Source organism: Histomonas meleagridis (assembly GCF_020186115.1).
Source record: "Histomonas meleagridis strain 2922-C6/04-10x chromosome Unknown contig_59, whole genome shotgun sequence".
NCBI classification, from domain to species: Eukaryota; Parabasalia; order Tritrichomonadida; family Dientamoebidae; genus Histomonas; species Histomonas meleagridis.
In genome coordinates, this window is record NW_027150901.1 from 264,658 (window position 1) to 383,058 (window position 118,401).

The 118,401-nt window shown below is 30.6% G+C and overlaps 28 protein-coding genes across 28 annotated transcripts; 13 read left to right on the forward strand and 15 right to left on the reverse strand.

Annotated features, from left to right (window-relative positions):
* Nucleotides 1-1,281: 1,281 nt before the first annotated feature.
* Nucleotides 1,282-3,747, reverse strand: GO595_007831 (WD repeat-containing protein 36; the record flags this gene model as incomplete). The annotated part of the gene is made up of 1 exon (XM_067921338.1): nt 1,282-3,747. The coding sequence occupies one exon, from the start codon at nt 3,745-3,747 to the stop codon at nt 1,282-1,284; it is 2,466 nt and encodes an 821-aa protein (XP_067772061.1).
* Nucleotides 3,748-9,140: 5,393 nt separating this feature from the next.
* On the reverse strand, nt 9,141-9,950 carry GO595_007832 (RhoGAP domain containing protein; the record flags this gene model as incomplete). Its single annotated transcript, XM_067921339.1, has 1 exon — nt 9,141-9,950. The coding sequence occupies one exon, from the start codon at nt 9,948-9,950 to the stop codon at nt 9,141-9,143; it is 810 nt and encodes a 269-aa protein (XP_067772062.1).
* A 402-nt stretch (nt 9,951-10,352) lies between these two features.
* GO595_007833 (60S ribosomal protein L19) lies at nt 10,353-10,889 on the forward strand (the record flags this gene model as incomplete). Its single annotated transcript, XM_067921340.1, has 1 exon — nt 10,353-10,889. One exon carries the CDS (start codon nt 10,353-10,355, stop codon nt 10,887-10,889), a length of 537 nt encoding a protein of 178 aa, XP_067772063.1.
* A 212-nt stretch (nt 10,890-11,101) lies between these two features.
* On the reverse strand, nt 11,102-11,431 carry GO595_007834 (uncharacterized protein; the record flags this gene model as incomplete). The annotated part of the gene is made up of 1 exon (XM_067921341.1): nt 11,102-11,431. One exon carries the CDS (start codon nt 11,429-11,431, stop codon nt 11,102-11,104), a length of 330 nt encoding a protein of 109 aa, XP_067772064.1.
* A 273-nt stretch (nt 11,432-11,704) lies between these two features.
* On the reverse strand, nt 11,705-12,418 carry GO595_007835 (putative E3 ubiquitin-protein ligase RNF5; the record flags this gene model as incomplete). The annotated part of the gene is made up of 1 exon (XM_067921342.1): nt 11,705-12,418. The coding sequence occupies one exon, from the start codon at nt 12,416-12,418 to the stop codon at nt 11,705-11,707; it is 714 nt and encodes a 237-aa protein (XP_067772065.1).
* Nucleotides 12,419-15,261: 2,843 nt separating this feature from the next.
* Nucleotides 15,262-15,591, forward strand: GO595_007836 (family 20 glycosylhydrolase; the record flags this gene model as incomplete). Its single annotated transcript, XM_067921343.1, has 1 exon — nt 15,262-15,591. The coding sequence occupies one exon, from the start codon at nt 15,262-15,264 to the stop codon at nt 15,589-15,591; it is 330 nt and encodes a 109-aa protein (XP_067772066.1).
* A 267-nt stretch (nt 15,592-15,858) lies between these two features.
* GO595_007837 (Adaptin N terminal region family protein) lies at nt 15,859-18,912 on the reverse strand (the record flags this gene model as incomplete). The annotated part of the gene is made up of 1 exon (XM_067921344.1): nt 15,859-18,912. The coding sequence occupies one exon, from the start codon at nt 18,910-18,912 to the stop codon at nt 15,859-15,861; it is 3,054 nt and encodes a 1,017-aa protein (XP_067772067.1).
* A 2,648-nt stretch (nt 18,913-21,560) lies between these two features.
* Nucleotides 21,561-23,276, reverse strand: GO595_007838 (PHD-finger family protein; the record flags this gene model as incomplete). The annotated part of the gene is made up of 1 exon (XM_067921345.1): nt 21,561-23,276. The coding sequence occupies one exon, from the start codon at nt 23,274-23,276 to the stop codon at nt 21,561-21,563; it is 1,716 nt and encodes a 571-aa protein (XP_067772068.1).
* A 4,231-nt stretch (nt 23,277-27,507) lies between these two features.
* GO595_007839 (CAP domain-containing protein) lies at nt 27,508-30,057 on the reverse strand (the record flags this gene model as incomplete). The annotated part of the gene is made up of 1 exon (XM_067921346.1): nt 27,508-30,057. One exon carries the CDS (start codon nt 30,055-30,057, stop codon nt 27,508-27,510), a length of 2,550 nt encoding a protein of 849 aa, XP_067772069.1.
* An 8,699-nt stretch (nt 30,058-38,756) lies between these two features.
* On the forward strand, nt 38,757-39,563 carry GO595_007840 (Ribonuclease H2 subunit A; the record flags this gene model as incomplete). Its single annotated transcript, XM_067921348.1, has 1 exon — nt 38,757-39,563. One exon carries the CDS (start codon nt 38,757-38,759, stop codon nt 39,561-39,563), a length of 807 nt encoding a protein of 268 aa, XP_067772070.1.
* A 381-nt stretch (nt 39,564-39,944) lies between these two features.
* GO595_007841 (uncharacterized protein) lies at nt 39,945-40,634 on the forward strand (the record flags this gene model as incomplete). Its single annotated transcript, XM_067921349.1, has 1 exon — nt 39,945-40,634. One exon carries the CDS (start codon nt 39,945-39,947, stop codon nt 40,632-40,634), a length of 690 nt encoding a protein of 229 aa, XP_067772071.1.
* Nucleotides 40,635-44,081: 3,447 nt separating this feature from the next.
* On the reverse strand, nt 44,082-44,567 carry GO595_007842 (uncharacterized protein; the record flags this gene model as incomplete). The annotated part of the gene is made up of 1 exon (XM_067921350.1): nt 44,082-44,567. One exon carries the CDS (start codon nt 44,565-44,567, stop codon nt 44,082-44,084), a length of 486 nt encoding a protein of 161 aa, XP_067772072.1.
* Nucleotides 44,568-45,772: 1,205 nt separating this feature from the next.
* GO595_007843 (HEAT repeat family protein) lies at nt 45,773-46,846 on the reverse strand (the record flags this gene model as incomplete). Its single annotated transcript, XM_067921351.1, has 1 exon — nt 45,773-46,846. One exon carries the CDS (start codon nt 46,844-46,846, stop codon nt 45,773-45,775), a length of 1,074 nt encoding a protein of 357 aa, XP_067772073.1.
* A 706-nt stretch (nt 46,847-47,552) lies between these two features.
* GO595_007844 (V-type proton ATPase 16 kDa proteolipid subunit 2) lies at nt 47,553-48,050 on the reverse strand (the record flags this gene model as incomplete). The annotated part of the gene is made up of 1 exon (XM_067921352.1): nt 47,553-48,050. The coding sequence occupies one exon, from the start codon at nt 48,048-48,050 to the stop codon at nt 47,553-47,555; it is 498 nt and encodes a 165-aa protein (XP_067772074.1).
* A 537-nt stretch (nt 48,051-48,587) lies between these two features.
* On the forward strand, nt 48,588-49,781 carry GO595_007845 (uncharacterized protein; the record flags this gene model as incomplete). Its single annotated transcript, XM_067921353.1, has 1 exon — nt 48,588-49,781. One exon carries the CDS (start codon nt 48,588-48,590, stop codon nt 49,779-49,781), a length of 1,194 nt encoding a protein of 397 aa, XP_067772075.1.
* Nucleotides 49,782-52,557: 2,776 nt separating this feature from the next.
* GO595_007846 (actin) lies at nt 52,558-53,673 on the reverse strand (the record flags this gene model as incomplete). The annotated part of the gene is made up of 1 exon (XM_067921354.1): nt 52,558-53,673. One exon carries the CDS (start codon nt 53,671-53,673, stop codon nt 52,558-52,560), a length of 1,116 nt encoding a protein of 371 aa, XP_067772076.1.
* A 51-nt stretch (nt 53,674-53,724) lies between these two features.
* GO595_007847 (WD40 repeat-like protein) lies at nt 53,725-54,630 on the forward strand (the record flags this gene model as incomplete). Its single annotated transcript, XM_067921355.1, has 1 exon — nt 53,725-54,630. One exon carries the CDS (start codon nt 53,725-53,727, stop codon nt 54,628-54,630), a length of 906 nt encoding a protein of 301 aa, XP_067772077.1.
* A 202-nt stretch (nt 54,631-54,832) lies between these two features.
* On the forward strand, nt 54,833-58,966 carry GO595_007848 (transcription elongation factor SPT6-like; the record flags this gene model as incomplete). The annotated part of the gene is made up of 1 exon (XM_067921356.1): nt 54,833-58,966. The coding sequence occupies one exon, from the start codon at nt 54,833-54,835 to the stop codon at nt 58,964-58,966; it is 4,134 nt and encodes a 1,377-aa protein (XP_067772078.1).
* A 1,248-nt stretch (nt 58,967-60,214) lies between these two features.
* Nucleotides 60,215-61,168, reverse strand: GO595_007849 (uncharacterized protein; the record flags this gene model as incomplete). The annotated part of the gene is made up of 1 exon (XM_067921357.1): nt 60,215-61,168. One exon carries the CDS (start codon nt 61,166-61,168, stop codon nt 60,215-60,217), a length of 954 nt encoding a protein of 317 aa, XP_067772079.1.
* Nucleotides 61,169-61,639: 471 nt separating this feature from the next.
* Nucleotides 61,640-62,233, forward strand: GO595_007850 (small GTP-binding protein; the record flags this gene model as incomplete). The annotated part of the gene is made up of 1 exon (XM_067921359.1): nt 61,640-62,233. One exon carries the CDS (start codon nt 61,640-61,642, stop codon nt 62,231-62,233), a length of 594 nt encoding a protein of 197 aa, XP_067772080.1.
* An 88-nt stretch (nt 62,234-62,321) lies between these two features.
* GO595_007851 (uncharacterized protein) lies at nt 62,322-63,311 on the reverse strand (the record flags this gene model as incomplete). Its single annotated transcript, XM_067921360.1, has 1 exon — nt 62,322-63,311. One exon carries the CDS (start codon nt 63,309-63,311, stop codon nt 62,322-62,324), a length of 990 nt encoding a protein of 329 aa, XP_067772081.1.
* Nucleotides 63,312-64,424: 1,113 nt separating this feature from the next.
* Nucleotides 64,425-65,291, reverse strand: GO595_007852 (Myb-like DNA-binding domain containing protein; the record flags this gene model as incomplete). Its single annotated transcript, XM_067921361.1, has 1 exon — nt 64,425-65,291. The coding sequence occupies one exon, from the start codon at nt 65,289-65,291 to the stop codon at nt 64,425-64,427; it is 867 nt and encodes a 288-aa protein (XP_067772082.1).
* Nucleotides 65,292-79,344: 14,053 nt separating this feature from the next.
* Nucleotides 79,345-79,938, forward strand: GO595_007853 (small GTP-binding protein; the record flags this gene model as incomplete). Its single annotated transcript, XM_067921362.1, has 1 exon — nt 79,345-79,938. One exon carries the CDS (start codon nt 79,345-79,347, stop codon nt 79,936-79,938), a length of 594 nt encoding a protein of 197 aa, XP_067772083.1.
* A 2,344-nt stretch (nt 79,939-82,282) lies between these two features.
* Nucleotides 82,283-84,703, forward strand: GO595_007854 (DEAD/DEAH box helicase family protein; the record flags this gene model as incomplete). Its single annotated transcript, XM_067921363.1, has 1 exon — nt 82,283-84,703. The coding sequence occupies one exon, from the start codon at nt 82,283-82,285 to the stop codon at nt 84,701-84,703; it is 2,421 nt and encodes an 806-aa protein (XP_067772084.1).
* A 940-nt stretch (nt 84,704-85,643) lies between these two features.
* GO595_007855 (Mannosyl-oligosaccharide 1,2-alpha-mannosidase IB) lies at nt 85,644-87,074 on the forward strand (the record flags this gene model as incomplete). Its single annotated transcript, XM_067921364.1, has 1 exon — nt 85,644-87,074. One exon carries the CDS (start codon nt 85,644-85,646, stop codon nt 87,072-87,074), a length of 1,431 nt encoding a protein of 476 aa, XP_067772085.1.
* Nucleotides 87,075-89,453: 2,379 nt separating this feature from the next.
* GO595_007856 (signal recognition particle-docking protein FtsY) lies at nt 89,454-92,630 on the forward strand (the record flags this gene model as incomplete). The annotated part of the gene is made up of 1 exon (XM_067921365.1): nt 89,454-92,630. One exon carries the CDS (start codon nt 89,454-89,456, stop codon nt 92,628-92,630), a length of 3,177 nt encoding a protein of 1,058 aa, XP_067772086.1.
* A 166-nt stretch (nt 92,631-92,796) lies between these two features.
* GO595_007857 (uncharacterized protein) lies at nt 92,797-93,972 on the reverse strand (the record flags this gene model as incomplete). Its single annotated transcript, XM_067921366.1, has 1 exon — nt 92,797-93,972. One exon carries the CDS (start codon nt 93,970-93,972, stop codon nt 92,797-92,799), a length of 1,176 nt encoding a protein of 391 aa, XP_067772087.1.
* Nucleotides 93,973-94,780: 808 nt separating this feature from the next.
* Nucleotides 94,781-95,731, forward strand: GO595_007858 (dnaJ-like subfamily B member 4; the record flags this gene model as incomplete). The annotated part of the gene is made up of 1 exon (XM_067921367.1): nt 94,781-95,731. The coding sequence occupies one exon, from the start codon at nt 94,781-94,783 to the stop codon at nt 95,729-95,731; it is 951 nt and encodes a 316-aa protein (XP_067772088.1).
* Nucleotides 95,732-118,401: the final 22,670 nt, after the last annotated feature.

Here is a 118,401-nt window from a genome sequence, read left to right on the forward strand (position 1 = left end):
TGAAAAAAATCACAGCAACAATATCAATTTGTCTAATTTTGATAAAGGAAGATCGAATTGGTGTATTAAGAAGAAAAAGAAGGTATAGCATTTTTATAAAAAAATCGAGAATATTTTGTTCCTGACCTTTAGTGAATTCTATGTCATATCGATAATATGATGTTAGTCATTAGGGAAAATGAGATTTGATATTTTTTATTATTATAATTGTAAGCTTTATTTAATTTTCAAAGCATGATCTATGAAAAAGTGAAAGATTGTCATTTTTTTGCATTATTTTAAAAATTTATGACTTACACATCAATTTACAATATTAAATTTATTAAATTCATACAAATGAATCTACATAATCTTTGAAATAAAAAATTTTTTACAGAAGGATTTTTAAAAATATCAAATATATAAAAAGTTTTTGAAGTAAAGAAAAATTTGACAAAAGTCATTAATACGAAGATTTTCATAAATATTTATTAAAACATTTATGTTTTAAGCAAATTTGCTTCGATTGTTAAATAGAAAATTTAATATAAAATGGTATTGGATGCAATCATAAGTGCTGTTTAAAATAATTTAAAGAATTTTTAAATATTATTTTTGAATATTAAATTATTAAAATAAATTTTAAATAAAACAAATAAATATTTTTAGCACTAATATCAATTCCTTCTTGTTCGAGAAGTAATTTAACAATTTCTGTATGACCATTTTTAGATGCAATCATAAGTGCTGTTCTAAATAATTTAAATAATTTCCAAATATTTTTTTGAAATATTAAATTATTAAAATAAATTTTAAATAAAACAAACAAATATCTTTGGCATTAATATCAAATCCTTTTTGTTCAAGAAGTAATTTAACAATTTCTATATTAGATGCCCAAAAAAGTGCTGACCATAATATTTTAAATAATTTCCAAATACTATTTTAAAATACCAAATTATTTTAATAAATATCAAAAATTGATTAAAAAAGTGACAAATTCTCTTAGATTTGCAAATCAGTTGACTTCCTTAAAACACACACGCAACAGAAAAAAAATCGTATATTTATTATATTCGACTTTATATATGTAACAACCCAAATATAAGGCAATAAGTAGATAATACACAAAATGTTTTATTGTATTTTAATGAGTGATATCACTTTAGTCTTTTAGACATAAAGAACCGAAATTTTGTGATAAAACACTTTTTTGTTATATTTTACTTCATAATTTGATAAAAATATTTTCTTTTAATATAACAAACGAAAACTTAAAAAACAAAACAAATTATTTTCTATTTACTGAATTCTGTTAATCATTTGAATAAGGTACAATGAGTAGTTAATGTTATCCTCAAGATAACGTATTGCATCTTCTTGAGCCTCTTTTACTTCATTTAACAACTGTTTCAAATTTGGATTTTTCAGGATCATTGCACCGAATTCATTTAAGAACACGCTTAACAATGCTTGAATCATTTCGAAGTTATTTCTTTGGTTTAAGCCAAATATTAACATTTTCATGAATAAAACTCTTTCATCGCAATCGCCATTTACATGTAACCCCGAAATTTCCAAATTTATTGCATCATGATTCATATTAATCATTAAGTTAATACTATCATTAAAGTCATCTTTTTCATTATCGATAATTAATTGTTTCACGAATTCGGATGAAGGCATTACATCTTTATCTAAAGTCATATTTTCTTCTGTTTCTAAATTAGGCAAAGCTAAATTTGTTGAAGCTGATAAGAAAAATGGTACAATAATTTTCGTTTTGGAAAACTTTAATGGATCTGTTGGCGGATTTATTACATTTTTCATCTTAATCGTTGGCTGTTCACTATATATTATTAATCCTTCTTGTTTTGCTATTTCTATTTCATTTAATGATTCCGAGCTAATGATTTTCTCTGGTCTAAAGTACCATAATTTTGTCGATAAATTATTCTCATGAATTGTAGCAATTAAATTCTCTTTAGGATGTGCTGCTATACCTGTTATAGGATATGGAATCTTAACTGATTGTATTAATGATGCCGTCATCATATCAAACAAATAAACATTTTCAAATGATGAAATAATTAAATATTTTCCATCATTCGAAAAACATAAACTTGTTCCATTAATTTCAAATATACGTGCAATTAATTTCGATATTACATCAACAATATATACTTTCTCATTAGCTGTAATAGCTAATAAATGTGAATTAGGATGTGGTGCCATCTTTGTGATTGGCGATTCTAAATTAATTGAGCCTTCAAAAGTTAATTCATCAAAGTTATGGAAATAAATTGTCCCGTCTTCTGCTCCAGAGATTATATGTTGATTAAGAGAATCAGAATATACAAAGACAACACGTGAATCATGTTTCGTTTCGATTGATCCTTTATGTCGCGCACTTTGCGTTACAAATACTTCAACTGTTCCAGCATCTGTGCCAACAATTCCAAAGTTTCCACATGGAGTTAAGTATGTACATGTCGCTTTGATTTCCCCATTAAAATCGGCAAATGTAATCGTTTGATTACTTTCAATTCGTGAACCATTCTTGGGCATCGCTGTAAGCGCTTTACGAGCAAATCGTGAATTTTCTATATCCCATAAGAAGACTAATGTCCCATCTACGTGTTGTGAAGCAATGGACGCATAACGTTGTGCATTCGTGGTCGAAATCGATTGGATTGGATTCGATAAATGCTTACGATTTAATGGTGCAGTGGAGATAATAGATGACGTGGTTTCGATTATTGGGTTTGCTGAGATAATGGTCGATGTACCTGATGCAGTAACGATATTTGTGGAACCATTAACTTCGACAAAGGATACAGCTACTGGAGGTGTTTCATGGCCAACACGACTACGATAGATTCGTAAAAGGTCTTCGGTTTCATCATCGGCAATCCATTGTTTGATGGAATTATCTGAACTACCAGTAATCAAAAGATTGGTCTTCATAAAGCTGACTGATGTTATTGAGTTGTTATGGCAATGTGATTTGGAGGCTATGATTTGTTTAAGATTAAGATCCCATACTAATAATTTCCCATTTTCCATGCCAACGGCAATATGTGGTGGACCGTCAATACGAAATGAGAAGTCTGTGATGGGGGCTGGCATTTGAAAGGTAAATAACGTTTCATCTTGACGAACATTATGAAAAACTAATCGACCATCATAAAGTGCAAAGGCCATAACATCAGGGTTAGGTGATTGCTGAATGCGTTTGACAATGGAACCAAAGCCAGAAAAATTATATATACACATTTGAGATTTGATATTCCATAATGAATACTGTCCGTCACTTGTTGCTACAATTAGCTTGTTAACATAAGTGTATGGGTGCATAACAGTCGTAATTTCTTTTCCTACATCAATTTTAAATATTTCTTTTAATTCATCTGAATAACATGTAAATGTTGTACCCTGGGAAATTACAACATATGGATCAAGGGAAATAAGGTTCGTTGGTGGTTGCTGTAATTGTATTTCGTCATATTCATTATCTTTAATATCTGTTGCACGAAGTGTAGAATTAGTTGTTGTAAAAACAACATTAGAATTAGCTGCAATATGTGTGATTTTTTGACTGTGTGGAGTGCTTATTTGAGTTAGTTTAAGCTCTTCTGCTGAATATATATGAAAAACATCATCAATGGCAACTGCTAAAAAAGGCCAATTTTTGCTGTAAACAATTTCAAAATGTATATCTCCACATATTCGACCAATGTCTTTAAAGAATTCGAAGCAATCAAACATTTTCTTTGACCAGTGGTCAAGTATGTCACTTTTACGTTTCAAAATTTTACAAAGACCGTTTATTTTTGAAACATTATGAAACCGTTAAAAATGTGTTAAATTTATCAATACTGATATAATCATTAACAAATTATAATTAGAAAAACAAAAAATATACAAGAGAAATCTAAAGCTTTTACTTAGTGTAATATTTGATGTAATAGATCCCAAAATTTAAATGATATATAGAGATGTTAGAATGATCTCATTTATTCTATATTGTTTCATTTAATGTTCATTTGTAAATTTAATTTGAAAAGTTAAAATTTATATTTCCCCTTTATAGATTTCATTAGAAAATGGATCCCCATCAATCTGTGGATTAATTTCCATTGGAGGATTATTAGTTGTATTTTCCTCATTTTTATTTTCCTCATTATTTTCACTGATAGTTTGTTGATTTTGTTTATAAAATAAAAGAATAAAAATTGTAATTATTAAGATAACAATTAAACAAATAACAACAACAAGGATAATAATAGTATTAATACCTAATGGTTTACCATTATTTTGTTGTTTATTTATATTTAATATAGTAAAAACATCAGAATAAAATATAAAATTTGTTGTATATTGCAAAATTGTTTGACTAGAATAAATAATAATCGTATTAATATAAATATATGATAAATTTACAAAGGATAGTGAAATAGTACTTAAATATGAAATTTGTTGTGTAATTGTTTGTGTAATTGAACATGAATTTATCATAGTTAAAGAATGTGAAAATGTTATATCAGATTGAAAAGAAGATATAAATGTATTTGACAGTGGAAATGTATTTGACAGTGGAAATATATTTGACAGTGGAAATGTATTTGAAGCTGACAATGAATTAGTAAAGGATTTTGACTGTGTAAATGAAAGTGTTGGCATTGGAGTGCAGTCTTTAAAAACACTACCTTTCAATACACTCATTTTACCAAATCTGGTATCATTATATGAATTCAAAACCATAACAAATTTAGTTAAGATACCAGAAAATGTTTCATTTCCAATTGATGGTTGTATATCACCATAAAAATAAATACATGTAAGATTTTTACATTGATAAAATGCAAAATCTCCTATATTCTTAACATTGCTTGGAATGACAATATTTTTTATATTCTTGCATTCATAAAAGGAATAATTTTCAATGATTTGTATAGAATTTGGGATTTCAAATGTTTCATTTGTGTTTCCATTAGGATAACAAATAAGATTTGTAAAATTTTTATTATAAATAACTCCATCATTGTTATAATTAGAATAAAATTTATTTTCTTGTGATATATTAACACATTGAAGTTTTGTACATAAATTAAATACTCCAATTCCAATATGTGTAATCGATTTTGGAAATATAACATTTTCTAATGAATTACAATATTCAAATGCAAAATCATTTATTGCTATAATATTATTTCCAAATATAACATTTCCTAAATCATGATTTGAACTAAATGCTGATTTTCCTATTGATACAGTTGAATTTTGAAATGAAACAATAATTAAATAACAATCATAAAATGAGTGAACTCCAATTGTTTTTAATGATTTTGGAAACGTTATTATTATTAATGAACATTCAGAAAATGCATAATCTCCGATTGATATTAATGAATTTGAAAATATAACATTTTCTAATTGTATATTTGACTGAAATGCAAAATCTCCAATTGAAATTAATGAATCTGGAAATGTAATATTACTAAAGAAACATGAAGAAAATGCAAAATCTCCAATCGTAGTAACTGAATTTGAGATAATAATATTCTTTATATTCTCGCATTCATAAAAGGAATAATTTTCAATGATTTGAATAGAATTTGGGATTTCAAATGTTTCATTTGTGTTTCCATTAGGATAACAAATAAGATTTGTAAAATTTTTATTATAAATAACTCCATCATTGTTATAATTAGAATAAAATTTATTTTCTTGTGATATATTAACACATTGAAGTTTTGTACATAAATTAAATACTCCAATTCCAATATGTGTAATCGATTTTGGAAATATAACATTTTCTAATGAATTACAATATTCAAATGCAAAATCATTTATTGTGGTGATATTATTTCCAAATGTAATATTATCTAAATCATGATTTGAACTAAATGCAGAAACGCCAATTGATTTTAATGAATTTTGAAATGTAATGTTGATTAAAGAACAACTTTTGAATACATTGTTTTCAATTGTCTCTAAATTCTTTCCAAAAGTAATTGTTTTCAATGAAGTGCAGCGATAAAATGCTTTACTTTTAATTATAGTAACTGAATCCCCAATATCAACAGTAGTTACAGATGTCCAACCGTTAAATGTATTATTTGGAATAACAGTAACATTACCATTAATTATAATATGTTTGATGCTTAAATTTTTTTTAGTTGGGAATTCATTTGAGTTAGAAATATTAAGTGTATCTGAAACATTAAATGAATAAATGAAGAAAACAACAAAAAAGAATGGAGCGAATTTAATATTACAGGATTTTTTAATGTGAATATTGTGAAATAAATAATTTGTTATTAATGATAATTTATGTTTGTTCTTAATAATGGAAAATAAAAGAAATGAAAATAAATACATTGATATAAAGATTTTGATTAAAAAATTTTCATAATATTCGAAGTAATCGAAAACCGAACACAAAGAAGAAGAATATACTTTTCGATAATAACAAGATATACATTGGTTTTGTGTAGATAAAAATAGATTGTTCAGAATTTTTAATGAATTATCAATCAAATTACATATATAATGAGGTTGTAATTGGATCAATTGAACCTTTTGATAAAACTCTTTGAAATTATTAATTAATACTGATTTTTGCATAATCAATAATGAAAGTCAAAAGAAACATATTTTTTATGATATATCAAAATAAAATATTGATTTTGAAACATTGATATGTCTGGTTTTTATACAATTCAAATTTTTTAACCATTGAATAAACGAAAAAGTCTATGAATCATTCAATTTACGTTTAGCATGTTTGTAATATCAAGTGCTTTATTGATTGGGTTCACGTGTATTGTAATAATTGTGTTCCACAATGTATGAAATAACCTGAATTTATCGAGAATGAATTTTAAAATTATATGTGTTAAAAAATATTAAATAGATAAAATGTAGAATATTCTTAGAATTGATTATTTTAAGTATCTTTTATAAGATGTGACTATATTTGAATCAAGATATTTCTAAGCGAAAAATTAAAAAACTCGATCAATTGTATGTGATAGAAAATATCCATATAAAGTCATTTAATGCAAAATTGTTGTTTATTTGTGTAATACACTTATTCGTGAAAAAATCATTTCATCTTCTTGAAAATGAAGAAACTGATAAGTTAATCTTACGATAAGTTCTGTTTGTCGAACGCTGATTTACGATTAAATACAATTTAATATTTGATAAGTTTATACTCCCAAAACTCTTTTAACTCAAAAAGTTTTCAGAAAAGGCAAAGCAAAAAAACACATGTGCAACGAGTTTGACGAAATTTCAATGAGTTCTTCTGATGAGGAACCACTACCACCACCTATGAGGGAACCTCCAAGTGTAATACACAACAAAGATTTTATTCAATTTCAAGTGATTTCACAAGATCAGGATAATTCCATCAATAGCAATCTTATTTCAGATTCAAGCTCCTCCGATTAAGTGGTTTTTGTAATAAATTAATCATATAAATAAATCATGTATATAAAAAAAAACATTTTTTCCTTCATTTCCCAAATAACAAAGTAATCATCTACATCTTTGTTGTAAGGCGACTTAAAATTTTCGTGTTAAATGGAAAATAATTTGAGAATAAGCATAGAAGGAACAAAACTCAATCATTTTGAACACGAAAATGCCGCATTCAAAATAATTACTTTTTAAGTTAAAGCCTTATCTCAAATACGATACATGTAAATTATATAAAATTGTGAGTTCTAAAATTTTGAGGTTAAAACTCATCAATTCGAAAAAAATACATTTATATTTCCACAAGCTTTAGAAAAGATAAACATATTTGTGACATTTTATTATGCATTTACATGCAATTTCTTTCTGATTGGAAAATCATTTTCGAATTTAAAATGACAATTGAATGCTTTGAAGAATTAATTGAATCTTTGCTTGTGCATTATCATCAATTATCTTGCCTGAAAGATGTAATATGGCAAAATGTAATGCTTCTGCAGCTGCTTCTCGAACTTCAGGTGTTAGATATTCTGGACTTTGTTCGATTGGCATGCTAAGTATTTTTAATGAAGCATCAAAAATATTGGCATAAATTGGAATGAGTGCGTCATGTTTAAGTTCTTGATCAAAATTAGACAAATTTAGAATATCAGAAAAAATCTTTAAAAATCCAATCATGATATTAGTGGAATTCGTTTGAAGAATGTTATTGGAAATTTCTTGGATACCGTCAATCCATTGACCTCCTTCAATTCCAAATATATGAAAAAATTTGACTTGAAACATCGCAAATAACGAAATCGTTTTCACTAATTGTGGCGGCAATTAATCTTTTAAGGTTGACTATAAACCCATCGAGAGACCAGAAATTTTTTATAATAATATTTCGGCGTTCTGGCGTCTTGGGATTTAATAAATAAGAAATAATTTTTGCTGGATATCGTCTTATGTCGTTTGCATTATTGGCATTTGAAAGTATAAAACAAAATTTTTCATTTGGATGATTAGTAAGTATTTCATCAATTATTGAGTTTAATTGATCATAACCTTCCCTATCGATAAGGTTAATAAGTTCACTGTAATTTTTATTAAAATATTGGATTTCATTAATATCATGATTTAAACCTGATTTGTTTTCTTCATTATTCGTTGTTATAATTTCATTAATTTCTGAAGTTCCGCTTGTACCTTGTGTAAGGTTGGTGTACATTATTTTAGATTGTTAAAAATTATTATTTCTGATTTAGTTAACCCTGTACAGGTGATTAAAATCAATTCAATAAGTGAAAATTAACAAAGTATTGATAAACTTTTTTAATACTTTATACTAAGCATAAATCATACAAAATAGCTATCATGTAATTCAATAATTGCTGCCCCATGAGGATTTAAAAAAAAAAATCACAAATACAATTATCAGGCCTGCATAAGATAACACTTGTTTTAAATGTTATAGACACAATCATATAAAAACAATCAAAATTTCATTGCATTTATAATGGTATAAATATTTACTATTAATAGTAAAGTTGTACAACTTTGATCTAAAAAAATAAAATTGTTAATATAATTCACTAACAGAAGGAAAACAATTAAATTACTGCCTTTTCGTCTGTGTCAAAAAATAAAATAAAACATTCAACAACATTATTTATAACACCTTTAATTATTATTTAATCTTCTTGTAGATCAAGTTTTGGTGGTTTCCTGTCTGGTCTTTGCAAACCAAGTATCGAAACCAAGTTATCTCTGTCAAGCTTCATGAGCGATTTTGATATCAACTGCCTCCTGACTGATTCAAGGGCTGCATCTGATTCATCTATTTCTGGTTCGGCACTTCGTTCGATATCTTCATCGCTCATTTCGACATTTGGTCCATACCAATCTTGATCGAAAATTTTGTCAAAATCTTTGATCATGATTTCAATCGCTTTCATTGAGTTACCAGATGCCACTGAATCTGTTCTTGGATATAATGATGGCGAAAAAACAATTGAAAGATTTGAAGCATCCATCTTGTTAAACTCCACCTCTGTAGTGATTGCATTAAAGTAATGCATTAAATATGCAAGAGTATTGCGTCTGGTAGGACAGCCTTGAGATACAAGATTATGAAGTTCTGTAAAAAGAGTATCATCATTTGTTGAGCATTGTATTACTGTATTGATTTTGTCATAAATATCTTCCCCAATTAGGGGATCTAATCCAGATAACTCTCTGATATAACGTTTGAGAGCTCCTGCAATAATATGTGGATCTTCATACCCTTGGAAGTCTTTAACCCTATTGCGATCAAGAAGCAAACATAGATTTTCAACTGTACTTTTTTGCGCACTGATGCGGAATATCCCTTCAACCTTCCCTGAATCAAGAACTTTCATTTCTTTAATAAGATCTGTAACAATAAAAGGAACTTTGCCATTATATTCTTTAAGACTTTTGGTAAAAAAATGTGGTCCAGGCGCAGGATCTGCAAGAGTCATGCAGATAAAATAAAAGTGTCAAAATATTGAAATAAATATTTATTTGCCAATTTTATTGTGAGAAAATAAAATGACATAAAAAACCTAGAAAAAAAAGAGCCTTTTCATATAAGAACTTAATTTTTTATACTACAAAATTATTTCCTGCAGTACTTTTATCTTTAACACATAAGTTTATTCCATAAGGTATTGGTTTAATTATTTGATTAAAATTCGAATTAATTTTTAAAAATTTTTCTTAGTGTTGTTCAAATTGATTGTTTTTAACATTGTTTAAATTATTTTGATGAAAATTACTTTGATATATTCAACAGGAATATATGTTTCTCTTGAAAAGATGTACAAGTATTCTAAGGCACCCCAATGTTGTTTACGGTTTTGACATGGCTGCTCCTTTAAATAATGTCCAGCCTTAAGCTCCAAAAGAGATTAGCTGCTTCAGTTCTTAACTGTGGCGTTGGCCGTGTCTGGATGGATGAAACAGAAATATCCACAATCGCTATGGCAAATTCTCGTCAACAAATCAGAAAACTTGTTGGTGATGGAATCATTGTTCGTCGCCCAGTTGCCATGCATTCAAGTGCTCGCCATACAAAGCGTGTTCTTGCCAAACGTCTTGGTCGTCACAGAGGTTATGGTAAACGCCGTGGTACACGCAATGCACGTCTCAACTCAAAATGGCAATGGATTCGTCGTATCCGTGTCCTCAGACGTACACTCAGAGACTTCAAACAGAAGAAAGAAATTGATTCTCATTTATACCGTAAGTTATATCTCAAAGCTAAAGGTAATGAATTCCGTAACAAGCGTGTTTTAATGGAGCACATTCACACACTTAAGGTCGAAAATGAACGTGAAAAGAATCTCCAACAACAAATTGCTGCCCGCCGTGCTCGTAGCAGAAGAATGAGGGAAAAAAAAGCAAAGGCTGCTCAATAAATACGATTTAATTATTTTTGGCACACTAAGTTTACAATTTTTTCAAATGAAATCATTTAATTTTTAGATAATTTAAAAAAAAAAATAAATCATTTTTTCTGTTCTTTAAAACAAAAATGAATATTTTTTAACTCTTTTAAGTACTACAAAATACTTTGCTGAATGTTTGTGACACATAGGAATAACACGTTTAGATATACATAACTTAAGTTTTAAGCATTTAAGTTCATGTTCTCTACCCAAAAGCAAAGACGTCCTAGTTTTTGAGTTTTTTCTTCAAGTTTTAATACAAGATCATTGAGTTCTGCACGAGCTGCTTTAAGTTCTTCATCAACCGGCTCGTGCTCCTCTTCTTTTGCTGTGTTTAAGCATTCTGTCAGAAGCGAAGAATGTTCCTTATACTCTGCAAGAAATTGATCTTTGGAAAGTTTACGAATTGGTGGATCTGTTGGGTTGCTTTCATTAATTGATTCTGATATTAAAGTATTGACTAAAAAAATCATTTGATTGAGATGGTTGCGAGCTTCTTGCGCTGTGTTCATTTTTTTATTGTTTTGACTAGGTTTGGTCGAAGCATGTTAATTTACAAAAAAAATATTTATCCTTCTCCATTTACACCGTATGTTATTATCTTATGTCCTATCAGTCCATGTATAAATAAGCTTGCTAGAATTTGATCTAAATTAAAAAAAAAAAAAAATTAGAAAATGAAAAACAATAGCTCGCTTTTATTATACGAAAGTCATGTTATCAAAGAAAACTCATTCAGGTAGCCACAACGAGATATTTTTTGTTTAAAATTATAGAAGAGTCCTTTAGACATAAAAAGATAGTACTAAAAAAATAAGAGACAACAAAAGAAGCGCCTTTTGCGGTGTCATGTGGAAAAAGTTACGAACATTATTCATTGTGATATTGACAGTATATTGGAATGGAGTGAATCTGTTAAAAGCATAATTTTCCCTAGCTTCTTGGTACTCTGGTCTTGGCGGAGGAGGAGAACTTACATCAGCTTCGCTTCCTTGTCCGTATATCGGAATTAGATGACTTGCATCAATTTGGCCATGACAAACAGGACAACTATTGGAACGACGAAGCCATTCTGAAATACATGGATAACAAAATACGTGACCACAATGCGTAACAACTGGTTGCTGAAGTGTTTCAAGGCATATTGGACATTTCCATTTATCTTCTTCTGCCATTGTGTCTTCTTGCTCATTTTTCTGTTCGTTTTTTGGTGGTTGTATTTCCTCTTTTTGATTTTCATTTACTTGATCAATTAATTGTTGATTTTCTGTTTCTTCTTCATTGTCATATTCCGGAGGAGGTTTTCGCAAACGAATAACAGTTATAGGTTTGTTTTGCTTGTCTTGACTATCTTCTGTTTCATCCATATTTTGTGCATCCGTATTTTTCTTTCTGAGAAATGCTGTTGGATCAAAGGGTGCATATGGGTCGTCACTATCATCTGTTTCTTCTGGTTGGTTCTTTGAATTCTGGTCATTTTCATTGTTTGATTCCTCCATCTAAAACTTTTGGCCGAATATGCACACAAATTTTGTTAAAGAAAACGTTATCTTTTGGGTATTTTTTTGCTTAGTTTTCTCAATATGTAAGAACCATATATTTTAAAGATTAATATAATTTTGAAAAATTATTTTTAAAATATTGTTAAAATGATTTTTTATTTAACTTTTCCTCCATGTTTTGTAAATATGTCAATAAGTTCTTGATTATTAAGTTCATATGCAATTATAAGAGCATTAAAAAATAGTTCGAATAAATTTCTAATATTATTTTGAAATAGTAAATTATCAAAATAAATTTTAAATGAAGATATCAAATGTCTTTGATATTGACATCGATTCCTTCTTGTTCAAGAAGTAATTTTACAATTTCAATATGTTCTGTTTGACAAGCATACATAAGTGCAGTTCTAAACAAATCAAATAATTTCCATGTGTTATTTTAGAATTCCAAAAATATAAAATAAACAGGAAATCAAATGTATAAATACCCTGAAAGTTGATATCAACTCCTTCTTGTTGAAGAAGTAATTTAACTATTTCTATGTTACCTGATCCCGAAGCTGAAATAATTGCCATTCCAAATATTTTGATTTAATATAATACAATAATATGAAACATAAAATTATATAAATAAATTCTAAACAATTAAATTAAAAACCTTTCCAACATTCTTCAATTCCCTTTTTTTCAAGAAGTAATTTGACTATTTCGATATCACCTCCTGAAGATGCTGCTGTAAGTGCTGATTTTTATATTGTGTTTAAATTACAAACATAAGTTTTAAATATAAAACCATCAAAGCAAAACATCACATTATATAAATAATCATTGGTGTCAAATATTTGAATATCTTTTCTAGCTAAAAGTAATTTAACGATTTCAATATTACCTTTCTTACAAGCCATCATTAATATTGTTGTGAAAAAAATATTGAAATACTATCAAATTTTTTAAATAAACACAAAACTAAAAATATAATCATCATAAGCGTTAACATTGATTAAATCTTGTTCAAGAAGAATTTTAACAACTTCAATTTGATTATTTTCAACTGCATGCATAAGTGAACTGCAAAATATTTTAATTAAATTAAAAATAATAATTTGAAATCCAAAACAAATAAAATAAATATAAAATATTTTCAATAAATATCTTGTGCATTAACATCTATTCCTTCTTGTTCAAGAAGTAATTTTACAATACGAATAAAGCCATTTTTAGATGCAACAATTAATGCAGTTTCAAATAATTTAATTAAATACCAAATATTTATATTAAATCCGAAATTAACAAAATAAAAATCAAACAAAAAAATTAAACATTTTTAACATTAACATCATTTCCTTTCTCAATAAAAAGTTTAACAAGTTCATGATTCATTGAATTAGCTGAATAAGGTAAAATATCTTTCGGAATAGGATCAAGTTGAAGGAAATATTTAACTAAATATAAGTTACCACTATTTGCTGAAGTTTTTATGATTGAATCAGATATTTTCATAATGGAATTATTAACTTTCTTTCCTTCATTAATCAAAAATGATAAAATTTCAAAATTATAATAAGTAATACATTTTTTCTCTATTTCTTCTAAATTATTAATTTCTTCTAATTTATTTTCATAAACATATTTAAAAATATCATTTTTATGGAATTGAATTGCTGTTTCATATACACCTTCAAATGTTGAATGATTTTGTTCACATAAATGAATAATTTCTTCATTTCCACCTGCAATTGAATATTTTGCAGTGTCATTTACATTTGCTCCATTCATAAGTAAATATTTAAAGCATTTAACTGATCCAAAAAATGCTGCATACTCAATTAATGTAACATCTTTTTGATTAATAAATGAACATCTTTCATAAAGTGATGGTTCAATTGTTTGATTAAAATCAAAATTTGTTTGTGATGATATTTCTTGAAGTTTTTCGATTTCATCATTTCGAATTATTTTTGCAATCTCATTTGGATTAACTCCTTCTTCAATTAATTGTTTATGAAGTTTCCAATCATTCTTTGATAATTCTTCATAATTTTTCTGCAATGTTTTGCAAATGTTATTAAAAATTTTATCTTTATATAAATAATAGTTTAATGGATCTTTATTGAATATTTTTACTATTTTTGGATCACAATGAATAAAATATAAAAAATTTATATTTTCTACAACATCAGAAGAAATTATTTTCTCATCAATCATTTTTTGGAGAATATAATTTGCTCCACTTTTAGGAAAGAAGTTAATTAATGTATCTACAAAAATTTGGAGAATATCTTCGTCACTGTTAGATAATTTTTTAATTTCACTTAAAAAATGTATTAAATTGTCTGGTTCATATTTATGAGAACAATAAAAATAAAATGAAATATTGCATATGATGAAGTAAAATGAAAATGGATATTCACAATCAAATAATTTCATGATTTCTTCAGCTGATGAGTTAATGTTATCTTCTCGTAAGTCAAAAATTATGTGTTCTAAAGATAATAAGGTATCCATGTATTTTTTATCCATGAGCCAAAATGCCCAAACCGTACAACAGTTTCAAACAAAAATTCTATGCTGATATCAAATAACAGCAAAATTTATTCAAAATATGAATGAAAAATGCGGCAAAAACATTGTGTTATATCATGCATGATAATAACAATTGTGATATTAAAAATTCAAAAATTTGAGCGCCTTTTGAAGACATATTCTTTCTTAATAATGAATTTGAATTATTTGGCTGGGTACTTGATTCAGCACTTTTGGAGTAAGCTATTGTATCAAATGACATCACCTCTTGATTCAAAATTGAACCAATCCATTCAATTTGTCACTTCATTTCTGTCATGTTGGGCTGGAAAACAGGCGAAACCACACCAGAATGGGATAAGAAGAAGTGGGACATCTCTAGCGCTGTTAAATCCAATGGAACATATGAAATCACTTTCAAATATACACATGGAAAGCATAGGCTTGACATGAAAGATGTAAAAATCACATGTGATGGAAAGACCCAAGGAAAAGACAAGCATGAAGGAACAGCCGGATTTCATCACATCAACAATGTCTACAGGATCACTGTTGATAAGTATAAAGAACCAGTAATGTTAAAGGCCAAACTAAGGAGTGATGGTGGCAATGATTCAAATGGAAACATACTCATTCGCAAGGTTTAAATAAACAAACCTCTCCACAACTTTTTTCTCCATTTTTCTCAACACATAAACGGTCACCACAAAAGTCAAAACCGCCAAAACGACTGAAAGTTATTTACAACAGTGAAGTGACGTCGTTCTATTTCTGTCATTTGGTAAAACTTTTTTCCAACAACTTAAACAACTTAAAGTTTTGGAACAAATGTTTTCCTTCGCAAAAAACATCAAAAATTTATGCGAAACTGAGAATGAGAAAAAACATAAAAAGTTCAGCAATTGCTTATTTACTTACTGATTCATTTTGTTGACTTTAGCTTGTAGTTCTTGGAAAATGGATCCAAGTAATGATTCGTTATCAGACTTCAATGTTAACTTCTTTTCATTTTCGTTTAACATTGCAATTAAGTTAATACCTTCAGTAGTTTTAGCATAGACATAATACAAATTCTCTTCTTTCTTTTCGATTAATTTACCTCTTAAAACGTTAACGAATATTTGTAATAATTCGTTTGTGTTGTTATTCATTTTATCCTTTAAATCGATTTCTTTAACATTTTCCAAATTGTTTATAACGTTTTCGAATTCTTCTTCTTTACCTTCGACTAAGAAATATGAAGGGAACACTTTAATTGGGAATTCGATTACTCCAATTGTATCATTAGAAGGAGTAAATCTTAAGTTAATTATGTTACCTTTAGTAATATCAATGTTTTCACAATCAATGATTATTTTAGTTGTAACTTTAGACTTCGATTTAAGTGAATTTATAGTTTGTAAATAATTTTCTTTTTCATTCTTTTGAATAATTTGATATATGTTAAAGTTTTCGATATCATAATTCATATTGTTTTCAATGTATAACTCGATTTCAAGTGTTTTCGGATTTAATAAATTAGGATAAAACTCTAACGCAGAAAATGTTATTAATGTCTTGCTTTGATCATCATTAAAATGTTCATAAAGTTTAACAAATCTTGAGCCCGGTTTAGATTGGATTTGTTCTTCTTTTTGTTGTTCTTCATTACGATTATTTTCATTTTCATTTTGCGTTTGTTTCTTCCTTCGTAATACTCTTTTAACAACTTTCTTAGTTCCATTGTTCGTTGTTATAACTTTCGATTCGATTGCAGCTTTACGTTTCTCTTGTAATGATTGATCGAATGGAATCTTTTGTGGATTTGTTACACGTGCTTCTGTTTCTGCAACTGTTGCTGAGAAGTCAACACTTGCTAAAGCATCTGATAATGCAGTAGCTTTTTTATTTTGATTGTTTTTGTTTGTTGATTTATTAGTCGATAATAAATTCTCATGTGATTTAAGGATAACAACTCTTTCACCTGTTGTTGATTGACGTGGAATTTTCTTCTTTAATTTCTTAACTTTAGGTTTAGCTGATGCTTTAGTTTTACTTGTCTTACTTGTCGTCTTAGGTAATAATTCATCAATTTCTAAATGTTTCTCATCAATATACTTTAAGTCATCTTCTTTATCATCGAATAAATCAATTGGTTCATTAAGTTCATCTGGTACTTCTATTGGTTCTGGTTCTTCTTCTTCATCAACATGAACAAACTTAGCACGTAATTCTTCATATGATTCATTGTTTTCATCTTCTTTAATTAAATCTATAAGTGATTTAATTAATGATGAAATGTCTTGAACTTCAGCATATTTACTATTAGAAAATATTTGATCGATGTTTTCTTTCAAACTATTTTCTAATAAATGTTTTTGTTCTTCATTTTTACATTTGAAATATAACTTAAAACATGTCGAAATTATTGAGGATTGTACTCGTTCATTCATTTGTTGAATGTTATTTGATAAGATTTGTTTAAATGGTGAAATATCTTCCGAGTAATCTCCAATAATATGTGATGCTGATAATAATAATCGATTTTCTTTCCTAAATCGACTATATTTAAATAATGAAGCCATTTCTTCAACAAGTCGTTTCCTCGTTGATGGTACTCTTAATGCTAAATCTAAGAATTGATCAGCAATTAAGTCATAACATGTAATTCCTGAGCCTGCTACAAAGTTCATTAATATTGTAATATACCAATCAAAGTCAGTAACTAATGCATAATCATTCTTAGAACAAATTTCAATAACACGTGTAATGATTTGATTCTTAAAAATAGTACTACTTGATGACTTAAAGTGATCATACATCTTTGCAACAATACTATCAATTGTCTTAGAATTTGCTAATGAGGATAATAAATCTAAGGCTAACATACGCGTGGGTTCATCAGTACTATCAAGACATTCAGTAATAAGCTCACGATGTTGTGCAACAAGTTTCGGTTGAATTTCCATGAGCTTTATGAAAAGTGTTAGGCAAAGATATCGTAAATTAACATCAACGTGTTCGAGAAATGATTGCATACGTTGTGCTGTATATGTAAGTAAAACAGTATTAGTGATCGGTATGGATATAATAGAACGAACACATTCAAATAAAACAGTGATTGAAGAAGTGGTCTCTAATATATTCGTAAATGGTGCAATAAGCTTCTTGATAAGACGTGGCTCAACAGAACATAACATGGTAAGGATACTGATGATTCGAACTAGTGACCAATTATCAGTGGTATTATCTATCATCTTAAAGATCTTGGGAATAAGTGGTATAAAGTTACGTGGATTGTGATAACAAAGTTCATTAATAACACTAAGAACTGAAAAGACTACTGACTTGTCATCATCATCAAGTTGGGTTCGAAGTGTAACAAAGCCAGATTTAAGGGCTTCTGGGTATTGAAGACATATGTGGTAGAAAACTGTGATAGCTTTTTGTCGGATGTAAGGTTTAGCAGATGTCATTAATGAAATGACATTTTGGAAGATGCTTTGCGAAAGTGTGGGTGTAAGGAAAGATGAAAGAGATGATAAAACAGCGGAGGAGTAAAGTGCTGTGTTTGAAGTAAGGTCTTTATAAATTCTATTAGTTGCCATTAAAACTGCATCGGAATTAGAATCCCACATTTGCGCTGCTGCAATATATGCAGTATGCTTTGCAGAATAGTCGTCAAGTGCCATTACTTCAAGAACTGTAAAATCACCCCAGGTTGTATCATAGCCTAAAATGTTTAAGAAAATAAGTTGTGGAATTAAAATAAGGTTTTCTTCGTTGCTGTTCTTCTTTGATTCTTCTTTAGAACGTGTGACGAGGTCATTAACATACTGAGTTGTTGTACCAGCTTGTTGAGCTCGAAGATATCCTCGGATTGTATCAGCAAGAATAGCCCTTGGGTTCTGAATCGCATGCTTTGTTGTGTTCAAGGCATGTGATAGCTTATTTTGGACTTGGGTCATTTGAGCTTTGACCTTGGACATTTAGACAAAATGTTACAAAACGACCAATAACCGTTTTTGCCGATATGGATTTTTTGAAATAAAATTGACAATGTTTGTTCGAACAAAACAAAACAAAAATCAATGGGAAAAATGTCTAACAATAAAAGATTTAATATTTAATCTGAATCAAGAAAATATCTCACAATCAAAAAATAAAATTCTTGATATTTTTGATTACAAATATCCAATAACTTTTAATATAATTCTTAGTCAATTGATATATATATTATTTGATGTGAAAGTAAATGATTTTGACATAGAATTATATATAAACTTGATTAAAGAAATTGAAGCAATCGAGGAAAGTAATAATATAAAATCAAAAATATTAGATAAATTTGTTAAAACTAACACAAAAGAAGCTTGTTATCTTCTTGCAAAATTGATTGAATATTCCTTAATTGATCTAAAAAGTATTCAAGATAATCTAAACTTTCCTTATTTTGTTCATTATCTTCCAGAAAAAAGAATTGAAATGTTAAAGAAATATGGATTTTTTAATTCATTTCAATCAGGCACAAATAATTATGAAGAACTCTCAAGGAATAATTTTGAAGTTCACAAACAATTAATTGAAGAAGGAGTTAATCCAAATGAAATTGCAAAAATAATTCGAAATGATGAAATCGAAAAACTTCAAGAAATATCATCACAAACAAATTTTGATTTTGATCAAACAATTGAACCATCACTTTATGAAAGATGTTCATTTATTAACAAAGAAGACGTTACATTAATTGATTATGCAGCATTTTTGGATCAGTTAAATGCTTTAAATATTTACTTATGAATGGAGCAAAGGTTAATGACACTGCAAAATATTCAAGTGCAGGTGGCAGTGAAGAACTTGTTCATTTGTGTGAACAAAACCATTCAACATTTGAAGGTGTATATGAAACAGCAATTCAATTCCATAAAAATGATATTTTTAAATATGTTTATGAAAATAAATTAGAAGAAATTAATAATTTAGAAGAAATAGAGAAAAAATGTATTACTTATTATAATTTTGAAATTTTTTTATATTTGCAAAAAGAAGGAATGAAAATTACTGATGCTATTATTAATGAAGCAGCAAGAATTGGTAATTTATATCTTGTTGAATATTTTCTTGAAAATCGTCAAATTCCAAAAGATATAATAATTTCTCCATCTCTATCAAAAAATATTGAACTCGTTGATTTTATTATTAAACAAGATGGAATTGATATCAATATTAAAGACATTTTTTTTATAATATATGAAATTTATTTTAATTGTTTGATTTTTCGAAAAATAATTTGGAAATTGTTTGGGTTATTTTTTACACAACCTATGATTGTAAGTAAATATGGTTACGTAGATATAGTAAAATTACTTCTTGAAAAAGAAGGAATTGATATTAATGCAAAAAATATTTTTGTGTTTGACTTAATATTTATTGAATTAATTTTCTATTTCTTTTTGATGTTTGGAAATTATTAAAATTATTTGAAACAGCATTTATGTTAGCATCTGCAAATGGTAAAGCAGAAATAGTTAAAATACTACTTGAGCAAAAAGGAATTGATATTAATGCTAAAAATATTTAATTGTTTTATTAAATGCATATTTTAACAATTTTATATTTTAAAATAATATTTGGAAATTATACAAACAATTTGATACAGCACTTATTAGAGCATCTTTTTATGGTCATACAGAAATAGTTAAATTACTTCTTGGACAAGAAGGAATTGATGTTAATGCTAAAAATAAAATTTATTTGTTTTGTTTTATATTTCAAAATAATATTTGGAAATTATTTAAAATATTTCAAACAGCACTTATATACGCAACTTCAAATGATAACACAGAAATAGTTAAATTAATTCTTGAACATAAAGAAACAGATATTAATATAACAAATATATATTTATGTAATTTTTCTTTTACTTTAATGATTTGGTAATTATATTTTTTATAACGAAATTATTTCAAATATTTTTTACATCACTTATATTAGCTTCTGAAAAAGGTAATATAGAAATAGTTAAATTGCTTCCTGAACAAAAAGGAATTGATGTTAATGCTAAAGATATTTTTTTATTTTAAATTGTTTTGTTTTGAATAATTTGATATTTTGAAATAAAATTTGAAAATTATTTAAATTATTTAAATCAGCACTTATGTTTGCATCTGAAAATGGTTATACAGAAATAGTTAAATTACTTCTTGAACAAGAAGGAATTGATATTAATGCTAAATCTATTTATTTGTTTTATTTGAAATATATATTGTGAATTTGATTTTTCAAAATAATATCCGAAATTTAAATATATTATTGAAAACAGCACTTATGTATGCAACTGAGAAAGGTTACAAAAAAATTATGGAATTATTCGAACAAAATCCACAAACTTTAAAAATAAATCAATAATAAGCATATATCTTTAGAATAAGATATTAAAAATGCAGGCAAGCATTACCTATTAAAACAAACTTTGTATAATTCATTTTTATCGTAAATATTAACTGTATACATAATTCAAATAATAAAATATCATCAGAATAACAAAATGCAATTGATTTTTCTTTCATTTTGAAATTATTGAAACTTTTTTACTTCATAAAAAATCAATACAAAATATACAAAAATTACTTACAGTTTATTTTAAATCTTTATCTTCCATCTCAACAAAAACAGGTTCGTCATCAATATCCCAAAATTTCAAAATCTTTTTCGGGGCATTTTGACGACGTTTTACCGAAGGATATGGGTCTTTATACCAAATGTTTTTCCTTTTTTTCTCGTTAAATTTGTTTATTGGCGTTTTGTGTCTCATTTTTGTTGGAAGCGAAATTACTTTATCGATCTTTAATGGAAACATTTCGGCATTTGTTTGCTTAATTTCAAAAGAAAAATCGGTATTACCGCCAAAGAAATCATTTAATGTATAGTCAATGTCAGATTCTTTATCTTGCGATAATTTTGTATCTTTTGATTTCTCATTAGGAAGCACAATATTATAATCTACGTGCTCCCCGACTGGCGGTGGCAAAAAATAGTCAATAGAATAATCGATTCTTTGTGGTTTCTCATCCCGCCATTCAACTGATTTCCGAAGAAGAGTTGGCGTAATGTCAAATGGAAGAAAAAGTTCTTCGCCTGCATGGATGACAATCTCATCATTGGCGCTTTTGGTTGACTTACGTCCAAAATATGGAAGTATTGTTGGATGAGTTGCAAATAGTCCAACTCTCATCTTCCCATTGAGTTTAAAATATCTAACCTCACAGTTAGAAGTAAATCCTCTTTGAATATGTGTATATATAGCATTATTTTCAAACATGGTCGAATCTATCATCGTATTAGTATCGGTTATCATATAAGCACTAGAAGAAGGAGTTGAATCATTTCTATCAAGCTCTTCAAATTCTGTAACATTGCCAAAAATTTCTGTAATAAAATCATTATTTTTAATATCACTTTTGGAAACAACTGTAGGATATCCACATGGTCCTAATTCAATTACCAATTCAGGCAGCTTAATTTTTTGTTTCATAACATAAGCATTCTTATGTTGTTCAAGTCCAGTTTCCGCTCTTTCAGAAAATTTCAGATTTTGTTTGTGCATTGAAATTTGAGGGAGGACGTTAATTGGCAAAGTACGATAGCATTTTGGTATCGGACGATCATAAATATCTGTTGATATGATGTGATTTAGAACAAGAATTACTTGTGATGATGATATATTCAACATATATGAAAGAAGGCGAACAAAAAAATATGAAAATGTATATGTGTCTTCAACTGATTCAATGCAATGGAAAGTTTCATACTCAAAGAAATTTATAAATGGATGATGAATAAAAAATATCTCTTTGAACTCGGAATAAGCTTTCGCTATTAATTTGGGTGGTTCAATAGGCGCTGTAAATTCTTTGAAATAACTAATAAGTGGACCAGATGGAGGATGAATTGCAAAATGTAATGGATTCCGTGGAGTAACTTTAGCTTTCATGTTTGGATAAAAAGAAAATATTGGCTTGATTTCTTTCTTTTGGCGAAAAGTTGATGTTCTATTGCAAAAACAGCAAACATAATGTTTTGGTATATTACCAATCCCGATAAATGTGTGTCTTTTATGTTGAAATTTTCCACATTTTTGACATTGGATAAGACATCGTTGATGGTCTCCTTCAACTTCGCATTTACATACGATTTCAATATGTCTGCAACGAGGACATACATAATGTTCAGGCATATTAAAATTATTAATATTAACGCATTCTGCATGTTGCCATTTGTGACACACTTCACAGCCAACCATAATTCCATCATCTTCATCATCGCTACAAAAGCAATTCACAACTTCTTCCATTTTTGGCTGTGAAGAAAACGTAAAAAATAAAGTGTTGAAACAAAAAAGTGCTGACTTTACACCAGGAAATAGACATTTTATTTAACACATCATCATATGAATGTGAATGCTTTTGGCGCATCTTCAATGTTTATCACCTTAACATTGAAAAAGACAGGCGGGTCCTGTAATGACTCATTTACTTTTGCATAACATGAATCATAACATTCTCCTTCATTTGAAGCTTTCACGGCCATTGTATGAAATTGTATTTTAGTATCTCCTCTTAGTTGGTATACAACTAAACATTCGAAGATTGAGTTTTTAGCCAAATTTGTAATTTTACTTTCTCCATATCCAAATTCTTGTTTTGATGTTAGAAGCGAATACATTGAGTATTTCATGTAGAAATTCATTACATCATTTTCGGTGAATGATAATCTAAATGATCCGATTGGAGTTATGAAATCATATTCATCTTCATTTACAACAGATACATTCGTAAAGAAAACAGGGATTCCAAAAGAGTCCTTTGAAGACGAAATAAGAAAATAGTCACCTATAAGATAAGCATGTATATGTTCTTGATTCATAAAAGGTATAGTTCTAGGTAACTCAAAACCGTTTCCAAACGTCTTCATCACGTTCAAAAAGTTCTGTGGTGAAAAAATGAATTTCTGATGGCGGTTAATTTGTGAGATTATACAGTCGATTTTAATTGAAAGGTGCTCGTTTATATTGAGGTTTGAAACTAACGTTTTTTCGTAGGGAGACGTTAATTGCTCAAGAACAGAATTTTTAGAAGATTTAAATATTGGCGAAATTTTTTGGATTTTTTGATGGAAGTTTGAAATGATTTGATTAAATTTTTGGAAGTCATCGATATCTTTAATTAAAACAGGATTAAACCTCTTCAAAAATGAAAACACATAAAAATGCCATTGAAGAGGAAAAGCGAAAACGAAATAAGCTTGAAGATGATTAAAATGGAATGATAACCCATTTGTCAAAGTATTAATTGAAGCGACTGCATTATTTTGGAAAGTATCAAGATAAGAATCAACATCACCAATTATTAAACAATTTAACATTATATGAATCGATGTCATAAAGTTATATTCATGATTATTCATAATCGATTTAAATTTAGTTGATGAAGATTCGATTAAATTTATTATCTTCATGAAGTTTTGTATAAATAAATTCGATTGATCATTTCGTATTAATTCGGATAAACTTAATTTGATTAACGCACTAATATGTTGTGTTAAAAAACAAAAATCTAAAAGATCTTTCGCAAATTTTTGTCGCTTCCAAAAATGTAATAACAAATTAATAACCTTTTGATCAGTTGCTAATAAATAAGGTTGTTCATTAGGCTTTTTATCAGTTAAATTCATTCCTTCATTTAATAACAATGAACATAATTCATAATTATTAAGTTGTGCTGCTAAATGTAATGGTGTTAAACCATTTGATGTAACACTATTAATATCAGCTCCTTTTTCTAATAAGAATTTAACAATTTCAATCGAATTTATCGATACTGCACAATGTAATGGTGTGAAATGTGATTTATTCGATGAATTTACTGAATAACCATTTTCGATTAATTTGGTTGCAACATTTAAATCTTTATGTTGTACTGCTGTAAGTAATTTATTTTCAACGCCAAGTGAATGTAAGAAATCCATACATTCATTAGAATGTGATTCAAACGCATAATCTAATGGTGTTAATCCATCTTTATTAGGTAATGATAATAATGAATAATCATCGATAATAGATATAATTAATTTTAATGTTTGTACTGAACCATTTTTACATAAGATATGTATAGGTGTTTCTCCTTTATTATTAATATAATCAGAAGTAATTCGAACATTATTCGCTAAGTCTTGAATACATTTAAATACTAAAGGATCATCGACATAATGAAATAATGAATTACCATAAATATCTTGATAATATAATGACGCATTTCTATTAACTAAAACAGCTACGAAATTACCTTTTTGTAACATAGCTGCTAATAGTAATGGCGTTCGACCTTCTGCATCCGGTATATCGATTAAATCATTAAATTCATTTAAACATTCCGCAATTATTCGACTATTTAATGTGAATAAAATAGCTGCATGTAATATAGTACAACCTCTTAAAATTCCATTAGTCTTCTTAAGAAATAATTCAACTGATTTCGAATTTAATGAATCATTATAATTTTGTGAATATAATTGTAATGTTTTATTAAATTCGATTTTTTGTTCTTCTCCTTTATTATAATCGAAATAAGAAATTTTCGATTCTATTACATGTTTTGTTTCATAAAGTTTTTTAACGTTTATTGTGTATTTCATTTCTTTAGATTTATCATTAAAACGTAATAAATTATTACTCATAAATGAATATAATACTGGTGTCATACCAAATGAATCAACACTATTTATATCAGAGTTTGATTTAATAGCTTCAATAGCTATTTGACTATCAGCACGAACTGCATATGATAATGGTATTAATCCTTCATTATCTTTACCATCGAAATCGAAATCTTTCTTTAATATATTAATCATTAATGATGATGAACTTGCTAAATAATGAAATAATGATGCGCCTAATGAATCCCTAATATTAAAATTAGGATATTCCTTAAATAAAGCTGGAATTAATTCTTCCGCTTTTCGTTTTATTAAATATACAATGATACTATCGCCATCTGAATTAACATATTCGAAATCTAATGTGACTTTAAATAATCGCTCTAAATATTTTGGTCGATAAAAATCAGATGCTAAAAAACATGCTTTCGATGCTGTTTGTGAATTAGAGTATTCTAATAATACTAAAAATGTTTGATATAAATCAAAAATGACACTATAATCAAGTGGTGTCATTTGATATTTGTCTTCAATGTTCGGTGATGCACCAGCTTGAATTAATGTATGACATAATTGATAATATCCTCGTGAAGCTGCGATATGAAGAACTGTACTTTTGTTGATTTCTTCTTTGAAATTAACTTTGTTATAATATGGAGACCGATTTGAAAAAAGATGAAATGAGACTCCTCTTAAACTATTTTCATATACTGATGAATGGAATGATGGTAATGCTTTATGCTCTAATAGTAATTTGATCATTTCTTCATTAGCCATATGTTTAGCTATATCAAGTGGTGAACAAAATTGTAATGTAGTGTTGGAATTTGGAATATTAATTATTGGATCACAACTGATAACAACATTGTTAATTTGTGGGCAATTATGTTCTAACAAAAATCGAGCAGTGTCAATATGCCCATAATAAACGGCAAAATGAAGATTACTCCAATTTTTTGATGTCAAATCTTTCATCATAACATCTGATTTCATAAGTATTTCAACCATGTTAGTATCTCCTTTAATGGAGGCTATGTGGCTTGGTGTAAGAGAATCAATGTTATAAAAATGAAGAGATCGAAATGCTCCGACAAGAAATTTAGCAGATGAATAAGAAGAACTTGCTGCAGCATAATGGAGAGCTGAATTCCCAAACAAATCTGATTGAATAAGAGGATTTGTTCCTGAATCTGCCATGCAATCCATTAATTCTTTATCTCGGTCTTGAAATGCATATAAATGAATTAATGTTGTACCATTATTAAGTTGATCTGAATGCTTTCCAAATGAATAAAATGAAAGAATTGCATCTTTGTTGCTCATTTCTTTTGACATACAAACGTCTTCAAATTACAATACTTTACTTTACTATTAACACTTTTTACAGTTGAAGGACATATTTATCCACAAAAGGTTTCCTCATTCTTATGATTATAACAAAGCAAATGAATTTCATTGCAATTGTTCGTTTTTATATAATTTATTAATAAATTACATCAAATTTTTCAATGTCATCTTTATAACAACAGTACTTAAAGTTGTTTTTTAAGAATTTATGATGAAGCATAACGAAGATAATGATAATTTGTCATGAAATTTTATCTGTACAATATTTTTTTTTATGATTTCGTATAATTCTATAATTATTGTATTATAATATTTTTATATAAATTGTTGTATTCGATAATTACTTAAAATATCATTTATTCCATATTTATACAGTTTGTATATATGATCAAAACCGCTAATTCTCAAACAAACATACTCAATTTATATACCGATCAAATCACACAGAAGTATATTGTATGAGTAAAGCTCACAATCGAGCGAAGAAAACTTAATATTAAACAATTAGAATTCGAGACTATTTATTAACTAGACGATGACTTCCTATGCTTATTTCTTCTTAGAATTACAAGTACCACAACTAGAGCTGCAATAACTACAATTACTACTACTACTACTACAACCACAATTACCACAGTATTATCAGCTTTCAAGTCTGCCGATAGTGTAGTGATTCCATTATTTTCTTCTAATTTAAATTCGTATCTATCATCTTCCTCATTAATTATAGTACTTCCGCATATATCAGCTGTATAAATTTGTGAATCGCCAGAAATGACATTAAAATGTTCAGGATAATCATCTCCATATTTCCTTAACATTATATTTGCCTTATATGTAAGATCTGAAACGTTTAATGTGATAATACTTTGTTGATAATTCATATTTCCATAATTAATTACGATATTTGAAGTTAAGTTTAATGAATCTTCAAATACTAAATATGAATTATATAACATTTCCATTGAGTTAATTATACTATTACTAATTGTTGATGTTGAATCACGTTCGATTAATAAATGATCAATTTCAATCATTGGATTATTATTAGCTAATAATAAACCATTTCGACTTGTTATTGATCTTGTTGATATTTTAGATTCACCATTCATATTTACGATTGAAACTTGAATAGTATTAATAGAACTGAGAACATTAATTTCGATATTTCCTGATTCAACTGTTATTGATTTAGTGAATTGTAATTTATTATATGAATTTGGTGTAACGATATTTAATTCACCTTTACCTTTAACTTCGACTGGTAATATATTCGAATCTTCTAATTCTATTTCTGCACCATTTTCATTTAATATAAGTCCAAATGAAAAATCGTCTTTAAATTCTTTCGATGGAATTGTAATCTTTCGATTTGCTTTTGTAAATTCGAAATTAACTTTTGTATTAGATGTAGTGTTTTCATCAATTGTTAATGTGAATGATGTTGATGTCTTAATATTAATTTCTTGATAATTTGATGAAATTGTTTCTTCTGTTCGATGACTTGTAGATTTAAATGATATATTATCAGATATTATAAATTCAGAAAGATCTTCACTGAACCCAATTTGTGAATTTTGTGATATTTTTTCAAATGATAATGCCATGTCATAATTGGAATATTCAACTTCTTCAAGGTTATAAAAGCTGATTTTTTCAAATTGATTATAATCTGCTACTGTAGCATCATTAATGAATGATAACGATTTAATATTTAATAAAGTTGTTGAAGTAAAATCAGAATTAACTAAATTAACATTGACTTTATCAAACGTCAATTTGTTTATAACACTTCTTGTTAATAAATGTGCATCAACATAACAGTTATATCTTGAACTTGTCGAAATATATGTTAAATCAATTTGATTTCGAAGATTTTCTAAGCTTAAATAGTTTGTTGACGTCATTGACCGACTTAAATGAACAGTAATTGATTTAATTGTACTTGGAATTTCTTGTGTATTAAGCTCACTAAATGTTGTTAAGTAAATTTGTGTCTCATTATCTTCTCTGCCTTGTGTTGATTTTACGTAATAAATATCTAAGTGATCGGTAACAGGTTCTGGTGTTGGTTCTGGCGTTGGTGTTGGTGTTGCAACTGTACCTGTTGCTGTTCTTGTCGATGTACTTGTTGCTGTACTTGTGGCAGTTCTTGTCGATGTTTGAGTTATGGTACTGCAATCAACAGCTTGGAAACTATATCGCCATTCAGTGTCGGCACTCATACTTGTAATTACAACTTGAACCTTTTGTCCATTAGTCGGTTTAGACGCAGGCGTGAAGAAAACAACACCAGAATACATTGCACTATTTTGAGTGTCGGTTGATACATCTGAAAGTGAAATAGCTGTTCCATCATATGTTACTGATACTTGTGTATCTGATGGCATTGAGTGTAAAGAGCCTCCAGATGGATTCCATTGTCTACTAAAAGTCCAAACATCTGGAATTAAATTGACAGGAAATGCTCCAGGTGGTGGATATGCAATAAAAATGGGTGAAGATGTGCCTACCCTATTAAAACCAAATACTCTAGTTGCAGAGTAATGACCATTGACACCTTGTGCTAATTCACTTAATGTTGGAAGTAAAAGCCATCGTCGATGTCCACAAGATGAAACACCACGATCATCCATGTAACTTGCAATGGAGTTAGAACCACATGCTGTTCCACTGGACCAATAAATATTGGAACTGGAAGCACCTGTTGATCCTGCTTGCGTCCAACAAGTAAGACTTTGGTCTGTTAAATCATGACTGAAGATGCCATTTGCTTCCATGATTTTGCACGCTTCCATTTCGCTTTGAATTACAGCAGCATCTTGGGATTGAACTAAATCATTGAGACCACAAGCATAACGGTAGAAGTTCATTACGTTAAGTGCATCACTTTTGTCCGCATCTGTTTGGTACCCAACACCACATTCATCAGAACTTGCAACATGACATTTATATCCATGAGTATATACGTGAAGTGTGTTATACTTTGAACAAACTTCTTGAGGTGTTCTATTTTCAAGTTCTGGCCATGTTACTGTGGCAGAAAAACATGCTTGGAGAAAGATACACAGCATTTTGCAAAATGTTCTGTTCAATAGCGAACCTCAAAATTTGGGAGTTATTCAAACAATTTATTCCCTGTTTTGAATTGTTTATTAAAATTTTTGAATAGCATGTCGACACGGGATTAAACGATGTTTAGCGGTTAACTTTCAAACGATAATTTTACAGTAACTTGTTTGACCGTTTATCGAAAAGCAAAATGGCGTTCAATATCATGCTTCATTTAAATTAATTTGAATCAAACAACAATTGATATCAAAACTATATCCAGGATAATATACGCCAAGGAACAACAAGAACTCGTGAAACTCTCAGAAAAAATTTACAACAAATCACCACTGTTTGTTTCAGGTTCATTTTTTGCTCATCCTTGCTTTTTAATAAAAAAGGCCCAAAAGTATATTTCTGTTGTGGTTGCTGTTTATTTCTGACTCATTGCTCAGATCTTCTAATGAAAGGTCAGAAAAACGAATTTGTATTATAGATTAGTCAAAAACACCATTTGGCGACCGTTAAGGAAATTCATTTAATGAAATAAAAATATCTCATTACATCCTTGAAATTATTAAATAATTAAATAAAATATATATTATAAATATATAATTAAAATGATATATCAAGTCAAATTTATTAGAATTAAGTGTATAATTTAAAAATTAAGTTTTAAAAAAAAAAATTAATGATTTTTTATTGATGTATCCAAATGTTTTTGCCTTTGGAGATGTGAAATACTTATATGATGAAATTACTTCATGAACATGAGAGAATTGATATTAATGATAAAGATGTTCATCAATTTAATATTTCATTTTAAGATTCTATTTGGTAATTATTTAAATGATTTCAAACAGTATTTACATATGCTTCACCAAGAAACAATAAAAAATATTATAATAAATTCTTGAATATTTTATGCATAGAGTTGAGAAAAACTGGGCCAATGGCCCAGATGAGGTGACAAACGGTTGAAAAAAATAAAACGGGTCCTAAGCTCTAAACGGTCGTTCGACATCGAAAAGAATATAATTATCTTGTCGTTTTCATTATATTAATTATTAAAAAATATATATCAAATATTAATAATAACAGTAGGTGATATTTTTATATATTTAGAAGACAAAAACTTTTATTTAAAGATTTGACACTTGAAAATGAAATAAATATATCTTCACATTAAATTGGGGTACGCACATGATTTTAGGTGTTTAATATATTACATCAGAAATAATTTTTCATTTTGAAAATAATCAAATTTTCATAAATAAATTGTTGATTTCTTAGTTAAAATTGAAAAATCAGAAAATTATTTTGAAATTATTAAGATAATGATAATAAATATCAAAATTTCGTTTTATAGTGAATTAGCTTTTTCTATGGCATTGCAAAAAATATGTTTATTATTTATTTGATATTTATAAGAATGAAATATGTAGCCAATCAGGGTTGACTTTTTCACTCGAATTATACGTTAAAGGATCACTTCAACTTTACAGTTCATTCAATATTGATACAAAACGTAAAAATTTTTGTGTTCATATTCACCTCATATAGTGTTCAGTTTATCAGTTATAAACTCGACATAAAATGAAAATATTTTTATTAATATATAATATATATGCTATGTATCTATATACATTATAATAATTTAATAATTTATTTATTATAGGTAATATAAATTATGCTTTATAATACTAAATATAAATTGAAATCATTAATTGATTCTCATTTTTATACATTGATGCTTCTCAATAATAAGTAGCTTATTTGGATGGTGTTTACTAAATAATCTCAACATCATTATCACATATTTCCTGGATTTCATCTTCTGATATTTGTGGAAATCGGTACTTATTTATTGATGTTACGTATCTCGCGACAATATTTCTTCCTACTTTTTGGGTAATTTTATACCTAGATAAATGCATTGACCATCTGTTTGCACTAATTTTATTTTTTAAGAAAATGTCCACACAAAGAAAATTAATTAATTCATTTCCCCAGAATCAAATATTTCATAATCAACATTTTCACATTGTATTTCATAATAAGGTCCTTCTTTTGGGAATTTTATCTTAGTTCTTGCTTATATTTTAATTGCGAATATTCTTACTGTAGAAATCAGCTCATTTTCAAGAATTATTTTACCACATCCAATATTACTCCCATTATAATCTTTTTTCTATTTTGGGTTCAATCCAATTTTTATTTATTTTTAAAATTAATAATTCATTGAAAGATCTTTCAATTGATACAATTGTTTGATTTAATATACTATTAGTATATTAATTGTGAAAAATTATGTTCAGATAGGATGGAACCTATCCTTGACAAACAAAACTCGTTTTCAATTAATTGAAAAGAATGTATTACCGAACTTAAATAATTACAATCAATGCAAAAGTCCATTGTAAATATTGACGAATAATTTTCCTTCTTCTTTTCTATATCTGTATTATCGCATTGCACCTTTAACCATCCATAATAAAAAAGCAAAATAAAATAACCTGTTAATGAACATAAAATTGCATAAAGATTATATAAATCCTTCCGAAGGTAAATTTTGAATATTTCTATAAAAATCAAATTTAGGAAAATTGGTAATATTTTTTTAGTGAAATATATTATGAATGATTGTAAACTTCAAAAGAAAACTTTAACTTGTGTAACAGAGTCAGGAAATTTCGAATTAATGAAATTTCTTCTTGAACAAAAAGGAATTGATATTAACTATGGAAATTTTTATTTAATTTTAGAATTCCTAAATCATATTTAGGAACTATTTAAATTATTTGAAACAGCACTTATGATTTCATCTTCAAATGGTCATATAGATATAGTTAAATTACTTCATGGACACAAAGGAATTGATTCAAATATTTAGAGATCTATAAATAAAAAATAAATCAAATTCGAAAAAACATTTTCATTTTTTACTTCTCATTTACGATTAGTTTAATATTATAATATTAAAAAATATTATAGATATTATTTTGCTTCGATTTTTAATTAGTATATAATGAATAAATAATATCATGTTTCGCATCTTTACGTCAAAAATGAAAAAATATAAAATTTCATATTTTTGATCATTTTGTGAATAAAATAAAAATTACATCTTATTTATAGACATATGAGTAAAATATAATTAAATCAAATGAAAAATGTTAGAAATCCCATTTTTTATGAATTCATTTTAAACATAAAAAATTGAACAAAACAAATCACATATAAGATATCAGTACATAAAGGAGAGCATATTTATATATATATATTTAAAAAAAAAAAATTGAAAATTTAAATTTGTCTGCACCTCTATTTATCGTTCCATTTTTCATGTAAATAACAGTATACTCTATAAAGGAAAAAATTTATAAAAAATTATACACAACAAAACATTTGAAAATTATATTTACTTTGTTTGAATATTTTCGGATTCCGAATTCGACCTCTTTAACTGCTTCTAAAAATATTACAAAAACTAAAAATTTTATTATTTCTTCAATAAGCGATTCAGTATTTATATTTTCTAGTAATGAAACTTCAAATATTTTGTAATCATAATCTTTCAGGTGTTTTTCACATTTTTCCTTTAAATCATCTAATGAAAATAATTTTTCATATGATTTATCACTTTTGTTATTGTATACAATAATAAACTGAGGTTTACCAAGAAAATCTCGAATTTGCTCTAATGCATCGAAGGTTTTTAAACAATTAGGTTGATCAGGACTACTAACAATAATTATCTTATCTGAACGATGGACGAAGATATGATAAAGTTCTGAATATTTTTCAACTCCTCCGAGATCCCATAAATAAATTTGTTTCTTGTCATCTTCAATATTATAGGTATTCACAAAAGTTGGTTCATAATCACCATGATCAATTCCTTGTAAAAGTTCACAAAGAGTTGTTTTTCCTGTTGTGCCTATACCAAAAATAGTGATTTTCTTTGGATAAGTGTCATTCTCAATTAAAATATCAGGTTTATCAGGTGGCGCAAGATCCCCTGTGTGACCTAAATATCGCCCCCACCTACCTCTTGCAACGTAGGGTCCATCATTAAATGAACGTATCCTGTAGACAGCGCTTTCGAGTGCACCCATTTGAATAGTCAAATCAATTAACTTGAAGAACTAGAAATGGATTGAATACTTATCGTAGTTATAACGATCAATTTCAATTTCCAGAATGAGATTTTTCATTATTTATTTGTCCAGCCAGCTTTGACAATAACGACTGATTGTTTTTTTGCGTTGAAATTGATCGTTTTGAATTGAGAGGGCATTCAAAAAACCGCTCCTATATTGGGATAAGCCGCCTTCCATGTGCGAAAATAATAGAGTGGTTCGGCCTTATGCCTTTTCTGCCGAACCACTCGAAATTGCACATAAGGTTCTCACCATCCTGAAATAAATTCCGAGGATTTCGCACAGGCCCCCCGAGAAAAAAACATTTTATGTCGACTTATAATAGGAAAAACCCGATAAAAATTTTATTCTAAAGTTCACATAAATGTAACGTTCATATTTCTGATATCCATTTTATAATTTTCTTTTAAAACTGTTAAAATATAATCTATTATCCCATTAAAATAGTTATAGTAGGGTTGGCAACCCATTGGATTTGGACCCCAAATGGGGGAAAGCATAAGTGGGGATAACGTATTTTTAACGGTCTCTTCAATGAACAACAAAAGAGAAAAAGATAAAAAAAATTATTATAATATATTTTGATTAAAATTATGAAAGAAAAATTCCCGCTTCTTCTAACTGTTCTTCCATTCTTGTTCTTAAATCAGATTTAATTTTTTTCAATTTAGGAAACCCTCGTTCTGCTGATGCCTTTGTTGCTTGAATAGTTATAAGAAGCGAGCAAATTCTTAAAAAAAATTTCCAATCATTATCAGATTTCAGAAATTTGATATATCTATGTGTTTCGAAATTTATCTGTGATCGTAATGGTCAATTATTATAATCTTCTGTAAACCAATAGATAAACTTTTCACGTACTAAATTAATTTCCATTTTTTCATATTTGAACATTTCAGCAATATTTATTGTTCTTTCTAGCAATGCTTCCATTGTAAATAAGTCTTCATTTATTTCTTCCCTTACTTCATAATTGAAATAGTAATGCATATCGTCTTCACTATATTCTTCTTCTTCAATAAATTCTTCTTCTTCTTCTTGATTGTATTTAATATATTGATTATCAATAATATGATCTTGATCGATGGTTAATTGAACTTCTTCCTCTTCTTCTTCATTTTGTACTCCATTATATCTTCGATCAATTATTTTTTGATAATTTTTACTGCATCAAGTAATCTTAAATCATTATTATCAAGTTTTAATTTTGATTAAATGTCAATAGATAATTGTGAAATTTCAACTTGTTTAGCAAATTCTCTTCCTTGGAATGTAATAAATTAAGTAAGTTTTATAAGTTGATAATAACCTGTAACTTTTAAACGATTAATTACTTTCCGATGAATTGAATCATAATCAATTTTCTTGTTCAAATAATCAATAATTTCATGATAATATTTTTCTAAACTTAGAATTAGAGGAAAAACATTTGACGCTGGGAAGTGATCACTTCTGAAAAAATCATGGCCATTGGTCCATCTCACCTGGACCGCTGGCGGACAAAATACCATAAAATGGACATTTCGACCCGCCCTAATAAGATGTAGATAAAATGTATCAAAAAAACGAGTGTAGGCTATTTCTGAACGGTTAACCGTTTAAAAAAATGTAAAATGATTTGGATCTGATTTGTTTAAACATGATCCTTTTCTTTTTACATATATTTTAGAACAGATTTATTGCAACATTAAGTCTCTTTTTTTTATTCTTCGTTAATGCAATCATTTTTGAAACAACATGCAAAACATTTCATATGGTTTTTTGATTTATCAATAAAATAAACTAAAATTCGAAACTCGGCAATGAATAAACTTTTTATCAAATTTGTGTGTATTTAGAATAATTCATTTAAACAACTATGATGATTTTTGCATTTTTGTAATAAATAAAGATGAACTTTTAATGAGTTGGAGAAATAAATGGGATCTGATCACGCGACAAATTATTAATCGGAGCCTCTATGAATGCATATAGAGATGGCTTACGTCTCTAAAGAACAAACAATTGAATTTATTTAAAAAGAATTAAGTAAATTACAGTCCCGGACAGCAAAAAATGTACACAGAAAAAACCGCCATAATTAATAAACGTTCATCAGCCAGTAATTTTGGCCATCGGACATAAAAAGCTGGCCAAAGTATTTTTCCACTTTTACGGTTTTGTCACGAGACAGAAAAAAATATCCATGCCTATGGACATTTTTTGCTTTCCTGTACTGTAAAAAAAAAAAATTCTTATTAAAAGTCGGCAATGAGTAAAGTATTGAAAAGTATAAATAACTGCGACAATATATAAAAAACGCAAAAATGCAAAAAAATCTAAAAATTGGTTTAGTAGATTGTTTTAATTTCAAATATAAATATTACATTTTGTATATTAGAAATATTGGCACTGTGATGTCAAATGCACTGCTCACACTTCTTTAAATTGCAATTTTTATCAGCAATCTTTCCTGAGTTAAGAATTTATTATTTGATTTTTTCTCATTTTGATATATTAAATAACTACACACATTTGAAAAAAGTGAAAATAAAACTTTTAATTTTAATATAATATTATACATTGGAGATTCAATCTAAATAACAAATGTTAATGAATAGTAAATGATTATAAAATGAGATATTTTATGGTAAGATGGGATTTCTATGTGTTATAAATAATTTAATGTACTGATTGTGTTCAGCAAAAATTAAGCATTTTATTTTAATTATATTTTATCAAAATGGTTTTCTTCTTTGAAATCATTTGCAAAAGGATCTTCATCAATATGTGACATATTTAGACACTGTATAAAGTTGTTATTTGTTTCAGTTTCAGTAGAATTTGTACTTTTTGATTTAAGTTCCTCCTTGTTATTTTTGTTTCGATTACGAATTAACAAAATTACAAGAAAAGTTATAATTGCAATTACAACTAAAGCACAAACAACAATAATAATAATAAGATTTCTTACTTTGCTATTATTTATATCATTTGAATAAGGGAATAAAACATAAAAAGAGTTATATGAAGGGAAACGAATCGAAATGTAATCATAAAATATGAATTCGGTGAATGTGGAGAAATAAGAAGAATTGATTAAATAAAATAAAAGAGTATTAGTTACAAAAATAGTGAAAGTAATTGTTTCTATAATAACGTTTGAATATGTTAAAATAAATGAATTTAGAGTTAATGAATGTGAATCTGTAAATGCATTTATTTGTAATGAAGTATTCGATATTGAGATTGTGTTTAATTTAATTGTATCTGATTTAGTATAAGTATTTGATTTAGTATATGTATCTGATTTAGTATATGTGAGTGTACTTGTGGTTTTTAAATTAAATTCATAGCATTGAGAAGAAGAAATTTGGTCTTCAGGAAATTGCAATGTTTCCTTTCTCACCATACCATCGTTTGTCATAACAGTTACAGTAACACCATTAGAAACTGTTTGAGGAATTATTATCATTGGATATGTTAATGTTTTGTTATTATTACTTTCAATATGATAATTGTTTGTAATGTCCCAAACGCTAGAATCTTCTGTTGCAGATGCAACACCAGTTTCTGTGTTAAAAACCCCATCTCGAGATAGCCCTGTTAATGATATTGAAATTTGTTGTGAATTGACTCCTGTACCTAATTCTAACGAAATGATTAAATAAGACATAGAGTGTATAAAAACTAAATCAAGTTCTGGATTATCAGATGAAGCAGTAGAACCATATGAGTACATAAAGTCAATCCTTCTCTGGTCTGCTAAAGTAAACTGTATATCTGTGGTAAAAGAAATTATACCTCCTGACGCGGTATATGGAAAGTAAGCATTGAAAGTAACAGTTTCGGTACTTTGAAAAAAAATCATAGATTCATATGCAGAGAAGGTACCTCTTGAGTATAAGTAGGGAATATTGACGTAACAAGTAAGGGTTCCTGGAGCAGTGGATATTCCTATCATATCATTTTCATACCATAAAGTATCATTAATTAGAATTTGATTCAGACGTGAAACAATTGTTGCAGTTACTTCTCTAGATGCTGTTGCATATGGGCTAATAGTATATACTAAGACACTAATCAAATGACCCATTGTTTAATTTTAGTCAGTAATAAGACTGGAATATAAGTTGTGTTTTTATTGGCAATTCAAAATCAATCTGGTTGTAAAAAAACAGTTAAAGTTTTGAATATAATAACCGTATGTCACAACTGTTTTTCCAATCACTTTTTTGTGTAAACAGCCGTTGTATCGTTTATTGAATGGATTCATGCTGACGATATCATGAAATTTCCTATAAAAAACAAATTTGCGAAATTTCTTAGAACCTGGCTGTGTGTTGGAGAGCACAAAAACATCAAATGGTAAAAATTGGTGAATTAAATATTAAATCAGTATTGACAAGTAATATTACAAAAAAGGTAAAACAAAGTGTTCTTATACTATTACGTATTGTTGAAATAATCTGAATAACTTTTATACTTGATTGATTTTCGAGCTTTTTGACCCCCTGTTAAGCCGAAACCGTTTACACTTGGTACCTATTTTAACGTTCCGTTGTCACTTTTCCTTTAAGATGCAATGGAAGGAAGAGGTCAATATGTCATTTCCTGATGAGCTAAAAGGTATTCCCCTTGAAATGGGTATTGACGAAGCAGGGCGTGGGCCAGCTCTTGGTCCAATGGTTTATGGTTCCGCATTTGCTGAAGTTGGATATAAATGGCCAACTTCTGTGAATGACTCAAAAAAACTAACGCCTCATCAGAGAGAAGAAAATCTTAAACGTCTAAAAAATCTTCCTGTTGGTTTTGGCGTTCGCGTTTTATCTTCAGTTGAAATATCGGCCAAAATGCTTGCACCAAAAGAAATTAATCTCAATGAAATGAGTCACGATTCAGCGCGGATGCTAGTTCAAGCTGCTTTAGATGCCGGTCTTCAGATCAAAAAATTGTATGTTGATACTGTTGGACCTGAAGCTAAATACCAAGAAAAACTCAAACACTTCTTTCCAAACATTGAAATTACTGTTACACCTCGTGCTGATTCAAAATTTAAAGTTGTTAGTGCCGCTTCGATTAATGCAAAAGTTCTTCGTGATCAACTTGTTAGAGATTACATATTTGAAGAACCTGAAATTAATGCGACAACAGAGTTTGGTTCCGGATATCCCGGTGATCCAGTCACCGTCGAGTGGTTGAAGACTAATTTCGATAATGTTTTTGGTTTTCCTTCAATTGTTCGCTTCAGTTGGGGAACAATAAAAGACATTTTTGCTAAAAATGAATTGGAAGAAGACTATGACTCTAAACCAAAGTTGCCGATTGACTCGACATTTTATGCTCAAAGATGGGTACGTCCAGTTCTGCTCAAAAAAAATGAATAAATAAAACTTTCATTGTGAGAATTAATTCCAAAACTTTGATAAATGTTTGCAATTCGTTTTATTTTTTCCTCTTTTTCTTTTTAAATTTGATAAAATTAGATCTTAGTGTACTAAGGTTTGTTTTTTGTAAAACAGATTTGTTGTTTAATTTTTGGTCAATTTGATATTTTGATTTATTTTTTTTTTTTTTCATTATGATTTTCTTTTCCTTAACCAATTGCATTTTTTTGAAATATAATAAAGTTTCTTCATTTTAACAATTGTTGTTACTTCTAAAGTATATTTTTTTGGCATGATAAAACTCAAAATTCAAATAAAATCGTTTTTCTGTAAACTTATCAAAAAAAATTTTACATTGAAAAGCCATCTCAGTATCGATCAATGCTCTCAATTATGAACAGAATGAACGAGCAGAACTCATTATCTTTTCCATCACCAATTGATAAGGTAGTGGAGCTTCTACCTTATGATGAAAGAATACGACTGAAGTCTCTCATCGAATCAATTTCATTTGATGTACAAAAGACAAGAAGAAATAGTGGAATACTTGATTTCATTAAAGACCTCAACAAGGTACATAACTTTGTAACACAGCCAAATTGTAATACTGCATTAAGAGGAATGGTATGTGGAATTGAATTTGGAAAAGGATTTATTTTAGTTAATACAAATCGCTTTAAAAATGTTCTTTCAAGGTCAAAGAGTTGCTTAAATAGTTGTTTTCAGAAACTTGGATATGATGTTATGCGACCTTCAAATGATCTAATATGCCTCTTTACAAAAGTCCTTCCGAATGTCAGAGCAGAGTTTTTCGCAATAAGGCAATGGTGTGTCCGGTTGTTAGGAGAACAAAGTTTGGTTGGGTTTGTTCCAAATTTATCTGATGAAGTTTCCGCAAAATTCGAACCTAGAAGAATCCAAACACAAAAGTTTCTATTAGAAGGTTCTTTAGATCAAACAAACAATGAGCCACAAAATGCTACAACTAATAATAATTATATCTTCCTAGAAGATATTCGTTCCCTGCTTAACCCAAAGCCAATGGATAACACCAAACCAATTGTTATTTAAATGTATTATAACAAATCAATTTATTGGTTCTTTTTTGGAATCACAGTAAATTTTCAAAAAAAAAATAAAGCGAACATGAAACTTTTCCTTTTTTCATATTATTTATAAAGTGAACTTTGGTAAATGAAATCTATTCATCAGGGCGTTTATTGGCAGTAACCTTCTTAGTAAAGGTTACCAAATTAATAACGAAATAATTATAAATACATTATAAATTTTATATCAAAATAAATGTATTCTCCAGAATAAAAAAACAACAAAAAATGCATCGCCCGGGAATCGGACCCGGACCCCCAGCTTGGCAAGCTGAAATTCTACCATTAGACCAGCGATGCTAACGCTTTTTTCTATGAATAATATAAATAAAATATTAACATTACAATTTTCAAAGAATTCATCAATTAAAAATCAGATGTCATATGCAAAAAAAAAGTATTCAAAAAAAAGAAATAATGTTTCTAACCGCAAATGCCCGTCTTTGGAATTGCTTTCAGAACTTGAACATATTATACTTAATTTAACTGAAGAAAATCTCGATTCATCCGTTCAACAAATAATGAAATATTTTGATATAAATATTTCTTATGCATTTAATTTTGTAATTGTTAATTTAATTTACTATGCATTTTCATCAAAAAATAATATAATTGATATATATTTAAATTTTTTAAATACTCTAGAAATTAAGGAGGAAATGAAAATTAACAAACCCGAAATAAAAGAAATTTTTATCAAATATATTTCTTCAATTCAAGAAAAAGAATCTTATTTTATAATTAACAAAATGATTGAACTAAATTTAATTGATAAAAATATTACAAGAGACATCAAATCTAAATATTTTGCACATTATAAAATTAAGGAAGAAAATCAAAAAAGAAATAGAAATGATCCATTTGAAAGAACTTTTTTCAAAAATTATGAAGAATTATCAAAGAATGATTGGGAACTTCATAAACAATTAATTAAAGAAGGGCGTAATCCAAATGAGATTGCAAAAATAATTCGAAATGATGAAATCGAAAAACTTCAAGAAATATCATCACAAACAAATTTTGATTTTAATCAAACAATTGAGCCATCACTTTATGAAAGATGTGATTTTATAAATCATTCTAATGTTACGTTAATTGAGTATGCAGCATTTTTTGGATCAGTTAAATGCTTTAAATATTTACTTATAAATAATGCAAAATTAGAAAACACAGGTAAATATGCAGTTGCAGGTGGAAATGAAGAAATTATTCATTTATGTGAACAAAATCATTCATCATTTGAAGGTGCATATGAAACAGCAATTAGATTCCATAGAAATGATATATTTCGTTATTTATATGATAATGAGGTTGGTGGAAAAATTTTAAAAAGGCCTACTATATTTGATGATTTAGGAAATATTATGATTTCAGGGAATACAATTTTAGCTGATTTAGGGTGTCTTTGCATTAATAAGGGAAGTTTTCAAATTTTTTCGTTTTTGGTCGGAATAGGTATGAAAATTAACGATTCTATTATCAATGAATCATTAAAAAATCATAATTTATATCTTATTCAATATTTTCTTCAAAACTCATACAATGTAAATAATATACTTTTTAAAGTTATGGAATTTGGAAATATTGAATATGTTGAATATATTCTTAAGCAAAAATACATTTATATCAATGCAAAAAACTTTGAATTGTTTTATTTGATATTTGAATTCGTGATTTGATATTTCAATATAATATTTGGAATTTATTTAAGATATTTAAAACACCACTTATTATAGCAATTGAAAAATGTTACACAGAAATTGTTAAATTACTTCTCGGAACAATCGGAATTGATGTAAATGCGAAAGATATACAAATATTTTATTTAAAATTATTTACAATAATTTGAAACTTCAAAAATATATTTGGAATTTATTTAAACTATTTAAATCGGCGCTTATTAAAGCAATTGAAAGGTGTAATACAGAAATAGTTAAATTACTTCTTGAAAGAAAAGGTATCGATGTTCATGTATTAGATGATTATTTTATTTTATTAAAATTAATTTGGTTAATTTAAAGTTTCAAAATAATATTTGGGATTTGTTTAAACTTTATAGATCACTAGATATTATTGCAGCTAAATATGGTAATACAGAAATATTTAAATTACTTCTTGAACGAAAAATAATTTCCAATATAAAAAATGTTATTTTGCTTTAAATGAAATTTATTTTATTAATTTCATATTTTGATATAACATTTAGAATTTAAACAAATTATTTCAAACAGCACTAATGTTAGCATCTAAAAAAGGAAATATAGGAATAGTTAAATTAATTCTTGAACAAAAAGGAATTGATATTAATGCTAGAAATATATAATTGTTTTAATTGATATTTGTTTTGATAGTATAGAAATTCAAAACAATATTTGGAAATTATTTAAAATATTTTGGACATCACTTCTGTTTGCATCGTCTAATGGTCATACAGAAATAGTTAAATTACTTTTTGAACAAGAAGGAATTGATATTAATGCTAAAAATATATAATTGTTTTATTTGATATTTATTTTAATAATATAGAAATTCAAAACAATATTTGGAAATTATTTAAAATATTTCAAACAGCACTTATTTTAGCATCTCAAAATGGCCATATTGAAATAGTTAAATTTCTTGAGCATAAAAAATTATGTGATACAGAAGATATTTGTTTTAAGAACTTGAAATATCAAAATAATTTTTATAAATTGCCAAAATTATTTTCGAGTGCACTATTTTATGCATCACTAAACGGTCACACAGAAATAGTTAAATTGCTTATTGAACAAGGAAAAATTGTTAAAAATGATAAAAAAGTAAAATTATTTAATATAATGTTTCTTTCAATAATTTAATATTTCAAAATATTCGACGCATCACTTATTTTTGCATCAAAAAAAGGATATACTGAAATAGTTAAATTGCTTCTAGGGATAGAAGGAATTAATATTAATACAAAATTTGATATTTCATAATAATATTTGGAAATTCTTTAAATTATTTAAAACAGCACTTATGTGGGCATCTCAAAATGGTTATATAGAAATAGTCAAATTACTTCTTGAACAAAAGGGAATTGATATTAATGCTAAAGATATTTATTTGTTTTATTTTGGATTTATTTTAATATTTTTATATTTCAAAATAGTATTTGGAAATTATTTAAATTATTTGATACAGCACTTAACAAAGCTATGAATTATTCTCATGGCGAAATAGCAAGATTTATTCTGAAATATTCAAAGGATATTAAAAAATAAAATATTTTTTGATCCAACAGTTATGATCGTCATTTTTAGTCAGTTTTCTTAATTTTCACTTTCAACTTTTCAAAATTAATGACTCACTTATGTGTGTGAAATAATATATGCAACTCATGAGTAAAAGCTTTATGAGTAAGTTTAAAAATATGATTTAAAAAAAAAAATTAATCATCTTTAACAATTCTATGTCCGATATAATCTTGAATAGGGGTTGTAAAGTGGCTATCTCTTCCAAAATTATGCCTTGTTTCCGAATATAATGTTATAGGTTCATCTTCCATATAATCTAATTGTAAATTCTCATGGTAAGTTGGCTCAGGCAAGAATTTCCCTTTTCTTGTGAATTCAATTTGGTGGTTTTCTTGTTCCAATTCCTCGTTTTGAAGATCTCGGATAGTAGTCTTAAAAGTTTCTTGCTCTCTGCGCGCTTGTCTTGGAGGTATCCTTTTATGATATAGATTGTCGTGATGTCCAAATGCTTTTTGGTTTGTTGTCTTATACTTATTTTCATATCCAGGAACTGAAGTCAGATTCATTCCGTGATTTATTTTTTTAGTATCACTACTATCACCCCATTCACGATCTTCATACCAGTTTCCGACTAAGGTCTTTCCAGCATGTTCATCTCCTTCTAAATTGTACCTTTTCATACCCTTTTCAGTAACTTATATTATTTAACAAGACTTGCAACTCCAAATAACGTATTTTTAACGTGCAATTTAGGAATTAGTTGAAATTTTTCTTGAAGCTTAGTTCTTTAAATGACATTAATTTAATATAAAAAAATTATCTAGAAATTGAAATATAAACAATCAGCTATATCTTAATTCACAAGCAATTTAAAAAAATCCCTCTGACAGATTTTTTGATTGTTAGATTACACGTGTAATTTTTATTAATATTTTATTGTAAAATGTTACACTTCCCTAATTATATTTGCATTTTCAGATGCAATCACAGTGCTATTAGAAATACTTTAGGAAGCATTATTTAAGTATTGTTTTTGAAATATGAAATTATATAAATACGTATTAAATTAAATTTAAAAAAAAATATACATCAAGCATTGATACTAATTCGTTTTTGATAACGACGTCGGTCAATTTTTATCATTTTTAGATGCACTTATAATTGCTGTTCTAAATTATTTAAAAAGTTCATCATCACGTTGGGTTCAGCATCATAATGTGATTGTATTTGTATTAATTGTTCTTTTTTAGTGTCATGTGACTCAATTCGGGTTTTCATGTCTTGCTCAGTCTTTTGGATTGAAGGTCTTCAATATGTTTATCCGCATTTGTTTATCTGTTTGGGTTCTTTGCAAACATGGTTTCATACTTGCTCTTACGTTCATTAGTCCATTGATTGCTATCCATTGAAAGGATTTGTTCTGAAGTGAAACTTTGAAATGTTTCAAAAAGTGATACGAGAGATGATCCCTCTCCCCGTTTTTTTAAAAGATCTTCTGATACATTGGGAGATTCCTTAAGACAATAGCAAAGATCGCGTGCGAGATCTTGAAGTTTTCGAGCTTGTTCTTCAATTTCTTTTTGATTTTGCTTACATTGTGCTTTATTTTATTTTGAATTTCGGTTCAAAAATAAGACCGCAGCATAAACACAAAAACACATCTTCAAATTATTGATATTTTTATCTTCGAAATAAATTTAAACAACATACATTTGATATCAATTTTTCAATTACTTTGTTTGTGTAACAGTACGTTTATTTACTTTTTTTTTGATAATTTTTAAAATTCTTATTTTGGAAATTTTATATTGAATGCATTTTCATCGTTTTTCATTCAAACAGCAACGAAATTTTAAAGCACAAAATTTAATCCATTGTTCATTATTTATTGGCATTCTGCTAGAAAAGCGTTCGCGTGTTCTTTCACTGTTTGTGGAGATGATTCGACCAAATTTTCCAAAATCGGTTTCAACTCATATTGTCTCCTGAATGGGTGGATAGACTCCTTATGCTTCTGGAGTAACTCTATTGCGAGGAGTACAACGTTTTGTACCGGGTCGCGTAGCATTCGGATCATTGGTTGGAAAACGTAATTTGATTGATACTGTACAGGGAAGAAGCTCACGAGGGCAGAAATACAATACAAATAAGTTTCACGTTGAAGGAAGTTCTGTGATTGAGCAAGAGTCTGAAGTTCGACAATCAATTTCGATTTCAGCCATTCAACACCAAAGTGGGAAACAAGTGTAGGAAGAGCTTTAAGAGCAAACTCACGAACTTTGTAGCATTGGTCGGTGAGAAATTGCATGAGGAAAGGGAAAAGGTTCTGATCAAAAAAGTCTGAATTGCATACAATAGCTAGCCCGAACAAAAGCTCAACAGCGTTGTTGCGGACACGCCACTGAGTATCAGTGAGCATCTTGTGAAGGGAGTTGTAAAGTTGTTCGAACACAAAATCGAAGCCAAATTGAATGGTAAGTTGTTTGACATTTAAAGAGGCTGCGACTCGGACATCATCATGACGGTCTGAAAGAAGACGTTCAACAAGTTGAACAATTCGAGGAACAACTTTATCTTTATCACCAAAATCAGCTTTGGCATGATCTGCAAGAACAGTGGCAAAGACACGACGAACATCTGCAACAGAGTCGTTTTGAAGAGCTTCGAATGACTTGAAGAAATCTTCATCGTTTTTAAGTTCCTTGCGAATATCTATGGAATGTTTGATGATAGCTATCCTAACTTTTGGATCTGGGTCAGAAAGGAAAATTTTATAGCATGAAGGGCATAAGACTATTTGGTTAGCTGCTGCTTCACGAACTTCATGATTAAAATCATTAATTACAAGATTGAAAATTTCAGCACGGTTGCCTTCGGGAATAGTGGAGATTTTTGAGATGGCACCAAGACGAGTATTGACATCTTCACTTCCTAATTCTTCTTTAATTCTTTCAACCATTTGGTTTTGTCAATTTTTGAAATAAACCGTTCTTGCAGAGTTTAGATAACTTGGGATTTTTGCGTTATCAATTATAAAATTTCGAACAAATAAACTAGATTTCGTTACAAAATTCAAGTGTAGGTTTATTTGTTATCAATTAATTAATTTGGTTTCTTTTGAATTCTTTTTCAATGAATAAAAAAAATTCATTTTTTCCTTGTAAACATGCAATTCTTCTTAGCTTAGTTTTCATGAAGATTTGTTACTATATTTGTTCACTCCATAAGAGTTTATCTTAAAACTTAAAAGTTAATTACTAGTATAATAAAACTTTTTGAAAAAATGCCGTTTACTACGCACAAAAAGTTAATGCTTGTTAAAAAGAACGATACATTCAGAATTTTGGTCGATTTTTATTTGAAAAAGTTATATCGTGTTTTCCTTTTTTAGTAAATAATGGATTATCTTCTATTTTTTAAATTTTTTTTGCACCTTTGTTTTCCAATGGCCAGTTCGAAATACCAAATTCAATTGAAAGTTATGATTTTTTTTCTCTTCATCTTTCCCAGTGCATAAATATTTATTAAGCTTGTGTCTTGATTAAAAAATTCTTAAATTGCCAATGACTTGTGTGATATATTTTGAGCATTTAAAAGCGTATACACAGTTTGATTTGGTGGACTTGCTGATGATAAAAAACGAATTTGTTCTAAAAATCTTTTATTCAAGAACATGAGTATGTTTTCGAGTTAAGTACAAGTGATATAACCATACCATAGATACCTAAAACTTCACCAAAAATAAGGACAAGAGTCATACCAACGAAAAGACCTGGTTGTTTTGCAAATGAAATAATTCCAATTTGTCCCGAAATACCAATTGTGAGACCTGCTGCAAGACCTGTAAATCCTACGCATATGCCTCCACTAAAGTGTGCAAATGCTTTGCCAATGTGATAGCCGGTAGCAACAATTGAATCAAGAACTACAATAGCAAAAACAAGACCATAAATTCCTATGATACCGGCCATAATTGGAGCAATCAAACCACGAACAATTACTGATTTGTTAATAAGAGAGGCACTTGCTAAACCAATACCACATTTAGCTGTTCCAATAGCACTTCCAGCGCAAGCAAGGACAACACCAATGCATATTCCAGCAAACCCGAAGAAAGGTGTCCATGCTGGGCAAAATGGATCATCAAGCGGCAGCGAAGACATTTGGTTCTTTTGGTTAAATTTAATTAAAACAAACCAAGTCAAAACCAGTCACTTTTTTATTGTTCACATTCAATTAAAATGAAAAAAATCCAGGTGCTGGAAATCGAACACGTGGCTGCCGATACAATTTAAGTCTTTTCATTAATTTTTAATTTTATCTTAATGACTGAAAATGTTATAAAAATATTAACTGAATCAAAGGAACATTGGGATGAAATTAACTCGCCTGAATTACTTATAAAAATTTTTCCAAATGATGTTTCTCTTGATATGAATCAAGCAAATTCAGAAATAAAAAATAAATTACTTGACGAAATTAAACAGTTACAAGAACGTTTTCATGATGGAATTCCAAAAGAAGAAGGAATTAAACTTATTAACTTATATATCGATTCATTCAACACTTTATGTCAATCAAGCAAACTTATCAGCAATTCAACCAACATTTTATCCAACAACCTTGTTGTAATTACTGATCCTTTACCTGTTCTGCAAACCTCAATTGATCAATTAAAATCTCTACCAGATTTAGATTCCATGATTTCACAACTCAAATCTGATGTTCAAAATGAACTATCCAAGAACAAGAAAGTTTCTCAACTTACAGAAACTCTTAATCAACTCAAACGTGAATGTGATGAACAAGTTGAAATTGCCACACGTTCAGCACAATCACAAGCACTTGTTGACTACGAATTCTCTCTTTCCAAATATAAAGAAGAGTTACTTGATAGTCAACTATCTCTTAAATCAGTGGAAACTTCAATCGCATCGTTGACTGAGCAACGTAATTGCGTCATTGAAATTCTCCATCAAAAAGAATCTGAAGTCGATACAGCCATTTCAATGAGAAATGATCGTCTCGAAGCATATGAAAACGAACTTCAAGAAGCCGAATTCCAACTTGAAGAAGCCAAGCGAAAACTTCTTGAAAGTAACCAACAAAAAATATCATTAAAGGATCTTCAACGGAAACTTGATGATGAAAATAAAAAACTTTCTGAGATCTCTTTAAAGGAAAATGAATACATTAAAATGATTGACAACAAAAACGAAGAAATATCGAAACTTAAAGAAAAAATTTCATTATTAAAACACGAAGTAGAAACATATACGCAAACACTTGAACAACTTCCATCAATAAATGAGTGGGAAAACGCTAAAATAAAACTTGAGCATGTAAGAACTTCATTTAATACTGAATCCGAGAAGAATAATCTTCAGAAGACATATTCAATGAATCTTAAGCAATTTGAGAAACTAAAAGAGAAGAAGAAAGAACTTGAATTAAATAATAAAAATATAAAAGAAAAAATCGAAAAAGAAAAATATGAAATTAATAATTTTATTGATGAAAATAATTTTGAAAATTGTTCGGAATTAATATCAATGTTAACAAAGCAAAAGAAAAGTTTAAAACAAAAATGTGACGCAATCGAATATCAAATATCACAAATGATTACAAATACATCGATCCAAAGAAAGGAAAAAGAAAATTTCGAAAAAGAACTATCGAATTTAAAGAGACAAATTTCGACGTTTGCTATGAAAGATCCTGAATCATTAAAATACGAAATATTAGATGAAAATGATGGCGAAAGTAAAAGAAAGAGAAATATAACAAAAAGAATACAAAAAACTTGTGAAAAAAATAGAATTGTTAGATTGGTATCAATCGTATATATAGTGTTGTTGGATGTGTTTTTGGTGTTGAAATTTGTTAGAAAATAGAATTTATTTTGTAAATAATTTTTTGTATTTATGTTTTTAATGAAAAACTAAAAATTTTTCTCGAAATTCAAAATCTAAAGGTGCAACATTTCCCATAAAAACTCAAATCTTTGTTGAATCCCTTGTTTCTCAGTATGTCAGTTTAAAAATAAACTATACAATCAGAAAATTTTGAAAAATTTGTTTCGAAACATTTTAGTCTTTATGATGTTCAACTTTTAGTTTAGAAGATTATTTTTATGAATAAAAAGTAATTTAATTAGAACAGTTTGAATAATATACCCAAATTGTTCTATTTGTTGTTTCTATTCAGCGGCGGCAAACGTTCTTTTGTTTGCTTGTTAGTTTTCTGTTTTGTTTTGATTTTATTATTGATAAAGTTTATTTTATCTATCAATTGATTTATTGTATTTAAATCCTTTTCTTCCATTTCAATATTTTGTTCAATTTCTTCATAAAACAATGTGTCATTTTGTATTTGGTTTTTATAAGTTTGCTTCATTTTATCCAAACATTGTTCGTATCTTAATTCAAATTCTTTTTGTATAAATTTTTGTAAAAGATTTGAAAACTGTTGAATTATTTCGTTTCGGGTTTCGTTTAATGAAATGTTACAAAACACTTCCAATTTTTTAAATATGACTTCGATATATTCATCGAAAACATTTTCATTTTCTAAATCCATTAAATTTACTTCATTTTTACAATCAAAAATTTTATTTTGTGAAATACTTTGAACAAAATCACAAAAATTTATTTTTATTTCGTTTTCATTTTTTATTTCTTCAAATGTTTTAACAATTATTTCCTTAATAACATTAAAAGAATTAAATAAATCATTTTTTATTTTACCAAACAAAGAAATCAAATTTATTTCATTTTGTAAAATTTGCTTTTGTATTAATTTTAAATGTTTAATTTCAAATTTTGGATTTATATTATCAACTTCGGAATTATTTAAATTTGTAATTATTTGATAATTCATTTTAGTTGTAATTAATTGGTTTTGAAGAAAAATATTTTCTTTTTGTGTTTGCGTTTTAGTTTTGTTTAAATATTCATTATAAATGTTTTGGTGTTCTTCGAAAATTTTATTAATTTCATTTCTTTGTTCGTTTTTTAATAATTTTAATTTTTTTGTGTTTTCTTTTCGAATGTTTTCTTTTTTAATTTCTATTTGTGTTTTGACTTTATATATTTCATTGATTATTTCAAATAAATTATTCGATTTTTCATTTATTTCTTTTATGTATTTTTCGGTATTTAATTTTATGTTTTGACAAATTTTTTCATTTCGAATTAAAATTTCTTCAAAAATTTCTTTTTGGATTTTATTGCTTTTACTTTTATTTATTTTCATGTTTTTATTTTTCATTAAATTTATTTTTTCTTTTAATTTTTCGTTTTCTTCTTCAATAGTTTGTTTTTGATTTTCATTTGTTATTTCATTTTTAATAAAATTAAGTTGCTCATCATATTTTAATTTCATATTTGTCATATGATCCCTTATGTTTGCAATTCGATTTTGAACAGTAATAATGTTTGATTGAAGATATTCTTTTTGTTTGTCAAAAAGCTCAATCCCATAACGGCTGTCACTTTTGGAGACCGTTTCTTTTGACGAAGCAAAAAAATGAAATTGGTTTTCTTTTTCCATTTTGATTTGCTGTTTAAGCGATTTTATTTCTTGCTGCATATAATGGATCCTTTGTTTGTTCATTTCATCAAATTGACTTTGAGAATTACCAATATCAACTTTTTGTTGATTTTGAATTCGTTCCTTGATTTTTTCGATGGATTCATTATATGCCTTTTGCCGTTGGTTGATCTGAGTTTTGTAACGATGTTTAATATTTTGAAAATCTTCACAAAATTTGACTTCGTTTTGATCTATTTGCTGAATCATTTGGGAACACGTCGATTTTAATTTATTGATTTTATTGGTATAATGTTGAAGAATATTATTTTTCTTTTTATTGATTTTGTTAACAATATTTTCTGCATTATCATTTTGAACACACTGATCCATGTTAATAACTTGTGTAAATTTTTTGGTGAGTGCATCAAATTTATTTGTAATTTGTTGCAAATTTTGATCTTTTAAATTTGAATTTACTTGTAAAGGAATCAATTTTATTTGATCAACAAACTCCGTATAAATTGCTTGCAACTCATGAACGAAGTCTGATTCTTTTTGCATATCATCCTCTTTTAAATAGAGTTTTTGCTATAAAATGCGAAGGATTATATAAAGTATTTAAAAAGTCGGTTATTTCATAAACGAGCATAAATAGCACATGCAATATGGCAATGAAATCTAAAATATTAATATAATTTAAAAAGCATAACTTCAGTTTTGCATTGTATTTAGGTATTTTAAAAAAATTTCTCTTCAGGTGTTAATATCATTTGAATTAGATCTAATTTGAAAAAATAAAGATTTTAATCTTAGTGGATTTGATACTTTTTTTCTTTATCAGTACTTGATATATATATATATATATATATATATATATATGTTATTTTTTGACATAGTTAACGTTAAATGAAGCAATTTGGATATCAATATAATTTTTTTTTGAGTGCTATCATATATGATTTGTAAGAGACGTGTTTGAGTCATTTATTCATTATATTTAGTACTTGCTATAAATTCAGATATATTTATCTAACAGCAGCTACAAAAAAATAATAAACAAATTGCTAAAAATCATATCAAAAAGGAAATTTGTAATCACGAATTTCAATTTAAATATTAATCAACATTTTATTTTGATTAGTTGAAATATTTTATATGCACAATCTGTGTTCCCTCTTCTTCATATTCCGCCTTACTGATCATTAATTGTGGGAATGCATCCATTGATCCAAATACAGATCCTCCAATCCAAACAGAATTCTTTCTTTCTGGCGTTGCAAATACTCTGACTTTCATTGAAGGTGTAGCAAGTGCTATAATTTCCTTTTCCATTCTTTCTGGAAGTCCTTTAAACATTGATGTTCCTCCACTTAGAACAATATTTGAATACATTTCTTTTCTTACATCCATATCACATCTATCAAGTGACGTATGAATCATTTGATGAACGCCATTAGATTGTGAGTTTGCAATGGATGGGGTAAAAAGTGCTTCAGGACAACGAATTGCTTCTGTTCCATATGTAACTGTTCCATCAGGAAGACGATAGGATTCCCTGGGTGATTTCACTTTCTCGGCTTTTTGAATGTCGGTTTGGAAATCGTATGAAACAGAACAAATGTGTTCTTTCATTGAACGAATTGCAGATGGTTTAAGAATAGATTCATCACATCCATTATTAATAAGCATCTGGCGAAGGAGATTTGTAAGATCAAAGCCAGAAATGGAATTATGAAGAATGGCATGAGGAAGAGGAAATGATTCATAGATTGGTACTGAATAACTATAACCTTCTCCAGCATCCCAAACAATTCCCGTGGTTTTGCCAAGACTAAAAAGTGTGAAAACTGCTTGAACACCAACATAAAATCCCCTGACATTAAATGTTTCAAACATAATTTGTATCATTTTTTCTCGATTTGTGCGTGGACTAAGTGGCTTTTCGGAAAGAATAACAGAGTGTTCTTCAGGATCTGTGATAAGTTCATCATAAAAACAATGATGCCAAAGTTTGACCATATCATCCCAATTTATAACGCTTTCATTTTCAACAGGATGACATAGGTTAAGAAGATCGGATTTATTAAGTGCTTCAGTTCCGACAAAAAAATCCTTATTTTGCCCACCAATCATTTGTTGCGTTGATTTTGGAATTCCAACAACTGATGGGAAAATTGTTTTAGGTGCTTCTTTATTTGCAAATCCTGCCTTCGTAAAACCTATTCCATTATCAATAACAATTGGAACATCCATCTAACGTTTAAAACCGCTTTAAATAAAACATAGAAAACGCAAAAATTTGAAATGAGGCGCTCGGATTCTCCTCTTCTTTTAGCAGCATCTTATGATTTGCAAATCCATGTTCTTGATACCTTAACGGGTAGTTACCTTCGAAGTTTTGATATATCGAATTCTCAAGCAAATAGAATAATTACAGACGATAATAATTTCTTTGTTGCAACATATTCATACATATTTGAATATGACATAAATTCGAATGAGGGGAAACAGTCATTTTGTTCTGTTGCTCATGAAAGTAATGTAACAGATCTTTGCCTATCCGAACTTAATCTTTTTAGTTGTGGCGAAGACAAAACAATCAAAATTTGGGATAGAAAAACCATACGCTCACAGAAAATAGTGACTGGTACAGAACCATTAAATACAATGGTTGTTCTTTCGGATGGAAATCATGTTATAACAGGAAGTGAATTAGGAAATATTAGTCTATGGGACATACGAAACTCGAAAGAAATCTTAAAGAAAAGTGCAAGTAATTCTCCTGTTCGGTCAATTTCATTATCATCAAATAATGAATTTTTTATTGCATCTTATATGAACGGTATCACACTTAGATACGATATTAAAGACTCTGAGTTCACAGAATACTATAAATTACAAGCATTTAGTGATGTTCAATTAAGATGTGCAATTTCACCAGATTGCGAATATTTCGCTACATCTGGCTCAAACGGTATGATAAAGATATACAATGCTCAGAATGGTGATCTAAGGCAAAATCTTGTTGCATGCGAAACTGATGAATGGGTTTGGGATATTGCCTTCACACCTGATTCATCAAAGCTTTGCTCAGGTGATGGTGAAGGGTTTTGTCGTATATGGGATTATGAAGCTGGAAGATTGATATCAACTTTTCAGCAACTGCCGAAAACCGTGTCTGCAATTGCAATCAAAGGAAGAAAAAATTAGATATTATGAAAATTGGTTATTTCTTTATAAACAAATTTAATAAAAAAATAATAATTTTTTGTTCATAACGTATGACATATTTTATTTCTTTTTAAAAGTTGTGTTTTTCATGTCATTAATTCATTTTTATCAAAAAGTGGAGCAAAATTCCAATTTAAGCCTTAAATTAACGGTCGAGGCCATTCTTTGGTCAAAATCATAAATGTCATCTGGGCGAAACTTTAGCGACTCATCAGAAGAACTTTCAGATGGCGACAATGAAGTTATCCAAGATCTTTATAAATCAAAAAGCGGCGCAAAACTCCGTCGTATTTCTAATTTAAATAATTTATCTGAATCTAATTCAGATTCCGAACTTGAACAGAATGACTCGTCTGACGAAGGAGCTTACGGGAAAAATTCCGAATATAAAGAACAAATGGATTTTGTCGTTGATGAAGATGGAAATAGTATTGAAATTATTCACCATCGAGTCAGTGCTGCTTCTACTAGACATGATGAAAAAGATCTTTCTAATGCATGGAAGCTATTTCCAACGATGCAAAATGTTGTCGAAGGTAAAACCAGACAACTTCGTGCACTATCAATTGATACAGCCTCAAATGAACCTTTACCTGATGTGTTCGAAAGAGAGTGTGATCGCTGTCATTTCAAATCAGCTATTTTAAAACAAAATATTCTTTCCCAATGGATTATTACTAACTACTTCAAAGCAAGAATTCCTGATGACCAGTATGCAGATGACATGGACGAAGAATCAGAACTTGCCAAAACCCAAATACAAATTTTAAATAATCTTTTATTGGCAGTTTTCAAACAAAATAATGCAGTTTTGACCCCACAACATGTCAAAAATTGTCTTCCTGACTTATATGTCAAGCCTGATTCGATTTTTGATCTTGATGATATTTATAAGATACAGACTGCCTGTAAAAAGTACGAATGGATTCTTAAAGACCGTGGTAATATCATCAAATCTGCCATGGAACAAATTGCTAAGTATAAAGATGAGAAATATTATGATTTTATGAACAACATTCTTAAATGCGCAGATAATGCATTAGCATTCAAAGACTTTCGAACGTATATCCAAATTCACAATGAAAATCCAGTCAAAGAAAACGCACTTTTCCACAAAAGGTCTGAACTTTTTGGGAAGTTCACCGATGAATTTCTATTGAATCCATCGGCCCTTGCAATGAAACTTGATAATGATGAAAAGAGCACTGCTGCAGATCTTGGAGTCTCAGATCCACCAGAACCTCTTCATCCGCCCGATATTCGCTTTTCTCAGTTTTTCGAAGAAAATCCAGATTATCAAGAATCTTGTAACTTACAAGCAGGCAATGATTTGAGTGAAGCTGAACGTGAAGTAAAGGCAAAGGAAATCCTTAAGAAACATTTGGTTCAATTTGCCTCAAAAGATCTTTCAACAAATCCATTCTTATTAAATTCGATTCGTGAAATTATCCGACCTCTAATTACAGTTAGTACAGAACCAACAGAGACAGGTGAAGAATCACCGTTGATGTTACCATATGGGAAATATGGCATTGTTAAAAGAATCAAAAATAAATTAACAGTATCTTTCGAAAGTTCGGATAAGTGGCTCATCATTGAAGAAGCTGAAAGAAGAGGACTCTTAAAGGTCAAATTTGACATCATTAATGGCGGAATTGATAATTTCTTTGAAAGTCTTAAACATGAATATGTCGCTCAATATTCATCTCTTTGGGATCCTGTTCGTGAAGAGATTTTAAGGCAAGCCTTTTATGAAGAAATTTGGCCCCAAATGATTGATGAAGCTCGTTCGGACCTTTTCACAAAGTCTGCCACTTTTGTACAAAATTGTGTTGAAGAACGTTTATACTCATACTTAACGGCTCCCCCGTACACTAAACGTTCATCGGCCGATGATCTTTCACTTCAAACATGTTCCATACTTTCCTATTGTTATCATCCAGATTATCCTAAAGATATTGGCATGGCACATGTAAGTCCTAATGGTCATGTTGAATCATGGTTTGTCTTTATGTCAGCAGCACTTCAATCTAAAGAAAATCCAACAGAAGAAGAAAAAGCTACAATAGCTAACAAATCAGCGCAAGATGCTGAGACAGAATTTCGACGAATTTTCAAAAGTTCCTCACCACCAGAATTAATAGTTATTTGTGCAACATCATTGAAGTCATTATTATTATATAAATTCATACGACGATTTTTATATAACATCCAAAAAGAAACAACAATACCAATCATATTTGCTCCATCTGATGCAGCTATTATATATGCACGATCTGAATTATCATCTATTGAAAGACATGAACTTTCACAACAACGGCCAGTTCATGATTTAGTATTAATAGCAGCATCTACAGCACGTCGAGTACAAAATCCATTATCAGAACTTACACGATTAGCATCACCACAACATAACTTTTTAGTTGACTTATCATATCATCCATTCCAATCACGTTTTATCGAAAAAGGTGTAGAAAATGGAGTTATACATGAAGCATGTGAAAAGGCATGTTTACGAGCAGTAGCACTTACAGGTATTGATTTATCATTACTTATATCACCACATCATCGAGGACCATTACAATTCATACCTGGATTTGGCCCTATCTATGCTGAATTCATATTAAATTCTACTGTCAAATCATCGTCATCAAATATTAGTAACAGACTTCAAATCTATAAGATATTAGAACATCAACAAAATGTTTATAAAAATGCTATTTCATTTTTAAGAATTCCAGCGCATGAAATAAGTCATGAATCAGAAAGAAGTAAGAAGAAAGATAAAGAAGAAACTACAGATGAAACAATTGAATTCTTAGATGGTACATTAATACATCCAGATTATTATGATAAAGCGAAGAATTTAATTAACTTTTTACTTGGAAAACAATTTGAAGAAAATCGATTAGAAAACATTGATATTCAGAATTTTTATAGAGAACAAACTCAAGACACAATGACCAAGGAAAAAATCAATGAATTTTATGAAGAAAATAAAATCCCTGAAGATGAACATCATTTATATGAATTTATTATTAGTGAATTATCTATTGGTCCATTTGAATCATTACGTTTTCAAAAGAGAGATCGAAATAAGTTATATCCAATTTATGATCCATCTGTTGATAATAAACTTACAGGACAATATGAATCATTACGATATTATCGAGAATGGAGAGATAAAATATGTTATATGAAGGACAACTTTTATTGTCCATTAGATGATGAAGAATTATTTGACTTTTTAGTTAATGATGAAACATTAAAAGAAAATTCTTGTTGTGACTTTAAGATCCGTAAAGTTTTCTTCAAAGATCGACTTATAATAATCACTGCTATTCATTCGACAGGTTTAATAGCTAATGCACAACATGATATTAATACACCTGATTTTCCAATTCGAGAAACAGATGAAAAGACATTACAAAATGCAGCAATATTACATATAAACAAACAACAAATGACAATTGATATCTCATTTGATCCAGCCGATATAATACAAATGCAAAGTTATGATCGAATTAAACAAGATATTGAAGAAGACTTTGATTTAGAAGGCGAACGATTTGCACAAATTGAAGCAGAAAGACGTAAACGTGAACGACCTAATCCTATTCAACCACGTATTATTAATGATGAAAACTTTATGAATATAACAAATGATGAAGCAGTTCGATATTTGTTAAGTATGCCTGTGGGTAAATTCATCTTTCGACCTTCAAGTAAAGGTACTGATCATATTACATTAATGATTAAGTTCCCAGGAGATGTAATAGCTAATTATGATATTGTTGAACGAGAAAAGAAGTCGAATAATGAATTAATGATTGGCGGTCAATTATGGATAGAAGATATGTGTTTCGAAGATCTTGAAGAAATTAATTGGAACTTTGTACATAAAATTAATGAAAAGGTTCAAGCAGCGATGAAACATAGGAAATGGATCGAAAATTATGATACTGCAGTAGCTGCAATTACAAGTGAAAGACATCAAAATCCAAAAGCTGCTGCTTATAGATTAACTGTTAACCCTAATAACCCAGAAGTAAGTAATTGTATCATATTCTTATGGTTGGATAAACAAGGAAGACAAATACCTGAACCAATTAGAATTACACCAAACGCTTATAGGTATAGACATAGAAATTATTATAACTTGGAACATATTATTAACGATTGGAAATCTAATAAATTCGCTTTGCCATCAAATGACGAATTAAGACCACACTCATTGAAAAGAGCGAAAACTGAAAAAGAAGAAAGAGAAGAAAATGAAGAAAGATATAGATCAAACCAATATGGAAGACAATGAATTAATTAATAAAAATTTACTTTTGTTATATTTATATATGAAAATGTTCGATAAGAAAAGAAGAAACTCAAAACGTTGAAGAAATAGATGTCGAATTATAATTATAAAAATTTATATAATAAAATGAATATTAAATTTTTTTAAATATAAGAATTAAAAAAATTGTAATAAAAATCAATAAAAATAAATTTACAATTTATGTAACATTTTTTTATTGGTAAATGTTGAAACTGTTACAACAGAAATCATTGAGACATTAAATAGAATACTTTCAAACTATATAATTCTGTTCGCAATCGCTCCATCATACAGCATTTCAATGAATCCTTTGTTCACTTGTATTCTAATTTTAAAGAATTGATACTTTTAATGAAATAAACAATTGCACAAAAACATCGCAGGATGTAAATCCCATCTCCAAGCATTTCGCAGTGTTTTATATTTTTTGAAAGCATTGATTTCTCAATTACCGAAATTTTTTAAATCTTCACAATTTGGTAATGTGATAATACTTGGAATTAACTCTATTAAAAAGACAAATTGGGAAATCAAAGTTCATTGATAAGTGTATATCAATGTTTGGCATAGAGAAAGTTTTACGTATTGCATGAAGAGGTTGATAAGAGTTTAAGACGTAGAAATAATAAAGAGGATGAAACTCAAAGTTTAAATGATAATGACATCGAATTAGATGTAGATATGACGAAGATATACATTAATTATATGGTACACCTGAAAAGTAGAACGAAATAACAAAATTTAGAGAACGAAGAATAATCAAAAAATTAAATTTATATATTTTACTATTATTTGATATAGGCTGTTTTGAATGAAGTTACAATGTTTAATGTTATATTAAAATTAGCCATCATTTTTTTGAGTTTTTTGGGATTAATTTTTGTGACTAATAATAGCAATAAGTTACTTGACCACACAATGTATGCAATTATATATTTTATACATTAAAGTTAAAAAAAATCAAAAATTTATATCAGTAAAGAGCAATTTATAAAAATTGCACCGAAACCGTAATTAGTATATATTTGAAAATGAAACAAAAATTATTCAATTTCAAATAGACAAATTTCTTCAAATTAATATGAAGTATTGAATGTCGGGAAAAAAATTGATCATAAATGTTATTCTTTATAATGTCAACAAAAAACAAAAATCGAATAAATAGTTTTGTAAAATTAATTTATATTAACAAAATCAAAATGAGAACATATTTTTAATCACACAGTTTTTTTATTGATTTTGTTGTTGTTGTTGTTCTTCTTCTTTCAGTCTTTCTAATGTCAGCTTTTGCCATTTTCGAGCAATTTGGTTCATTATCATTGAGTGCTGCGACATTCCAATTTGCACATCTTCGCCAGTGTACGGGTGCTTGCTGTGGTTACTTAGCCAGTTATCGAGGCAGTTCGCGCAGAAGAAGAATCCGAGTAACTCTTTGGGGTCTGTGAGTAGCTCGTGGCATATTGGGCACGCAAGCGAATTGGGCACGTCGACTTCGATTGGAAGCTGTGGTAATGTTGGCGACATTAAGTAGCTGAAAAACGCAAAAACGTTTTCCACTAAGTAAGAAATCGTTTCATATATACCAATGCGACTAATGTATTCCGCGGCATCAGATATAACTCGTGATGTAACAGCTGTAAGAACCCACTCTGGAAGAAATGGAAGCAATTGATGAAGTTTGGAGGTAAGAAAGTCACCAAATGTAAAGAGACCAAAGATTGATATGGAACGTGTAACAAATGTAAGTGGTGAAAGTGGCTCAGGATTGTTGATCTTACGTTGTTGGAGATAAACAAAGCCTGCAGAATAAAGTCCGAGAATTGAAGAGTTGATGTAATTTTGAGGAACACCAATATGATCAAAAAATTTGTTAAATTGTTGCCCAAATGGAAGACTGTTCATAAGTAACGTTGATGATGTCATTAAGCGCATAGAATTGGATTCCAAGAAAAACATGGAAATTGGTAATTCAAGTGATAAAATTATTGGATCAAAACGAGAAAATGGTGGGCGACGGTTGGATATGTTAAGCAAAATTCCATTAACCTCAAGATATGAAACAATATGGGAACAAGGATCAACATTTGTCATTCCAGGTCGATTACGTTGCATTCTTTTTCGATAATACTCAGCTGCATCAGTAGCTATTTGTTCAAGAGTTTGAGTGTCTTTGGCAAAAATCATTCGCCTATAAAGAGAAAGCATTTCCAAAAAATTTTTGGCAGCAGCACTTTTAAATTTTTGGAAAAAATTGAACCAAACAAACATAGTCAAAAACAAACGTTCGAAGAATTTGACAGTTGAAAAAAAATGTCAAGAATTTTGATCAGATTATGAAGCATATAATTATATTAGAAAATCCATCTATATGAGAAACTTTTACTTTTTTTTTGTGAAATTTATAAAGGTAATGAAAAAGCTATATTTTTTTTTTATCAACTTATCTAATTTATCATTGATTGATTAAAATTATCATATAATTTGTAAGTTAAGATCAATAAGTAATAGCAGAAAAAAATTATTTTTGGTTATTAAAATATAATTTGATTATGGGAATGATAACAAAATGATCAAAAAATTATCGTAACAATTTGTACCACCCTAAAAATGTAAAGAGAATTTGAAAGATTTTAATAAAATAACCGCCTATGGCTGATGCAAAACATAATGACACAAGAAATGGAGGCAAAATTAATTCTAGTCGGCGATTCCAATGTTGGGAAAACCAGCATTATTAATCGCTTTGTAAATGATGAATTTAAAGAATCTATAATTCCAACATTATCTTCAAATTATTCCATGAAAGTAATTAAAGTAGACAGTATCACAGTTCGTTTGCAAATATGGGACACGGCAGGTGATGAAAAATATCGTTCCATTGTTCCAATGTTTTATCGAGGCTCTCAAGCTGCTTTTATAGTTTATGCAATTGACGATTCAAAATCTTTCGAAAATGTAAAAATCTACGTTGAAAGCTTACAAAGTGTTTTAGCGCCAGAAAACCTTGCTTTATTTTTAGTTGCAAATAAGATTGATAAAGCTGATTCTCGGAAAATTTCTTCTGAAGAAGGTGAGAAATGCGCACAACAAATAAAAGCCACGTTTTTAGAAGTGAGTGCACTTTCTGGACAAGGCATTACTGAAATATTCAATCTAGCTGCCGCACAAATTGCAGAAAAACAAGATAAACAGATACAACAAAAAGTCGATATGCCAAACAATGCAGAACCAAACAATTGTAATTGTTAAGTGAATAATAAAAAATGTTTTCTTTTTAGTTTTTATTTTTTAACCACGAAATGTGATGTGAAAAAACATCATTCTCCAAAATGAATTTTTATTCTTGATCATAACCAACAATTATTACTCCATCATTTGGAATAACTCTAAATTTATCTTGACCTTGAAATGTGAAATCGATTGGTGGTATTAAGAAGTTTCCTTGTGAATGTGCAATTAAATCAAGTTCAACTAATTTACTTTCATTTGGGCCAAAATTAAGTTGAAAGTCAGACCTTCCAAGAATTCCAATTGTTTGTTCTCTTTCAAATTCTCCAAATCCTACCAATTCTCTATCTGTCTTATTTTCCATTCTTATACCAACTTTGAACGGCTTTAACACAGGAATCATCCTGGGTATTTCCTCGAATGATATTGCAATGATATTTGGTGTTTCTTCATTAATCTTATTTACAGAATAACTTTGTTTACAGTCTTTAATTGTGGGTAATTTCCATGAAATCTCAATGCCATTGATTTGTTTGGTTAATTGGATATATGTAGAAAGAGTACTTCCAGATTCTAATGTATCACATATTGGTACTGCTTCTTCTTTTGGCTGACGTATAGCAACATTTTGAATCTGGAATGGGAGTAAGTTTTTGACAAAAACATTTAGGAAATTGTCTGGCCTAACTTGGTGAAGATTGAGTATTACTTCAAGCGATGGATTAATTGTGACTTTAACTGTCTCGGTGAGACCGTGTTGTAGGTTGTCAAACCTAAACATTGCTCGGATAAAGATTTCGACTGTACCTTGAATTGGACATTTGAATGAAAAATTATGGAAAATATACTTTTGTGGGTTAACTGTTTGTGGAACAAAAGGCTCTGATTGATAGAGTGTACGACTTCCAATTTTGGCAGAAACATATAATGTGGCTTCTTGAAAAGGTTGGAATCTATTGTTAGTAAGTGTTGCTGTAAACATCATTGGAACGCCAGAATAACCAGTCATGTTTGGATTGATATCAAACTTTGGGACTGGCGATTTTAAATGAAGTGGTTCATCATATATTTCTAGAGGTATTTTGTTTATTTGAGGCATCACTAGAGACGGTGGAACTAGGTTAAATAAATTTATTTTTCCATATGTATTTTGATTTGCCTTTTTGCTCATTGGGTAAATAATAATTGCCGGCAAAAAACAGTCAAATTTTTAACAGAAATGCGAATAAAAATCCCTTGCATACTTTGGTATACATTACATACATATGGATTTATTGTTTGCCTTTACAGCAACACACCGTTACATAATGATATTTTCGTAAAATTTTCAAAAAAGTGTATGATATTTCCAATTTTTAATTTGATTTCAATTTATTTTTTTTATAAAGCTTGCAAAGGTCCTGGATTTGTTGAATCAGATGAAGAATCTCCAATGCTTCAAAATGACTTTTTTTGCGATGAGTGTCATTTATGTCCACCATTACGCGCATCACATTGTAAAGAATGTAAGCATTGTGTTTTAAGAAGAGATCATCATTGCCCTTGGATTGGAACATGTGTTGGAATGAACAATCATTTATATTTTATATTGTTTCTTTTTTTTGATATCATTACATTGGTTCAATATATTCACCAAACATGGAAAGCAGCACTTGAAGAAAATGATTTTATTATATGGATATTTACTAATTTTATGTGCGGTGTAGTTTGTGTTTCTTCTGCATTTGCATTGTTCCAAACAATTGTACAATTTCCGGTTCAAGTATTTTATGCTTGTTTGAATAAAACTACATGGGAATCAGCAAAAGCAGAACGAATATCTTATTTAAGGAATTGGAGATATGATTTGAGTCCATTTAGTCATGGAATCATTCGAAATCTAAAAGAATTCTTAACAATGCATAAAAATCATCCAAAATACAAAATACCAACAGAAGATGAAATAGAGGAATGGAAGAAAGATAATTCATTTTTGGCAAACGATAAATACTCTTGTTGTTAATTTGAATAAAATATTATATTTTTATTTTTAGTGATAATAAACGGATATGATATGGAATAAAGATTTGAATTTAATTTAAAAAGATATTTGATAACTGCAAAATTTCATTAAAAAAATTGATAAATAAAATAAAAAATAAATTTTAAAATTCAGTGAAATTTATTTTTATTATCTATGCATTAGTTCCAATATGTGAAATCCATATCAGATTTAATTTTTCTCGCTTTGAGTGTTTGTTTGAGCTGGTTCATTTATCTTATCTATCAAATTCTCATTTTCAGAACTTGACAATTGATTTGGAGCAACTATAACTCGGTGCTTGGATTTAACAACAACTTTATTGTATGCAGGAGGCTGTTGGTGCTTTTCATCGTTTGTAGATGAACTTTCATCATTAACCAAAAGAGAAAAAATATCAATTTGCTTGTTTGGAGTTTCTTGTGGCGATTTTTGATTTTCTTGATCTGTTTGAGGAAATCCACCATTCCTTGTGAGTTGTGTATATCTATAACGACATTGAAGGTCCGTTCGACCTGGAATTAAATTGGATATTTGTTTCCATTTGGTGATTTTTTTAACATTAACTGTTTCAAGTAAGATATCATCTTCTTCCTTTGTCCATTCACTATGGAGAATTTCTGGATTTACTGAGCGATTCCAACGTTGATTACATTGAATACTTGTTCTATTATGTCCAACAAAATCAGATATTGCTCTCCAATTCTTTGCTCCATATTTTGCCGTTCCGCATAGTAATCGTATGTCTTCTTTTTTAGACCACTTTGGACTTCTCCGTGGTCTAGCTTCTTCAAAATTTTGATATGAGAATGTAGTTATATATGTATGATTGATAACTTCTTTAAATACTCTTTTGATTTCCCCTATTAGTTCAAAATAATTTATATTGTCATTTACGCAATCTCGCACATTTACTGAATCTATTTCACCCAATATAAATGAGATTGATTCTGATATGATATTTTGTTTTCGATCATCAGCAATTTGGTTGTTCATTGCATCAATTTCGACTGATAAGTATTGACGGAATATTTGTTCTGCGTAAGGGGTAATTTCCATTTACAATACTATATGTTTTTGCACTCCTTGTTCAGCTTTGAAGTTGATCGCCAGCGCTTTATTGAAAAAGCCGTTCCCGCGTGGTCAATTATTTGTGAGTGTAAACAATTTTTCCCTCAAAAAAGCACCATCCTTAAAACCTTTTGACTTCACATATCACGTAAAAATTAAGAGAAAACGAAGCACAATGACAGTAAATTTCTTTAATTATTCCAAGTTTGAATCATTTTGAAAAATGGACTATCAGGTTGAAAATTGTGCAATTACCATCATTAATCTATATTGAATTGCACCATGGTCTTTTTACAACAACGGTTTAGCTTTTTGAGGGAAAATAAACCGTCAAACTTTGAGAGAATATTATTAAAAAAGTTGTCTTTTTCAATTGAAAATTTAATCATGTGGCGTCCAAGTATTCAATTTTTCATAACCGATAAACATAAAGTATATTGAATTTTTTGTGGGAAACACTCTTGGACGTTCTATTTTCAATACCAAAGATTTTTAGAGGCTAAGTGTTGTATTTATCAAACTTGCTTTCGTTGTTTCTCATGAATAAGCACATTTAAATTATTAATAATAGGCCTAGAATGTCTTGGTATCATCCAAAGAAAATGTTTGTTTCAGTTAATCAATTTCATCAAATTCCAAAAAATTTAATAAATTCACTCAAATAGCAATGCCCTCATTCCAAAATTAGAAATATTATTTGTGCTTGGTCATAATTTCAAAAATTCAAAAAATAATAAAATTATTCTTATATATTTCAAATTAATATACAAACATTCATAAATATTAGAACCAATAGACCCAACAAAAATAAGCCACTCAAAATATCAATCAAAACAAAAAATGTTTGTTCATTTTGATAAAAATTTAAGATATTCAAACAATAAACGGTCTTGACTTAATCCAAAGAAAATATTGTTCTCTCTTGTATTTACAGCTTTAATATCCTTTTAAGAAAGGAACAAATATCATGTGTTCAAGCAAATATTTGGTAATTTCATTATCAGTAATGAATTGATTAAGAAACTTCAATCCTCATTTTTTTACCAGAAATAATTATCTGTAAGTAAGACACAGTGTTAAGAAGATTAGGTACTATCCTATTATGAAAGCTCAAGTTCCAAGCACGAAACAAAGCTTTTTATTTTGAATGACACACATTTGTATGATTTATATCAGTTTTGTGTAATTTTTCCAACCAGATAAAAAAATTTATAAACAAAAATATCTTCATTAATAATGGATATTTTTTATCAATTCATGTCATTTCATTCTTGACTAATAATAGCAAAAACATGGTTTTTCCTTAATCAATAAAGTGAAAATTTAAAATTAATGATAAATCTTCAAATAATAAATTTTTAGTTTCCATAATTTATACTTTCTTTAAATTTTCTAAGTTTTTAGGATTCTAAAATATTGCATTTTTATTTGAAATAAAAATTATGAAAATAATCTCCTGGAAATCATGAATAATATTTATCTTAGGAAAATTAAAAAATAACTTCGCATTCAAGTGTTTATTTTTCATATGATAAATATTACATTAACTTTTGATGATTTTAATAACAATTGAAATTTACTTTTTTTGAAAATGGTTGGTACATGCAAAGTTAATAGTTTTGAGTACTTAATACTGTCTGCTAACATAAAAGTTCTTAGAAGTTTGAATAATTTTTGGCGTCAATTAGAACAAGTAATTCTTCTTTGGTTAGCGGTTTCCGAAAATTGACTATTGGGTTTTTTTGGTTTGACTTTATTTTTTGTGTAAAAAAGTTGCGCTCCAAAGAAAAACGAATTAAGAAATAAATTTAAATGATTTAAATGATTTAATCCTTAGATGCATTTTATTGTGACTATTTTTAAAATTATTAATGAACTATGAAAAATGAGAACATTTGAAGCGCTGAGACGCATCTTAGTCAAAGTCGATTAAACGGTCGACTTGTACCCAAAATGGCAAATTCAATTGAAATTATCACAAATTTTGGCAAAACGATCACAAGGAAAACGGTCGTTTGCAAGCTGTTGTGATATGCCGATATGTTAAATCTTTGAATGACAATAAAGTTGTGAATTTTTGAATTACATGATCCCATATGTGGCCTTTTAAGAAGTCAAAAAATCGATAATAAAATTTGACTTAGGTTGAAGTGCGAATTTTTTGGAAATTTCTGTTTAGGGCTTAAGAAGAATAAAAATTTCGTGGACTTAAGGAGAAGCTTCACACCAACTTTATTTTTTAAAATTTATAATAAAATAAATTCTTCATTCTACAGACTTGACCTATATTTCACTAAGTCTGTTGCCATATTTGAAAGCTATCGTTGCCACTAGATGATGATGAGATAATAAAAATTGTGTGGTTTATTCTTTAAAAAGTATCATATTTGTATTCATGAAACGATTGTGATATGAAAATGATCGGTGCCATATCATATGTATCATCTGGCAAGATTGCCCCAGATTGAGAGTTTAGTTTGATTTAAATTTTTTCAGTGTAGGGTGGGCCAAAATGTCCATTTTTTGAAGTTTTGTCGTCCGACGGCAGAAAGAAACTGTGATCCAAAATACTTATTATATTAAATTTTCCATGAATGAAGTGTGAACTTTACATCAGCGATACACTCTGAAACCCCGGCGGTTTGATGGGCAAGTTTGAATGGTATTTGCCCGCAAAAGATTTGCCCAGAAAATCCGGTTCTGATTACAAGAATCCACCCTATTTTAGTGTTAGATATTGAAGTTTGCAGGCGTCAAAAAAAACTCAATGTTCGATGATTTTGTTCAAAATCGACCAAATAACAATTGAATTTCAAATTTTAAGTAAATCAAAAATATAGAAAAATTAGGTTAACATAGATAGACATACCTATAAATACTTAATCCTCAAAAGATATATCAAATATTTTTTATGAACTAAATCTATTCATTAAGGAAATAAGCCTAACGGCCTTGTATCATTGTGTTTCTCCAAAAAACGTTTTTGGAATTGCAATTCAATTTGGTACGTACCAAACATATTTCAACATTTTTGAAACATGTTTCAAACTTAAGAAAATTTCTATTGATAAAATCTTGATTTAGGACATTTGTAAATGCTTCTTCTCCTTATATTGATTACGAAGGGATCTACTCAAAGGGACCCTGAAGGTACATGGATTAGTGTTAAGCCACGACGTTTTGGAAATAAAAAATATATTAATTCAATAAAAAATATTGATTATAATTCAGATGATACCATTAAACCATTATTTCCTGCAGGAACAAGGAAGCCCATAACCAGGAAATCAAGATTAATACCAACTTTTAATAATGAAAAACAATCTTTACTCAAAACCAAAAATTTTCGTCCTTTGATAAGCTTAGCTCCAGTTAGCATTGTAAAAAAATTTGTGGAGGATGAATTTTTTGAGATATATAGAACAGAAACTTCAAAAAATGGTGGTATTGCATCTGTTTTGAATTCGGAAGCGAAAAATATCCTCAAAAGTGATATTTCGATCGCATCATCACCGACTTCCCATGGACATTTTATTGAGATACAAACAAGCTATGAGGACTTAATAAAAGAGTTGAGTTCTCAAACATAATGAGTTCACAATTACATCATAATTCAAACACTAAAATTTCATTTCATTTCAATTTAATTGATATAACTTCTAATAATTTTGTTTTCTTCCAAATCTTTTCTCTGATGTAATTAATCATTACACAAAATGTTCTTTTTACTATATATATATATATATATATATAATTTTCAAATGATATAAATCATTCTCACGAAATGTTGGATCATTTTATCATTTCCCATTTGTGAATGAATTAATAAATTGGTTTGTGTTACTTTATCTTTATTCATAAGTTATATTGAAAATTAAACAATATAATATCATTTTATATATAATAAAGGGGACTTAGAGTTTACACAGTGTGACGAAATGTAATCACATGTCACCTCCACTTTTTGAATATCTCATTGTAGACCACCCATTTTTGATAATAGTCACTTTTTTATGTTTTTTGGTTCAATTTCAGCGGTTATGATCGGTATATATTGAAAAAGTTTTGTTTACGATAGAACCAATTTACGATAGGACTTTTTGAACATGTTTAAAAAGTCCCATCGTATCCCTATCGTCAACCCGCACCATTCAACTATCATTGACCGCTGGATATGAAGGAAGATTATCCTGATAATTTTGATTGTTATGAAGGGAACTAAAGGCCGAACAGCGATTTCTGATGCATTTTGCAAATCACTTATTTTCCCTTATAAATCAATGCAAAAATATTTTAACTTTTCCTTCAAATCTTTTATCGCATTATCTTTCGAATATTATATTTCTTTATGCTTTTCCATTACCATTCCCATTGGAATGTTGTTCGTTTTTTTGTTTTTAAGGGAAAATTTGTTTATCGATCAGGAAATAATCCTGAGTTTAATTTATCTTAATGTCGCATTTCTATAAACAAATTGAATACTTTACTGAGGTACCTACAACGTAACACATCGGAGAACGTTATAATCATAATTCCGAAAATGAAAAAAGTGACAAGTTTCATGGATGTCGAACAAAGTTATTCAATTTTCAAAAAATAAATCACATAAACAGTGAATTCCGACGGTTATTTTAATAAAAACTTGGTTTATTTGGCCGAAACAAAAAGTGCTATTCAAAAGTGGAGTAAACTACACATATCCTCAGATAATCAAAAAGTCAAAACTGACCAGTTGATTTATAACGATCAAGTTATATTGAATCTCATTATTAAAAAGTTCTATCGTATATTGCACATTTAAAATGTATTTTCGTTTTGTTTTTTCAAAAAATTTTTTCATGAGAATCAAAACTATAAATAATTCGTTAGTGGTGAGTCATTGCCCATGTGTATTTAATTTAAAAGTCCTGTATAGAAAACTTTAACATTAATCTTGCTTCCGAAATAGTAATAGACCGTTAATATAAAAAATATCGGCACTTTTCAAAAAAATAGCAGGATTTTGAATAATTTACAATCACCGAAAGATCGGATATCAAAAATAACAAATGAAGAACCAGTGCATTTTACATTTTTTGGATAAAAACACATTACCGGAAAGCGATTACATTATTCAACATTGTGTTTCTTTATTTAGTTTTCAAACAGAGTCTGATCTTCCATTTTTTTCATATGATTCAAACTTTGTAAATACAATTATTAGAAGGAAGAAAACCCAATCAACCATGGAGGTTCTTGCGGTGTTATATGATTTTAATGGATTAATGGATGTTGCAAATGCAAATTTATCAAATATTCTAATCATTCAAAAGTTATTTGCAGTAGCATTTTATTCTGGAAGGTCTGGCAATTGCTACTTCCCAGAATTGAATTCAATATTTGAAATAATTTCATCTCAAATAATTCCCAAACAAAATCTTAACCCATATATTGCAGCTGCAGTATCTTATGCTCTTTCTAAGGTTAAAATGTATTATGCTAAAATTGACTTATTTGATTCAAAATCATCAGAATTGTTAAAACTATTAAATTTGTCAATTTCAATTTTCCAACATCTTGGAATACCAGACTCATTTCAGTATTTTGGAGATTATTTTTTATATGCATTACTTTCTCTTCATTTCGGGTCACAGGACGATGAAAAAGATAAACTATACAATTCGATAATTCACAATATGTTTACTGTTCTTCGGAATTATTCGATTTCTAATCTTCCATATAAATCGTTATACAAACATTTGATATCATTTTTAGATACTAATATTCCAGTTGCAACACAAATAACAACTTTAAATTTTCTATCAAAATTAACAATGCAATTTCCAAATCTTTCAGAATTAATTTATAATCACAACGAATTTGAAAGTATTTCTAAATTTATCTTTAAGTGTATTTCAAATGTTGAAGTTAAAGTCGAAATTGAAAAATTAGAAACACATGAAAAACTTGAAACTACAACAACCGAAATCAATTTACAAGACATTTTAAATATTTCAACATTTAATGAACCTATAACACATATTTCTGATGAAAAACTTCGAAATAATATAAATTCAGATGAGCCAAAAGATTTACAATTATTTACTGATAATTCAATTTTAGTTTCATTATTACAAACAATTTTATTATTATTTAAATCAAATCCTAAGCAATCACAAATATTAACAAGTTCACAATTTATGCGTAAAATAATGATTTTATTTGGTAATAATCCAACGCCTTCATTAGTTACCTTTTTATTACAATGGTCAAAAGAATTAACAAAAATATCTATCAATGAATCAATTGATAATTTTATGAAGATAAACTTTTTCGAGCGAATTTTAGAATTAATATTTGAAACTTTTCGATGTAAAGAGTTCATTGAATTCATTGAAACATTTTATTTTTATTTAATATTAAATTCACAAAATTATAATTTTATATTACCGTTGTTATCAAGACATGAAATTGTAATTTCGGAATTACTTTTAGATGAAGAATTACAAAACTTTTTAATGAAATGTATTTTCTTAGGATCAAATATATTTCCATATTTATTTACAAGAGTTTTTTATGAAAAAAGAATTTCAAGTTTATTAACAATTTTAAGAGATAATCATATTAATTATATAATAAATAAAAAGGAAACAGAAGTTAAATCATATGAAATAATTCGTAAATCATTATTCGAATATGTTGATTCACTTTTAATATTTCCGACATATCAAAGAGTATTATTTAAATGTACTTCATTTATAACAATTTTAACTGAACTTATATATGAAAAAGATGTAAGAGATTTTGCATTTGATCAATTAACTAAAGCTATTTCAATACTAAATGAAAATGATCAAGGAATGGAAATCATATTTTCATTCTTTAGGAAAATGATTTTAATTGAACAAAAAGATAATAATTATCAAGAAATTGTTAATCATATATTAAAGACTATATCAAATGCTTTTGATGGTGAATCGACAGGAATTTCTTGTATATTTTTACGAACAAAATTCTTTTCTATACTTGTTAATTATACACAAAATTTAACTGATGAAAATGAAATTAAAAATTCATTAGATTTATTGTTAAAAATTGCATTTAAATGTTCTTTATTAAAGAATCAATTTAGAGATTATATCAATGAAAATGATTTATTTTTATCATTATTACCTATAATTCAACCTTCATTTAAAGATGGAATTAATGAAGAATTTATGAATAAATTATGGACAATAATTTTTGGAATTGATCAAATTTCATTTGAAGAAATTCATCCAATTATTAATGCAACACCTTTAACATTAATTTATCAATTATTAAAACCTTATAATGAAAAATTCATTAAATTCATCGAATATATACAAAAATGTTGTGAAGAAGATAATCATTCTGCTTTAGAAGTGAATAGCAGTAGTTTTCCTTCAATGTTAATTAAATCATTTGAAGAATATCGAACTATTACTGAACCAAATTCAACATTTGATCTTTTATTAAATTTATTATCATATTTATCTTCATTTTCAATGAAAGGTAAAGATATAATTGCATTTTTCCATAACTTTTCAACATTATCTGGTAACTTCAAACCATATTTTTCATTTGATTTATTAAGGACTTTATTATTAATATTTCAAACACCTTATGATGCACCACCTTCATTTTATCATTTAAATGGTAAAAAAACTTATTTAACTTTACCTGAAATACCAAATATTCAAATCATTGATTCATTTACATTTTTCATTAATATAATTTTAAATGAAAGTAAAACTAATGGGAAAATTTTATTTTATATTTCTGATTCATTAAATACATATTTTAAATTATATTTCAAAAATAATTTATTATATTTTGAAATTGGTACTAATTTAAATGATATACCTCAACAAGGTTATTTTAATTATGTATTTCCACCTAAAGTTTGGACACATATATGTATAACATTTTGTAAATCTTATTTAAATTTATATGTACATGGTAAAGAACAAGCTAATTTAAAGATTAGACAATTCCATTTCCAAGGAACTTTAAGGAATTCATATATAGCTAATGAAATAAATTGCGATATCGGTAATTTTGGATTTATAAGGATTCCATTAACTTCACAATTAATACGAATATTAGCTGATATACCTAAAACTGTAATTACATCATTTTCACCTGCTGAAATATCTGATCATCTTTATGAATCATTTCCAATATTTAATTCCGAAATGTTTTCTCATTCGATATATTTATATAATCCAGCAATATCAATTAAAAATACATCAATTAACTTAGCAAATGTTTCAACTTCTTATCAAACACTTCAAGTATTTGGTGAAATATTTGGTTATTCACCACAAGCTAAATCTATATTAAGATCAATAGGAGGTCCATCAGTATTATTCCCTTTAATAGCTCAAATAGATCAACCTTTAATGCCTAAAGAAAATGAACCAATTAATTATGAAGTTAACCCAGTATATTTACCATTTTTGATACAAATATTTACCGCTTATTTAAGAGGATCAATTTCTAATCAAGAAGATTTTTGTTCTATTAAAGGATTTCAAGTTATAGGTCATTTATTATTTAGATGTAAATTACAAAATATTACTATACAAGTTATTGAATTATTAAAACGAATGTATAAAGAAATATTAATACCGAATTTGGCATGTCAAATGTTAGAATATATATTCTTAGATATTAGATTATGGATTTATTTACCTTTGGATTTACAATATAATGTATATAATTCTTTAATTGAAATATTCGAAACTTCTACAGAAGAAAGAAAACAATGGTTCATTAGAACTATACCATTTGTAAGAATTTTATATTTAATGAGAGTATTCTTTTGGTCGAATTTTTCAGATCCTAAAATTTGTTTATGTAGTAAACCAAAAGTTAATAAAGCTACAAAAGAAATAGAAGGTAAACGACCTGAATCATTAGTTCAAATTAGAGATAAATTTTGGAAATTAGCTTATTTAGTATTTCAACGTTCATTTAATTATTCAAGTGCTACGACTTTATGTATATTATCATTTGATCAAAATGATCCTGAATTAACAATTGAAACATTATCATTTTTAATTCATTTATTTCGGAATCATGATCAAACATTAATTCGAGCATTTATTACACATAAATTAACATTTGAAACATTTTTCCCTTTATTAATATCAGAAAATGAAATTATTAAAGCTCAATGTATTCATATCTTTATGTTAATCCAATATTTAAATAAAGATCAACGAAAATCTTTATTAAAACCTTATACATTAAATGAATGGGTCGCAGGAATTATATCATCGATTAATTTAAATAAGGTTACAACAATTTTAGCTGATATAATCTTTGGTTATATGTTTGGTTTATTTGATTTGAAACGATCTGATGTAATGCCTATAACACGAATATCAAAATTAAATAATATTTCAAGTGGTACATATTTCATTGCACGATATTTGTTTCCATTAGCATTTTTAACTATATGTGACTTAAATGAAGATGTTACATGTAAATATTTATTATATTTAGATCGATCTATATCATTAGATCCAATACAATTTATGAATACTAATCCTAATTGGGATTTATTCTTTGTTATGTTTTTAATGCATAAAATGCCTAATCCTCAAAGTAATTGTGATAAAGCTTCTTCAATATGTTTATATACATTAACACAATTATATGGTATAGCTGCACAAATAGGTAAACCGATAATAACAAATTTAGTTTTATATATAAATTTATTCTCTTCACAAAGTTCACAAGATTTTTCACATATATTAAGAATGTTATTTAATGATTTTATTGATAAATTTATCCTTTATCCTAATAGTCAACAAAGGAAAATTTCATATATTAATTGTTATTTAATTCTTAATAAGATATTTGAATATTTATTCTTTTTAAATGATGCATCACAATCATTTTTACCTGAATTCATACAAATACAAAATGAAAATAAAAATACAAATTTCCAAGATTTACATCGTATTAAATGGATATCTACAGCACCAAATATTGAAATGATTTATAGTACACGTACTTCTTGTGATGGTATTTGGTATGATGCAGAATTAGCTCAAAGAGTTTTAAGTGTATTACGATTAATGCCACAAATATTCCATGAAAAATATGAAACTTTTCATCCATTATTTATATATACATTTATATTAGGTATAGGTTTAAGTCATTCGATTCATTTTGATTTATTTTTACCTTATATTAAATCTATATTTAATTTAATACCAAATGATAATCTTAAAGATATACATATTCAATCATTTATTAATGTATATTCAGGAATTTGTAAATCATTTTTAAATAATCGTAATAATTTAATTGAAGATGTATTAATACAATTTACACGAAATTATAAAAATTTAATTTCTAATAAATTTAAATTATTTATTAATTTTGGGAAAACTGTACAAGATTTAAATAAATTCTTAGATAAAAATCCTTATAATTTCATACATTATTTTATAGAAAAATTCCAAGAAAATGAAAAATTAATGATAAATCAAGCTATAAAATTACAAAAATCAAATTATAAAACATTACAAACTATAGCACAAAAGAATGGAAAAATTAGTTCACACTTTGATAAATTAAATCAAGTTGATTCATATTCTGATTTAACTAATAAAAAGAAACAAATTTATTTACAATTACATCAATTCTCTGCATCTATTCGTAATAGTCAAAGAGAAGGACAAAAATTATATCATCAAATATGGAATTCTTTATCTAATGAAGATGGGCCATGGTCACCATTAGAAAACACTAAAAAATTACATTATAAATTATCAAAAGTTATTTTATCATCAAATCGAAGGAGTAGAATGATAATTAATACAAAATATAAAGATCATAAAGATGCTTCATTAATGAGAGATGTCGGGAAAATTGAAAATGTAGAACAATTATATAATGAACATTTGAAACAACTTAGAATGAGTGAATTTAATGGTGATCAATCAGTAATTACATTAAATGATCAAGATAATAATGAAGATGAATGTCAAGATGGTATAGTTTATTTTAATAATAATAATATTATATTAAAAGTTGATGCTAATTTAGTTACAATGAAAAAAGTTTATAGTGGCGTATTATTAATTACAAAAGTTTATTTAATATTTCAAGCTAATGATTCAAATAAAAACGTGAAAATTTTATTAAATTCAATCGAAACAATTTTTACTAGACATTATTTATTAATGGATACTGCAATCGAAATATTTACTGTTGAAAAAAGATCATATTTCATAGATTTTGTATCTAGTCAAAGAAATAATGTTTTAGATGAATTAACAAAATTAAATTTAATTAATTTGAAATTCTTACAAAAATGTGATAATGATATAATACCATTACTTACTGAAATTAATACTAAATGGATTAATAATGAAATCTCGAACTTTGATTATTTAATGAAAATTAATGTATTAGCAGGTCGAAGTTATAATGATTTAGGTCAATATCCAATATTTCCTTGGATTATTTCTGACTATGAAAGTGAAGAATTAGATTTAAATGATCCTAAAACATTTCGAGATTTATCTTCACCTATAGGTGCATTAGATGAAGAAAGATTAGAATTAATGTTAAATAGAATGAATAATAATAATGATTTAGATGAATCGAAATATCTTTATGCTTCATTTTATTCTTCTTCTGCTGTAGTCATAGGTTATTTAATACGTGTTGAACCTTTTGCTTCTTTACATATCGAATTACAAAGTGGTCGATTTGATTTATCTACAAGATTATTTACTTCAATTAAGAAAGCTTGGAAATCAGTAGTTAAAACTCCAATGGATTTCAGAGAATTAATACCGGAATTCTTTTATTTCCCTGATTTCTTAGTTAATTCTAATGATTTTGATTTAGGATTAGAAAATCCAAATGTAGAATTACCTAATTGGGCTAAAACACCCGAAGAATTCATTAAGAAACATCGAGAAGCACTTGAATGTCCTTATGTATCTGCTATGTTACCACGTTGGATTGATTTAATATTTGGGTATAATTCACGTGGTAATGATGCATTCTTAGTGAATAATGTATTCTCTCCTTATTTCTTTGATACAAGTATTACTGAAGAAGTCTTAAATAATCCTGAAAGACTTCAATTCATACGTGAATATGCTGCATGTTTTGGTCAAGCACCAATACAATTATTTAAAGAGCCTCATAATTCGAAAGAACAAAATGATTTTAATATTAATTTATTCTCAAAACAATTATTTTCATTATTTAATTCGAATAATAAATCAATTTTAGCTATCGATCATTATGGAGATAATATAATATTTGTTAATAGTTATCTTGAATTATTTTATTATGACTTAAAATCAAATAAATTAACAATGTATCAATTAATGTTAAATAAAATGATTGAAGAAAATGAAATTAATCAAATGACAAAATTAATACAAATGAAATCAAATATTATAATAACTGCGAATCCTTGGGATTTCGCTATAACATTATCTAATGAAAAAGGAATTCCATTTTGTATAAAACGAATTCATACACAACGAATTACTGCTATAGCTATGAGTGAACATTTTTATGTCACTACTTCAATGGATTGTACATTAATTATTTGGAGATTATCAACTTCAAGTACACAAATTCCTTTTGGTATTATTACAAAACATAAAAGTTTCATTAATTGCGTCGAAATTAATGAAGAATCTGATTTATGTGTAAGTTGTTCAAATATTGGAGAAATTGTTGTTTCTTCATTAATCCAAGGTATATTCATTAAGAAAATTAATTGTAATGAATTCGGGCAACCAAATAATATACAAATATTTAATAGTGGAAACATAGTGATAAACTTTGTTTCCGCTGATAATTCGATCATTTGTGTATTCGATCAAAACTTAAATTTGATATTAAACAAACGAATTGAAACACAAATCCAATGCTGGTGTAAAGTGGATAATATTAATGGAGAGGAATATTTGTTCGTTGCATTGAAAAATAAAAAATTGGTCATATTAAAAGTGGATAATTTGGATGAAATTTGGAAATTGGATGATGTCGATTTCATAATTACAAGAATGTCGTTGATGAAGAAGCCGTTGGCTTTGATTTTGGGTACTTTGGATGGTAAAGTTTTGATGATGCCTTTTAAACATATAAATAATGAAAAGAAATAAATAAAAAATTTTATCTTTAATATTTAAAATAATATTTTGGGATTCCAATGCACTACATGAATGTGATCAAATAAAACATTTTTGTTTTCATTTTTTAATATAATTTATAAATCAACGATTCTAAGTTATGCTAAAAATAAATATCTAAAATAAACCAGGTAGCCACTTTGTATAATTTTTTACATCAATTTTTAAAAAAATGGGAGAAAAAATTGAAAAATTTGAAAAATTTGAATGAATTTTTTTTTCTAATGGGTTTCAGGTTCTCAAATACAATATCATCATAAATTAATCATGAACGATCGGAAAAAATAAATTTTTCAAAAAAATCGATTCAAAAATATATTTCATGAGTTTATAAAATTTTCTGATTAAAAATATAAATTATCGTATAATTTATTAAATACTTACATGTTGAATGGGGGAAAAAAAAATTGTTTTTTTGGGAGTTGAAGTAACTTGATAATAGAAATAAAAGTTCATTGAAATCACAAATAACGGATTTTCAATGTGAAAATATTAGCGGCTGGTTGGCATGCCATATTTTCATCCAAAAAAATTGAATGTATCGTTCATACAAAAAGTCGTAAGAACCAACAAAATAATTATTTTTAATTCAAAAAAGCATGATTATGGATGTGAGGTCATTTTTTAAAAATCTTTTTATCTTGTATTTATTGATAATATGATTAAAAATAATTTCATAAATCATTTTCCTTATGCTTTTGTCGAACTTTTCTCTCTTGAAATTTAAAAACAATAAGCAGAACATTAAAAAAAAAAAAAATTTGATGAAAATATTTTGACATTTATGACGGTTATGTTCTCAATTTAAATGCATTCAATTTTCAGAGCTGGAAAATGTCATAAACATAACACCAAAATATATGAAATTGGGGAAAATAAAGTTAATCTTAGTTGGAGATGCTGGCGTTGGCAAGTCATCAATAATCAGATATGCACTAGAACAAACATATAAAGAAAAATATTCACCAACAGTGGGATGCGCTAATTTCGATCTGAAAGTAAAAACAAATGATGATTCAGCCATTACATTCTCTGTTTGGGATACCGCTGGACATGAAGCTTACAGAACGTTGATGCCAATTTATTATCAGAATGCAGCTTTAGCTTTTATTGTTTTTGATGTAACAAATCAAAATAGCCTCAATGCACTTGAAGAATTCAATGAGTTGGTTGATCAAAAAGCAGAAAATGTCATTAAGATTTTGATAGGAAACAAAATTGATCTTGTGCAAAATCGTGTAATTTCGTTTGCAACTGGTGATAGATATGCTCAAGAGATTGGTGCAATTATGTATAAAGAAACATCTGCTTTAACCGGTGAAGGCATCATGGAGTTATTTCAAGAAATTGTAAATAGCGCAGAAATTATACAATCTCTTGAAGCACATGTGAGACCAGATGTAATAGATATTGTCGGTGATGATGAAGCTGATGATGGAGGTGGTTGTTGCTAGCAACGTTTTCAGGAGCACGTTAAGAAATAAAGAAATGAATTTTTTGAATTTGTCAAATTTTTGGGATGCTTTCAAGGTTGTTTGGAACCAAACTTCCAAAACCAACAGATGAACAAGAATCTTCAAAATTAATGTTATTTCCTCTTTCGATTGAAACAGAAATTACAGCAATTGCATTTGAACCAAGATTCCAATTAATTGCAATGGGAACAGCAAATGGTAAACTTTATATTTTTAACAATGAGAAACATTATTATGCTTCGGAATCTACAACATATTTTCCCGTTTGTAAAATTTTAGCACTTCCAAATACTTCTTCATTTTTTTCAGCTTGTAGTCCATATATGCTAAAAAATCATCCTTATTCTGCTACAAATAGAAAAGCTTCTAAGTTTAAAGAAATTGATCCATCTAAATCACTTTCTATTGTTGTTCATTGGATTATTCGGACAGATGAAATTGAACCAAGAGTGAATAAAATACAATTCAACATTATAGATTTTGCAATTTCCCCAACACATCCAAACTTTGCAATGATTTTAACTGATAACGGTTCATTATATGGTTATTCGATAGAAGAACTAAAATTCACAAATTTATACATTAACATCTTCGAAGGGAAACCAGCAACTTCAGTTTTCTCGGAATCTAACATGGTTTTTTATGTAACACATGAAAAGATCAATTCAATAGATATTCAAACCATGTACATGAACGATTATTGCAATGAAAAAGCAAAAACATTTGATCTTTTGGATGGGTTTGCTGCAATAATTGATAAAGATAATACACCACGCCTCATCAAAGGAAATAAAAAAGTGCAAAAAGTGACACCAATTGAAGGCAGTTCGGCGGTTTTTTCGGGAATTATTACCAAAAAAGATTGGGTCACAATATTTCATTCTGATAATGGGGACAAAATTTTCTTTAAAGGAGAAGAGAAAATTTCATTAGATAATGAAAACTTATTAGTTCCTGGATGTATTATACAATACGAAGATTTTTATCATAGAGCGAATCCTGAATTTGTTGCGTTTGTAACAGAAAATGGTAAACTTATATTCCTTGATGGACGTCAAGAAAACTATTTTTTCACAGAAGAAATAAATCCTTTGAAAATATTTGAAGATAATGAACATTTTTATATATTTAGCGAAGAAAAAATTCTTGATTTTGATCAAATATATTTTAATGGTATCATCGAAAATAAATTTGGAATTCCTTTAGCCATGAAAAATAATAAAGTTCTTGTACAAGATTCAGAAACAAAATCGATTTTAATTAAAGACATCAAAACTTTAGAAAGTCAACAAATTCTTTCTGAAGAATATTCATTAATTAATATATCAGAATCAATTATAAGTTTTCGTTGTAAGGATAATGTAATAATGAAAATTGATATTACAAAAGATGAATTTGTTTGTGAAAAAGTTGAAGATGATAACTTTTATCCTTCTGAAGATATTATTATGTGGCGTGACTATAAAGATACCAAAATATTAATAACAAATAAAAATGAATTAATATTAAAGAAATCAAAAATAGAAATATATGAAAAAGAAGAAAAAATTATTTTATTTGAACCAATTTGCGAAAATGGAAAAACAAATAAAGAGGGACCGTTTATTTTGATCGTTACAGAAATGAACGTTTACTTATTTGTGATTGAAAATGAAAAACTTAAAAGAGCCAGAAAAGAATCGCCAGGACATATATTAGATGCAACAATAACAGAATGGGGATCACTTTTGTTAAAACTTGATAAATCGATACAAATAATCGCTTTACCAGATATTTCTTATTCACCATTATTTAATATGTCATATTCGCCAGATGCAAAAATATGCTTAATTCCTCATAAAGGTTTGTTTTTGTTTGAAAAAGGAAAAGTATTTGTATTTCTTAAAAATTATACCTCGAAACCAATTTATGATCCTAATGTTCCACAACTTAAATTACCTAAAGTTGGAGCTTTTAAGAAACTTTTAGGCGCAAAAGAAGCAAATCTAAAAGATACAGACGAAGCTTTCCAACATAAAAGATCACAATTCGAAGCATCAAAACTTTCTGAAACAAAAGAATTAATGCAACAAATTTTGGTGACAGCTCAAAAAAGAGGAGAAACATTAAATGAAATGGAGATAAAAGCAAATAGAATTTCTAATGCTGCACAACGATACCATGAAATATGCAAAGAGCTTGCTAAAAAATAAATTTTGTAAACATGTGAAATTTCATTAAAATTGTGTTTAAATTAATCAAGTGAATTTCACTTCACTCGCTTTTGCTGAAAAAAATTTTTGATGTGGCGGTTTAAATTCAAATTTGGCGCCATCAAATTCTAATGCTGATAGCTCAAGAAAGCGATGATTTCTTCGATTTAGACCCATCTTCTTCCGATTATTACTTCAACCCGTCACAGACAAAGAAAGTTTTTAATCAAGAAATGGAATCTGTTGGGATTCCAAAATTTTTACAAGAATCTTATGTCAAAGGTGATCCACCACCAGCTATCAATTCTCTTAGGAATTGGCAATATGAGTTATTTTCGAATGAAGATTGGAAAAGTGAAAAAAATTGCGTTGTTTTAGTTCCAACAGCTGGAGGAAAAACGGTCGCTGCTGAAGTAGCTATAGCTCAATTACTTGAAAAAAATCCAAACGCAAAAGCTTTATATTGTTTACCTTTTGTTTCATTAGCTTCAGAAAAATATGAAGAGTTTAAGAAAAGATTTCGAAAATTTGTTGTTCGTCCATTTTTTTCAAATCTTGGTTATGAATTTAATAGTGGTCATATTGCTGTATGTACCTTCGAAAAAGCACATACTTTGATTAATTGTGCCATAAAGAATAATTATATTTCAAAGATTAAATTAGTAATAATTGATGAAATTCATATGATGGGTAAACCATCACGTGGTGCTACAATTGAAGCTATAATATCAAAAGTAAAACTTCTTACAAACCAACCACGAATTATTGGATTATCAGCAACATTAAGACATGATGATGCATTTCAATTAGCTAAATGGTTAAATGGATTTTGTTATCAAAATGCTTCGCGTCCAAGTTGTATTGCACAATATATTAAATCACCAGATGGACATCTTCATAAAATTCAAGATGGAAACTTTATTCAATTTGGACCTAAATTAGAATCAATACATACAGATACTAATCATATATTACCTTTAGTTGCAGATACCATTCGCCAAAAGCCTAAAAACACTGTCTTAATATTTGTTAATTCACGAAAGGAAACACGAGATATTTCAAGACTTATAGCCACAAAGTTATATTCAAATGAATTTCTTCAAAAAAGACATTTACCAGAGCCAACACCAGAAGTTATTGAACAACGTAAATTATTAATTGAGAAACTTAAAAGAGTCAAAGATTTCGATACTGATAGTCTAATGGAAGCATGCATTCTTAAAGGTGTTTGTTTCCATAGTGCAGGACTTCTATTACAAGAACGATCACTCATCGAATATGGGATCAAAAATGGAATACTTAATATTATTGTTGCAACAACAACACTTTCTGCCGGTATTAACATTAATAGTGTTTCTACTGTTATTATTTATAATGTTTTTCGGAAAGAAAATTTTAAAAATATTTCGTTAACACCAGATCAATATAATCAAATGGGTGGTAGAGCAGGACGTACATCTGATAATCCTGGCAAAGTAATTATAATTCAACATAAAGAAAATGAAGAAAGTAATTTAATTAAAGAACTTTCCAAACAAGAAATGGGAAAATTAAATTCATATTTACTTAATGAAACAGAATTTGATCGATATTATCTTCAATGTATTTGTTTTTTCCCAGATTCATCAGATTTTATCCGACAAACATATAATTATTGTTCGAATCTTATAAATGAACAAGAAATAGAAATTAGAAGAATTGAATCAATACAAAGACTTACAGAGAAAGGATTATTAATAAATGATAAACCTACACAACTCGGAATAGCAATTTCAAGAGTAAATCTTGGGATTGATGAAGGGTTAAATTTATATGATAGAGTCATTCGAACTACAGATTTATCTATAAAAGATGACTTACATCTTTTATATCTATGTATGCCAACTGATATTGGATTTAGGACGCCTTCTTATAAAGATCAAAAATGGGATAAAATTATTGATAAACATATGCATACAATCGAAATCGCATTACATTTATCAAGAATTGAAATCCAAAAAATATTTACATTAGGGTATAAAGAAAATAAAAAAATTGATATCGAATTAGATAGAATATATGCTGCTGCTATAATGTTCGAAATGATAAATGAAACGCCATTAAAAGATATTGAAATTATGTTCGAAATTGATCGCGGAATATTACAATCATTACAACAAAACTCTGTAACATTCTCAGGACAATTAATGAATTTTTGCGAATTAATCGGATTTTTCATATTAGCAGGAGCTCTAAGTGGATTCAGGAAAAGATTGGAATTATCGGTGAAAAATGAACTTTTGGACTTAATGCAAATTCCATCATGTAAAAAGAGTTACGCACGCCTATTGTATAACGTTGGAATTACGTGTGTACCGACATTTGCAGAGACAGAATGCGATAAAATATTAAATATTTTGTTCAAAAACGAAAGTAAAGATCAAAAGGATTTGGTGATGAGTATGCTAAATGAGGCACAAATGATAATGGAAAACAAAAGAAGAATCGAGGAATACGAAAATTCACTTATGTTGAAAAGAAACTTAACTGAAGTAAATATGGAGCAAATATAAACTTCACATGATGCAACACAATTACAGAATTAATCTGTCCCAAACTGGTGCTCATCGTTCTGGAATTTTAACATTACCCAAAAGCTGACGATCATTGTACGTGTAAAATATTCAATTCTCCATTGAATAGTTTACATAATGAAATCCTTGATGAATTTTAATGTATGCTAAAATATTAATTTTTTAATAAATAACTCTAATTAAAAGCATATTAATATATCAACTGCTTGCAGTTAAGTTCTTGTTTGGGTCAAAGATTGGAATGGTTCGCACGCGCTAAATGTGTTTTTCCGACTCGTCTCGCTGTGCCTAAGCTGCTTCAGTCCTTACTGTGCAGGAGAGGAGAGGCGCGTGTTCCTGTTTCAGATTAATCTGTTTTGGCAAATTGCCTCTGTCGTAACACATGTCACGTTTATAAATTTTGTACTCATTAAATTTTATGGGCATACCAAGTTTCAAAATTTCGAAAATCAATTTAGAAAAATTATTAATTTATAAGACTTCGAAATAAATAAATAAGTGAGATATATGCTTTTTTTAAATATGGTTAATGCGTGTTTTGATTCTATTATAATAGAAACAAAAATCATAAAAAAATGAAAAAATTAAAAATATCGTTTAAAACTTGAGTATATATTCAAAATCATGAGTTCTATTATTGATGTGATTAAATTGCAATAGCACGTCCTTGGCGTGGAGATAGAGAAGAAATAAACATCAAGAAAAATACTTTATTCAGACTTAACACATAAAACAGAAAGAATCTAAAGAACAAAAAAACAAATCAATAAAAAAATTTTTCCGATACGGGGAGTCGAACCCCGCTCCCGTGGATGAAAACCACATATCCTAACCGATGAACGATATCGGAATTCATAATTATAAAATACAGTTTATACATGATGATAATATGCAAAAAGCACATAATATTTTTATCGTCATGTACCTTTATCCCAACAAAAGGGATATGATTTTATTATTTTTACTCAACATCCTGCTTCCAGAAGATTCAAGTAAGCTCTCCAAAGTCAAAAATGCATTTGCTGTGTCATGGGATGGGTACAAAAAATGTGCTTTCGGCAAAGATTTTCTTCAGCCAATTTCATGTAAAGGATCAAATTGGTTAAACGCATCACTTACATTAATTGACAGTCTTGATACATTATGGATCTTTGGCATGAAAGATGAATTTAACGAAGCTGTTGATTTTCTCGAAAAAAATTTTGAATATGTAGCATCTGGTTCAGTGTTCGAACTAATAATACGAGTTATTGGGGGGCTCATGTCAGCTTACCAGCTATCAGGCCGCAATTCCCTTCTTAAAATTGCTGAAACATTTGCTACCAAATTATTAATTTCCTTTAATACACCAACAAAACTACCAATTCCCAACATTGACATGACTGCTGGTACTCCATCATCTTGGGGCTGGGCTCCACGTTCTACTTTTCTTTCACATGCTGGTTCCCTTTCACCAGAATTAATGACCTTATCACAACATTCAGGAAATGAACTATTCCTCAACATTTCTGATAATATTCTTGATTTCTTTTTCACGCACAAGAATTTTGATGGCCTATGGCCTCTTCGCATTGACTTTAATACAGGCTCTTTTGCTAGCCTCGACTTTTCCTTCGATGCATATGGCGATTCATTCTATGAGTATCTTCTCAAGTTATTTATTCTTACTGATGGCCAATGTGTCAGATGTAAGGAACTTTATAAAGATAGCATTAATGGAATTCGGAAATATTTACTTAGAGAAGGTCCCGAATATACATATGTTGTTCGTACAAAAGATTCCATTCCTGACAACAGTTTAAGTTATTTATCTTTCTTTATACCAGGAATGATTTCACTTGGTTCTAAATATATTGATGAATCTGATATTGAACTTGCAATAAAACTTGGAGAGACTGCTGCAAAATGGCACAACCAAACGAACACAGGTTTAATGGGTGATGCTTTCGAATTAACAAAGGATAATAAAATTGTTTTTATTAATCCCGAATACAAATTAAGACCAGAATACATTGAAAGTTGTTTTTATTTATATAGATTTACTGGTGATGAAATATGGAGAGAAAGAGGCTGGAAAGTGATAGAAAGTGTAATTAGAAATTGTAGAGCTAATTTCGGATTTGGCGAATTAAGAAATGTAAATAATCCGAATTTGGGAATCGAAGATATCCAAGATTCATTTTTACTTGCCGAAACATTCAAATACGCATATTTACTGTTCTCGAATTCGAGCGTTATTCCGCTTGATGAATACGTGTTCACAACAGAGGCTCATCCATTAAAACATTTTGATAAGAAATGGATGAAGAAACACTATGCCGATAAAAAAGGATTTGTTATCAAAAATTAAAATAAAATATGTGTTTCTATTTTAATCAAAATTTAAGCTTAATTTATTTTTATGAATACATTCATGTAACATAAATATTATTTTAATATGTGAAATTATTTTTTTTATTGGATAAAATTAATGAAATAATAACAGTGATATCTATAAGGTAATTTTAAAATATGTTTAAGAATCATAAGTTAAAAAAAAAAATGGTTAAAATTCACATTCATATTTTGCTTCCACATTAGAAGTCATTTTATGTACTATAAAAATTTATTACTTCTTCATAAAATTATAAGAAAATTCAATTTTTCCACAAGATTCTTGAGTCAAGTTTATTGATTAACCTTCGTTTTTTGGTAAAAATGAGTAAAAATATATTTATTGTATTCAATATTAATATTAGTTTTCCGGTCGGTCATTGAATGAAAATATTTTTAAAATTTAAAATACTTTAGTAATATTAAAATTTGGTTTGATATTTCTGTTGTGTATTTAAAAATGTCTGGTCTGACTACATACTGAAGTGAAGCCCATTTCCTATCGTCCAAGTAACGATAGATAAATTGAAATCAAACCGATAAAAAATTCAGTATCATAATGATATTGTTTGTTGTCAACTTAATTTATAGGGATGTTACTGTTGGCCCAAATGAAATCTTTACACATGACTTTACAAATAAAACAGGTGTATTTATTTTTCAGTCAAATTCCAAGGTGATTATTGAAGGAAAAGAAAAAGAAATAACCAAAAATACGATATCATTTACCGGCACAAAAGTACTTCTAGAATTTGAAAAGCACACCTGTTTTTCTTATTGGGATTTTTCACAAGATTTATGTAAATCGGGAGAATATTTCTTTGATTCACCATTTATTATCACGTCAAATGGGATGATATCTGCAAATTCTGATGTGTGCTTCTTCTCTGGCAGGGAATTTTCTAGTAATTTAGTGGAAATCGAAGCAATGTCAACAAGCTTATTTTCTATTCAATTTTTTGTTAATAGCTCATCAAATCCTAAATACCAGTGTAAACCAACTGTTCCTAGACAAAAAATTAATTGCCAATATCCACTTGGTGAACCATTTTTTTTCAGAATTATCAATCCAGAAACTCTCTTCTTTAAGCTAAGGTACAGTTCTGTTAAATCCAAAGGAAATTGCAGCACCTTTCAAATTCCTTCAAACATTAATCGAACCTCAGTTTTAAATATGATTGAAGAATGTACCACAATCCAGCAACACAACAAACAAGTTTCAATAAGGTTTGCAATATTCATTGCGGTTGCTGTTGGACTTATGATATTCTTCCAAGTCACTGGTACTATTAATTTTTTCTTTTGGCGGAAAGAAGAACGAAAGTCAGGTGTCGAAAGAAGTGAAGAAAATGCTCCGTTCTTTAGCGTTAACATTGGTGATGAGTTTGTAAGTACAGATTCTTATTAGAAATAGAAATATGGTGATTTTCATCTTAAAATATATGTTTTTCTAATTCATAGTTTAATTTATATATAAATTTTTTTATGAATCAAAAATCAAGCTTAAATCTCATATGAGATATTTTTAATAGGGTGGATTTTTGGAAAATCTTTTGACCTCTTGTGCGAGGAAATCCCTACAAGTGAAATCCCTTCACCTATCCAACTTTTTCAATACACCATGATGTATTCAGATGTTTATTAAGAGAACGTTTTCCCACAAACCCCACAATTATCTTTCTGCTGTGGACAAAATTTCGAAAAATGGACATTTGAACCCACCCTGATTTTTAAAATTAAATTTACTAAAGCTTCAATTTCTTGTAATCTAATGTCTTTGAATGCATAATTGGTCAAAGGAAGGGCAGAACTCAATAACCGATATTTTTGTTGAAACAACAAAGACAGTTTTTTCGCTCATAGTTATATATATTAAACGTACATCTCTCTCCAAATAGTCATTTTTTCAACTCATATAAAAATTGGATAATGAAAAAACTTCTCTATGACCAATGATTGAACTCTCATCCAGTTAGACAAAGAATTTGAAAAGATGTAAAACCAACGGTTAGCATGTTATCCACATTTTTTAAACGGCCACGATCAAATTGAAAAAAACCCTTTGAATTTTAGTGTTTATTCTTAATAAACAAACAATATTTTTGCTTTTTGTTTCTCTTATTAATCGTAATAAAACTATATAAATATAATTTAAGATACTTTATGTTAGATGGGGAGAATAAAATTTAAAAACCTCAAGAATAAATTTGAATTTAAATTGAACGGACTTTGGCGAACGTGAATTGTCCCCCATGAAATTCAATATAACCGCAAAGTCAATTCAAATATGAGGCCAGAAAAAACTTTTTATAAAGTTTATTATCCAAAGTCCTTATCGTATTTACTTCATTTTAGGATGTCTGAAGATGTTCCACCTCCACCCCCCCCCCCCCCCCCACCACCACCTCCCCCACCTCCCCCACCTGCTCCTTCATCGTCAACAAGTAGTGCTGCTAAAATATTCAAGAAACCTCCAAGCGGTGGTGCTTTAATTCCAGGTCAATTTCCAAAATTAAGAAAAGTTGCTCCACCACCTGAGAGACCTCCTCCAAAAGAGGAAAAACCAATGGACTTCAAGTCAAGGTTGAATGCAATGTTTGCTGCACAAATTACTCCACCAAAACCAATGGGAGGTCCTAAACCATCTGGTGGTGCAGCACCTCGCCCTATGGGTGCACCAATGCCTGCAATGGGTGCACCACGTCCAATGGGTGCTCCAATGCCTGCAATGGGTGCTCCAAGACCTGCTCCAGTGCAAGCACCACCACCCCCACCTCCAACTTTACCCCCTGCACCAGAACCAGCTCCTGAACCAGCTCCTGAACCAGAACCAGAACCACAGCCAATGGATGCTGGTGGTGCACCACCTCCACCTCCACCTCCACCACCTCCTCCACCACCTCCTCCACCACCTCCACCACCTTCTTCATCTTCATCAAAGGGTGCTTCTGCAATATTCAAAAAACCACCTTCTGGCGGAATGGCATTAATTCCAGGTCAAATGCCAAAATTAAAGAAAGTAGCTCCACCACCAGAAAGGCCTCCTCCAACAGCTGCAGCAGCAGATGCCAAGCCAATGGATTCATTCCAAGCAGCTCTAGCCGGCGCACTTGCAAAAAGAAGAGCAGGAGGTGGTAATAAAGCTAGTTTCGACAATCTAAAGAAACAAACAAAGGAAACAGAACAGCCACATATTGCAGTACAACTCAGAAAAGTAAATCGTCCAAATGACGCAGAACCAAAGGAACCACAAGGAAAGTCTGATGCACCAGCAGCACCAATGTGGGGCAACTTGAGAAAAGTGAAGACAACACAACCGACAGCACAACAAAAGGAAGAAGCTCCTTCAGGACCAGCATTCCCACATCTCAGAAAGGTTGGTGGCGCAAAGGAGCCAGAACCAAAGAAAGAAGAATCATCTCCAGGAATTAATGTATCATTACGTAAAGTTGATAATACAAAAGGACCAGAACCAAAGAAAGAAGAATCAGCTCCAGGAATTAATGTATCATTACGTAAAGTCGATAATACAAAAGGACCAGAACCAAAGAAAGAAGAATCAGCTCCAGGAATTAATGTATCATTACGTAAAGTTGATAATACAAAAGGACCAGAACCAAAGAAAGAAGAATCAGCTCCAGGAATTAATGTATCATTACGTAAAGTTGATAATACAAAAGGACCAGAACCAAAGAAAGAAGAATCAGCTCCAGGAATTAATGTATCATTACGTAAAGTTGATAATACAAAAGGACCAGAACCAAAGAAAGAAGAATCAGCTCCAGGAATTAATGTATCATTACGTAAAGTCGATAATACAAAAGGACCAGAACCAAAGAAAGAAGAATCAGCTCCAGGAATTAATGTATCATTACGTAAAGTTGATAATACAAAAGGACCAGAACCAAAGAAAGAAGAATCAGCTCCAGGAATTAATGTATCATTACGTAAAGTTGAACCAACTGAGAAAGAGAAACAAGAAGAGCAAGCTGCCTTCCAAAAGGTTCAATTAAGAAAAGTTGACACTCAAGCTGAGGAAGAAGCAAAGAAGAAGGCTGAGGAAGAAGCCAAACGTAAGGCAGAAGAAGAAGCAAAGAAGAAGGCTGAAGAAGAAGCCAAACGTAAAGCTGAGGAAGAAGCCAAGCGTAAAGCTGAAGAAGAAGCAAAGAAGAAGGCTGAAGAAGAAGCGAAAAAGAAGGCAGAAGAAGAAGCCAAGAAGAAAGCTGAAGAAGAAGCCAAACGTAAAGCTGAAGAAGAAGCTAAACGTAAAGCTGAGGAAGAAGCCAAGCGTAGAGCTGAAGAAGAAGCAAAGAAGAAGGCAGAAGAAGAAGCCAAACGTAAGGCAGAAGAAGAAGCCAAACGTAAGGCAGAAGAAGAAGCAAAGAAGAAAGCTGAAGAAGAAGCCAAACGTAAGGCAGAAGAAGAAGCCAAGAAGAAGGCTGAAGAAGAAGCCAAACGTAAGGCAGAAGAAGAAGCCAAGAAGAAGGCTGAAGAAGAAGCCAAACGTAAGGCAGAAGAAGAAGCAAAGAAGAAAGCTGAAGAAGAAGCCAAACGTAAGGCAGAAGAAGAAGCAAAGAAGAAGGCAGAAGAAGAAGCCAAACGTAAAGCTGAAGAAGAAGCCAAGCGTAAAGCTGAAGAAGAAGCTAAACGTAAAGCTGAAGAAGAAGCCAAGCGTAAGGCAGAAGAAGAAGCAAAGAAGAAAGCTGAAGAAGAAGCCAAGAAGAAGGCTGAAGAAGAAGCCAAACGTAAAGCTGAGGAAGAAGCCAAGCGTAAAGCTGAAGAAGAAGCAAAGAAGAAGGCTGAAGAAGAAGCGAAAAAGAAGGCAGAAGAAGAAGCCAAACGTAAGGCAGAAGAAGAAGCAAAGAAGAAGGCAGAAGAAGAAGCTAAACGTAAAGCTGAAGAAGAAGCCAAGCGTAAGGCAGAAGAAGAAGCAAAGAAGAAGGCTGAAGAAGAAGCGAAAAAGAAGGCAGAAGAAGAAGCCAAACGTAAGGCAGAAGAAGAAGCAAAGAAGAAAGCTGAAGAAGAAGCTAAACGTAAAGCTGAGGAAGAAGCCAAGCGTAGAGCTGAAGAAGAAGCGAAAAAGAAGGCAGAAACCAAACCTGCAAGTCCTTCTCAACCACCCAAACCTAAAAGCGCTATTCAGCAGCGCATTGAAGCTCTCAGAAAGGCACAAGAATTTGTCAAGCCAGAACAACCTAAACCTAAACCTACTATCAAGGCTTCTCCAAGTAAAGAAGAAACAACAAAATCAGCATCAGCACAAGAACAGATTGATAAAGCAAGGCAGGCACAAATGGAGCGAATGAAGCGCGCACAAGCCGCCAATAAGTCACGTCAAGATGCAAACCGTAAGGCTCATTCAACTTTTAATACGCAAACAGCAGTTGCATATTCTTCACCGAAATCTTCGCCACGTTCTTCTCCATCTTCAACACCAACTCATTCTAGGCAACCATCAAAAGACGAAGACATTGAAATTTCTCTCAATCCGGCTTATGTTGACTCTTTATTAAAGAAGACAGGTGGTAAGTGAGAAGCTGATGATAAATAAAACGATAATCATGATCACTGTTTGAATTTGCAATTCTAAAGTCTTAAATTGGCCTGAGCAAACACAAAATTCAGAACTTTTACGTAAAATTGTTTTCTATTATTAGAAATACATTAAACTCCGATCTAAAAAATGAATTAGTTCTTGTTTACTGTGGCACCGCAACTCTTTTAGGTTCTTCATAGTATTCTTCAGATGATGAGTACTCAACGCATTCGACTTGATCTGGAATGGCTTTGTCTGCTTCGTTTTGGCTATGTTCATTGTTTGAAGCATTCGCTTGTGTTGAGTTGGGCTGCTTCTGGTCGATCTCTTCAAAATCATCCAAAAAATCCTTATGCTGCTGTGGCGGAACCATTGGTGGCTGTGGATATTGTATCTGAGGTGGCGCTTGTTGCTGTTGCTGCTGTGGCGGTGCTTGGTAATGCTGTTGTGGTTGCATTGGTGGCTGTGGCGTTTGATATAACTGCTGTTGTGGTTGCATAGGCGGCTGTGGTTGATATTGTTGCATAGGCGGCTGTTTCTGTTGTTGCATAGGCGGCTGTGATTGGTACTGTTGTTGAGGTGGTTGGTATTGTTGTTGAGGTGGTTGGTATTGTTGCTGCCTCACAGGTACTTTCTGAAAATTAGAAAGTTGCTCTTCTGTACGGTGATCAAGTGTTTCAAGTTCATCTTCAGAATCACTTGAAATTTTTGCATATATTTTTTGATTGCTTTTCTTCGTCTTTGGTGCTTTATGTGAACTCTTTTGCTTTGTAGAGGCTACTTGAGGACCAGCTGGATAACCTGGCCTAGCGTAGTTTTCTTTACGAGGTTGACGTTGTAAATCTACGTTAAGTTCGGGTGGTATTTGCCACATTGGCATAACCAAAAGATTGCCTTGTGGTGCGATAAATGGAGGTGAATTGTTTTCAGAAAGATGAACATCAAGTTCAATCATTGGTTGACCTTTTTCAGGTGTTTTTGTAATAAATGGAAAAACATAATGTGTAACCATATTTGGTGCAAACCAACCAAGAGGAAGAATCATTTTCGAAATTTCGAACTCGCCATATCCTTGCCTCATTTCCATAATTTTGAATGAAACTTGGGCTATTGAACTACTGGTGTAGCGAAATGCAGGGACAGAATTAGTAATATAGAAGTTGTGAACTTGTGATGGTCCAAGAGGTGAAATAACACCAGATCCTTCGGGGAGATTTTGAATGAAAAGATTTTTTTGGATACTACGATGGCTCCCTGGAATATAGACTTTACGCACACGGATGTATACAGTTCTTGGGATTGTTTGCACTGGTGGCGATTGATTGGGATACGCTTGCATTTTGTTTTGTCGGTTTTATTTGTTACCGAAATTTCGCAAAGTTTTTGATCGTTGACAATTTTAGCCAAAAATTTCGATCGAAAACTAATAACGTTATTTATTTGATTTGACTTTATGCAATATCACTAAGAATTTAACAATTATAAAACAAAACAAAAAAAAAAAAACATTAAAAAATTTATTCACTGGTCTGCTGTATAAATAACATAAATTTCCTATTACAAATAAAACTATTTCAATATGTAAATACAATTTAAGATATTAAATCAAAAACATGTTTACAGTTAAGGAAAGAAACCGGGAATATCATCCTACGGCAGAGTTAATTTAAATTATTAAAAAGAATTTATATTCTGCATTTAGATATCTAAAGATACAATCAAAAACTTATACACAATTTTTTAAATCTTCTCTAGGAAGCTATTTAAAGTTGCAAAACTACAACATTATGCGTTTACAACTTTTTTAATAAAATGATCTTTTAAAAGAAATACTTCTCAACAACAAAACAATAAAATTAAACACAATAATCAAAAAAAAAATTCCCACATAGAAACTTTAAGCATTTTCATTTATTAATAAATTGCTGTTATCCAAATTGTTTATACAAAAATATCAAGGATATATGAACACAACAAACAACAATATAAAAACTAACTAATGAAATTTGTAATCCAAGTTTTTAAATTGATCATTTTTTGCCATGTTAAAGTGTTGTTTAAATGAACGATAGCTTTATTTTTAGCCGAACACTTTTACTCTCAAAAATTGAATGCAAAAAAGCAAACCACGTCCATTTCATTCTTGAATGGGAAAAGATTATTACTCTATACTTGGAGTTTCAAGGGATGCAACGCCTGATCAACTAAAGCGTGCTTACAGAAAGCTTGCAATGAAATGGCATCCTGATAAAAATCCAAATAATCAAGCTGAAGCACAAGCAAAATTCGAAGAAATTTCAGAAGCTTATGATGTTTTGAGCGACCCTAAGAAACGCCAAATATATGATCAATTTGGTGAAGATGGATTAAAGGGTGGCGGTGGACCAGGAGGATATTCTTTTAATGCAGGTAACGCAGAAGAAATTTTCAAAACATTCTTCGGTGATTCAGGAAATCCATTTGGTGATGTTTTTGGTGACATTTTTGGAATGGGTGGTCACTCAGCAGGAGGCCATAGAACAAAAATGCCAGGCGGCTTTTCATTTTCATTTGGTGGTGAACCTCCTCCACCAAGGAAACCAGAACCAATGGTAATTAATGTAATGTGTACATTAGAACAATTATTTACAGGAACAGTTAAAAAGCTTAAAGTCACAAGAACTATTAATGGCCGTGACTCTGAAAAGATCTTTGAAATTAATGTTCAACCTGGTTGGAAAGAAGGAACAAAAATCACATATCCAGATGATGGTAATCAATACCCAGGTCAGGAACCACAAGACATCGTCTTTATTATTAAGGAGAGGAAACATGATATATTTACTCGTAATAAGGATGATCTAATTATCAATCAGACAATTTCCCTTAGAAAAGCACTAACAGGATTTACTCTTAATTTGTTTGGTATCGATGGCGCTAGAATACCATTACAAATCAGAGATGTTGTTTCACCTGGATCAGAGAGGAGAATACCAGGTCAAGGAATGCCAAAGAAAGGAGGCGGAAGAGGAGACTTAATTGTAAGGTTTAAGGTCGAATTCCCTTCTATTCTTTCACAAGACTCTAAAGATTTGATAAATAGGGCTTTGCCTCAATAAACGTTAAATTTAGAAATTATTTTCAATATTTTACACTTGAATATTTAAAAATACGTTAAATCTTTTTCTGGGTTTTGATCTTACATGAACCAAGAACCTATTAAGCAAATTATAGCGCAAGTACAAAACTCGGCGCTAACTTTTGCTAACAAATCAGAGGCATTACGTAAATTAAAGCAAAATCAACAAAAATTGGAATTAGAAGAAATTCAACTAAAAGATTTAAAACAACAAGAAACAAATTTTGCAAATACATCAGATGATCAGTTAGCTTCTATCCAAGACGCGTTAAGTGCTTCAATTCAAAGGTACCTGGAGACATCTTCTAATTTAAGATCTTCAATTTTAAAAAATGCAAAATTATCAATTGCAAATGACAAAGCACCACTCGTTTTGTATGCTTCGAGTTTTAAAGGTATTTCTCCAAAAGTTCAATTCACTCGTTATTTTTCTTACATTATAAAGCTTAAAGCTGAAGTTCTTAAAAAACTTGAAGAATTATATTCCTTAAGGCAGAGAGTTTTTTGTACGGATAAAAACGATGATTTAAAATCATTTCAATTACACAACCTTGATAAAGAACATTATAATTATTTAACAGACACCTTTAGCGAAGAAATAGGAAACATTAGCAATGTAAACTTTTTTCCTGAATTCGAAGTAATAGATAAAATTTCTCGATACATATCTCAATTATCTTTTTTTTCAAACAAGTCTGAAACCCTCGACTTTCGAAACTATGAAGTACGTTTTCCATCTAGAATATCAACAACGGATTTTGAATCACAAATAATTTCAATCATTCATCAAAGTAAATTCCAAGGTATACCTGAAGAAATTGAACACATTAGAAGTCAACTTAATAATGCTTTATTTGATCGTCAGAAAAGATTATCATCACTTCTACAGTTTTATTTTAATAAATATTCATCAATTCTTGATCAAAATTATGTGTATTCGTCAAAAACAGTATTAGAAGCTCAAACACAACTTTTTAAGACTCAACAAATTATAAATGAATTAGGTAAAATTATAACACCAAAAAACACTATAATTTGGTCACAAGAAAGCCAGATCAATTCTATAATGGTTGAATTAATTTCATCACTTCAACAACTATTGGAAAAAATCACACGAAATTCTATAATTGAATCAATACCACCAATAAAATCTCCAAAAATTGAACCAATAACAATTGAAAAAGATTCAAATGTTCAAATCGAACGATGTTTAAGTTTGATTTCTTCATTAGAAATGGCATTTAACCAATCAAATGAATTACATTCAATTGCTATAGATGAATTAAAAGGAAATTTATTTGAATTAGAACAATTAAATAACAAAAAATTAAAGAACGAAATTGATTTTGAAACACCAAAGCCATTTTATATAGATGATTCTAAAGAAAGAAATAAATTCTTGGAAATAAAGAAAAATATTATAAACAAACAGAATGAGCAATTAAAAACATTAATTAATTCAATGGAAGAGCTTCCATCAACAATTAAAAATACAAATTTAATAGAATATGAAATAAATCAACAAAAAATAGTTAACATTATTAAAGAAGACAAAAAAGATGATGGTCAAATTAAACCAATTGTTTTAGAGTCATCAAAAATTAAAACTGTAAAAGATTTATTTTCAGAATCAAATCAAAACTTAATAGAAAAAATAGAAAATAAAACCCCAATTACATTAGAAAAGAAAACTATTAATATAACTCCTGAAAACAAAAAAACAAAAACAATAGAGGAAAGAATAAATGATCTTTTGGATGAAAATAATAAAGATAATAATATTAGAAATGAAAAAATAGAAGATTTGGCTGATAAAAGAAAAAATCTTTTGGAGAAAATTAAAGAGATTGAAAAATCTATAGAAATAAAAAAGACACAAAATAAAATTAAAGCAAGACAAAATCAAAAAATTAGGAACCGAAAAATGATTGAAAAAGAAAAATTATCTGAAAAGCTTGCAGAAGTTCAAAATAAAATAAAACAAGTAAAATCACGAAAAAATGATATCACAAATCAAATAAAAGAATTAAACAGACAGCATGACGAAATTCAAAATAAAATGAATAGATATATTTTTTTGAGAAATACAAAGAATAAAATTATTCAAGAAAATGAAAATCTTGATAAACAATATGAAAAATAAAAGATAAAAATATAATTAAAACTTATCCTTATATAAGGGAAAAATTTACATTTGTGGATTTTATTAATAAAAAATTAATAATATAATTATTTTCAAATTACTTAAAAAAATTCAAATTTACTCAATATTAATAAAATCTTTCCAAAATCAAAAAAAGATTAAGAAAAAGAATCAAATAAACTAATTTATTTTGGGAAGTAACCACCTGCGATGTCGCTATGGCGTCTATGTGCTTGAAAAGTGTATTTGTTTTGGAACGGATCGAAGTCAGACACTTTCTTCCGTTGTAAAACAGTATTCATGCTAAGCTTTGCGGTGTTTATCTTTAACACCAAAGCATCTTGCCTTTTTTTTGTCTTTTGATATGAATTTTTGGAATGAATTAGATCATTTTCAAAAGTTTGCTTGTACTTTTTAAGATTTTCAATCAATTTAATGGTTAAATTTTTAACTTCGTTAATATCAATTTGCTTATTTAAAGTGAGCTTTTCAATCAAAGCATTATTATCCTGAATTTGTTCATCCAACTGAGTTGCAACAAAGTCTTCTTTACACTTAACTTGCTTTTTTATCTCAGCTTCTTCTTTTTTAATTTGTTTTAGTCGATGTTGAAGTGTTTTAATAAAATTTATCTCATCTTGTGTTTTTGATTGTAATACTTTATTTTTCATTTTGAGTCTTTGAAGTTTTTTCTCTGTCGTGTTTGTTAAAAACTCTTCTTTAAGTTCTTGATCTCTTTCCAAATTCTGAAGTTCTTTTTGAACCTGCTCAAGTTCAAGTGCCAAGCTATCATTTATCTTTTTCTCTTGAAGAAAAATTTCTTCAAGTGCTTCTTCATCGAAGCTAGAAAACGAGCTTGTCATTTGCAAGGGATTTTTTACAGAAAAAATTCTATAATTTTTCAACCATACTTTTTATAATCAAAAATGGAAACATATTATACTTTGTTACTATTCACATGATGTATGTAAAATATATGATTTGTGAGAATTCTACAATTCGCTAAAATACATTTTAATAATATCATTAAAGTTAATGCATTAAAGATCTATTTTTGAAAAAGAAGAAGTTTAATTTAAATGCTTTTAACACTGGGCATAAAGCTGTAAAAAAAAAGCATTTATCTTTAAGCATTTACTCCAAAATTAGTGATTGAATTCCAATTTTTAAAGTACTAATTTAATTTACATAGACTTTAAAACATAAGAAATAGCGTGTATAGCATTTGTAAAAGCATTATGGAATGGAGTTTATGTTAGATTAAAATCTAACTAATAATCAAATATTTTGACATGAATCACTTTTTTGGTAAGCGGGGCTGCTGGTAAAAGTGAAGTGAGCACTGGTCAGACCAAATTTTTTTTGATAACAAAATAATCGTCAATACATAGAAAAAATGCGTTTTGTTTAAGCTTAAACGGTTGATGAAATCAGCAAAATTTTGGCAAATCTGTTACTTATTCAAATCATTATTAATTTTGATGGATTCAAGCATTATAATATCATACATACAAAACCAGAACTGGGAAGACCTTGTTTCGTATGCCACTGATGCTCAAACTCATTTATCTTTTATACGAGAAATTAATGAAAATGATGATTCTGCAAAACTTTTATTTGAGAACATTCCCAAAGAAGAACTAAAAAAGATTATTTCATTGCACATTTCCATTACAATGCTTAAACATATAATGCCAGAACACGAAAAAATTGCATATGAATTATTCAAAGAACATTCACCTTATTTTTATGAATTCATTCCTTTTCTGTCTTTTGACATCATCAAAAAAGTTGCTACAAGTATTATTCCGATTCGTTTTATTGAAGATAATAAGAGTGAATATTTGATACTCAGAACAATTATCGAAGGAGACCATTCATACAAAAATGTTACACCTAAAATGGTTCGCTCAAGAACCCAATTTTGCGACACAAACGCATTTATTCGTCGATTTGAAAAGTCAGTTTTATACCGAAAAGATGTAGCAGAAGGTCTTTTAGAAACAATTAAAGAAATGTGTTCTTATATGTCAACATTAGATTCTACCACTGTTATTCCAATATTAAAACAAGTTCACACAATTTGTTCTTTATTTTCTTCTAAAAAATATAAAACAAAACTTTCTGAAGCAGTCCAATGTTTCCAATATCCTAAAGTTTTTAAGAATGAAATGTTTTCAATTTTTATGGAAGGGGGACAATCACAAGAAAATATATTAAGTTATGTGAAAAGGAAATCAGCATTTTATAATTATTTTGTTCCAACTATTCTTGATGAAATAAACAATGTTGAAGGATGTCAAACAACACTTAAAACAATAGCTACAAGAATGTTTGAGAATAATTCTAACTATTTCCAACAACAAGTTCTTGCTTTAAAGAATTTCTCACGTATTGAAAATCATCCATTAAGAAATGCATGGAAGCATGTTATAAAATATCTTAAAGAATCAATTATTCAAGAAACGATTCAAAATGGCCATTGTAACAATCTTAGTTTAATTGTTTCAAAAATTCGATATAATTGTGATAATACAAACATTAAAAATGTTAATATAAGTTTTGATGAATCGATGGATATTATATATTCATTGATCAAAACTGTTCGTGAATCAAAAGAAAATATTGTGAAAATTAATTCAGATAAATATACTAATTTAATATTCTTTATAATCACAACACTTATTTCAATTAAAAACTCCCCAGACCCACCTGAAATTGCTGATAAACGCTCAGTATTCACATTTTTAGAACCAGAAATGAAAGAATTTCTTATTAAAGAATGTACATTAAGTGAAGATAAAAAACAATTATCAAAATGGGGAACAAGAAACACAAATCCACAATATTTAAGGATGATTATTCGAATTCCTGATATAAGAAAACTAGGTGAATATCTTCCAATGTATGAAAGTGATAACATTGGCTTTGTTAATAATTCTGAAATTATTATTAATGATAATCTTAAATTTAAAGGTCGTTTATCAGTATTTGAATTATATCTTTGTCAAAACAAATTTTGGGAAAGTAAATCTACTCAAATTTATCAAGATAGTTTCAAATGCTATAAATCATTTCTTTCAGAATTACAAGAAAAAGCATTAAAAACAAATGATAAAGAACTTCTACAAGTTGCATATGAATGCAATTTTAGATATAATGAACTTCTTATGATTAATGATGATTCTCAACAAAACTTTAAAAATCTTTTATTAATTGAATCATTTGCATCGCCATTATCTTTTATTGTTGGTACAAAATTTTCAAATGAATATGTTGGGACAATTTGTGAACAAATTGAAAGAGTTGCTAAGACAAATAAATCAAATCCACTCACAGTTCCTTATCGTGTAGCTGTATCACTTCTACAGCATTGTTCATCTGATAGTATTGAAGGTTTAGATATACCACAAATGGATCAATTTATGGAAAATATTCTTGAAATTTGTTATAAATATGCAGATAATAATAATACTTATAATAATTCAAAAATTGATTGTTGTGTTGCTCCATTTATTAGTCCTGATTATATTAAACTTGTAAAACAATATATGAATGGAATAGATCAACAAAAAATGATATTTAATAATGAAATTATACCAAACAAATCATTTATTCAAAATAGTTATTGGATTCCTTCATCAGCATTAGTTGATGCAGAAAAAATTAATAATATCCCACAAATTACAGTTGGAAGGACATTCGGAGTAACAGTACATTTCTTTTTAGAAAAAGTTTATGAAGTTAATATTAAAAGTAAGAAATTCAAATTCTTTGAATCACTTTATAAATTAATTATGGATACAAAAGAATATTTCAAAAAATGTACAGTTGACCTATATACAAATAAAGTTTTTGAAGGTAATGAAAGTAGTCAATATAAATTTAATCATCGTATCTATGTTTATCCTTCTATTACTCCATTTTTATCTTCACTTCATCCAAAATATAATAATTTTTGTAATACTGTTGAAAAATTATGTGAATTCAATAAGATAAATGAATTTGAATTTAAAGAAAATTATTCAAAAGAAGAAAAAAAAGATGGTTATGATGAATCATATTTTGTAATTGATTTAAATGTAAGGGGTGGAGTCGGAATTCAACAAGCACAATTATGCGCAAATAATGAATATAGCATCTACAAACGGATGAAAGAATTTCTAAATGATAAAAAAAAGTCTAAATATGATACATATAAATCTATTGTTGATAATTACTTTAAGAATATTCATTATTCTTCGGATAAATGCTTTTATGATGAAATGTTTCAAGAATTATTATTTAAACCTGAATATAAATATCAAGAGCTTTCTAAAAATGTTAAAAGCCTTGAATCATTAATTAATATCTTTCCAAAACTTTCAGTTAAATTTACAAATGAAAAACAAATTTATAAGCAAACACAAATATTAAAATCAATCTTTTTATTAAAAGATAAATTACCTAATTTATCATTAAATCAATTTAAAGATTTAAATATTAAATTTGATATTTCAGCGATATCAAATGAAATTAAATTATTTGCAAAATTAACAAAAGATTTAATTGAACAACGTTATGATATAAACCAATTTAACACAGCAATAAATTTATTATTTATAAATGTTTTGAAATCTTTTGATTATTCTAATCAAGAACATAAAGAGTTACTTGAAACAATTATGACATCATATGCATTTTCGAATATTAAAATTTCTTTACCAAAAGATCAAACAAAGAAAATACTTAACACACTTGAAGAAATTATCATGAAATCACAAAAAGACATTAATGATAACATGATATCAGCTATTTCATTTGAAGTACTTCATAAAGTACCAATTTCAAAAGAAGATGCTGAATTTATATTATTTATATCAAATAAAAAATATAGTTCTGAAACACATCGACAAATAATTGCATCAATAGCTCGTCAAATGAAATGTCAAGAACTTTATGGTATTAAACCAACAAATATTGATTTACTTATACAAGCAATGAAAAATATTTATGAATCTGATAAAATTGCAATGATGCCATTTATAAGTCAATTAATTGATAATAATGCAGAATTTGCTATTCAAAATTCACAACTATTTTTTGATTATTTACAAAAACCAAGAAATTATGATGGAGTACCATTTTCTACATTTCAATTTCCACGAAAAGGCGAATGGTTAAAATATTTCGAAACAATTGTATTAGATTTTATGTGTCCTGCTTTAACAACAAATATTTCACATATTTCATTATTAGCAGTACGAATTTTATCTTTTGTTTCATCATCAAATACAACAATTAATGATAAAATTTCACCATTTATTACAACATCCTTAAAGTCATATAATAATAAAGATTTATTAACTGTGTTAATTAAATTTGCAACACAATTTGTATCAAACCAAACAAATTCTAAATATAATGAAACTATTCAAAGTTATATATCGTTATTCAAAATAATTAGTGATCAAGTAAATTCATCAACAATTTTACATATGGATGAAATGATGAATGGTGAAGAAGGATTTGAATGGGCTAAAAATGAAACTAAAGTATATTCAATAATTTATCAAACAATTGATGAAATGATTACAAATATATATGAAGATCAAACAGAATCGATTACTAATATTAAATCAGAGCAATTACTTTATATTCATAAAATATGTAAACAAATCCTTGAAGCACTTAATAAAGATCATCCAACAATAGAAACGCTTAATTATCTTAAACTTTATAATATTTGCAAGATTATATCAGATAATAATTTTGCTGAAATTGCAAAACATTCGGAAAATGAAGTTGACGCAACATCTATGTTCCTTAAACTACTTATAACAAGTGGAAAATATATTCAAGAACATGACTTTAACTTTATTAAATCGATTTTTGCATATTATATTGAAAACTTCGATGAGTTACATATGAATATTCTTGCAGAAAATACAAATGACATTATTAAATATCATAAAATTGTGGAAATGATCAGAGAACCAATTTTGATGATGATGCCATCAATACCACGAAATGAATTTCCGAAATTTGTTCCATTTTTATCAAAATTTGTAGCAAGAGCACCAGAAAATAAACACAAAGAAAAATCAGCAAATTCATCAGGTAATAATTTCCAAATTTATATAAAGACATTGACTGGAAAAACAATGTCTTTAGGTGTATCAAATATTGATAAAATAGAAGATGTGAAAAAGAAAATCCAAGATAAAGAAGGAATACCACCAGATCAACAAAGATTAATATATGCTGGAAAGCAGCTCGAAGATGGAAATACATTGGGACAATATAATGTAGCAAATGATGCAACTTTACACTTAGTTCTTAGGTTACGTGGAAGTAAATAAAAATTTCCATTTTATTTTTTAATTAATTAATAAATAAAATTTTTTTAAATAATTATAAATGAAATATGCTTTAAAATAGATTATCTTTGTCATTTCATTGTAATGTATCATAAATTATTAGGTTAATATTGATAATTACAATAATTTTCTATGTATTTATCAATTAATCATCAGTGATTATTGTAATGCAAAAGAATTATTTTCATTTTAGAATTTTAAATTAAAGGATAGAAGGTTATTTCTCACAACATTCATAAAATCCATATGAAAATAACATACCCAAGTCCTCCCACACACACCTGTTCCTACCATCACACATACCACCCACAAGTACCACCCACCCACACAGTACCACCCACCCACACAGTACCACCCACCCACACAGTACCACCCACACATGTACCACCCACACATGTACCACCCACCACCACATGTACCACCCACACACGTACCACCCACCCACACACGTACCACCCACACATGTACCACCCACACATGTACCACCCACCCACACATGTACCACCCACACATGTACCACCCACACATGTACCACCCACCACCACATGTACCACCCACACATGTACCACCCACCACCACATGTACCACCCACACACGTACCACCCACCCACACACGTACCACCCATACATGTACCACCCACACATGTACCACCCACCCACACATGTACCACACACACAAGTACCACACACACACAAGTACCACACACACACAAGTACCACACACACAAGTACCACACACACACAAGTACCACACACACACAAGTACCACACACACAAGTACCACACACACAAGTACCACACACACAAGTACCACACACACAAGTACCACACACACACAAGTACCACACACACACAAGTACCACACACACACAAGCACCACACACACAAGTACCACACACACAAGTACCACACACACAAGTACCACACACACACAAGTACCACACACACACAAGTACCACACACACACAAGTACCACACACACAAGTACCACACACACAAGTACCACACACACAAGTACCACACACACACAAGTACCACACACACAAGTACCACACACACAAGTACCACACACACACAAGTACCACACACACAAGTACCACACACACAAGTACCACACACACACAAGCACCACACACACAAGTACCACACACACAAGTACCACACACACAAGTACCACACACACACAAGTACCACACACACACAAGTACCACACACACACAAGTACCACACACACACAAGTACCACACACACAAGTACCACACACACACAAGCACCACACACACACAAGCACCACACACACACAAGTACCACACACACACAAGTACCACACACACACAAGCACCACACACACAAGTACCACACACACAAGTACCACACACACAAGTACCACACACACACAAGTACCACACACACACAAGTACCACACACACACAAGTACCACACACACAAGTACCACACACACACAAGTACCACACACACACAAGCACCACACACACACAAGTACCACACACACACAAGTACCACACACACACAAGTACCACACACACACAAGTACCACACACACACACAAGTACCACACACACAAGTACCACACACACAAGTACCACACACACAAGTACCACACACACACAAGTACCACACACACAAGTACCACACACACACAAGTACCACACACACACAAGTACCACACACACAAGTACCACACACACAAGTACCACACACACAAGTACCACACACACAAGTACCACACACAAGTACCACACACACACAAGTACCACACACACAAGTACCACACACACACAAGTACCACACACACACAAGTACCACACACACAAGTACCACACACACAAGTACCACACACACACAAGTACCACACACACACAAGTACCACACACACAAGTACCACACACACAAGTACCACACACACAAGTACCACACACACAAGTACCACACACACAAGTACCACACACACAAGTACCACACACACAAGTACCACACACACAAGTACCACACACACAAGTACCACACACACACAAGTACCACACACACAAGTACCACACACACAAGTACCACACACACAGATACCACACACACAAGTACCACACACACAAGTACCACACACACAAGTACCACACACACAAGTACCACACACACAAGTACCACACACACAAGTACCACACACACAAGTACCACACACACAAGTACCACACACACAAGTACCACACACACAAGTACCACACACACAAGTACCACACACACAAGTACCACACACACAAGTACCACACACACAAGTACCACACACACAAGTACCACACACACAAGTACCACACACACAAGTACCACACACACAAGTACCACACACACAAGTACCACACACACAAGTACCACACACACAAGTACCACACACACAAGTACCACACACACAAGTACCACACACACAAGTACCACACACACAAGTACCACACACACAAGTACCACACACACAAGTACCACACACACACAAGTACCACACACACAAGTACCACACACACAAGTACCACACACACAAGTACCACACACACAAGTACCACACACACAAGTACCACACACACAAGTACCACACACACAAGTACCACACACACAAGTACCACACACACAAGTACCACACACACAAGTACCACACACACAAGTACCACACACACAAGTACCACACACACAAGTACCACACACACAAGTACCACACACACAAGTACCACACAAGTACCACACACACAAGTACCACACACACAAGTACCACACACACAAGTACCACACACACAAGTACCACACACACAAGTACCACACACACAAGTACCACACACACAAGTACCACACACACAAGTACCACACACACAAGTACCACACACACAAGTACCACACACACAAGTACCACACACACAAGTACCACACACACAAGTACCACACACACAAGTACCACACACACAAGTACCACACACACAAGTACCACACACACAAGTACCACGCACACCAGTACACACACACACAAGTACCACACACACAAGTACCACACACACAAGTACCACACACACAAGTACCACACACACAAGTACCACACACACAAGTACCACACACACAAGTACCACACACACAAGTACCACACACACAAGTACCACACACACAAGCCACACACACAAGTACCACACACACAAGTACCACACACACAAGTACCACACACACAAGTACCACACACACAAGTACCACACACACAAGTACCACACACACAAGTACCACACACACAAGTACCACACACACAAGTACCACACACACAAGTACCACACACACAAGTACCACACACACAAGTACCACACACACAAGTACCACACACACAAGTACCACACACACAAGTACCACACACACAAGTACCACACACACAAGTACCACACACACAAGTACCACACACACAAGTACCACACACACAAGTACCACACACACAAGTACCACACACACAAGTACCACACACACAAGTACCACACACACAAGTACCACACACACAAGTACCACACACACAAGTACCACACACACAAGTACCACACACACAAGTACCACACACACAAGTACCACACACACAAGTACCACACACACAAGTACCACACACACAAGTACCACACACACAAGTACCACACACACAAGTACCACACACACAAGTACCACACACACAAGTACCACACACACAAGTACCACACACACAAGTACCACACACACAAGTACCACACACACAAGTACCACACACACAAGTACCACACACACAAGTACCACACACACAAGTACCACACACACAAGTACCACACACACAAGTACCACACACACAAGTACCACACACACAAGTACCACACACACAAGTACCACACACACAAGTACCACACACACAAGTACCACACACACAAGTACCACACACACAAGTACCACACACACAAGTACCACACACACAAGTACCACACACACAAGTCCCACACACACAAGTACCACACACACAAGTACCACACACACAAGTACCACACACACAAGTACCACACACACAAGTACCACACACACAAGTACCACACACACAAGTACCACACACACAAGTACCACACACACAAGTACCACACACACAAGTACCACACACACAAGTACCACACACACAAGTACCACACACACAAGTACCACACACACAAGTACCACACACACAAGTACCACACACACAAGTACCACACACACAAGTACCACACACACAAGTACCACACACACAAGTACCACACACACAAGTACCACACACACAAGTACCACACACACAAGTACCACACACACAAGTACCACACACACAAGTACCACACACACAAGTACCACACACACAAGTACCCCACACACAAGTACCACACACACAAGTACCACACACACAAGTACCACACACACAAGTACCACACACACAAGTACCACACACACAAGTACCACACACACAAGTACCACACACACAAGTACCACACACACACAAGTACCACACACACAAGTACCACACACACAAGTACCACACACACAAGTACCACACACACAAGTACCACACACACAAGTACCACACACACAAGTACCACACACACAAGTACCACACACACAAGTACCACACACACAAGTACCACACACACACAAGTACCACACACACAAGTACCACACACACAAGTACCACACACACAAGTACCACACACACAAGTACCACACACACAAGTACCACACACACAAGTACCACACACACAAGTACCACACACACAAGTACCACACACACAAGTACCACACACACAAGTACCACACACACACAAGTACCACACACACAAGTACCACACACACAAGTACCACACACACAAGTACCACACACACAAGTACCACACACACAAGTACCACACACACAAGTACCACACACACAAGTACCACACACACAAGTACCACACACACAAGTACCACACACACAAGTACCACACACACAAGTACCCCACACACAAGTACCCACACACACAAGTACCACACACACAAGTACCACACACACAAGTACCACACACACAAGTACCACACACACACAGTACCACACACACAAGTACCACACACACAAGTACCACACACACCAATACCACACACACAAGTACCACACACACAAGTACCACACACACAAGTACCACACACACAAGTACCACACACACACAAGTACCACACACACAAGTACCACACACACAAGTACCACACACACAAGTACCACACACACAAGTACCACACACACAAGTACCACACACACAAGTACCACACACACAAGTACCACACACACAAGTACCACACACACAAGTACCACACACACAAGTACCACACACACAAGTACCACACACACACAAGTACCACACACACAAGTACCACACACACAAGTACCACACACACAAGTACCACACACACAAGTACCACACACACAAGTACCACACACACACAAGTACCACACACACAAGTACCACACACACAAGTACCCCACACACACAAGTACCACACACACAAGTACCACACACACAAGTACCACACACACAAGTACCACACACACAAGTACCACACACACAAGTACCACACACACAAGTACCACACACACAAGTACCACACACACAAGTACCACACACACAAGTACCACACACACAAGTACCACACACACAAGTACCACACACACACAAGTACCACACACACAAGTACCACACACACAAGTACCACACACACAAGTACACACACACAAGTACCCACACACAAGTACCACACACACAAGTACCACACACACAAGTACCACACACACAAGTACCACACACACAAGCCCACACACACAAGTACCACACACACAAGTACCACACACACAAGTACCACACACACAAGTACCACACACACAAGTACCACACACACAAGTACCACACACACAAGTACCACACACACAAGTACCACACACACAAGTACCCACACACACAAGTACCACACACACAAGTACCACACACACAAGTACCACACACACAAGTACCACACACACAAGTACCACACACACAAGTACCACACACACAAGTACCACACACACAAGTACCACACACACAAGTACCACACACACAAGTACCACACACACAAGTACCACACACACAAGTACCACACACACAAGTACCACACACACAAGTACCACACACACACAAGTACCACACACACAAGTACCACACACACAAGTACCACACACACAAGTACCACACACACAAGTACCACACACACAAGTACCACACACACAAGTACCACACACACAAGTACCACACACACAAGTACCACACACACAAGTACCACACACACAAGTACCACACACACAAGTACCACACACACAAGTACCACACACACAAGTACCACACACACAAGTACCACACACACAAGTACCACACACACAAGTACCACACACACAAGTACCACACACACAAGTACCACACACAAGTACCACACACACAAGTACCACACACACAAGTACCACACACACAAGTACCACACACACAAGTACCACACACACACAAGTACCACACACACAAGTACCACACACACAAGTACCACACACACAAGTACCACACACACAAGTACCACACACACAAGTACCACACACACAAGTACCACACACACAAGTACCACACACACAAGTACCACACACACAAGTACCACACACACAAGTACCACACACACAAGTACCACACACACAAGTACCACACACACAAGTACCACACACACAAGTACCACACACACAAGTACCACACACACAAGTACCACACACACAAGTACCACACACACAAGTACCACACACACAAGTACCACACACACAAGTACCACACACACAAGTACCACACACACAAGTACCACACACACAAGTACCACACACACAAGTACCACACACACAAGTACCACACACACAAGTACCACACACACAAGTACCCCACACACAAGTACCACACACACAAGTACCACACACACAAGTACCACACACACAAGTACCACACACACAAGTACCACACACACAAGTACCACACACACAAGTACCACACACACAAGTACCACACACACAAGTACCACACACACAAGTACCACACACACAAGTACCACACACACAAGTACCACACACACAAGTACCACACACACAAGTACCACACACACAAGTACCACACACACAAGTACCACACACACACAAGTACCACACACACAAGTACCACACACACAAGTACCACACACACAAGTACCACACACACAAGTACCACACACACAAGTACCACACACACAAGTACCACACACACAAGTACCACACACACAAGAACCCACACACACAAGTACCACACACACAAGTACCACACACACAAGTACCACACACACAAGTACCACACACACAAGTACCACACACACAAGTACCACACACACAAGTACCACACACACAAGTACCACACACACAAGTACCACACACACAAGTACCACACACACAAGTACCACACACACAAGTACCACACACACAAGTACCACACACACAAGTACCACACACACACAAGTACCACACACACACAAGTACCACACACACAAGTACCCCACACACAAGTACCCCACACACAAGTACCACACACACAAGTACCACACACACAAGTACCACACACACAAGTACCACACACACAAGTACCACACACACAAGTACCACACACACAAGTACCACACACACAAGTACCACACACACAAGTACCACACACACAAGTACCACACACACAAGTACCACACACACAAGTACCATACACACAAGTACCACACACACAAGTACCACACACACAAGTACCACACACACAAGTACCACACACACAAGTACCACACACACAAGTACCACACACACAAGTACCACACACACAAGTACCACACACACAAGTACCACACACACAAGTACCACACACACAAGTACCACACACACAAGTACCACACACACAAGTACCACACACACAAGTACCACACACACAAGTACCCCACACACACAAGTACCACACACACAAGTACCACACACACAAGTACCACACACACAAGTACCACACACACACAAGTACCACACACACAAGTACCACACACACAAGTACCACACACACAAGTACCCACACACACACAAGTACCACACACACAAGTACCACACACACAAGTACCACACACACAAGTACCACACACACAAGTACCACACACACAAGTACCACACACACAAGTACCACACACACAAGTACCACACACACAAGTACCACACACCACACCCACACACACAAGTACCACACACACAAGTACCACACACACAAGTACCACACACACAAGTACCACACACACAAGTACCACACACACAAGTACCACACACACAAGTACCACACACACAAGTACCACACACACAAGTACCACACACACAAGTACCACACACACAAGTACCACACACACAAGTACCACACACACAAGTACCACACACACAAGTACCACACACACAAGTACCACACACACAAGTACCACACACACAAGTACCACACACACAAGTACCACACACACAAGTACCACACACACAAGTACCACACACACAAGTACCACACACACAAGTACCACACACACAAGTACCACACACACAAGTACCACACACACAAGTACCACACACACAAGTACCACACACACAAGTACCACACACACAAGTACCACACACACAAGTACCACACACACAAGTACCCACACACACAAGTACCACACACACAAGTACCACACACACAAGTACCACACACACAAGTACCACACACACAAGTACCACACACACAAGTACCACACACACAAGTACCACACACACAAGTACCACACACACAAGTACCACACACACAAGTACCACACACACACAAGTACCACACACACAAGTACCACACACACACAAGTACCACACACACAAGTACCACACACACAAGTACCACACACACAAGTACCACACACACAAGTACCACACACACAAGTACCACACACACAAGTACCACACACACAAGTACCACACACACAAGTACCACACACACACAAGTACCACACACACAAGTACCACACACACAAGTACCACACACACAAGTACCACACACACAAGTACCACACACACAAGTACCACACACACAAGTACCACACACACAAGTACCACACACACAAGTACCACACACACAAGTACCACACACACAAGTACCACACACACAAGTACCACACACACAAGTACCACACACACAAGTACCACACACACAAGTACCACACACACAAGTACCACACACACAAGTACCACACACACAAGTACCACACACACACAAGTACCACACACACAAGTACCACACACACACAAGTACCACACACACAAGTACCCACACACACAAGTACCACACACACAAGTACCACACACACAAGTACCACACACACAAGTACCACACACACAAGTACCACACACACAAGTACCACACACACAAGTACCACACACACAAGTACCACACACACAAGTACCACACACACAAGTACCACACACACAAGTACCACACACACAAGTACCACACACACAAGTACCACACACACAAGTACCACACACACAACCACACACACACACCACACACACACACCCCCCACACACACAAGTACCACACACACAAGTACCACACACACAAGTACCACACACACAAGTACCACACACACAAGTACCACACACACAAGTACCACACACACAAGTACCACACACACAAGTACCACACACACAAGTACCACACACACAAGTACCACACACACAAGTACCACACACACAAGTACCACACACACACAAGTACCACACACACAAGTACCACACACACAAGTACCACACACACAAGTACCACACACACAAGTACCACACACACAAGTACCACACACACAAGTACCACACACACAAGTACCACACACACAAGTACCACACACACAAGTACCACACACACAAGTACCACACACACAAGTACCACACACACAAGTACCACACACACAAGTACCACACACACAAGTACCACACACACACGAAGACCACACACACAAGTACCCACACACACAAGTACCACACACACAAGTACCACACACACAAGTACCACACACACAAGTACCACACACACAAGTACCACACACACAAGTACCACACACACAAGTACCACACACACAAGTACCACACACACAAGTACCACACACACAAGTACCACACACACAAGTACCACACACACAAGTACCACACACACAAGTACCACACACACAAGTACCACACACACAAGTACCACACACACAAGTACCACACACACAAGTACCACACACACAAGTACCACACACACAAGTACCACACACACAAGTACCACACACACAAGTACCACACACACAAGTACCACACACACAAGTACCACACACACAAGTACCACACACACAAGTACCACACACACAAGTACCACACACACACAAGTACCACACACACAAGTACCACACACACAAGTACCACACACACAAGTACCACACACACAAGTACCACACACACAAGTACCACACACACAAGTACCACACACACAAGTACCACACACACAAGTACCACACACACAAGTACCACACACACACAAGTACCACACACACAAGTACCACACACACAAGTACCCCACACACACAAGTACCACACACACAAGTACCACACACACAAGTACCACACACACAAGTACCACACACACAAGTACCACACACACAAGTACCACACACACAAGTACCACACACACAAGTACCACACACACAAGTACCACACACACAAGTACCACACACACAAGTACCCCACACACACAAGTACCACACACACAAGTACCACACACACAAGTACCACACACACAAGTACCACACACACAAGTACCACACACACACAAGTACCACACACACAAGTACCACACACACAAGTACCACACACACAAGTACCACACACACAAGCCCCACACACACAAGTACCACACACACAAGTACCACACACACAAGTACCACACACACAAGTACCACACACACAAGTACCACACACACAAGTACCACACACACACAAGTACCACACACACAAGTACCACACACACAAGTACCACACACACAAGTACCACACACACAAGTACCACACACACACAGTACCACACACACAAGTACCACACACACAAGTACCACACACACAAGTACCACACACACAAGTACCACACACACAAGTACCACACACACAAGTACCACACACACAAGTACCACACACACAAGTACCACACACACAAGTACCACACACACAAGTACCACACACACAAGTACCACACACACAAGTACCACACACACAAGTACCACACACACAAGTACCACACACACAAGTACCACACACACAAGTACCACACACACAAGTACCACACACACAAGTACCACACACACACAAGTACCACACACACAAGTACCACACACACAAGTACCACACACACACACACACAAGTACCACACACACACAAGTACCACACACACAAGTACCACACACACAAGTACCACACACACAAGTACCACACACACAAGTACCACACACACAAGTACCACACACACAAGTACCACACACACAAGTACCACACACACACAAGTACCACACACACACAAGTACCACACACACAAGTACCACACACACAAGTACCACACACACACAAGTACCACACACACAAGTACCCACACACACAAGTACCACACACACAAGTACCACACACACACAAGTACCACACACACAAGTACCACACACACAAGTACCACACACACAAGTACCACACACACAAGTACCACACACACAAGTACCACACACACACAAGTACCACACACACAAGTACCACACACACACAAGTACCACACACACACAAGTACCACACACACAAGTACCACACACACACAAGTACCACACACACAAGTACCACACACACAAGTACCACACACACAAGTACCACACACACAAGTACCACACACACAAGTACCACACACACAAGTACCACACACACAAGTACCACACACACACAGTACCACACACACAAGTACCACACACACAAGTACCACACACACAAGTACCACACACACACAAGTACCACACACACAAGTACCACACACACAAGTACCACACACACAAGTACCACACACACAAGTACCACACACACACAAGTACCACACACACAAGTACCACACACACAAGTACCACACACACACAAGTACCACACACACAAGTACCACACACACACAAGTACCACACACACAAGTACCACACACACAAGTACCACACACACAAGTACCACACACACAAGTACCCACACACACAAGTACCACACACACAAGTACCACACACACAAGTACCACACACACAAGTACCACACACACAAGTACCACACACACAAGTACCACACACACACAAGTACCACACACACAAGTACCACACACACAAGTACCACACACACACAGTACCACACACACAAGTACCACACACACAAGTACCACACACACAAGTACCACACACACACAAGTACCACACACACAAGTACCACACACACAAGTACCACACACACAAGTACCACACACACAAGTACCACACACACAAGTACCACACACACAAGTACCACACACACACAAGTACTACACACACAAGTACCACACACACAAGTACCACACACACAAGTACCACACACACAAGTACCACACACACAAGTACCACACACACAAGTACCACACACACAAGTACCACACACACAAGTACCACACACACAAGTACCACACACACAAGTACCACACACACAAGTACCACACACACAAGTACCACACACACAAGTACCACACACACAAGTACCACACACACAAGTACCACACACACAAGTACCACACACACAGTACCACACACACAAGTACCACACACACAAGTACCACACACACAAGTACCACACACACAAGTACCACACACACAAGTACCACACACACAAGTACCACACACACAAGTACCACACACACAAGTACCACACACACAAGTACCACACACACAAGTACCACACACAAGTACCACACACACAAGTACCACACACACAAGTACCACACACACAAGTACCACACACACAAGTACCACACACACAAGTACCACACACACAAGTACCACACACACAAGTACCACACACACAAGTACCACACACACAAGTACCACACACACAAGTACCACACACACAAGTACCACACACAAGTACCACACACACAAGTACCACACACACAAGTACCACACACACAAGTACCACACACACAAGTACCACACACACAAGTACCACACACACAAGTACCACACACACACAAGTACCACACACACAAGTACCACACACACAAGTACCACACACACAAGTACCACACACACAAGTACCACACACACAAGTACCACACACACAAGTACCACACACACAAGTACCACACACACAAGTACCACACACACAAGTACCACACACACAAGTACCACACACACAAGTACCACACACACAAGTACCACACACACAAGTACCACACACACAAGTACCACACACACAAGTACCACACACACAAGTACCACACACACAAGTACCACACACACAAGTACCACACACACAAGTACCACACACACAAGTACCACACACACAAGTACCACACACACAAGTACCACACACACAAGTACCACACACACAAGTACCACACACACAAGTACCACACACACAAGTACCACACACACAAGTACCACACACACAAGTACCACACACACAAGTACCACACACACAAGTACCACACACACAAGTACCACACACACACAAGTACCACACACACAAGTACCACACACACAAGTACCACACACACAAGTACCACACACACAAGTACCACACACAAGTACCACACACACAAGTACCACACACACAAGTACCACACACACAAGTACCACACACACAAGTACCACACACACACAAGTACCACACACACAAGTACCACACACACAAGTACCACACACACAAGTCACCACACACACAAGTACCACACACACAAGTACCACACACACAAGTACCACACACACAAGTACCACACACA